At 45.2% G+C, this 144,179-nt stretch overlaps 4 protein-coding genes across 8 annotated transcripts in view; 2 read left to right on the forward strand and 2 right to left on the reverse strand.

Moving 5' to 3' along the window:
- Positions 1–7,378: 7,378 nt before the first annotated feature.
- impact (impact RWD domain protein) lies at positions 7,379–55,126 on the reverse strand. Of its 3 annotated transcripts, none has more exons than XM_036522620.1 (11): positions 54,831–55,126; positions 54,272–54,400; positions 54,110–54,162; positions 53,618–53,680; positions 52,917–53,002; positions 38,976–39,116; positions 37,694–37,788; positions 23,142–23,215; positions 19,390–19,480; positions 15,681–15,815; positions 7,379–7,501 (listed from the first exon to the last, which is right to left on the reverse strand). In XM_036522620.1, exons 1-11 carry the CDS (start codon positions 54,870–54,872, stop codon positions 7,442–7,444), a joined length of 969 nt encoding a protein of 322 aa, XP_036378513.1. In that variant the 5' UTR covers positions 54,873–55,126; the 3' UTR covers positions 7,379–7,441. The 3 variants fall into 3 exon arrangements, with proteins under 3 accessions (XP_036378513.1, XP_036378512.1, XP_036378514.1); XM_036522619.1 differs by having other exon boundaries at positions 38,976–39,119; XM_036522621.1 differs by lacking the exons at positions 7,379–7,501; positions 15,681–15,815; positions 19,390–19,480 and having other exon boundaries at positions 22,363–23,215; positions 38,976–39,119.
- A 345-nt stretch (positions 55,127–55,471) lies between these two features.
- osbpl1a (oxysterol binding protein-like 1A) lies at positions 55,472–100,212 on the forward strand. Of its 2 annotated transcripts, XM_036522168.1 has the most exons (29): positions 55,472–56,099; positions 59,024–59,166; positions 60,136–60,221; positions 60,314–60,388; positions 61,017–61,128; positions 62,034–62,119; positions 62,914–63,058; positions 63,599–63,666; positions 64,324–64,368; positions 64,710–64,783; positions 64,913–64,976; positions 65,434–65,535; positions 66,447–66,569; positions 67,567–67,648; positions 69,001–69,107; positions 81,155–81,317; positions 85,231–85,396; positions 89,208–89,283; positions 90,789–90,923; positions 91,089–91,186; positions 92,047–92,229; positions 92,570–92,677; positions 92,820–92,909; positions 93,160–93,286; positions 94,344–94,457; positions 94,555–94,678; positions 95,607–95,697; positions 96,143–96,163; positions 98,971–100,212. In XM_036522168.1, the coding sequence occupies exons 2-29, from the start codon at positions 59,034–59,036 to the stop codon at positions 99,071–99,073; spliced, it is 2,901 nt and encodes a 966-aa protein (XP_036378061.1). In that variant the 5' UTR covers positions 55,472–56,099; positions 59,024–59,033; the 3' UTR covers positions 99,074–100,212. The 2 variants fall into 2 exon arrangements, with proteins under 2 accessions (XP_036378061.1, XP_036378062.1); XM_036522169.1 differs by lacking the exon at positions 96,143–96,163.
- Positions 100,213–106,281: 6,069 nt separating this feature from the next.
- LOC118772020 (NACHT, LRR and PYD domains-containing protein 3-like) lies at positions 106,282–118,346 on the forward strand. Its single transcript, XM_036520258.1, has 12 exons — positions 106,282–106,779; positions 107,172–107,420; positions 108,121–108,162; positions 108,435–110,160; positions 111,078–111,161; positions 111,785–111,952; positions 112,764–112,838; positions 113,087–113,200; positions 113,540–113,686; positions 114,737–114,904; positions 115,447–115,539; positions 118,229–118,346. Exons 1-12 carry the CDS (start codon positions 106,761–106,763, stop codon positions 118,344–118,346), a joined length of 3,003 nt encoding a protein of 1,000 aa, XP_036376151.1. The 5' UTR covers positions 106,282–106,760.
- Positions 118,347–122,775: 4,429 nt separating this feature from the next.
- Positions 122,776–144,179, reverse strand: part of LOC118772735 (tetratricopeptide repeat protein 39C-like) — a 36,444-nt gene continuing 15,040 nt past the window's right edge. The window contains exons 3-14 of one of the 2 annotated variants that reach the window (XM_036521305.1): positions 137,767–137,895; positions 137,038–137,152; positions 135,472–135,847; positions 133,382–133,550; positions 132,602–132,695; positions 130,296–130,403; positions 129,706–129,815; positions 128,749–128,872; positions 127,827–127,924; positions 127,519–127,623; positions 127,023–127,061; positions 122,776–126,728 (exon numbers count right to left, since the gene is read on the reverse strand). In XM_036521305.1, coding sequence (XP_036377198.1) covers positions 126,639–126,728; positions 127,023–127,061; positions 127,519–127,623; positions 127,827–127,924; positions 128,749–128,872; positions 129,706–129,815; positions 130,296–130,403; positions 132,602–132,695; positions 133,382–133,550; positions 135,472–135,847; positions 137,038–137,152; positions 137,767–137,895 — 1,557 coding nt within the window. In that variant the 3' untranslated portion in view covers positions 122,776–126,638. The remainder of the gene's footprint in view (positions 126,729–127,022; positions 127,062–127,518; positions 127,624–127,826; positions 127,925–128,748; positions 128,873–129,705; positions 129,816–130,295; positions 130,404–132,601; positions 132,696–133,381; positions 133,551–135,471; positions 135,848–137,037; positions 137,153–137,766; positions 137,896–144,179) is intronic. The other variant, XM_036521306.1, reaches the window with a different exon arrangement.

Here is a 144,179-nt window from a genome sequence, read left to right on the forward strand (position 1 = left end):
GTGTGGAGATTGGCATACGCGTTTCAATATATTTGCACTTGTCTGTTCTTCCTTCAAAGAGGAGAGACGGCAAAGCCCCAAGCTCCTCCTCGTCTGTAATGTTTGATCTCTGAAGATGTCTCCACAACACTGGTGAGCCCTTCAGCCACTTCTCTGTTGGGGGAAAAAAAAAACTTACTCATTTCTGTTCCTCTGTTCTGTTTTTTTTATCTTATTATTTATCTATTTTTTTTATATAAAGGTCTCCACGGTCACATTTAATTTACTGATTTGATTTTTCTCATTACCATTATTCATTAACACATTCGAAAAAAAAAATCACCATACCAAAGGCCACTGCAGGTTATATGAAATTCAAATGAGCTATTTTAATGCAAAGCAATTACCTGTCCATTTATGTCCTGCGCTTGTCCTGAGGTTGACTGCTCCTGCCCAAGAAAACAGCCAGGTGAGTGCGTATTTGATGTGTGGTCCAGACAAGGCCTACTGAACGTCACACAAAACGCGGGAGAGATACTGACTGAACACTCTCAAACTCCGTGCTCACATTCAAAAATGGACAGTAAAACCTCGCAATAAATAAATGAATAAAAAACACACTAAAACCTTTTGAGTTCTGATTTTATTTTTACAGCGTCGCTGCTTTCTGTAGACCCTTACACCCATACATTACATTTCATCATTGGCACTTAGCAGACACCCTTATCTAGAGCAACTTACATAGGTTACAACTTTTACATCATTCATTTACACAGCTGCCCCAACAGGGAATCAAGCCAGCAACGTTTTGGTTACAAGCCCTGCTCCTAACCAATGTGCTACGCTGCCACCTGAAACTTTATTGCATTCATACTTAAATGGGGCTTGGGGGAGCTGAGCGCCGATCAGCGTCAGCGTCGGTGAGGCTTTAATGAACACCAAGTTTTTTGCTCCCGTAACTCATACAATAGAGGAGTCAGACTCTGTGTCTGTCACACTCGATCGATTCACAGCGGCTGAGCTGAAGAAGCCGCACTCGGCTCTGTGAGGCACACTCTCGTAGGCTCTGCAAACACGCTAACGCTGGGATCGGCCACTGAAATGAGGGGCTTAGGGTCCAGATGATATCTTCAGCATGCATGGGCCTTCCCTGTTCTTGCGTCACTGCCTTCAGTTCCTGGAAACCTCTTTGGAAATCCCTCTGTAATGAGTTCAGTCCTATAGTCCCATAGATGCAATGTCACACTTTGTGATAGCACTCTATAATTTGAATTTCTCACAAAACAGGATTAGATAGATACAGGATAAAGACATATATTGTAACATATTAATTATGTTACATTGCTGTCATTTAGCAGATGCTCTAATGCAGAGTGAATTACCTAAGAATGTACAATTTTATACATTTACACAGCTAGGCATTTACAGAGGCAATTGTGGGTTAAGTAGCTTGTACAAGGGTACAACAGCAGTGCACCAGCAGGGACTCAAACCAACAACCTTTTGGTTACAAGTCCCACTCCTTACCACTACACCACACTGCTGCCCTAAATGACACTGACATATTAATGCTGCATGTTTGTGTGCTTAAATGTGCTTATGTGAAGCTCCCAAGCGCCTCAGTGAGCTGAAGTGCTCGTTTGGGGCATGTTGCTATGGTTCCCTCGGCTCTTCCCTGGCTCATGCAGCACCTGTGGAGTCTCTCAGTGATGTCACAGAGGATGCACCCATCCTCCAATCAGCATTCACCCCGCTGTGGTGCACTGTGGGACTTGCAGTGCGAAGAAGCAGTAGCTGGTAATGCCGGAGTGCGCTGGAGGATTGCTCCCGCCCCGGGGTTCCTGTGGAAGCACAGGCGGCGCAAGAGATACGCAAACGACAGTCTTCGCACAGGTGTTTATTAAGAGAGAGACGCCCCACACGCTCAAAGGATAAAACAAATAAATCTTCTTCAGCTCCCCCTTCACGGCTGTCTAAATGAAAACGGCAAATTAAAATAAGACAGCACAAACTAAAAGATCCCCGATGGGGGATTAAAGAAAAAATCTTTGCTTTTTCAGACTCTTCTTCTGACTCGCATTCTCCCCGCTCCCCAGCCTCTTTCTCACTCTAAATTCTGATTTCGCTTTGCTGAAACGGGTAATAGCACCGCTTCCACTAAATGTCACAAAAGTGCCAGTGTGTCGCTCCGGTATGAGTGATGCCTAGCAGTTGTTTGGCGTCCTGTTGAGCCGGAAGGAATGGGTTGTTTATTCAAAAGCGCTTCGTGATGTGTTTCTTGCCAGCTGGGTTTCAGATCTCTGCCCCTCCAGGCTGCTGGCTCGCTCGCTCGCTCTCGCTCTCTCTCTCTCTCTCTCTCTCTCTCTCTCTGGCGCCCGGTTTGGGATCTGAGTGACCCGGCCCAGAGCACGGACTTTCCTGGAAGACCCCGCGTTTTTCCGGTGCTGGAGTCCTGGCGCGGCTTGCGTGGGATGAGGAGGATTAGAGCGTGGGCGGGGGTACCTGGGGGCCCCCCCGACTCTGACGGAAGAACCCGCAGAGTGAGAACACGAACAAAAATATATAAACAGCTCCACTCAGATGAGTCAGAGACTCATCTGCCGAGCTTGCCACGCCTGTGGCTTTGCCACATCGTAACGGCACCCTGGGCAGACAGAATGCCCCCGGCACAACCCACGACTGCGGTGGCAGGACTTAATAAATGCATGTTTCCCATTATCTCCGCTTCCAACCGCAGTCCTTGCACACACAGCACTGTAGATGCAGGAAGCCTGTTTCAGCACCCCGCTTTTCACTGAGTTATAGAAGAAGAACCATAATCCTCCAGAGCCGCTTTCATCTGCGCGTTCTGAGAGCCCTGACAGCCGCGGCGGTGCAGCGCAGTCCTGTTGGTCCAGCTTGCGAGTCGTGGGGCACGGCGCGTGCCTCCGCAGCGAATCCCCCGCCACCCGCCCCCCGCCACCCCAAACCCCCCCCCCCACATTATCAGCAGCACCAGATCGGTGTGCATTACCCAACATCCCTCTCATCTCTCCCCCCCTCAAAGACACGGCGTTGGCCCGCCGCAGGCCCCTGTTTGGACGGGCGGGCCCCTCCACCCTCCTCGAGGAGACCCCAGGGAGAGGCCCTTTGTCCGGCCGGACCCCAACGCTCACCGGGGGCAGCCCGCTTGGGCCTCGCCTCCGGCACGCCGTAATTGCGACCCATCAGGTGATGTGTCAGGTTAATTACAGAGCCAGGCTCAAGCACACACAACAGCACTACCCCCCTCCACCCAGGAGACCATATATAGTTGTGTGTTTGTACGCAGTGTAATTTTGCTACTTATGGCATGGGTCTGCATAATTGACATTCATAATGAACTGCATTTATGTAGTGCCTTTCGCAGCAGGGGAAGTGGGGGTGGGAATGAACATAACCATGACAACCACCATTAAATGACAATATAAAACTATAAATGATCTAATCATAAATTATGCAACTAAAATTCAATACAGACATGCTAATCTTTCATGTACTTACTAATGTGTGCCACGTTGCATAATTTAACATACGGTTTTCCATTAAAAATTTTTAAACATCTGAAATGATTTTAATTTTTAATGATGAATCATATATTTTTTCACTTTTTCATAAAAAAATATATATAAATATTTTGATAGGGACGTAATTTGTGTGCTATGGTCCTGATGCACCAGGACAAACAGTCTTTCAAGACTGTTGTTTCTGTCTAACGATGGGGGGCACCTATGGTGAGCAACACCACAGGTAATATACGCATTATCACCAGGTATTCCGCTCTTCATGCTTCCCACTGGAAGTTCTGTCTCTGCTATTGGCTCATTATGAACATTCTCAAAGGGGGCGGGGCCTAAAAAGCAACCTGCTGGGGGAACAGAGAAGCTGAATATGTGGTCGCTGTTAATTGAATGTTTATGGTAACACTGCTGACCATCTTAGTGAGGAGGCTTGAGCCCTCCTTAACCCCTGCTTAACAGTGCAGGTTGTTTCTGTGATCCCCCTTGCTGTTAGCAATCGGAGTTCGATTACAGCTGCCTCAGACGATTGAGGTGAACCAGAGTTCAGAGTTCGATTACAGCTGCCTCAGAGGATTGAGGTGAACCAGAGTTCGGAGTTCAATTACAGCTGCCTCAGAGGATTGAGGTGAACCAGAGTTCGGAGTTCGATTACAGCCACCTCAGAGGTTTGAGGTGAACCAGAGTTCGGCAAAGAGCGTGACCTGCAGTGTGGACCGGTCCGCCGTATGGACACGGGGGGGTGGGGTTTGGACACTGACTGACGCAAAGGAGAGCGTATGATGTTGCATTGTGGGAAAATACTGCAGCACCAGGGTGGCAGCAGTGTAGTGTAGGGGTCAGAAGCAAGGCTCGTAAGCCAGGTCACTGGTTCAATTCCCAAGTGAGGCACTGCCGTTGTAACCTAGAGCAAGGTAGGTACCCAAACCCATCTGCCTCAGTAAATATCCTTCTGCATGAATGGATTCTGTAAAATTGTAGGCAATAAGAGCATCTGCTAAGAAAATGTTAATGTGATGCACGGAACACCCACATGGAGAGGACAACAAAGACAGCACCTTTAAGGATAGAAGCAATTTAAAATTCATAAATCTGTAATCTTTCTAACAGTTTGGAATAACAGCAGCAGGAATAACCTGCATCAACAGCACCATTCAAGGGGCTAAATGCACTTTACAGTGTAAGTCTCAGTCATATCACCTACCACCAGCGTCTAACAGCCTCTCGGGTTTGCATGGCAGCTATTTGGCACCAATATTTTTGCCACACAATCTGTCTTCCTTTCAGTGGCCAGAATGACTTTAGCTCATGGTGGTGGGGGTACGAATTTGGCAAACATGGACTTGGCAGGGACGACGAGGTCACACCCTGGCTTTTGGCAGTAAATGTCGTGGAATAATCAGTTACCTCAGTGATTCGAAAGCTGAGATTGACATGTGTGCAAGCCGGCAGACAGCACCTTGTACAGCGCATTGTCCCCATCAACAGCCGTGCCTGTCATTGTGGTGGAAAGGAACAAGCTGTGCTGTCTAAATATTGAAATAACACATTGCATAGAACACAGATCTCAGAGCACAGGGATCTCAAGAGGACAAGCGGGCAGAAACCTGGCTCTCCTCGAAGGCCTTACCTCTGCATCCTGACCAAACCCGATCCCACATGACAATCGTGTGCTGTGATGTCAGAGTGACTGAGCATCAGGTTTCATACTGAAAAGCAGCTCAGGTATCTTGCTGGTGTCATCACCAACACTGATATATCAGAATGGAGGAGACTCTATTCTCAAGACCCTCAAGAGCGTTTTGTGCGAGGCACACATTCATTTCAGACCCCTATAAAAACATTTTTTTTTCTTATGAATGCATCACGAAATGATCATTGCCAACCCTTTTTAGCCAAATACGCAGAATTTCAAAATGATTCATACAAGATATTTACATTTATTCAATTAGCAAACATAGCAAACAAACAGACTAAGTAATACAACAAGGGTCCAAACACAGGCATAAATGAAAACCCACCCCTTCAGACTGTTCTGAAGGTATCTGAGCTGCTGACCTATACTCTTTTAATACTCTTTTCAGCTTACAAACCCACTGATATGGGTGGGCTTGACAGAGTGCCATGTCAGCCAGCCAGCGACATTGCTCATATAACCAGTGGGTTGCAGGTTCCGGTCCCAAATGTGGCAATTCCATTATACCCTTGAGCAAGGTACTTAACCTGGACTGCCTCCAGAAACAAATTAATTAGGTGTCAGCACTGCACACCGCTGTGGAAAAGAGCATCTGACACGCAAGCGAACACCAGCATACCTGGCCGCTTCATGTGGGCGGCCTCCGTTTTTAGAATGCCGAGAGGCGCGCGCGGCAACAGCAGGGGCTCGAAAACACAAAAGGGCGAAAACTAAAAGGGTAAGAAGTTTCTCACCTGCAGGACTCAGAAGTGCGGAGGCTGTCCAAGGTTGCGTTTGTGCCCAATTAGCATTCCGGAGAGCAGCGAGGACACCGACAACCGGAGGACACTGAGGGCGAGTCAGGTAGCGCCCCTTCAGAGAGTCTGCCGTGCAGATTACCCTCCTGTCTAGCCCCCAGTGTCGTATTGTGCCCGCTGACTCAATTTCTCTGCATCTTTAATACACTCAAAGCCAGCGCTTCTACTTCTACTGTACATACGAATTAGTTAAATCAAAGACCATTGTGCTCCAGGGCCAGACACATAATTTAAGAACCGGTAAACGTGGAGATGCAGATTAATTTAAAGAGCTTGTGCAGAAAAGAAGTATAAATGCAGACAGGCAGGACAGGTGTCAAGGGTAAAAAAGTATATAATCAGTCCTCTTTGGTGGCTGAAGTGTTTGGGTTGCAGTGTGTGATGCGCTGGGGAGAAGTATTTAGTAAGATAAAGCTGATTCAAAGATGACCTTCCTCTGTGTCAATTTCAGACTGCAGTGTTACCGAGCAGGTTCAGACTCAGGCTGGGACTCGGGGATGGGACTCGGGGCTGGGACTCGGGGCTGGGACTCGGGGCTGGGACTCGGGGCTGGGACTCGGGGCTGGGACTCGGGGCTGGGACTCGGGGATGGGACTCGGGGCTGGGACTCGGGGCTGGGACTCGGGGATGGGACTCGGGGATGGGACTCGGGGCTGGGACTCGGGGCTGGGACTCGGGGCTGGGACTCGGGGATGGGACTCGGGGATGGGACTCGGAGATGGGACTCGGGGATGGGACTCGGGGCTGGGACTCGGGGCTGGGACTCGGGGATGGGACTCGGGGATGGGACTCGGGGATGGGACTCGGGGATGGGACTCGGGGCTGGGACTCGGGGATGGGACTCGGGGATAGGACTCGGGGATGGGACTCGGGGATGGGACTCAGACTCAGACTCAGGCCAGGACTTGTTGTTAGGACTTGGGGCTAGTATTCGGGGCTGGGACTTGGGCAAGAAGTGTTACAGCAGAGGCGTATGTACTGTATGGAGCTGTTAAAGTCAATGGTGGACTGAAATGGGCAGCTCTGGCTACAGTAACTTACACAATACCAGAGATTCAGATGCATGAATTTATTCATTTCTTCATCATTAAACTCAGATAAATGTAAACAGTCATTTTTGAAAACAATTTTTGAAACCAGCACTCTTTAAAACAGTTGCTACCACAATCAACAAATATGTCAAACCCATCCATCTGTGTTCTGTTGATGTTAAGAGGAATCAGTCATTTTTTCTTGTGGTAATTAGTTAGAAAGAAAGTGAGGGTAGGATTTTTTTTTTTTAATTTAAAAAAAAATAATAAAATTTTATAATTTCATTTAATAAATCTCAAAGATGCAACTCTATAGCTAGAAAACTGCCTTTTCCCATTTTTATTCTCAACAAAAAAGCCATACAAACTCTTATTTTTCTACGGTTCCTTTAGATTTTTTTTTCATTTGGCCTTCTTGCTTTTTTGCTTTTTGCCCCTTCCTCCGGCTTTGGATGAGTCCTCCTAGGAAGAAGAAGAAGAAGAATGAAAAAGTGATGACAGTTTTGCAGAAAGACCACACAACTTGCCACATAATTGAATGGATAAACAGCCGGCAGCTGTGGTCCGGCTCCCTGAGCACTGCTAAGGACGGCTGCACCAGGTGTCACCCCTGCCACTGCCCGGCTGGAGGAGCCTGATCCGGGGATAACAAGGGATGTTGGCTGGCTGCTTCCCGCTGCTTCAGCCTTTGTGGTCCTCCTGCTGTGTTTACATATATCAAAGAGAGGCGCTTTGCTTTTTTTCGCGGGCGCCCGCCGCATGCGGATGGCTGCGCCCGCTCGTCAGACGAACCGCGGCCCGGTTTATTAACCTGAGCCCCCCCGCGGTTAGTGCGGCCTCCGGACTTTCATCCGGTTACCAAACTGCCGTTACTACGCTAGGCGAGCGCAGGGGGAGACCGACCAATTATCCGCTACGCGGCCCGCATCCAGCAGTGCCACCTGTCATGGGAGGAGGGCGATCACCGTGGAAACGAGATCTGCCGCTTCTTCGGGATTGATCGCTTGGCCGCGTCGCCCGGTGGCCTGCCAAAACGGCTGAAGCTAAGCGGAGCTGGTCCTTACTGGCACTTTGCAGGGAGCTCTTCAGGGATAAGAAGGTTGCCAAAGTGCTGCCAGTGGGCCAGTAGGGGGCAGGCTTCTCTCTGAACTAGACTAAAACTCAACTCCCGTGGCAGTGAGGGGAACACCGTGCTGCGGGAGAAGGCATATTTTCAGATATTAAATCAAAGTCGTGACTAAGCGTGGTCGTTAAAGATCTCATGACACTTAAAGCCTGGGAGGGTTTGTTCACTGATGCAGATGTATACTACCAATGCAAATGAATACTGCTGCATAGTTAACGAATTCAGATGAATACTGTTGTACAGTTAACTAATTCAGATAAACACTGTTGTGCAGTTGACAAATTCAGACGGACACTGTTGCACAGTTCACTGATGTGAACGGATACTGCAGCAATGCAGATTGATAGTGGTACATAAGAGAAAACTGATCAATTAATCAATGTAAATGCTTAAGAGCCATATTTCACATTGAACCAACATGCACTGGGACGTTTTACTTTTCTGTAACTCTGAATTTTTCATGATTTGCTGGCATAGAGAACACCTCGGCCTGGCCATATACAGCTACAAAGGGCTAACGATGCACATATTACATCAAACGTGCAACTGGGGATCTTCAGCAGATGTGCATAAACTGAGAGGGAGGCTCAAAAGCCACAGCTGCAAGTGGCTGACACATCAATGACTACGCAAATGACAGGACAGTGGCAAGACACAGGAGGACACTTCATAAATAATCACCGGGGTGTTATTGTGCGGTTTAAAAGACAAGGGCTCTCCTAACGGCCCTGGTCAGTCAGTAGAACAGATGAATGTGACTTGATTGTACTTCAGGCTGGGGTCTCGAATAAACCAAATGTTGCCCGGCGGTACCTTCTTTTCTCCCACACTCTCCCTCCAGAACAGAGGGTTCCCGAAACCTTCCGAGCCCCCGGCCCACTTAATGAGTGAGAATGGTTTCTGTGACCCACATACTTTCAAAAAAAAGGTTGCTTTCCATAATGCGTCAAAATCTCAGCAAGCGCAGCAGCCAGTTCAGACCCAGGTCTGGTCTGAGTGAATGTTCACAGAAAGGCTACAGATGACCTGACCTTCCACATGTTGCAACCCATCCACGCCACTCTCGGGGTGCAACAGTGGCTCCCAGTTTAGTCTGGCATGAAATGACATATAAACGTATGTTAGTTTGGGAACTACTGCAGCAGAGCATGCATTCAGTGGCAAGGCTCTGAAACTAACAAAGGCCACCCCGCGAATGCAGGCAGGGGTCAAGAGCCACTCTGCTGAGTGCTTTTTGTGAAAACAAATTAAAATTATCACAGCCAGTGTTTCTCAAAGGGCCCTTGTAAAATGCATGATGCCCAAATACAAGCCCCTTAAAGACCAGATTCTGCTGGGTTTTTTTTTTCCTGGTAAATCAATACCATTTTCCAGCTGTGAAATCTCCTGCTAGTTAACTCTGTGCAATCTCTGGTTGTCCAACCACCAGCTGAATATGACAACACGATGCAAATTCGTCTACCGTGGGAAGATTCAGCTTGACTCAAAAAGCTAGTTTTGGTCTGAGAGGTAGCCTGTATCATGTTTGTCACATCACGCATTTTGATAGCTGGCACCCCTGCTGATTTAAAGACGTGAAGACACTAACTATACTGACTATACTGAGCACACAGACAGAAGACAAATAAAGCCGTGTTCAGGTATGGTACAAGCCATCAGAAAAAGGGGAGCCCAATTAACTACCTAGCAGTAGCAGAATAAATTATTATGGTTTACCTGTCAGCTTTAGCTGTAACATTAGCTTGCTGGATAGCTGTTTTTTGCAAATGAAATACAATGCTGGTACCGCACATGGTTGATTCTGCATGGCTGGCAGAGTCCAATTAAAATGTAGCTTGATCCGCAGTAAATTATTTTGGCTGGTGAATTTTTTCATCTTCCAGCCACCCTGGCTGGTAAACCAAAAAGTTCATTTCAAACCGTGCTGTGGTATAATAACAGACCTTTTATTGCTTTGGTTGCCTCTCTTCTGTAGTTGAGTCTACCTAAAACCAACAAATAAAACTTCACTGCCACTGCAGTCAATAGGCTGTGATGTTGGAGACTATTGGGAACAGAGTGTGATGTTGGAGCTGTAATTCAGAGAATAATGGTGAGGCTTGTGTATCAAAGTAGTTTGGTCTATACAGACGCATTGGGCTGTCATGATCTATAATGTTTTTCATTTAGAAATGCTGCTGGATGGTAATGCTACATACTTTAATTGACTTTAATAACTGGACTTTAAAAAAATGACCGTAACTTTATCATCCCATGCCACTGGAGTCAGCAGAAGCCTTAAAGTTGCACATTGCAGCTACTGTGATATTGTGTACACAAGTGTTATACACAATTGTTCCACTACTATGAGACCGTGCAAAGCAACAGGCTGCATATTTCTGCACCATTATACAGTTAGTGTTAATACATTATTCACAGGCAGATCAAAAATGGCTGACAAACTCTGCCCCTCTAGTTAGCAATGTAATTATACTGCAATCCATGCCACATTAATCCATATGTGATTATCTTAGAATAGAAGTGATATATTGTGAGAGTTCTGGCACAGAGGGACCAGAGAAATCCAGTACTTGGGTGCCAAGCTGTTCGCAAAATGACTGACATTAGTGAGGGGATTTATGCATAAATGCAGGCTGTCAGAGCCAGGAAATTGTTCATGCCTTCGGAAAATTCATATGGATGCCAAATTAAAAAAAGAATAAGAGAGACAAGGGTTTGAAAGACAAAAATACGAATATCACACTGTGACAAACATCTGTTCGGTTCACAAATGGATTCAACCACACAGGCACTGAATATTAACACCATCCTGAATATTAATGAGAGTGTGGTTAATATAATTGGTCTTAAGTGTATGGCAAGTGGTCTGTAAACCAGGGAATAACAAAGTTCTGCTCTTGAGGGCAATGTGTGAGGCCTTCCATGCCAATTAATTTCACAACATTTGACGTTTTCTGCTTGGGAATCTACCTTGGGCATGTACAAGTGCTCATGTTCATTGTTGAATAATTACACATCTGTTTGTAAGCTACAGTGGCCAGGGGTATGAGCAAGTAAAGATTCAGTGTGTTTCACCGCGACTAATACAGTTCACTTTGCAGACTGGAGAGTATGTCAGATTTGATTTACATCAGCAAATGATGTGAGACATCTTTACCCGGACTGGATTTTAATCACATGTCCAAGCACGCAGCACATGCTCAGAATAAAATGATATTTCAGTGCCGCTGGAGCTGTTGTCATAAAAAAAAAAACTTAAACATACAGAAAGGTATCGGTGGCACAGGAAATGCGTGTTTCCCTGTATAAATACAGTAAAAACGTATGACTCATTTTACGAGTGACGTGTTTTCTTATGTGGGTCGATATTTAAAGTAGCCTCCATAAGCCAGGCCTTCCTCACAAAAACTCAGCCAACCCCTCAGCAGTCAACAACAAAACCTCATAAATAGTCCATCTCTTTTAATTTTAATTTATTACATTTTTAATTTATTAAATGTAATTTATTAAAATGAATTAATTTTAATTTATGTTACATGCAGTCATTCATCGCCATGACATTTGGATTTCACATCAATTTGACATATTTCATGTTAATTTCTTTCACTGGCTGTGAGCAGACAGTGAAGCTTTAACTAAAATCACCATTTGCATAGTGGAGGGCTGGATTTATGTTGTACATCCAAAGTTCATGCCCCGCCCCACACAAAGCACATGCTCCGCCCCCTACACAAGTACATGCCCCGCCCCCACACTGCCTCTGCCCCTGCCAGACTCTTATTCAGGAAAATGGAAAATGGAAAATCTCTCTTATGAGCGCAATGAGTACAAAAGCTAATTTTTCTCAAGAGAGGTATCTCCTGATGCCTTGATGAATCGATGCCTGTGTTTATGCGTGTTTTAGGAAGGATGGCTAGATGCCAACAATTCAGCTTTTTTGTAGGAAACTTGGAAACTGGGCATGTTTTGGGTGTAAAATGCTAAATTGCCTTCTATGAAACATTTGTTGCAAACAAAAGCAAACAGCTTTGTCCCGCTGTGCCCTAATCTGTGTCACTAAATCATTTCTTTAAAAGAAAAAAAAAAAAAAACACCACTTTGTCATTGTGTTGTGTGTGTGCTCTCTTGTGCTTTTTAATTTGGCAGTTGGCTGAATGCTATAAAGGCTTGAAAACATTGCTGGCCTGATGAGCTGGAGAGTCAGTGAATTCAATGCGCTGAATAGCAAACAACATTATAGCCCTCAATATAGCTGTGGCATTGTCTTTAAAAAACAATTGGATGTTTTTCCTTTTTCTCTATATGTCTTTTTCTGACCATGATACATTTAAACCAAAACATAACCTCCTCAATCCCTCTATTCAGCCAAAACCCTTCCACATATACACTCAACACCCCCCCCACTCATCCAGCCAAAGCTAGTGCACATTTAAAGCGAAATGCTTTCTCAATCCACAATCCAGCCAAAGCCACTATACATTTCAACCAAAACGGCATCTCAGTGCATAATCCAGCCAAGACCCCTACACATTTACACTGAAACACCATCTCCTCAATCCCCCTACCCAGCCAAAGCCACTTCACTTTTGCTCCAAAACACCATCTCTTTAATCTCCTGCCCAGCCTAAACCCCATTTACACATTTACGCCAAAACTCCTTCTTCTCAAATCCCCACTTAACCAAAATCATAAAACAGCGGCAGAAATGTGCCCCGCTGGCAGAGTTTCGTTCTGGTCTGAAAACACCGCTGCCAGTCTTTAAAGTCGACACGAACCACAGCAAGCGTTAAAAGGGCGTGGACGCAAACGTTGAAGAGAGCTGAATGCTCAGGTGCTTTGATTCATCTTATTTAAGGGCCACCTTTGTGGAACGGGGGAAAGAGTGTGGTGACCGGCTTTCTGACATCCGTTTTGTCAAAACAAACGATACGCTGACAAGCAGAGCGGCCCGTTGCCATGACGATCGTATAAACTGCTTGAGGCCAGCCCTGCCCATGGGGTCAAATTGAACTCAGAGCGGGCATCAAATAATCAGTGACATCTTCGGCCCGCCCAGCGTCAGATCGACACCGTTTTCCCAGAACAGAGGTGGGGGGGGGGGGGGGGGGGGGTTGCTGCCGGGGAGGCGTTGTGGGGGTTTTAAATTGCCGCTCCTCGCAAATTGCCTGGGCGCGAAACGGCGCGGTGTGGCTGCCATTCACCTGGAAATTAAAGTCCGATCGCCGCACAATCGCCGCTCTTCCTTTCCTGTTCTCAAAGGGCTCCCCTTTTCATCCCTTCAATGGGGATGATTCAGTGGCAGCTTGGCTGTTGCGTTTTGAACGCCTTTTCTTGATCGGAGTGAACTGTGGCACATGTGTACTCCGCAAAGACAGCCGCCTGCTCCTTCTCCGACGATGGACGAAAAGAGATCGATGGGAAGGGTGTACGATTTTCAGCGGGATTTGCGTTCGAACTGGGTCGAGGGGCTGGAAAGTGACCATGGGCTAATCCTGTGAAAAAACCTGCTTTGTGGTACATTAATATTGTACCACATTTATTATGATTAATATATCACATTACATTATTGGCATTCAGCAGACGCTCTTATCCAGAGCGAATTACATAGGTTACAATTTTTTACATGTTACCCATTTATACAATTGGATATTTATTGAGGCAATTCTGGGTTAAGTACCTTGGCCAAGGGTACAGCATCAGTGCCCCAGCGGGGAATTGAACCAGCTGCTCCTGCTCCTTACCATTATACTACACTGCCACCCCATACATATTGGTATATATACAGCAATACAAATACGCCAATATATGTTGGTATATCATAGTGGGATGGGCTTTGTGAAACCACAGCATGCAAGCTGTAATGGACACGGCAGTGTATTCTGGGGGAATACATCGCCCTCCACTCCGATGTTACCGTTCACATGTGCAGGAATTATTAGGCAGAACTCGCTAAAACCTAACAGGAATTTTCCAGCCAGGGTCCATTAAACACGCTGTTGAACTGATTAAAACCCATGTTATGTGCAAGCCTCATATTCATGTGGCAATTTTAACTTGTGCCTGTGAATGGAGACGCGTATCGCCTTTGAACAATGAGATGGAAATTTGAATTGCTTCTGAAAGGCTGCCGATAATGCTCGCTTTTTTCAGTTTGCACCATTGTACGATCTCTGCATCACAAAGCAACTCGGCATCCCTTTTAAATCTATAATTTAACAAAATTTAATGTATATCATTTTAACAAAAACATAATTCAACGGAGGAAAAAGTGACTGTGGATTTTTTTTTCCTCAGATGAAGTGACAATAGCTTTATTTTTAACACTGACAGATCTGAAAAGAGCAGCGCATGTTTTCTAAATAGTATGTGCTCAGAAAAGACAATGACCAAAATAAGCATCCACAATCAAAATCCTGCAAAAACAGTCCTGCTAAAGCATTCTGTTTTATGAAAGACTTCCACAAGGCATCTTATAACTATAAGCATTTTCACTGTAGTTCACTGCAGCTCACCATATTTGCAGTGTTAATTGAAGCATCTGCTATCAGGAAGTTCAAGGCAACCGCTAGGGTCGTCACCATGCACACAAGACCATTTTAACTCAGCATACTGTGGGGAAGAGGGGCTAATTTAAACCCATTCCACTACAGATTGCTCCTTTCCTCAAGAAAGCCTAGCTCAAGACACAATGGCTAAAAACCCCCCGCTGAGTGAATGGATCAATTTTTCTTATAAGATGAAAAAACAGAACTTACGTAATGACTGCGAAAAACAATTATTACACACTACAGATAATTATGATTTTTATATTTGTGTATCATTCAGCATTTGTGTTTCTTCATGAAGTCATCACTGTATATAAAGCTTCTTTTGATCACGGCATTAAAAGTTTCTTTTGAGCTCGTCCACATTATCTGTAATCTTATCTTAATTCCCTCTGCTACACTTTCTATTCCTCCTAGCAAATTTATTTCATGCATGACTGCGCTCCATGGGCTTTGAACACCGCTGTGGTACTGTATTCTCTCTTCCTCTCATCTGAGTAAACCTGTCCTAAGTGTAATGCAAGGCACAGGGAAACTTTGATGCCGTCTTGGATGCTAATGAAATAAAAATGTGTTTCTCTCGATGGTGTAATTACTTGTGCTACATTATATTACATAAAGCAGTGACTGAAGCATCACACTGAAGTGGCCCACGCCCTTCCATTGGCTCTATATATCCAGAAAAGAGCGAGGATCTATAAACCCCATACTGGGCGGAGCTGTCATGTGCCGTCAATCACTGACTCACACGGACCAATCAAAAGCTGTCGTGCCTCCACAGCTGAAAACTGAGATTTGTCTGTTTTTTCCTCCTGTTTTGGGGCTGATGAAGCCTCGGTCTCTGGTCACTAGCGCTGCTGTCAGGGAAATCGCAAGAGGGCGAAGCCCTGTGTGACGAACTTACACTACTGCTCTCTAGGGGATGTCGCCGTGACGGCGCGGCGTGGCCCATCTCAGGACGCCATCTTACCGTCGACTCCGTGTAGCCCTCCTGGACCAGGATGCTCCTGGCGCAGTTGTTGATGTGCTTGAAGCGGTCCGGTCCCAGCAGGATCCCTCCGTACCACCTGGAGACCACCACCATCACGTTCCGGACATCCAGGATCTGCGAGGGGGCAGAGGCGGTTGGGGGCAGTAAAATGTTACATTACATTATTGTCATTTAGCAGAGGCTCTTATCCAGAGCCACTTGCATAGGTTACAATTTTTACAATGTTATCCATTTATACAGTTGGACATTTACTGAGGCAATTTCGGATTAAGTACCTGGCCCAAGGGTAAAGCAGCAGTGCTCCAACGGGGATCGAACCAGAAAACTTTCAGTTACGAGCTCAGCTCCTTACCACTACGCTACACTGCCGCCCCAAAAAGCATGAAAAGGATGATGTCACGGCATCCAATTTCATCCACATTCACCACTGACTCATCACTCAGCTGAACCTGGACTGCAGGCAAGATAAGAGCCGGGCCTGCTCCTTCAGCCCCATGCCCTGAGTGAGGTCTGAAGTAGGGCTATCGATCATTACCAAACACTCCCAGTGCATTAGTGGATCTGTGCTGGGGACTATCAGTGTGACGTAAGCCTGTGCTGCTCTTATGGACTGCAGTAATGGGCTATGCCTTTGCTGAAGACTAGTGCAGTTATGGAACTCTTGAGGATCACTTTTTTGGACTTGATATATGTTACCGTGACATAACATTGTGCTGTTCTTATTGATCACTGTAAGGGACTAACACAGTGCTGCTCTTACTGATCACTGCAAGGCACTACCCGTACTTTGATGTAAGATTATGTTGCCCTTGCGGGTTGGTGTTAGGAGCTCCATTTATGCTACAAGCACGGATTTCGGGCCGTGTAAATTACGCCGCAATAAGCCCGTCCGCAGAAACAAACAAACACACCATGAGCGGAATTCAGTCTGAGCCCGTCCGCGGCGGAGACGCTTCATCGCCATGGCGCCCGGGTCAGCTGCAGTGACCGCGATTCGGCGGCCTTGGCGGTGGCGGCTGTCAGGTGCGGGCTTCCGATACGAGGCCCGGGAATGACAGCGAGTATCTGCGCCCGGGCGACTGCGGCACACGCGCGCCCGTCAGGCAAAGCGGGGCCGCACAATGAGGCAAATTGGTCGCGCTGAGGATTCGGAGAAGATTCGGAGAAACTGCAATCTGCCGGCGTCGCTGGCGTCTTTGTTCGGCCGCGTTAATGAGAAGATAGCTCCGCTCCCACGTCAGCGCTGCGCTCTGAGGGTCGGGAGACCGGGAGAGGAGGGCGAGATGTAAACCCCCCCCCCCCCCCCCCCAAAAAAAAAAACAAGGGCGCAGAACTGAGATAGTCAGAAGCACTGAAATGAATTGCAGATGCCAGCGGTACACGATCGGAGGACGGGAAAGCTCCTCGTTTGTGACGGATCCTGCTGGAGTGTGCATTTTCCGCGAGTGCCGGTAACTCAAAACCGCAGGGGTAATGTTTTAAGCCACAGACACGTGCTCCTTCCTGTCGCACGGCTCTACGTTTAGCTGTTCCGTCAGGGCGGACACGAGATGCAAAAAATCACTCTTTATTCTCTTTTTCATTTAATGATTGATTGATTCAGTTTCGGGCTTAAAAGAGGAAAAGGACTGCATCTACCTCATCTCTCAGTTCGTAATAAGTTTGCCCTCCGACACCTGCTTGGAATGGGGAGCAGTTTGCATCGTAGCAGATGACTAACGGAGAGAGATCATAGCAGGTGACTGAGCGAAATCCTGACAGATTGCACAAAACCCATCTACCGCTCAGCTCTTTGGAGGAAGAAGTCTGGATGCCAGTCACAGCTTGCGAGGTCTAATATTTAACCTTTTTCGTCATATACCCAGAATCCCCCCCTCCCGCACGCACGGCAAAGTGAAGTTCTGTACGCTCGGAGCTGTTCGTAATTAACGCATCACGCTGATCGCACTCCCATCAGGCCTTTCATCTCGAACGCCGGAGCGCGAGCGTGAAGCAGGAGGTCCCGGCAGCCGACGCTCACCCCTCCGCGGCGTTCATTTCCACTCGCGTTCCTCATTATAACCCATTCTTGCAGGCTTTGCACATCCCCTGCCTGCTTGCAGGTTTGAGCAAGGCTCGATCCCCACACAATCAAGAAACAGAGAGGTTTATGCCTGCCGGAAAAGCACGGTATGTTCAAACGCGACATCGCGAACACAGAGAAAACCGTCTAAAACCTGAGAATATATATTCTGTTTGAAGCCAAAAACATAAAATGTTTCCATTTTCACATAATGTGATCGTTTAGGATATCTCATCGGGCATATTGTTAACAGTACAAAGAAAATCAGTAGTTGACACATTACATATTCTGCATATAAGCTATATATTTGGACACCTCAAAAAAATGAATTGTTTAGTTTTCAAATTTTATCATATGCTGATGTGCACAACTATTTTCCATGGGAATTTTTTTTTTAATACCTAGAAGGAATTCCATTGTTCTGCCGGGCCCGGCTTTCCCTGGTTCCTGAAGTGCAACTGCTCAGGCATGCAAAGTGCAGATTACGGGCACTCCGCTGGCGGTAATTTCCATTTATATAGGCCTGGCCCGCCGCAGCCCAAACTGCTGGGGCGCGAGGCGTCACGGCAACAAGCCTCGGTAACCCTCCCCCGAGCCCCATCCACTATTCCCGAAATAAAGTTCGTTTCAAAGGGTCATCCGGCAGAGCGGGCATTCGTGGCGGCAATCACCGCGTTTCACAAAAAAAGCGTGAGTCTGCATTTGGCTGACCGAAACAATAATGATAATAATAAAACAAAATTAAAATCAACAAATGGATTTGGGATGACGAATGGATTCATTTTAAGGGAATATATTATTCATATTCAGGGAATAACAATAAAATAAAACATGTGGAAAAAAATGCCCCCCAACCCCCCCAAAAAAAAGGCACCGCAATCACCTGAGATAGCATAAGCGGGAATGAAAGTGACCCGGGCGGCGTGCAAAATAGCGGGTCATTATGGCTGCCCGATTCCGACGGGTGTTGAGGGGGCCGGGGGACGGGGGCCGGGGCTAGATTACAGCGCATTGGGAATGGTCCTTGACTGTGAGGTGCTCTGATGACCCCCCCCCAGTGCTCTGAGACAGCACTCGGACGCTGGGCCCCGCTCCTGATTACGAAACCGTTTCCCTGCCGAAGGGCCGAGCACGTTGGGGGGGGGGGCTTCATTCCCCCTTCGGCATCGTAATAAGCGGGCGGATCCGTCCCGAAAACCCAGCCCCCTTTGCTCTCTCATGACACATGACACGTCTGTCTGTCTCTTCTGCTAAACTGGCTGGATGAGCACAGATTCAGACGGGTACTTAGCATTCCCTGCTAAAGCCTTAGGCGTACATTATGCTAGAAGAAGAAACAGTATTTGCAGCACACGGCTGCGCCGCCCGTCCGCCCTGCCTCAGCGCCCTCTGTGAAAGGGCCAGACTGGCGATAAACACAGGCGATGTTGCTGCGTTACGGGAGAATCAATATGTAATTTGCAGCCTTTTTTGTCCAGTTCACCTCAGAGAAACCGGCTGAATAAAACGAAGGTCGCACTTCCACGTGTTGTTTCACAAGGCACCCACAGCCCGTATCCGGCGTGATTTTCGGTTGGGGGGGGGGGGGTAGGGGTTGTGTGTTTGCAGTGAAAGGCGGGACCGCACCTGCAGCAGGTGAAGAAGTCTCCCACCAGCGGCTGTCTCCCCATCATCCTCGCAGTCCTGCATGAAGGTCTGCCTGTCCTCACAGTATATCCTGGAGAAGCACCAGAGAGAGGCAGTGTTACCATAACCCAGTATCAGTAGGCTTTTTACATTACATTATTGTCATTTAGCGAACGCTCTTATCCAGAGCGACTTACATAGGCTACAGTTTTTTGACATGTTGTCCATTTATACAGAGACTTACACTGGACATTTACTGAGACAATTCAGTGGGGAATTGAACCAACAACCTTTTTGGTTACCAGCCCTACTCCTTACCACTATGCTGCCCATTTTTGTTTGGGCATTTAGAACTTCCTCCCCTGTATAGTTTCATTTTCATGAATGAAGCCGTTCGTTCACTTTCTCCCTCTTTAAATACTTGCACAGTAACGTTAGCCTATGTCTCGCTTTGCATTATGTAATGTCAAGGGTGAATTTTATATTTCCATTTGACTCGAACGAAAAGCTTGAGCAGGGCTTTGATAGGCATACAATTATTCCACTGCAGAAAGATGATGTCTCATCCTAGGATGAAAATAAGAAAAGATGATTCACAACGGCACTAATTATGACCATTGACAAGACTCCGTGAGCGTAATTGCAGCGCTTGGTGATGTGATTCATGCAGATGGAGTAATATAGAGGGAGACCTCATCCACCTCCTGGAGCACCGGAACAAGAGCTGGATGTGTAACCAGGAGTTCTCACCTCAAGCCACACGCCACTTTGACCTGAATATGCAACTGTGTGGATGGATGATACTGTATTTGAGAGACACACAATATGTACACTGAGTATGCGTGAAAGCGTGCTTACTAAGCAAATAAATATATTACCCTTAAGGTAATTAAGGGTAACATTGTATATTTACATTAAAAGGTACTTAATGTAGAATTGCCTCAGTAAAAAGCCAGCTGGATGATATAAATGGATAATGCGTAAAAAACGGCAACCCACGTAAGCCGTTCTCACACGTTGTTAGAGTGTCTGCCAAATGCCAAAAATGTAATGAAAATATTACTGCACTGTTTATTTTTTTTGGTGGGGTTTGGGCGTGGGGGAAGGAGTCCATCATGAGTCAGCTTCATGTACCGTTTTTTCATTTTCTCCTACAAGTTGCAGACATTAACCTGAGGATTCATTCAACATTTGCGTTTAACTTTGAAGGCGGCAGTGTGGCATAGTAGTAAGGAGCAGAGCTCGTAACTGAAAGATTACCCTTGGGGAAGGTACTTAACCCAAAATTGCCTCTGTGAATATCCAGCTGTATAAACGGATAACATATAAAAATTGTAACCTGAGTTGTTCTGGATAAGAGTGCCTGCTAAATGCCAATAATGTTATGTAATGTAACTTCAACTCACCCAGCAATGGCGAGTAACTTCAACTTACCCAGCCATGTCCTACTGAGGGGTGGTGGAGGTAATCAGTGGAGTCCACTGCAGACAGTGACCTTGCCCGCTGGAGTAATGAGCGGCTCTCAATTAGTCCCCTGTGATAGAGCCGGGTGTGGGGGCTCCCAGGTAATTACGTGCCTGGGAGTTGTGCCCCCGTGGCTGTGAAGGTCAGGGGGGTGATAATACCAAGTCCATCAAACCTATTAATAGCCCACGCTTGTTCTAATGAACAGGGGTCTGTACAGTCCCAGGTATGTTTTTATATAACGGCGGCTTTCTGGACAGCAGTGTGTTGTAGCGGTAAAGGACCACCTCTTCCAGCCCGAAGTTTGCCATTTAAGCTCCCAGGTGGGGTGCTGCTGTTGTACCCGTAGACGAGACACTTAATCTGAATTGCTTCAGTAAACACGCATATGCAAATGTGTATCTTAAGCCGTGGAGACCGATGCTGCTCTGGACAAGGACATCTGCCATAAACATAAATAATGTACATAATGAGCTGGGCAAATTCATACTCATATATAATGCATGCTGTTCGTATTGCAATCTGGGCGATCGCGGCCCTGACGCCAAAAAGCTCCAGCCAGCTGCTCGGCGCTCTGCAGGCCTCTGAAGACTGCGATAAAGTCTCTGCTTAGAGGCGGTTAAATGTGCTGAACGGCTTGCAAGAAAACCATCATATAAAAGCACTGGCAGGAAGGGGGGATGGGGATTTTTGGCGCGATACGGAGAATGCTGAGCTCTGAGAATCTGTGTCTCCTTTCCCGCAAAGCATGTTTTGTTCCTGATGACGTGCTTATCGCAAAACGATAACAGTGATCTGATTAAGCGGAGGGTATGAGAGCGAGGCTATGCTCGGCCACAGGAACTGAGGATGCGCTTATGGTAAGCGTTGGCGATAGCTGTCACTTCCTGCTGGCTGATGGGACAAATATGATGTTGTCATGGACGTGACCGCAGCGGGCACGTAGCCATGGCGATTTGGCTCTGGGTGGCCACCCCGACGGGCCCAAAGGCCAGCGGTTCGCACCTCGGTGAGCCACAGGTGAGTATCACCTGTATATTACCTAAACTAAACCTAAAACTACCCTTTCTCCAGTTTTTGCTTTTGCTGGGTGTCCTTATCCACTCTTTCTTTGCACCCTACTTTCCTCTTCCACAGTGAATGAACTGAAAGAACGAATCGCTTCACCCTGAAGTTAATGAACCATTAAGAGGAAAAGCGATTCCAGCTCGCTGACTGGGCCCGGGTTTACCTCGCGAAGCTCGTTTCAGACGAGCCAAGACGGCTGGGAGAGGCCTCTTTAACGTGGGGTCACCCCGCTGCGATTCGGGAGTTCAAACCTATCTGAATGTCAACATCACCTGGCCCTTAATCCCCTCTCGACCTTCTGGCGCTCTCCCCCTTACCCCCTATCCGTGCCCACCCCCCTAACCCCCCCCCTCCAGTGATGACATGCTGTGATGATGATGCTGGGTATGTGTCCTCATCTGCCACAGTGGTGCCATTGTGACCGACCCCCCCCCCCCCCCGAACTGTGCGCCAAAGTTGTAATGAAGTGCATGTTTTATTACAGAGAGAGAGGGGAAATGAATTTGAATTTAAAGTCTGCTAATATCCTCTGTGTTGTCTGCCTGTACGATCATTGTTGGAGTTATCAGAGGGCTGACTGGAGGCACAGACACAAACCGACCGGGGAGAGGAAGATGGAGAGAGGAAGAGAGAGAGAGGCAGAGAGAGAGAGAGATAGGGAAAAATAAAAAATCTCAAGCTGCGGCCCCGGAGGCCCGCGCAGACCGATTCTAATTTCCCTCTAACAAAGGAACGTGGCTGCCCTCTGTAATTCAATCACTTAGCTGTTTAACAGGAGTCTTCACTCTGTTCCTGAACAGCTGGGTCCAGACATTTCTCTACGACAGCGATGAGTAGGCTAATTATTTTTTTTTCCCCCCTCTCAAATTATTACTGAGAGACTTGTATCAAGGCTGTCCTGCTGTTTCGTTGTCTGAAAAAAGATGATTAAGCATCAGGAACTGCTCCACTGTGTTCTCCGAATCCTGAAAATCGATATTAAACACGGTTTAAGCTAATGTATGACTGCACCACAGGGTTGCGGTACAGGGGGATTCTGATGAGGGGATTTTGTGTGGTGGATGGAAATAGAGATCCAGTCTCCACGTGACGTTTACCGTCTGGGATTCAAAGGAGGAGGATCTGTTACAACTACATGTTTGTTTCTGCAGAAAGACACATCCACGAGAGCGATATAAATATTCCCAAATTCCCTCCTCCCCTGTCTTCTTGTGACGTACCTGTAGGCGTAAATATTGTGCGTGGCACTTGCAATCTTCTTGTTTTCATACAGTTTGTCCAGAACCATTTTGACCTGAAAGAGACAACAGACAACAGTTGCTGGTCGCATTTCCACTGAAGGTCTTGATTACCAATTTGGCATCTGTGACTGGACCAGTAACAATGTGACACGCAGGTTGCAATCAGCTCCATGTTGGAGGGTACAGCCACCAGCTTCCAGAACAGGGCCTCTCCACAATCAGGACCCCCTCCAAAAAATGTAATGTAATGATGCAGCTAATCAGTCTCACATTTATTACTTACTGTAAAATGATGTCCATTTTTTAGGAGAAGGTACAAACATGCATTTTTATCAGCCTGATCATTATACATTTCTAATTTAACTGAGGAAAATAAAAACCATTCTAGATTCTTCTTTGATACCGTAAACTAAATGATGTCCAGTTTGTGCAGGTTTGTCCAACAGATTACACTGTAGTGGACATGATTTCATACACTTTTACTATATACAGAAATAGAACAAATAAGAAATGACATATCTACCCTTACCTTTATCTCCACAATGGCCTGACATCTTATCTAAAAGGACTCAATACTTTGAGTCACTTTCCCCTACTGAGCAAAATTAACAAGACAGGATAATTATGTCTAAAGGGTGAATTATGTCTATAATTATGTCTAAATCATCAACCTGTTCACTTGATCCAATTCCAGGCAAATCAATGTCAGATCTCCTGCCCGTGCTTTGTCAGCCTATGCTAAATATCGTTAAGACATTTTTTATCATCAGGCTACATACAGTACCTTCATCCCTAAAACAAGCTGTAGTTTAGCCCCTGCTGAAGAAAAAAAATCTAGATCTAAAACAACAGCAAAAACGGACCGATATCAAATCTCCCTTTCAACGCAAACAATTTGGAGAGAGCTATAGCTGAACAGTTTGTAGCCTTCCAAAAAAAGTCCAGTAAATATCTACAAGACCGTTCAGCTGTAGCGGAGCGAGCGGGGGGGGGGGGGGGAGGGGGGGGCAGAGGGTGTAGCTGCCCCGTGCCCACGGTTCTTCCAGTTACAAAGGGGCCCACCTTGGGCCCAATCCGCCTGACTGAACATCCATTTTTGTTGTTTAGTGGAATATTTTGAATAAAGTTTGTTTGTGTGTCTTGATTGTGGCAAAAAATAAAAAGCCAGACTGGGGGCGTAATGGTTTCGAACGACCCCTAGCTAAGTTTCTCGTCGCGATCATCGCTGTCACTGCTGACGGAGCCACGGTGTACAAACAGAAAAATTACGCCCTCTGTTCGAGTCCCAAAGTAGGAACCAGGCAATCCCCGGGTGTCTTGTTTTATTCCCATCGTCATCACTGCTGACGGAGCCGCGGTATTTAGCTATTTTGAATGAGCAGAGACACAATAGAGTTACAGAAAACGTTATTCGCTGTCCAGTATCCCTGCTGAAATAGCACATATCATTGTAATCCGCGTTTCTCTCCCTTCCGCCCTTCCATCTCTGTAAGTTTCCCCTTGGACCTGTCTTGCATCTCCATATGTCTTGCTGTTCTCACTTCATATGTTGCCACTCGCAATGTCATCCGTTAGCATGAAATAAACTTTCACTTTTATGCTAATGGACATGCAGCTATATGTCTCAGTGAAGCCTGGTGAACTTCTCCAGATCTTAAGACCTGAAGCATGTCTTACAGACATAATGCTCTGGATGACATTGCTTCTAAATTAAGGTAAAATTGAAATGATAGTCCTAGGCCCAAAAAAACTCTCATTCTACCATGGCAAATTTTGTGCTCAAATTAGTCACTCAGGCCCCCCTAAGTCACTTGTTATGGACATTGGAATTACAACTGTTAACAACATACAAGAGCATTTCAAGAAAGGCATTTATCAGCTACAAAATACTGCCAGCATTAGTCCTTTTCTTTCCATGACAAACACAAAAACTAGTTCATGCATTTTTTTTTTACATCTCAGTTGGACTACTGCAATTCCCTCGGTCAAAGTAACTTGAAAAGGTGCTTCTAAACGTTAAGGCTTTTATCGGACTTGTGCACATGTACCTAGACGATCTTTTGAGCCCCTATAACCTGTCTGATTACTTCATTCACACGTGGTTGGTTTGCTGATGGTTCCAGAAATTGAAAAAAAAAAAAAAAAATCTGGTGGTATGGCCTTTTAACACAGAGCTATGGAATAGCCTACCTAATTATGTTAGGAAACCAGTCATATTCTCAATTTCTCAGTCTAAATTGAAATTTTATCTCTGCAGTAGGTCTTATGGTCACATTGGGCACTGAGAAGGAGGGTGATCCGTGGCTACAGAACATTTTTGGTGCTATGAAACGTCTTCACTGTGGCCTGTCACTTTTTTCCCTTACTTTCAAATGGGGCAGTCTCCGATCACCTCCATCGCCATGGGTCTTATCCTTTCTGCTAATCCCCCCTTTGTATACCGCCATAGTTTATCTCTGCTGAGGCTACACAATGTCACACTGCCTCATAACATAGTGCACACAAAATTCCCCATTCATCCCATTCTAACCACTACCTTCTCTTCCTCTCTCCCTGTCTTTCTCTCTCTTCCCCCCCTCTCTCCGTTTCTTCCCATCTGAGCAACAAGTCCCTGTGGGGTACCGCCACCTGCTAATCTACCAGCTGCAACCAACAAGATGCCCTGACAGTCCCTATTGCACTGCCTACTGTTACATGGAGGATCCCCACTCAGAGCCTGCTCGAGGCCACCATGCCACCCACTGTCCACCTCACTGGCCATAAAATGGAACTGCTGAAATGAACGGATAAAGGGGAGGTGTTACCCTGTTGTTAGAATTTCTACTAATTTCTTGACCGCCCCTTTACCTGGGTCTGGCAATAATTTTTCCTCCAATTAGTCCAGGTTTTCTCTTTTTTTTTTTTTTTTTAATTCCCTCTGGAAAATCCATTATGCTTCATCTACAGTGCTTTGTGACAACCTCAACTGTAAAAATGTACTAACAAGTAATTTGATTGATTGATTTTTAAACACATAGTGCAGTTTGTTATTTATGCTGCAGTTAAGTCTCATGTGTTCCTGAATAGTGAATATCATTTCAACATTACTATGACAACAGTACGATCTCATCCTTTGGATTTTTTTTTGTATGTTTGTTTTTTCGGATTTTGTTTTCTGAATGATCAGGCTCTACACAGGGTGGGGCTCTTGAGGTTACCTGCCAAGAATGATCTCTACTGCCTTTTTTCCCCCCATTTCCAGCTGTTTCGTCTTTCTTTTCTTTTCAGCAGAGACCTTGAAAGGCATGTCAGATCTGGGGCTGGTGTGTGTACATCCTGGTTCCAGATGTCAGAGAGATAAAGGGCCGGCTCCACTTGGAACACTTTAAAGTGGGTGCTTCCCCTGAGACGGGGCTGGGGGGGGCGTTTGGAAGCCGAGCCCCTCTCGTAGCTCCTGGGGACCTAGCAACAGCCTGGCTGAGCGAAGCTGAGGCTGAAAAAGGCCTGAAATAAACCTCTCCAGCACAATGACGGGCTCTCAGCCGCGGCTGGCTGAGATGCACGCCCATGGCATGTGCTAACCCCCGCCGGAGGGGAAGAAAGGGTCTCCTTCCTCCACCCCGCTTTCCCAACACCAGAGGGCGCACTGGAGGTAATCGGGGGGGCACAAAATGGGTGGCAAAAGGAGCTCTGTCACAGATATCACTGTGTATGTGTGTGTGTGTGTGTGTGTATGTGTGGCGGTGAGTGTAGAGAGAGAGAGACAGAGTGTGTTTCTGTGTGATTAAAGTCCCCTATGGGCATCGCTGTATGGGCAATGCTGTGTGTGTGTGTGTGTGTGTGTGTGTGTGTGTGTGTGTGTGTGTGTGAAATCACGGTTCCTTTTGTGCCAGTGTTGAATGGTAGTAACAAGTGATAAGGTACAGGGCACTGCTTTCCTACCCTTGAGTCTGTGTGTACGTGTGAACTTTCGGAGACACAAAGTATTTCTCTTTAGTGCAAATGCAGCACTTCAGCCATTAAATTCCACTTCAGACCACAACTATTCCTGATACGCTCACTACTCCTGAAGTTAGACACGAATCAGTTGACCAGATTGACCAATAAATTGGCCAGAACCACAAATACAGAAGCGTGTCATTTTTTGCGCTTATCTAATTTTTTGAGCTCCACATGAGCAACCGTATGTGTTATGGCTGATTGCAAAATCAATGTTCACCCTTTAAAAATTAAAGCTTGCGCCTGTCTCTGTGCGAAACTTCAATGGTCACTTCAACACAGTGCCAAACAGACCGATACCATACATGTGCGCAGCGTGAACAATTACAGAACACTGAACAAAACATTTTGCAGAGCGCATATTTTGCAGGCTTTTGCAAATATTCTCTTCTGATTATCTGCATCACTTGCTGTTCTGTTTCCTCACCGCTTTGCAACCTTAATGAATGTGTAATTACGTATCGATGTGGACAGCTTGGGTGTCTTGCTATCATTTTTGCACAAATAACGGTAATTATCTGTGGGACTTGGACAGTCTTCGCATTACATTACACTATTGTCATTTAGCAGATACTCTTATCCAGAGCAGCTTATACAGGTTACAATTTTTACATGTTATCCATTAATACAGCTGGATATTTATCGAGGCAATTGTGGGTTGAGTACCTCGCCCAGGGGTACAGCAACAGTGCCCCAGCGGGGAATCAAACCAGCAACCTTTGGGGACAAGCCCTGCTCCTTACCACTATGCTACACTGTGACCCTACGAACAGACGTAGTTTGGGGTTTTGTAGTCCTGTTTGAACCCTTCACGCTAATACAAACGGTTCATGTTAGATCAGCGTGACCCTCTTGTGTCTGGTGCCTAAAACTGAGTGGGGCTACACAAGGTTAGTCCTAGGAGGGGAGACCTTCTGGAGAAAGGAGGGTGCTGTCGGACTTTCTGAAGGTGTCGTTCTCTCAAATCCACCTTTAAAAGCAAAGCTTCTGGGATACTGGCCTGTAGGTGATGGCATCATTTGCACGAGATGCTAAACCAAGGTCATGTCATAGAGGATCCCACGACAGTTAGCACAAAAGAGTAGAGGTTCTAACCTTTATGTCCAGGTCAAATTCCCAAAATGGTGACCTCAGCCTGGCAACCAAACAACTGCCACTGATTGGCTATGCAGTACGTAACATTTCCCCCCTCGCCTTGGTCCCCATGTCTTTGCTGACCTTCCAGGTTAAACACAGGTTTACATAAATGCCCACCGGTGTTGTGAAATGGGAGAAAATTCCGAACAGCGTTTTCCACTGCGGACCTGCAGGCTCTCCAGTGTGAGTGTGTGTAATTGCAGTCAGTGTGACCTACGAGTTCATCCTCATCCAGCTCCATTCAGTGCTCTTTTCCCCTACTGGCCTTCATGCTAATGGCAGCCGCGGTAAGTGAGGACTCTGGAGCTTTTCGTAGCGCAGCTTTCTCAATAAAATAACTGCTTCTAAAAGCTTATTACGAACCATGTCATTTCCCACCCCCCTCGGTGCCAATCATGCCAAATAACTTTTCAACTTGAGCAAAAGTGGGCTGAAATGATTGCTGCAGGACATTTCTTTTTTTCTCCTTTGCCACTTTTCCCAGAGTGCATGGTTGAATCTGCAGCCCGTCGGAGTGTGATCTTCACACGCCAGATGCTGTGGCAGGGGGTGTCAGATCTTGCATGTCCGTACCCTTGTCCGCTGTCGAGACAGACATTGCTGTAGCGCACTGCCAGGAAGTGTTTCTTCCAGTGGTACCATCCTATTCACGACCCCCTATTCTGCATATCCTTGACCCAGCAACCCACTTCCAGAGATAGGGAGTGTGAATGGCGTGTAAGATAATGGCGAGTGGTGTACCATAGTGGTAAGGAGCAGGGCTTGTAACCGAAAGGACGCTGGTTAAATTCCCCTGCTTGGTCACTGCTGTTGCACCCACAAGCAAGGCACTTAACCCACAATGACCTCAATAAATTTCCAGCTGTATAAATGGATGAAATTAGAAGTTGCTCTGGGTAAGAGTGTCTGATAAATGACAATAATGTAATGTAATGTAACCAATGTAACTAAATGAAAACAAGGAAAAACAATGCAAGGCACTCAGCTAGGATGCAATCGCCCACATGGCAGGGCATGGGAGACAAGCTGCCGTTTGGGTCCAAAAGACTCCCCAGCAGACCTCTTTATTTCCCAGCATGCAACATAGGTCCCTGCATCACCAGACCAGCTCCCAATAAGGGTTCGCGTTAGTTTTTACTTTTGAATAGTATTATAAATAATGAAGCCGAAATGAACAAAACTCCAGCGGCGATCTCCTGGCACTGATCTTAACGCAAAAGGGCGTCCAAAGAAACAGAAAACAACACACAAAAACAACAGCAAAGTGGCTTTGTGAACGGCAGTATCGCACTGTGTGACTCAGCTGGCCGCTGTTTTACCAAACACCTCCACCACATACATGAGAGCGGTCCTGTATTATATTATATCTATGTACATACGTGATACACACACACACACACACACACTGTCAGTACTTCAGCTTGATGTCTTGCTTGTATGGTGTTTCTGTCTTCCTGTCGGTCAGTGTGGGTGTGTCTTTTGTTTGTTTTTTGCGTGTTTTTGTTACGGCCCGTGTGCTCCGTCGCCCCACCTCCTGTCCGGCCTATCTGCCCTTCTGCCACACCCACCACCTGAAGACCGTCCTGCTCACCTGTTCCCTGTTAACTCATCACCAGCCCGTGCATATATACCCCTCTGTCTGCCTTGTTTCACTGCTAGTTCGTCTCAGTGTATTCGTCTCTTTCATTCCCACCTGTTTATATCTGCTTGCCCTGGTTTTTGACTTTCTGCCTGTATTTTTTGGGATTTTGACCTTGCCTTGTGATTTTGGATTTCTGCCTGTGGATTATCTGGTTTCAACTCGGACTGTTTTATGACTACTGTTTTTTGGCTTGCTGTCAAATAAATACCTGGTTTGGCATTCCGGTCTGCGCCTGGCTCCTTCCATCTGAAAGCCTGACGCACACACACACATACATTTCTGAGGCTGTGTGCATCCCAGTGTATGGATTACTTGCAAGGTTTTCTAGTTTCTGGTTTGAAAGAGCACTCTCATTTTACCATTTTACCTGCACCACATACAGTACCAGTCAAAAGTTTGGACACACCTGATTAAATGCATGTTTCTCATCTTAAAGACATGTTGTTCTAAAGACACACGCTTAAATGCTTGAAATGTGTTTCTCAGACAAATACAAGCAGTGAAGTTGATGCCTATGAATTTCTTTCCAAAACAAAAAAAAAATTCACTTTAAAAAATATTGTGCTAATATATGGCTACTTTGAAGAATCTGAAATATAACATAGTTTTGATTTTTAACACTTTTTGGTCACTATATAATCCCATTTGTGGTATTTCATTGTTTTGATGTCTTTAGTATTATTATAAAATGTGGCAAATAGTAAAACATAAAGCATTCTATGAGTATGTCTGTCCAAACTTGGTGCTGTACATGAGATATACACATTTATATACATATACCAATACATATAAATCATTCACACATATCTATACATCTAACAGCCCACTGCAAATTAGCCAGCAACATGGTCATTCTACCCTTTCAAACTGACCACCGCCACGGCAGGGGCATCAGTACTTATATAGAGCACTGTAAACGGGGGCTGCCTCCGGTCCCGCAGACTCCCACAGACATGCCGTGCTGTGGGAGAACAAACAAAAATGAAAGCCAAAGGGCGCGTGTGTGTACGCGTGAGTGTTTACCGACCCCTGACGGAGTACGATGATGCAGAAACCGCGCGGCGTGCGCACAGCTGTGTGCAGTGTAAGGTGCATCTGAGCCACCGCGGCACATCTAGCAATGTTTCACAGGTAATAATTAGCACCTCTGGCTCCTTTCCTCCTCACCCACCGGCACCAGTCACGGTGACCCGGAACAGCGGGCGGGAGGGCGGGGCCGCGCGTCCGGCTCGACACCTGCGGCAGCTCCGCTCGGGCGACAATAGCTGTTTCCAACGAAACAACGTCCAGTAAGATTACCTGGGATACCGTTGAAAGAGCGGGCGATAAAGGCGATTAACACTCCGCAGAGAAAATCTGCTGGAATACGATCAGCAGGTGTGCGGGTGACTCATTTCTGTGCTCCGCTTGCTGGGTAAAAAAAATTACTGGCAACTGGCGCCCGGCGACGGGAGCCAAGCTGTCAGATGCTTTCAGTGGCTCTGAATGTTTATCGGACGGCCTTCCTGTGCAGGCACGCTCGGTGAGTCACACAACGGAAAAATAAACCGACAGATATCATGCTCCTCTGGCTCCATGCAAGTCAAACGTCGCCCACTCGCTCAAACCTCCCTTCTCCCCTTGCCTCTTCCAGCCTTACAGGGAATGATGTTCTGGCCTGAGTCCACGCAGTTTCTGCATGAACCAGAGGCTCCATGCGCCAGAAACAGATAGGGGAGACATTCTGACCCGTTCACACTGAACGCACAGCACAGGTCAACACAGCCTCCAGGAACAGGTAGACAGACCCTCACCCACGTACACTGAAGATACATCCCAGCCCAACACAGCTACCAGAAGCAGGCAGAGATCCTGACCCACTCACACTGAACACACAACACGGGTCAACATGGCTACCAGAAACAGGCAGTCATCCTGACGCACTCAAACTTAATGCACAACACAGCGCAACAGAGCTGCAAGAAACAGGCAGAGACCCTGACCCAGAAATACAGCACGGTACAACACAGCCGAACAGAGGGCTCAATTACTATACAACACACATTGATCTAAGCTTCTCTGACGCTGCTGAGCGCTGGCCCTGCTCCGGTATGGTCCCCAGCCCGGTGCCCTAAGAATGACTCAGGGCCGGTGGTCCAGTTAGCCGAATGGAGAACGATTCATTCATGATCTCTGACTACCGGCACCACAGTCAACCAGCAGGGCACACTCTGTCCATCCACTACAAAGACAGGGAATTCGACTGCTATTTACAGGAGCATGACCTCGCACGGGGCTATCGGCATTAAAAAAAAAGCACCTCAGAGCTAATTTACATAAAATCATCAAAGCGTTACAATGTCTATTACTTTCCTGTGCATCTGCTTCAATTTGATTAAATGACGGATGGCATAATTGATTGGACGTAATCAACACTTAATTCAGGTCAGACACTTCACGGGCGCATCGTCTGTGAGAGTATTCCGGAACAATGCGAAATTATTCTGCTGTAGTTGCATCAATCAGCAGGAGAACTATTAAATAAGTCTCCAAACGGCCAATGAGAGTTAGCTAATCAAGGGAGAAAAATGCATGTGTTCCAAATTTAAATGCATGCGCTGTTTTGGAGATGTCCAATCGAATAAAAAAAAAAAAATCACAGCAATTTTCCCCACAGAGGGATCTGTACAACTCATGCCATAAACACAGCAATTAAATACTAACAACAGCAAAAACATTACACTAAAAACCCCACACAATCAAACATGTTACTATGAACCTGTCTCATTCTGCAAGTAGTCAATCCAGCTGTAGTTCAGATCCTTAATTCAAATGTTCTGCAAGAGTACTCTTCAGCACAAAGTGTACCATTTAGCCTGAATGAAAATGCCTACAATTATCACTGTCCAGTAGAGCCATTATTGTGTAGCTTAACTTCTTCCCCCAACGTTAGGACTTCAAGATCTCGTGCACCAGTACATCTGTATGTGGGTCCTATTAAAGCACTGTTCCTGATCCACTGTCTTTGCTGGTTTTAGCTCCAGCTGCTCAGTTATGTTCCACTCCTTCAGCACGGGTTTATCTGCTAAAAGCCCTCTGAGACACAAATGCATGTTGTTGGTAAGTCTGCACTGATGATGAGAGAAAAAGATTTTTCTTCCACACATTTTTCAGTTTGTCCTGTTGCTCTAGGACCCTATAAAAAATTAACTTAAATATATGCAAAATACATAAAACATAAAATGAATCTTAATGAATTACTTACTGAACAGAAATTACATGAATATGCTACAGGTTATACACGTTACATTATGTTACATTACATTACATTCGTTTGGTAGACGCTCTTATCCACAGCGACTTCCAGCACAAAAGAAGAGAAGTGTGTCCATTCAAGCTGAATGAGCAACAGTGTCAGACCAGGCTAACAGCACTCCCAGACCAGTGAGTGTGAGCCCAACACCATTCAAGTCCAACCGCAAGTGAACTTGTGCAACCCGACTATACAGGCGAGGAGCTAAGGGAAACCAACAGCACACACCATCACATATCACACATACTGATGTAGTCACGTGCTGCAGATCCCCACACTACATCTGGCACTGAGGCTTGCTCACATGTGTCCTGTTTGTGCAACTTTTCAATGCCACTTTATTAGGCACGCTTTGTGAGGTGATGTGGGTAAGAGCGTCTGCTAAATGACGATAATGTTAACAAAAAAAAAAAAAAAAAAGGGAAAGGGTTCACCTCTCCAGTCCAGGCCTCTCTAGCACTCTCTGCTTCAAAGACGTCAAACCCACAGAAGTTTTTTTTATTTATTATTATTATTATTATTATTCACAGCACAATAAGCCCTGATTACTCGAGCGCAGCAGGAACGGTGAACGCACAAACAGCGGAGCCCCTGGGCCCAGTGCTGAAAGACAGACTGTGAGAATCAGACTCGACGTGTTACCTAACACCTCCGTCTGTCATTTTTCACCCAGCAATACCAGGATGGGATCTGCAGATAGCTCAGTTATCACTGTGTGCAATGAAGAGGCAGTACCCAATGACTCAGGAGGCATAATTACAGTTACTCATGTGATTAACAGACTGTATTTTGCATGTGTTACACAGTGTGCTTTAACACAACTGGGGCGATTCTGGCTAAGTGTCGTGTTCCAGGGCTGACACAGTGGAGACCCATCTGCAGTCAGGACCACCCATGGCCCTCTGGGTATGGTCTCAGCTTCCTAAACTCCCACTCTGAGCTCCTGCCACTTGCCCTTACCAGTTAAACTTCACGTCATTCCACGGTTCATTTTGGGACCGGAGACATCATAAATCAATCCTGAGAAATATAACAAAATTGTATTGCTGATCTACCCTCGTTCTGGGCAATCACTCAGGGCTCTGAGTGTGATGAGTGCAGTCTTGAAAGGGGCCCAGTGATGACAATGCCTCATTGAGGAGGCAATGCAATACAGAAAAAGCAAAGTAGCTAGTGACTATTATGCTGCTCCCTAGTGGTAGAAAGTTGTTATTGCTGGGGGCAGCTCACCACCATTTCAAGGGCAGATTCCTTTAGAGGCAGACAAAAACAACATGTCCACAGATTTCATTTCTATGAAAGGAAAGAGTTAAGCATAATATTGGCTGTATGGGGGCAGAAAAAAGAAAAACATCTTTTTTTCAGTTTTTTGGTGGGAAACAGGGGAGACATTTTCAGGTACAAAACCTTCTGAGTTTATTGACAAAAAAAAAATCAATGAGTCCATGTATTTCTGCCGATATATGAGGTCTATTTGAAAGCTCTACAGAGGTCGGCCAGAACCCAACGGGAAACCCAACTCTGAAATGGCCTCACAACATGGTGGCTGTGCTACACGAAACCAAAAAAGCTTTCGAAAGGGTTTTTGTGTCTTTCATTTGTGAATTACAAATAATGCCATATTAGATGCATTGCTCTGAGAACTACACCCCTCCCCTCAGCCTCACAATGGATCAAATGTTAGGCCGATTCTAAAATAAGTAAATAAATTACATTCTTACATTTTATTATTCATACCATTATTAATAAAATATGAACATGGACAAACAGTCAAAGAAATCCCACCACTTAAAAGCTACCGAGTTTCACACAAAGAGCTTTTCTATGATACCCAATTGGTGTTTGAGAAATGTATTTTTCAATGTTCAAAAACATCTGAGAGTCAATCTAAAACACATGTTACATGGTACCCATTGTACCTTTCTGTATCTGTATTCTTTGCAGACAGTGACACAAATGACAAAATGTAAACGTACATGGAATTATGCTATACCATTGTTGCTATAGTGACAGAGATAAGAAGTTAATGGCTTGCAATAGCTGTCGGTGTGGGAAATGCCACACATTGACACGTATGCTCACTTTCATGATTCAATGAACACAAAGACACTCACACAGGCATGCACACATACCCACACAGACACACACAAACACACCCACACACACCCACACCCAAACAGACACACATGCTCTCACACACACACAGACACACACATACACACACATACACACACACGCAGAGGATCTTTCTGCAACTGCTTGTTTTCAGACTCTCGTTTCTCAGGCAACCCGCAGCCTCTGAAAGCCGCGCTCCACATGACAGCCCTGTATGCTACATCGATGTCCTTCTGAGAAAGCCATGGCCGGCCAGCGATTCATTCAGACCCATGTCTGTGCAAAACCCTTCGAAAGGCTGTTTTTTTAGTGTGGTAGCTCATCTACTCCAGTACTGACCTATGAAGCACATCACATACAGAGCAAAGCTAAGAGCTGATTGCTCACTGACATTCCCCTTACACATGAAAAACAGCTTCTCTGTCCAACTCCAGTCTGCCTGCCTGATAAACACCCTGGCTGAACAGCCTTACATAGGGATCAGAGGAATGATGGAGAGCAAGCGGCAGAACGAAATGCCCTCTGCAGGGCCAGAATACCACAGAAACAAAAAAGCCTGACAGGCCAAACTATCAGGAAGAGCCTGCTGGGAAGGTGGAGGCCTTGTTTATGAAATTCTCTGGCATGTTCTTGCTACGCAACACACACACACTCTTAAGTGCTGTCATCAGGCATCATGTAAGCGCTCTGATGTAAGAGAGATGTTGCCCCTATAGATCACTGTTACGCTCTTTTAACATGATTTCTTTGCTGTTAAGGGTAATTGCCAGGCAGGTGTATGATGGAATGATTACGCCATTTTATTTTTTGCTCGGGGATTCGGCTTGGTGCTTGTTTCCATGTCACTGGCTGCTCTTCACCCATGTTCTGTGGAATAAATAAATGCATCAGCTTACAGAAAGAGAGCCCGCCTACGGTTTGGGCTTGCTTGCCTTGACACCATTAGCGCTGTGGTCATGACAGACAGGCTTTTATTTAAGACATGGAGACCGGAGCAAACAAATGCTAGGCTTTCATGGCTAGGCTTGCACAGGCTATTGCTAACAAGCAAACAAGTCCAATTTACGATCCTACAATGTTTTCCCCTCAGGACAGCACTGTTTCGGGGGAATTCCCAAAACCCCTTGCACCTGTGACTCACTCATACATCTCATCAGAAAGTGTGGTATGCTGTGGGATGGCTGTGTATGGGTAATATCCAGCCTTTCACCAACGGCTTTGAATAAAGAAATCAAAAACGGCTTCTGTTCATCAAATTCGGGTTATTGGTTATTGGTTATTGGTGGTTTCCGAAAATGTATTTTTCGAAGGGATGTGTCTGTATGTTTAATGGCTGTTCACACATTGCACCTGCTGTGCATAAAGGCTCGCAAAGACTGCTGCATCCCACAGCATATGAAAGGTCTGCTGCTGTTCCATCAGCAGTATCTGTAGCCAGCTAGGAACTGGCTAAAATCTACTGTGCACATTGTGCTCAGATACATTATTCATTTATTTATTTCCACAAATCTAGATACCCGTTTTGTTTCAAGACAACACCTGTACCTAATATGGTAAATGTCTCTTTGTGACATCTCTTCCCTTTTAATGAGGGCTCTTACCATTAAGCCAACATAAGCCACCTTGCAGGAGGAATTAAACTGAAACATTTGCCCACTCAATAACCACTAATCGTATAACCTATCTATTAGCTCTGAGTACATTTATTCGCAGTTTGGAGTAGAGCAAATTTGGGTGGGCTTTTGATGGCCGACGTTTGTATTATCCAAGAGAGTTGGGGTCAATTCCATTTCAGCTCAGTTAATTCAAGAGAGTGATTGAGAATCAGATCACTAGTTGAACACTCCTCATATTCTGATATCCAATCACGCTGCAAATTCCATGAAATCCCTACGTTGCTTGAGGCAAACCCACTCTGAGAAAACTCCCAGTCTCAATCCATGCACTCCATAGAGGTACACAGAAAAAGTAGGGGCTGTCATCAAATGATGAAGTTAAGCAATTCAGGTGAAGTACCCTGCTCAGGGGTACAACGGCAGCACCACACCTCTGGATTGAAACTGCTGAAAGTCTAAGTAACACTACTGGTTTACTTATGATGAAGTGTTATTCAGTCATTTCTATCTACACTAATGGATACACTGTGCTGTTATGGTGGATAAGCTCTACTTGACTTATTGTAATGGCTTACAGTAATGGCACTAATCTGAATGAGTATGATTCACACTTGTGGAGAGGAGAGGAACAGCAGATCCTTGCACTGGGATGTGGAATGTGGACCGTGGATCACGGAACACGGAACGTGGATCACGAAACAGTGATCACGGAATGTGGAACGGGAGGCTGTGTGAGGAAGGGCGGGGCTACCTGTCTGGACGTCACCACAGGTGCCAGGTGGGGCTGGAAGGTGCTCCGTCGGTCCGTGATGGTGTCTCCGTGCTTAATTGGAGGCAGCTGCTCATCTGGAGAGAAACACGGGGGGGAAGCGGCCTTTTCAAGTGGAAGCGGAGATGAAAATCAGGAAAAAAAAAAAAAGAAAAAAAAACGCCTTTTGTGTCACCCTTTTATAAACAGCGACTCGTGAAAGGAATTTTTGCGCACGGCAGTTTCTGAGAAACGCTCATGGCAGCGGAGAGAGGCATCATCAGCTCACTAAACTGCGGATTCCATTCTTTACAGCTGCCCACCTGCACTCTATAAGTCAATACAAAAGAAGCGCAGCCAAAAGGATGCAGTTTCCGGGGAACTCTCCGGAACTGAGAATTCTGCCGCGATGCACGTCTGCTTTTTCAGTTTAACTTTTTCACAGAGAGTGAGAGTGAAGGGGACAGACACTGGGTACATACTGGTGGACAGGGAAGGACAGAGGACAGGAGAGAGGCACCGGGACAGACACCAAGTGTGCACCAGAAGACAGGTAAGAAGATCCAAGACAAACACTGAATTCGCACCAGTGGACCGGAGAGAAATTCTGGGACAGACACTGAGCTCAGCTTGAAGGACAGGAGAGAATCTCTGGGCTCAGGCACATACGGCAGCACACATTGCTTTGCCTGTAGCCGGATGACTAAAACATCAATTTCTACTCATTAAGGGTGTGTTTATCAGACGCACGCATCAAAGGTGACATACTGCTCCATACACCGGGGAACTGCCTTATTATTATGGCTGCTATTATTAGCTTTGCATTTACATTCGGTCACTGGGAGGAGGACGCTCTAATCCAGAGCAAATTACAAAGAGAAATCCGTATATTCAGGCACAACAGAGAGGGAAACAGACCACGCCCGAACGTTTCTCAATCTGTCAGGTGTCATCTGTTACACCGGTCTGCATACTGTATTTACATTTACATTTACATTTATTCATTTAGCAGACGCTTTTATCCAAAGCAACTTACATAGGTTACAGTTCTTTACAATGTTATCCATTTATACAGCTGGATATTTACTGAGGCAACTGTGGGTTAAGTACCTTGCCCAAGGGTACAGCAGCAGTGTCCCAGTGGGGATCGAACCGGCAACCTTTCGGTTACGAGTCCTGCTCCTTAACCACTATGCTACACTGCCGCCCATATATTTACCGTAATATTGATAATTGTAATAATACAATAATTTACAATAATAATACAGGAGAAGGCGCGCCGTACCTCCGTGGAACTCGGTAAAGAGATGCGCCGAGTCTGCGTTCAGCCTCAAAGTGCGGAGATCTGGGAGGTCGCCCACAGCGGTGACGCCGCCACCATCGTCATCCTCCACCTCCTCCGTCCTCTTCCTCGCCTCCGGGCCGTCTGCTGAGGGCAGGGGGCAAAACGGGATGCTTATGTATTTATCAGACAGATGAAGAAAAATGAAAAAAAAAATGGCAGTCGTTTCGCTGCGTGATATGTTCGTTTTCCTTCTAACACTTTCAGTCAAAGTGATCTTGCCTGGCCGGGTGAGATGGAAAGTGGTCATTAAGAGCGGAGGGCACAGGGTGACCTTTGACCCTGCCAACACTGAACCTGTGACCCTGGTCAATTAAGGTGATGCGGAAGAGGAAGCAGAGGTGAGGATGATGTGAGCGCTTTCTCAAGATCAGAAAAGGTTGTGACATGTCAATGTGGAAATTAAGCTTGAAAGAAAGGGTGCCTCCCTAAGATCCAATGGGAAACGCCGATACTAGAAGGTACTGCTAACAATCTTACTTCTCATTTCCACAGTGCTCCAGACATACCATGTTTAAACACCAACTTTCTGACAGCATTTGAGCACAATTACTGATAATCATGTTTTGAAGTCTCACGTGTAAAGGGGGATGTTTACTGGACTGGAAAACAAGAGCCATTAACACTACCGGACAGCATACTGAAAGAACTGATCAGCAGTTCATTTTAAATCTGCTGGTTTAACAAAACTAAATGGCACACTCAAAATGCGTTCTTTTAAAAACTCAACGTTACAATAATGAAATATAATTATGTTCAGATGTGCCCCCTGTCACTGCTTATGAACCCTGAATTTAATGGAGTAGAAGGCAAAGTCTGGATGGAAAAAGGGAATAATTGCAGGGCTTTTGCACACCAAAGCACTGAGGTACTGAAGACTGATTACAGGCCCAATGTATGGGGCTGGCGCTAAATTGCGTTGAAGTGATCATTACCCATCCGCACTTGAGGACTTTAAATGACCTTTTCCGATTCTCTCCAGCATTTAAAATCCCATAAGCTGCTCTGAAATATTCATGTGCGCCGCTCAACGCTGTTTAATCCCTTCTGAGACGGGTCCTGTGAACTATAGTTGGTATCGCGTCACATTAGCATACTTATGAAATAGGATTAAGTTTAAGCTTTCAAAACACCTCAGTTGATTTTAAAGAGGCTGACAGCAGCCAATGACATAAACAGGTATACAGACACAGGTACGCGGAGATACACTCCTCTACAGCAATTGCTTATTGCACACAAATCAATTAACCTTGAGTACATAGTAATTGCATGGTCATTCCAGGCCAAGACAGGGAAGACAAAGATGAAGAGAAAAAGTAATTTAGGGAAAAAATTATTTTGGTTTCAGCTTAGTATTTTTCTTTTTGTTTAATCTCTGAACCTATGTGTGCATAGGCTTCAGTGCAAAACAATTACATCTAACTATATATAATTTCACCAGTCTTGACTTTACTTTTTGACACTGTTGTATTTAGAGCAAATATCCAAAATTCAAAAGGCACAATCTGATCCTTACCATAATGGAAAGGGAAAAGCTTAAACTATTTTTAAGCTTTGTTTCGAATCAGAACTGATTGGTCTCCAAAAATCAATTTAGCCAGGATGATGACGGGAGAAATGATATTCTAAATCATTCTGGTGGCGGCAGAGACGGGGAGAGGAGAAATCAAGAAGTAAGCGTGGTTTCCTTTTTTCCCCCTCGAGAAACATTTTTGATTGCAAAAAAAAAAAAAAAATAAAGAGAAAGAAATCAACATCCAGACAGAGCATTTACCAGAGATAAAGGCAGATGCTGGTCAATCACCATTAGCGTTTGCACGTTTTCAGGCTACAGACACCAGCAATCACGTCCTTAACTCCCGTTAGCCTTTTGCGCCGTGTGCGAGCTCTCTGGGGTTAGCATGTCAGTAATCGTGACATGTCACGGAGGTCTCACACGTTGCCGAGGTGACCTTGCCCAGGAGTCTGACACAAATTCTGTTCAAAATTCTAATTAAACAGCTATTCAGTTGAAACCCGTGCGGATACTCTGCTGACTCTGATGTAATCTTCGTTATGAATGCCCTCTAACGCACCCCCTGTGCTCGTTACTGTTGCTTTTCAGCCCTGTCCTGATGGAGAAACCCAATGCTTTGGCGATGGCCTGGCAGAGGCAGACAATATTACATCTGGGACTCTCCTCACTGCTCCTCATTCACTTCAGTTCTTTATGCTGAAAAGTGTCTGTAGCTCTTTGTTACCCTCAATTCTTAGGAGGGTGCTTTCCTTTTCCTGTTTTCGAGAGTACTTTTTTCCGGCTCTTTCTGAGCCTCTTAAGAACGTCGGAACACGAGAGGGTACAATGACAAGAGCAGGCTATTCTGACTGGTCTGTGCTTGTCATTTTGCCGTCAGTGCAGGCTGAACCTATCACAGAGTCCAGTTTAGTGTTTTGTCTGAGAAAGTCCCAGGGGCCTTTCACTCCGCTATGAATATCATCCAGATAGGGAAGCGAAGAAAGACTCGATAGAGCGAACTGAGAAATACGGTGCATTATGCCTGTCTCACTTAGTACACACCTACGCTAGTACCTCGTTCTGACCGCCTGCAACAATGCCTTCCTGTCGCGCGCTGTTTGAAACCTGACACGCAGAGCTTGTCAATAGGCTGAGTTTATTTTCGGTTATCTTGCACAGAATGCCTCCTCCGTTCACTGTCGGCTGGGCCTCAAAATGAGACGCAGCGCTCTTGCCCAAAACGAGAGGAGGTGCGAGTTTGCTGCGCGTTTCTGGAAACTTCCAAAGGCTTTCCACGGCACTTCAGAAGCTGAAAGCACAATTTGCCGCTTATTGTGGGCCGTTCTGACTCTGGTGTTCCCAGGGATACAGAATGCAAATATTATCAGCATTCATGATTTGCATTGTAAATGAAATTGTTTTTATTCAAAAAAGAAAGCAATTCATAAAAAAAATCTACAGTGCCTTCAAATTGGTCATACTGTCATCAGTGTTCATAGTTTCAACACAGGCATGTTCTTCCCTGTGATATCACAGCCATTCCTGGGCACATCACAATCTGTGATAGAAGGTATGAATTGTTTCTAAAGGAAGGGGGAACTGGGTGAGGATTACTCACTAATATCGTCATTTCCTCTCTGTTGGCAACATTGCTTGAAATCATTTTTTCTGTCTGTGTCATAAGTCCATTTTAAACTTTAACTATTAAATACTTCAATCAAATTAAATGATTAAATATTTAGGACCTAGAACGTTGCTTTTGCCCTGCTGCTGTACTTCTTGTCGAATTGCTATACCTTTGTTTAATGAAGAGGCAGCCTAAACTGAACACGGTCCTACATGTGGACTTCTTGCACGCTTGGATCACTGAATGGAACCGTCTGCTCAGCCATCCCCCTGAAAGCGTTTCCCTGCCCACCCGCATGTGATTGGACACCACCTCTCTGGCCTCTTCCTCCAGGGCCTACTGGATCCCTCTGTATCTACCAGACCATTTTACTCCACAGAGCCCATCTCAATCCCTTTATATATATTTATATATATGTATAAATATATGTGTGTGTATATATATATATATATATATATATATATATATATATTTTTTTTTTTTTTTTTTTAGAAGTTATGCTTTTTTTTAGCTCATTCAATATATTGAAAATATGTAAATTATTGGTATATTGCAATATATTTTTGGGCTGAACAACATATTTCTCAGTATGCAACAATACATTTCATTTTCGTATAAATTTACTATTTATGAATATTTGTGTTAGTCCAAGATCTTGCAGTGGTTATGTGTAGTATACCTGTGTCAGTTCCAGAAGTCTGGAAGAGCACTCAAGAGATCCACCAGCTGGAAAAGTAAAGCCTGTATATCTGGAACTTATGCTTTGCCTAACCTTCATCATTAAATTACCATCCCTCTCGCTGATCATTTAATCATCTAATCCAACCAGCACAAGCCACTCAAACAATTTTTTGTACTCCTCATAATAACAGCCTACAGCGAAAGACATTATAGTGTAATGATAAGGTGCAGCCTAAATAACAACAACACACTTTTTAAAAAGTCAGCCGTTTCTCCAAGCACAGCAGCTGTATCTGTGTCACGTTTTGAAGCTGTTGAGTGTGGGGGCACCACGGCAAAGGGAATGGCACTTTAGCGCTATTACATTGTGTCACAGTTATAGACATGCAAAACCTCATTTGTTCTGGGAACAAACGGGCAGCTGCAGAAGGCCTCTCGAGACGAGGACGCTGTTGGGCCGCCGTTTGCGTGGGCGCTCCTGGAGGGACCGCTACAGCGGGGGCGCTCCTGGAGGGACCGCTACAGCGGGGGCGTGGAGCAAAGGCCTTTTTTCCTCACCCCCTCCTCTCTTAGAGAGGGATCACTGCTTAAGCCTGCCCGTCTCCAATGGGAACCTGGCCGTCGGCACACGTGCAGAGGAGGACTCCCCGCGCAAGCGTTAATCACAGCAGCAGGAAGTCCGCTGAGAGGCACGCGCAAACGCATTTTTATTAGCAGAATTTGAGACGGAGGACGTTCAGGTGAGAAGGGACGGCTGGCTTGAGCTGACGGCTCTCAAGTAATTCTGAACACAGTAATGAGAATAAAGAAGAACGAATTAAGTCTATAAAGCGTGTGGCTTTAGAGCAGTCTTTCTCCTCTCTGCCTCTCTGGCTCCCTTTCTCTCTCTTTCTCTCCCTCTCTCTGGCTCTGTCTCCCTCTTCCTTTCCCTCTCTCTGAATACCTCTCTCCCTTTCCTTACCCCTCTCTGCCACATTCTGGCTTCCTCTCTCCCTCCCTAACTCCCTTTCTAACCTCCTTTCTCTGGCTCCCTCTCTCCATATCTCTCCCCCCCCCCCCCCCCCCCCCCCCCCAACCCCTTGCTCCCTCTCTTTCCTCTCCCCTCTCTGGCTACCTCTATTTCTTTCCCCCTCTCTCCCGCTCTCTCCTTTTCTTTCCCTCCCTTTGTCACTCTCGATCTCAAATTCAAACACACTTTATTTGCATTTAAAAAGCGTTAGCAAAGCGCTTGAACACAATACATGTTACACAGGAAATACTGCATATCAGACAAATGACAGCTGTAGAACTGAGCTCACATGAGAAAAAAAAAGAGAAGATCCCGCTAAGACATTGCCTGGGGAAGTCCCTGTTCCTCAGGCTGAGCCGTTCGGTGTCGCCAGTACTGTGCGCTCTGTTACGGGTATGCCACATGACGTCAGGAAAAGGGTGCACGGAAGTAAGGGTTATGGGTCGCGTGACGTCAGGGTCACGGGTGCACAAAGGTGTGCACCTCAGGTAATTTAAACGTCTATGGCGGCAAGCACAGTCGTCGGGGAATTTGAGTGAGTACCGGCGTGGTATATTGTGCGAATTTAGTGGTTTTCTCACTTAGTGTTTATGTGCAGCTTTATGTGTAAAGTTCGTGAGACAGTGGTGCATTTTTGATCAAGTTTATTTTCTAGTTTTGTTTTGTTGTTTTGGGTAGGACGGTGGAGCCGGTCTGACGGTCTGTTGCAGAATGGCCGGTCCCCACCGTTTTATTCCATTCTTTTGCGCACCGATCTCCACTTTTCTTTACTCCACATTACCTTCTTCCCTCTCTCAAACCACTCAGTCCAAATCTCCTGTGCACTGCTATCTCTCCAACGATCTTTTCTCTGATCCGTATAAATACTGTTCAGCCAGTTAAAACTACGAAGCACTCGCCGCTGCGTCGTCTGCCTGGCTGTACCAAACACGGAAGAGTGAGTAGCCGGGTTGTTGTACTTTTATATGCGGAGTATTTATCTTGCCAACTGCCCTGTGACTGCCTGTAGTCACCTTTGGCAGGAGTCTGACCATAACAGCTCCTCATCCCCCATGTCAGAGAGGTTAGAAACCGGGTAGGCTCTGCGCTGGCTTTGGGAAATACATGCTCCTCATTTCACTCAGTGTCCCTGTATACTCGCCAACTGGTGGCGGTTTGGCGTAGTGGTACAGAGGAGGACTTGTAACCAAAAGGTTGCAGGTTTGATTCCCCGCCGGGGCACCGCTGCCGTACCCTTGGGCAAGGTGCTCAACCCAGAAGTGCCTCGGTAAATATCCAGCTGTATAAATAAGTAACACGTAAGACTGTAACCTACGCACATTGCTCTGGATAAAAGTGTCAGCTAAACGACAAATGTCAAATGTCATTTCAATGTCATGTAATGTAATGTAATGTAAATGCAGCTCTGTCTCTCTGGGCAACAGGGTCTGCCTGTTGGGACCATCCATAGCCATTCATACTATGAGTCAGCAGTGGGACAGCAGTGTGGCATAGTGGTGAGGAGCAGGGCTTGTAACCAAAATGTTGCTGATTTGATACCCCGCTATGGTACTGCTGTTTTACCCTTATGCAGGGTACTTAATCCGCAATTGCCACACGTAAAAAATATCCAGCTGTATAAATGGATGAAATTATGTATGTTAGCCACTCTGGTTAACAGCGTCTGCTGACTGACAGTAATGTAATGTAATGGGACTGTCCACAACCATTCACATTCATCACGATAACCGTGAGTGTAGCCAAATAACCACGAGTCTAGCAACGTCTGCGTGGTCTCACAGCTGGTCACCGTCTCACGTTCCCATGCTGGGGATGGGGTATGCAGTTTGGTGTCATGTTAACACACGACATATTCCTATTTCTCTCCCCCTCTCTGCCAAGCTCTGTCTTTTGGTCCCTCTGCCTCATTCTCTTTCTTTCTCTCACTATAGCTTTCTCTCACACATATTCTCTCTCACACATTCTCTCTCTCTCTCTCTCTCTCTCTCTCTCTCTCTCTCTATTTGTCTATCTCTCTTTCTTATTTTATCATTGTGATCCCTTGAAATGTGCCCTACACTTCATAAATCGTTGTAATGTCACGTAGGTAAACTTGTGAGTAGACTCTCCATTCCTGTCCTGCTCACAGACCTCTCACTCTCAAACAGACATCGCTGCAGACTGCAGAGAGACACACTGTCGTTTGGGGCAGAGAACATGACACCGTGGCAGTTTTCTCCTTTGAGGGTTTCTTCGAGGCCTCTTGGTGAAGGTTTCATGAAGACTGGTCTTGTCTTAAATACAGAGCACTCTGCCACACTTTAACGGACAACGCGCAACACGCCCTCTGTGGCTTTCTGCGAGGGAGATGGCACACTTGCAGACAGAGCCATCACGTAGGCGTGCTGAGGCCGAGACCGCTTCAGCCTCTGCGCGGCTATCTCACGGCGTGCGCGCGTGCGTGTTACACGTCCCTCCCTCTCTGATATCTCCCTCGCTCCCTCGCTCTTTATCACTCCATCTCTCCCTCTCCGATCTCGGTCCCTCCCTCCCCCTCTCCCCCTCTCCGCTGTGACTTCTGTCCACCTCTATTAGCTTGCCATTTGGAGAGGATTATGCACACGAGTACACGCGGTCCACTCCTCGCTGCAGCAACACCACGGCACACATTCATCACCAAAGCCTAATTAGGTTCAACAAGATTAAAAGCTCAGACGTAGGAGAGAGTACAATGATGACCAGGGACTGTTTAATAAATGTGGCTGCTTTTTATGGGATTTCAGTTTTTTCTTTCTTTTTTTTTTTAATAATAATGTCCCAAATATTTCTGACAATAGATCCACTTTAGGGTTTTTTAATTTAACATACATAAAACTCCATTTTCACGCTAATGCCGGGCACTCGAGAATGAGCATGAATGGAGCCGTGGCACAATTGAAACCACTCCGCATCCTCCCTCCCTCGCTCCCTGTACTTTGTGACATGATTGAAAATAACAATCGTAAATGCCACCTGTATTTGAAACACGCATTTCGTTTGCTGACTTGATTCGCCGCCTGAGAGCTGTTGGAAAGACGGGTTTTTTTTAGTGGCAAGGCCGCGAAAGAAAGGACATGCATACGGTCGTGAAAAACGCTGGAGGCCCGGCAGCTGGTCTTGCAGTAGCTGGTGTTCCTGTAAAGGATGCTCTGACCGGAACAGCGGCATCTCCTGTGAGGCTCCTGCTACCTGGGAGCAAACCGCAGGGATGACACCACCCCTCATTAGACGCTCTCCTGGGGAAGAGATAATAATAAACTGCTGTCTATCTTCGCCTGTACATACTAGGCTGAATTATGGGTAACTGTGATGTAAAGTGACCTTCGAAGGACAAAGCAGTGGCCTCCTCCATGGAAACCATGCTCATTAGCTCCGACTCTGTGTAAGGGCTGCGACATGAGACGACCACAACTGCACAATGTCTGTTTACAGTTGCCTGTGAAAAGCAGGGGCAATTTTATGCTGATTTTGTGCTTTATTAGCTTGGTAAAAGAGATGTGACAAAAACAAGGTGAATTGCTGTAATTTCACACATCTGTTGATGGAATAAAAAGAAAGAAAGGCCCTTGGGAGAGAAAGGTCTGGGATTCAGGGTGAGTCAGCAAACCCGAAGCAAAGGAGATCGGTCTAGACATACTAAGCAGCAGTGGCTTATTTCGCACTTCCCGATTCATCAGGCTCAGCCGCCACCCACTTCACAAGGTCTTTGCCGCATGCGTTCCTGCATGCCCTGTAATTGCTGAGCTCTGCCCCCGGTGGTCATCGGTAGGAATGGCATGTGGGTCACCGATGAGTGGATTATTGGGAAACGCCCCCCTTTCGGGCTGGAATTAAAACGCGTTGTTGCAAAACCAGAAACATAAAAATTTAAGCCTGTACACGTTTTAAGTCGCCTCGGAAAAGGCACCATGCTAAGCAACGGGAAAAATTAAGCAAAAAAAAATGTATCTGACATTCATGGTTTCTATAGAAACTACGGCGAGGACTTGTGAACTGCCGAGTGGGGCTGGCATGGGTGACAGAGGCCCTTTTTGGTCCGGTCTATTTTTAAATCCATTACGAAGCCTCCTTTTAATGCTCTGCCCTTCAGCCCCACTCTTTCTCTTCCTCTTCCTCCCTCTTCCAAAAACAAAAAAAAACTCTGTGAAACTTGAAGAAAAATGGCGATGTGCTCAGAGACAGTGAGAACAGCCAGCCAGCAAAATTAAGCAAGCAAACAGGAGCATGGACGGATAAAGTTATCCAGGACCAGAGCACTCTGTCCCTTCACACACAGAGTGGACAACAATCAAGCACAGAAGCTGATGTTCACCTGAAGGAGTGCATTGCTCATAACGCAATGCTGTGTGATGGAAAACCATATACACAGACCTTAAGACATTTAATAAAAGTATTATTGCTTGCACACATGTAACAACTACATATCTGTATCTGAGTAATATACCTTGTATTGACTCCTGCATTATATTACATTATTTACTTTCCAGCTGACAACATTATCCTAGATGCAGGGTGCTTGCCCTTTTCCCAAATAAAAAATCCAGATGATTTCCAGACTTTTTCAAAACTGATCATTATTTTTTTAAGACCTCGACTTTATGCGGTTTTGTGCTTGCGTGCGTACTTTTTTTGTTGAGATTGTAGCTTTTGTGTTTAGTAGAAAAGTTCATTTTAATAAAAGCAGAATGAATGCAGAATTCACAGTAAATCGTGTTTTACTAGAGTATGAAAATCAAAAAAGTGCATCAATTTTACACGAACATGTTTCACCAAGAGCACAGTCAGAACAATAAAAGTATGAATGAATGAATGAATGGATGGATGTATGGATGTATGGATGGATGAACGACCACAATATGGTTGCACTGCTAAAACAGATTTAGCTATTTTCACTCAACTGCAGAAACTAGGCACACCTAAACTAATGAATTCTATTGTAATACAACAGTGCTGGAATAAAGCATCATGTTTGGTATTTCACTTTTGTTGACTGTTTTTTTTGTTGACTTTTGTTGTACTGTTAAATTGTGATGAATTCAAAATAAAAATATTTCTTATCGAGCCAATTCTCACAAATTGAAATTGGGAGGCAAAAAGAGAGGCTTGTGTCACTCAGCAAGATTGCTGTATGTGTGAGTTTAACAGTACTACTAATGAACTAACAACTGAAATGTGCGTTACCATAAAGCTAACTGCAGCTAACATCCCAGTCATTCAGCATGTTTAGCTAGTCAGACATAATGTTACACCAGAGAGTGTAGGAGGAAGATGGCTCACCAATGCTGCCTCTCCCATGCTGACAATGCCGATGTTTTTTGCACAAAAATTGCAATATGCTTTTGTGTTGGACTTAGGGTCCGGCGCAATCCAATTTTTAAACTTCGGGTGTTGGAGCCATAAGTTCGAAAACACGCAACGACCCATTTCTGCTGGCAGCATTGGGCTAGCTACGTGTGTCAGCTTAGTAACAGCAGGCTGCCGTCCAGACCAACATTGCGAGTTTCACTGTTAAAGGAAAAGCTTGCTCAGTGTGAAACACTAACTGCAGGCAAGCTAGTTCTTACGGCATAAGAACCGATGGATTCAAGTTTACTAATTCATATAGCTACGTGGAAGCTAACGTTACCATGCATAGACGTGTCTATGTACAAACTGCTCTAATTACACATCATCGTCACGGGCGTGCAGCCATGGCCTTATTGCATATTTACACGACATGACACTGATAAAGTTAATCTGATTAAAGTTATTTTTTTCTGCTATTGTTAATTTGCTCAACAGACCAAGTCCTTAGCAGTTGATAATCTAACGCAGCTTGCTGTAACGTTAACCATATGCTGTAGTTAACGTTACAACTGCGATCTTCAGGGTACATTATACAGGTTGTAGCCATTGCATCAGATTGTCATGAGAAACAACAACAAAAAAACATTACAAAACAAAATTTTACCTGGACGTCCTCTCACGGAGTGCGTAGTCTGCTTCACACATGTGAGATGTTTACTTCCTAGTTTCGGACGCCCGTTCAACGAATAACGTGACTGGCCTACTCAAGTTGACAAGGTAACACGAGCTTTGATTGGATATCACTCTAGCACATTCATGTGACCAGCTAGCGAAATCATATCAACTTTTTATTTGTTTTTCTTCATATATTACGTATTTTAAAATATTTTTGTGCATTTGTGCAGACTGTCAAATTCTACTATGAGCTAACCTTTTTTTCCAGACTTTTTCAAGACTTTCACACAAAATTCCAGACTTTTCAAGACATTCAAGACCTGCGCAAGCACCCTGTAGATGACTTTCATATCTTACATTCTCACATATCTGTCAACATGTCTGCCACATATCTGTTAACGGTGTACAGGTGGATACTCATTGGGCAATTCAGGTGAATCTCTTTGCTCAGCGTTTCAAAAGCAGTGCTGTACCTGGGGACTATACCTGTAACCTACTGGTTATGAACTGTTTCCTAATGTGTCACATCGCTGTCTTTGGCAAATTTAGGCATTACCTCTAAATTTCCACCGCTGTTCTTGGTGAAGACACGACCCTGGTGCCGTGGCGGATGCACAAATCTCATTAATCCAGCTGCATTGACCGACTGTGACAAAAGGACCTGCGTTGAACCCATTGACTACTGCCCACAAACCCACCGATGAGGTCACACTGCTGGATGGCCAGGAAGTGGAATGCCATTTGGTGGAACGCCATTTGAATGAGCACCGCTTTGATTTTAAGTTCATTTCACTGTGCACAGAGCAAAGACTAACGGATGCAGCTGAGATCAGTGATGCGCTTATTGCGGTCAGCTCTGTGCACGTTAACGTTATTTAGAAAATTAAAACTTCACAGCTATTACCACACTGCAACCCACCTGCCTGCTGTCATGCACAAGTCGTGGCCTGATCTCAACGAGGGTTTCTTTTTCAGTTTTTTCCGTTTTCTTTTTCATTTAAACAGAGGCTACACGTACGCTGGGTGATCACATGAGAGAGATTAGCAAGCGGTCAGAGGCAACGGTGCTCTTCAATAACGTGAAAGGACTGCGGCGCTGAACTCTCACAAACATATCCCAGCCTGTGACTCCGAGAGCTGCGGTATTAATCCCGCTCTTAAGACTCTGTGTTCCTGACGTGTTTCCCAGAGATCCGTATCTCTGTACCAATACACATCTTTAATGTTCTGATCCACAAGCAGCACGCACTCAGGCTATCTTTAAGAGGTAAAGGAACAGGCTGAGAGGGAACACAGCAGAACTCATGTCACAAAGAGGACACAGCGTGCATTGTTCATTTCATCCACATAACTGCCGGGATTACATCAAAGGCTGTACACGGAGATCAATAAAGTACAGGCATGCCATCTCCGCCTTAATTACCACTAAGATGAAAGCAAATAGAGATTTTATACCGGGACTTGCTCTTTGGCTGTTCAGAAAGGAAAAGGGACAACAGCTGGAGCCCCTGAGGACTCTACACTGGTGTCGGTTACAACAGTCACGGCCCCAGTTTCACAATGTGTACTGATGCATCATCATGAACCAACAACAAAACCTCCCCTCCAAAATCCTCATCCTCCAAAAGATAATGCATAGCTCTTTGTGGATGAACATTCAAGTTCTATTATTTTTCATATATTACCATTCTAAGGATGAGTAATGTGGGATTTTTTTTTTAATTGAGAACTGTCAAGATAGTGTAATGAATACTGCCATCTAGTGTCTAATTAATGGAGATGCATGACATCCAAAAAGTACTGTGCAGTGCATCTTCAAAAGTGTTGTACTAGGTTCAAAAGCAGATCTCCCCACATTGACCAGTGTGGGACTACAGGCTGGGAATTTCTTTAGTGAGGCAGTGACTACTGTTACGGGTATGCCACATGACGTCAGGAAAAGGGTGCACGGAAGTAGGGGTTAGGGGTCACGTGACGTCAGGGTCACGGGTGCACGAACTTGTGCACCTCAGGTAATTTAAACGTCTATGGCGGCAAGCACAGTCGTCGGGGAATTTGAGTGAGTACCAGCGTACTATATTGTGCGAATTTAGCTGTTGTCTCACTTCGTGTTTAAGAGCAGCTTTAGGTATAAAGTTCGTGAGACGGTGGTGCATTTTTTGTCGAGTTTATTTTCTAGTTTTGTTTTGTTGTTTTGGGTAGGACGGTGGAGCCGGTCTGACGGTCTATTGCAGACTGGCCGGTCCCCACCGTTTTATTTCATTCTTTTGCGCACCGATCTCCAGATCTCCACTTTTCTTTAGTCCACATTACTTTCTTCCCTCTCTCAAACCACTCTTTCTAAAACTCCTGTGCACTGCTATCTCTCCAACTATCTGATCCGTATAAAACTGTTCACCCAGTTCAACTGCAAAGCACTCGCCGCTGCGTCTTCTGCCCGGCTGGATCAAACACGGAAGAGGGAGTAGCCGGGTTGTTGTATTATTATGTGCAGAGTATTTGTCCTGCCAACTGCCCTGTGACTGCCTGTAGTCACCTTTGGCAGGAGTCTGGCCGTAACACTACTGAAATTATATTATTATATAGAACTTACTTATATTATATATAAGTATTATATAGAACAAGCCAGACAACATACACTACGGCTCAAGCCCAGTACCTAAAACACTACACTCCTGCCATCAAATATTGAGGTCCAAAGGGCTGTGTTTTCTTGCTAAAGTTAGAAAATGCACAGCCAATTAAAAAAGGTCAGCAACAGTAAGCATCCATGTGTTGGGGGGGGGGGGGGGGGGGGGGGGGGGGGGGCTGAAGACTGAACACACACCTGCTGTTGAGCGCACCTTTTTCTCCAGAGCTGCCACCCTTTCGGCTCAGGTGAAAGCGTGCCTGCTGGGGACGCCATTGGCCCGCTGTGCCCGCGGTTCTTTTCCCCGCTGCACCTCATCGATTTTAACGAAGCGTACGAAAGGTCGTATCTGATGTGTGTGGTCTGGGCGCCCCCGCTGCTGAATGCAAATCGTTACCCGTAACTAGCGCGATCAATGAGTCTGACTCAATGAGTGAAAGGAGTGCCGATGCGTTTAATCTCACCTGTGTCGGTGGACTGGGACTTCTCCAGCAGGAACTCGCGCACTCTCTCCACCCACAGGTAAAGGATGCTCTCCCCCACGTTCTGCCTGCAGGGAAGACCAAACAGACCAAACAAGGAGGGACTCTCCTATTAATCCCAGTACTGAAAATTAATGTTATGTTAACAGAAAAACCTCAGGGAAAGTGAAGCACCACACAGGATTGCATAAGAAGTTTCTGCTACCACTGGGGCAACCTGGTGAATGCACTTAAAACAGAACTGCAAGAATTTCAATTCTGCTTTCCCTAAGCACACAAATACACGAGCCGATCAATTCTCATTACTTGTTAGACACTCTTTTCTGGAGGGACTTTTGAGGTCAACTAGGCAAGGTACAGTACATTCAAACACGTATCAGAAGTGCAGAAAGAACAAGAGGTGTTGTATGGACCAGCCCAGGAAATGAGCAGCAGTCTGAATCAATGCTACAGTTCAGGCGTAAAACAGCAAATACCTAACACCTATATCATAACACGATAATGTAACATGCACACTCTTACAATGATCTGCCAGAGCAACCTTCATGACAGTGTCCACTTCCTGACAAATAATCACCCATCATCATAACCATAATTGTCTTACTCATAATAATAATAGACAGTTGTGTATTGTTTTGCATATCCTTTAAGAAAGCTTATAATGAATGATAAAATAAACTTACACATATATCTCTTCCAAGCTGTTGGACAGCTTTGTCCTGTCGGGCCCCCGAAGCCATGTGGCACTGCAGGGTAAACAGGCCACAGCGTAAGAAAATATTTATTTTAATATTTTATTTTATATGTTACAGTTCTTATGCTGTCTGATGCCTATTCCTTTAGAGATTCTTTGATGCAATTCTCTGGCTGGGAACAAAGGCAGAAGCATGCACAGATAAAAGGGCCACGCATAGCGTGAAACTCATAACATTTCAGAAGCCTGAAACAAACAGAGAGCCAAAAAAGACGCGTACAAAATGTGAACTCGACATCTAATTTACATCTGAAGTGAAGCGTCCCTCTTCAGGGCTTACGGTGTACTTGCATCTGTGAGATTCTGACAGGTTCACAGGTGGCATCGTGTTTTTTTGTAATTATTTTGTTACAGGCACGTATATGTTGCATCAGTAAGAAACAAGCCAAATACATCGAATCAAATAAACCTCTTTACTTACTTCAGTTGGTAGATGGGGGGCGCCGCGCTCGGGTAATCACAGGGAAGAATAATCTGAAGTAACGTTAGTTCAATAAAGAGGCATTATTATTAACACGCGTGCATCTTTTTGCATTGTGGCCAACACATTTCCAACCGATTTAAATTTATGGCTAATTCTTACCTGTAAACAAACGGTCCATTTTGGCTGCTCTATGTCATCTGAGATTTTGATACAAAATATTCTGGACGCCTCATCAATCACGCACCACTCGTCGCCGTATATCGAGGAGAGAGCCTCGATTTCATCGATCTGAAACAAATGGACACCGCGGAGGTTTTCATGCAAACGGTGCTAATAGGTTAACAATGGCTTTGTTGGCGCTACGCCGTGACTGACGTACGGGACAATGTTGTGATTGAATTGGTTAAACTAAACATGCGGTGTCACTCATCTTGCGGACAGCGATGAAAGGTCAATTTAAACCCCACACTACAAACACAGTGTCAGGTAGCTACGGGCAACGGCTAACGGTTTGACAGGCGATTCGCTTCCAAACGGTACGTTTGAATCCCAACACCTCAGAGCCAGCTAACGTTTCCCAGCTTGGTGGCTACACAGCCAGCATGACACACGCTTTTTTTCCTTGAAAGTTTATGAACTACACTCAGTTGTGTCAGTAATGAAAAGAAACAGCGGCGAGTTTCCACAGATTTCACTCTCGTATGGTGATGATACGTACTTGAGCCTGAAGGTCTCCCACACTGTCTGCAGTAGTAGCCATGCATTACTGGATACCTAGCTAGCTACAGTAAATTAAGCCAAAATACAGTAACAGTTGGCTAGCCAGCTATCTTGCTAATTTAGCTTCCAACGTTTTCCCTTGACTGAGGCAAGCCACCAAAGAAAAGTACTAAACTGAATGCTGGCTAGTATCTAAAAAGTATGGGGGACACGCGATCTACAGAATGAATTTTGTTAATTTAGCTTGTATAAAGTCAATGTAGCGCAGCATGTACAGGGTGCTCCTGCTGCAATCACACACGCCTGTTTCGGTTGCACTCAGTTGGTTTGACAGGTCAGCACGCGCGCACGGCCACGTACCCACGGTTTTACTTCCGGGGCACGGCTGCAGAATCAAACTGACCGCACATACGGTAGATTACAATTCAGTGCTGCAGATATCTAGCATAGCTTTAAATTGATATTTTCTTCATGAGCACTCGAGTATGAAGAAAGCAATACAGTATATTGACTGCATTAGCTATTTTTAATGTCAGCTGTTTGAAAGTAGGCCAACAGCGTTTATTCTACGTCAATAATAGCAGCTAGCAAAATACTTATACTATGTAGCATGAGCTTGCTCGTCTGTGTCGATACACATTCGCCAGCTATTCAGCAAATGTAGCTCTCGATACATTGCCTATTCCATGTTTTTAATGCAAGCGGAATATTTTAGGGATGTTGCTGTCTGCTGCCAGCAAACTGCAGGAGCTTCCCCTATGCACCCCCAGTGCAGGGTATGTGCGCGTGCTCGGTAACAGCTGATTCCCCAAACCCCAGTCTACGTAACATCAACTGATCCCGCTGAGGTGTGCGTAGAAAGTGGTGCAATCACGGCATATTTGCAGTGGCGAGCGATCGGTCATCTCTGGAGAACCAACCAGTTTGCCAGCTCTTGTTTTGGCTCAGAGCTGAACGTCCATGCTATGTGATTGCAAAACACTACGCGTTAGCTCGCCACACGTACTTTTTTTATAAACAGGAAGAGTAAAAAGGCTTAGTGCATCACATGTTGCCTCACGCAAGTTGAGGGAAAACTTTACATTCCAGCCGTACAGTATAGAGCGATAACTTCCGATCACATAAACCCGGAGCAAGTTTCACAGTCACGCTGTGTTTTTGAAGACGGGTGGTTGTTTTAAAAAGCGGACAACTCTGGAACGTTACACTAGATTGGCGAAGACCGGTAGTAAATCAAGTTTTCATGGACATGAGTCATTACTGAGAGGTAAGTCGCAAGTTTTTGGATAACTGTAGACTTATCTCCATAACACCTCACTGGTATAAGTTACGGAAAATCCAGTAAATAATGATTGTAACGACCATCCATCAAAACAGTTTTCTGCTACTGACACCTCCTCTTGTGAAACAGGGTTCGCATTTCGCGCATTTTAGCAGTACTAAAACTGTACATATTGCAAATTGTGTTCTGCGTGAATGGAAACATCGATGTAGTAGTACAATGAACGCAACATCCTAAGATCACAAATTGTAGCACTGACAAAAAGTGTGAAGATACTGCAGTTTACTTGCGGCATGGACTGATTATGAACACGCCAGCAGCTAAATTACGTTCGAAACACTTTTTACATTATACATTTTGCGCGTTCGAAGGAGAGCTTTTGCTCTCAGTTGTGCTTTCTTATTCCATACTCTTGTAATCAGATTTGAAATGAGAAAAATGTTCTTGTTTCAAAAGTTTTCTTATTTAAACAATGAATTACATTCCCGCATACTTTAATAAGCATCAACCTAGTCATGCAACCTAGGCTTGTAAGGGGAGGATTTCCCGAAGAATGAATCCTCTGTTCTCTGTCAACTGTATCTTTGACCATGCGTCTCTCCTTCAAAACTCAGTCTTGTGTCAGAGTGCTGTAGCAGTGATGACGAATGTAAACAGTTGGAATCAAAGGCAATTCCCTTTTCATATGAATTCATCTGTCAGCTTTCTGGAGATAACTTAAATACATTAGTCTGTTGGCCTTTGCAGGCAGCTGACCTCTGCCAAGAGGCATGATTCAATCTTTTTTTTTTTTTTTTTACAAATTAGATTAAAACAAACTGTGTGGTTTGATTTGTATAAATCACACTCTTGCCCTTAACTACTTGCGATATATTGGATTGCTTCTGCCAAGTTTCGCTTTAAATTACCTTCTCTGCCGGGCTGTTTCTCTAGGTATGATGAAACGCAATTTTGCAGAGAAAAAAAAGAAACAGTTGGTTCATGTTCAGGTTGCTTTCCTGAAACTACTTTCAGCAGGAGTTTGCTTTCTTCTTAATGTACGTCTGCTTATTTTGAACATTTTTCTCTAATAATGGAACATGTTGGATGAGTCATGTGAGTGAAGTTTCAAGGAAATGAATTCAACAGGTTTACACTTTCTCATGGGAACTTGGCAGAGACCAGGGAAGTCACAAGACAGTGAAATGTAACTTTTTTTATTATTATTTGGGAAAGTAACAACTTTCAATGAATTATTGTGGTGTAATTGAATTATTGCACCATATGCTATTTGATGAGGGCTCTCTGATAAGGGCATAGCAGTTATCTGATTTAATCAATCTTTTGTTATAAACCACTGACAGACAAAGAACTTAAGTCGAAGATTAACAAGGAATCCATAGAAAATTGACGACTTGGTGATTAAAAGATTTTTTCAAAGATGGGTATGTAAGGTAAATGGTAATATTGTTTCTGAGAACACAAAACAAGATGCCTAACTTGAGTCTGATTCAGTCAGAAGTTTTCATGACTTTTCTCAGTATCTTTGACACCTCATTTAAACAAGTGGTTGCCTGAAAGTCCACTCTGAACAAATCTGGATTAAGAATGTTTTTGATCAGCATGCTGTTGATGACTCAGTGGATTGTTCTGCGTGAGCATCGGTGAAGTTAAAGGAAGTGACCATTTGATTTCACTGTGGCGTTCGCTTCCACGCTCATCGTGACCTCAGCTGCCTCGACGCGTTAAGCATTGTGTTCAGGAAGCATTTTGCAAAAGCTGTTTGTTAGGAAGGCACATGACAAGCAGGTCAAGTGATCTGAAGCTTGAAGATGGCCTGATATATTAACTGAAACCAACTCCAGTATCTTAAGCGCTAATCCCGAGTGACGTTGTCACAAACCTCAAAGGAAACCAGTTAGACATCAGTCTTTGCGAGGCATGCCCAACACTTTCATTGAAGGGGAGTCATGTGCCACCCAACAGTTAAAGGCAACAGAATTCAAATAAATGTTTAAAACTATTTAATGGTAAATCAAGGTTATTATTGTTATTGTAATTACATGTGTTGTTCAGAAATTATGCTGTAAAGAGACATTTTGTCTGAAATTTGTAGAGGTGGGCGTGTTGATTTTACAGACCTGGGTCTGTTAAACCCTTTATAAAAACAATGGAAAGAGAGCCGCTTCCTTTTGTGAATTTCACATTCTCCATGGGAGGCGCGAAAGGCCCTCAGGCCAAATGTCTTCACCTCAAGGCTGATCCTTTTCATCAGGGAAGATTGCTTTATCAGCCCATATCAGTCAGATCTGTTCTGTCTGTGGTCTGGAACTTTAGGGAAGTCTGTGTCATTCACAGAAGTCAGTTGGGAGAGAGAGAGCCTAAACATCAAGGTATGCTTGGTCCTAACACACAGATTGACATCTATGTCGTATATTGCGCTAAGAAAGGCATTGCTGTGTAGTCAAATCGAAAATGTGGTGGTTTTTTTATGTGTCGTGATGTTTTTCAGTGCGGTGAAGTGCTGTGTTAGATTAGATGGGTGTGCTCCAGAAATCTGGAGGATTTACAGGCAAGAATACAAGACAATTTTGTGCTTATATACCGATGACTGTGATTGCAGAATGATACGTTTGGAAGAATGTTTTTTTTTTTTCCACCCCAAATAGATAATCCCCAGATTCATTGTTCCTTACAGGTTGGGGATGGGCCCAGGGAATAAGGAGCTATCCTTATTGTTTAGGCTACAGCATCGTTGATTTAGCACATAGTTGATTTTTTGGAAAGAGCCATGTGCTTCACCTTCTGAATAGCACAACTAGGAATGTTTCTGCAGGGCTCAGTCAGGTTCTGTGACTCTGCTGGCACCTTTCTCTCAGGTGAGATCCACTGCGTGCATTCACCTCTGTCTGCTCTCGGATTCCCCACAGGTGGGAAATCATGGAGGGTCTAGAGGCGCTAGACCCCGAGGAGCAGCTCCTTCACGACGCCAGGAACGGGAACCTGGAGGGGATTCGCGGCCTGCTGCTGTCCATGATCAAGGAGAAAACCAGTCTCAACATCAACTGCAAAGGTAGCTGTCCCATCACCGCTGGGGGCGGCGGCGGTTTGGCGTGTCACTGCAGGATGTCACGCGCTGTGAGCTCACCGTGTTTCTCCAAACGAGGTCCCAAGCTCAGGCGTCTTAAATCACGTGTGCAGTTAACCAAACAAGAGTCTGCGCAGGTCCAGAAAAACCTGCTTCCTGTCGCAGCTTGTAAATCAGCCCGCAGCTGAGTGAGGCAGAGGGGAATTGCGGTTGATGGTGTGGCTGGGCCTTGCTGTAAGGGCAGTGTGGTGCTGGCTGAGCTTGTGGAGAGACAATTACTGTTACAGCTCTGTTCAAGAAGGCCTCAAGGGTATGCAGGAGGCAGACAGCCAGAAACTTCAGATAGAGTCCTTCGTCTGTGGCAGCAGCTGCTGGGATGGCAGTATCTTCAGTTTCTTTGCCTTGCTGTGCACACCCGTATAGGGTATAGAATAGATAAGAACGAATTGAATAGTTTTCAAAGGACCCAACAACTCGTTTTCTGTGAGAATGGCCCTCTGTTGTATAACACGTGTGTGTAGCGGAGCTGAAGTGATTAGCTCGTGTGAGTCCTGCGTAAAGCCTTAGGTAGCGGGTAGCAGGTAGCCGAGTGGTTGCAGCGGCTACGTCACTCCCTCTGAGACCTGGTTAAGTAGCGTTGTCGCCGACAGGCTAACGGCAATTTGCCTTTAGCTCAACTGGCAACGACGCTGGCTTTAAGGGGTTGGCAGCGAGCAGTAAGAACCTCGGTTCGAAACTCGCTCGCTCGCCGACCCACGTAGCATCATATTAAAAACACAACGCAAGATACCACCCGTTACATGTGCAGTGTCCTCACACTTTGCAAGTCGCTCTAGGTAAGAGTGCCTGCTGGGTCACAGCGTGTAAGTGTGAACACCGCGCTGTAAACATTTAGCATCATCGCTTTTCATTATAGTCGCGTAGACTTTAATCTGAAGTGCCTCTTTGCCCCAGGTAAGAGCAAGAGCAATTTGGGATGGACGCCTCTCCACTTGGCCTGTTACTTCGGACACAGAGGCGTGGTGGAGGAGCTTCTCAAGGTAACCACGAGAGGCCTTCCTTTTTTTGGAATTGCTGTCACTGCCTATTGCTGTCTGTCCTGCTCACCGGTCTGTGATTCTTCTATGTGCAGGCAGGGGCTGAGGTGAATTTGCCCAATAACATGGGGGACACGCCTCTACACAAAGCTGCCTTCACGGGGAGAAAGGTACTGTATGCTGCACCTACACTGAAGCTTGGGCCTTTGTTATACTTAGAGCCACCTCTTTCTCATTGGTGGGATCTCTACATGCTGAGAATGATTGGGTGGTGTCCAGTGGGCCATAGTGGCTCAGAATTGGCTCCTGGTGATGTCTGTGCTGATGCAAATATAAATTCCCTTTAATTAAAAAACAGCATTGTTTTCACTGATAAAATACATTCTTGCTGGATCATATGCCTTTATTGTATTTTTTGGGTTTGTATAAAGACACAGCATTAAAACAGCCTGTGGTCCAAGGCTGCCTCTTCCGGCAACACAGGATCAGTAACCAGTGCTGGAAATACGCGTTTATTATTATTATTAGTTTCCTTTGCAGACGTGCTTATCTTGGGCGTCTCACGTAGCCTGCGTATCAGTTTACCGGAGACAGCTGGATGTTTGCGAGAGTTGCGAAGGCTCAAGGAAATAACTGCCGCCCCGTGGCTATGAGCCCAGCTCCCTTACCTTTCCGTTGCAACACACTTCTCTTTCCTCACAATCCAGTGGTGTAACGGCCGGCACTATGGTCTTTCATCTGTCCATTTCAGCTTCATCTCCATGAAGCGCATCTCCATTTTTTCTCATCCTTTTTTAGGAGGTGGTCATGTTACTGCTGCGCTTTGACGCGTGCCCCACCGTTATTAACGGAACGGCGCAGATTCCCAAAGATGTCACTCAGAACGAGGAAATAAGAACCATGTTAGAAGGTATGTCCCTTGGAAATTACGCCTGTCAAACCTATTTGCAAATCCCACGCAAATGGCCCTTTTCAACATAATAATCACCTGGTAACCTATTTGTAAGACCCACACAGAGTGTGCTTTTCAGAAAGCATAATAACCTTGCAAGTTATTTTTAAGCCTTACGTGTAACAGTGCATTTCAATAAAAGTAATTGTCTGGCAATTTTTTTATACATATAGCGAGGAGTTTTAAATGTTCCAAAAAGGGACTGTGGCAGTTTAATAACTTTTGTTGAGTCTCATGATTTTTTTTTTAACTTTAGTGGTGTAGGAGTGTCTCCTGCATCAATCTTTTCAAAAAATAACATTTCTTGAATGTAAAATGCACGCATCTAAGTCAGTGCAAATTTGCATTTTGATAGATTATACCTCCAACCTGTCGATCGCAAATTTTGATGACAGTTACATAAGGAAGAAGAATCTGCGTGCTTTGGGGTTTGTGTCTTGTGTTGTGATACGTAGCATCTTGTGAGTTACAAGCCAGCCTTAATCTGTTACTGCTGCGAGCTGGCAGTGTATTCATGTGAGGTTATTGCATACGTTTCCGTAAATAAGAGATAAAACAAGCAGAAGTATGCTCTTTCACAACAGCGATCCAAAGAACGGTCACATGGTCACATAGTCACATGGTCACACGTTCACATACATGTGATGCCTTTGTGTTATTCTATGTGTTAAACTAGTTGAATGTTTCACATAATGTTTATACAGCCCGGTACGTGTTCGCAAAATTAGTCAACTGGAGCTGAGCGAACATGGCAACAAGTCGATCCAATACAGCAAACGTGATTTGAACACGGCTTTGTCTGATTTTTTTTTTTTAAAAAAGCAATTAAAAACTTGTTGGCATAACGTCACTTTCATCTCCAGCGGCGGAGAGGACAGAAGAGAGGAAGCTGGAGGAGCAGCTTTTGGAGGCGGCGCGGGAAGGGGACACGGCCACCCTCAACCAGCTGGTAAGATCTAGTAGGGGTCAGGTTCCAAACCCACTGCAGCCTTCTGCGTCGGGAAATCCTTGCAGTCGCTGGAGAGAGTGAGAGGCATGATAGGGGTTTGGAGTGGGACTTTGGGTACGGCGGGGAAGAACAGAAGGATCCTTGTAGGCCTTATTAGCCTGTTAGCTGTGTAAATAAATAATCATATAATCATATCAACATTCATATGCATTTTCATCATTCCCCATTTCACATTGCATTATGTTCATGTGGCAGATGCTCTTATACAGAGCAACTTCCAGTACAAAAGAAAAGAAGTGTAGCCATTCAAGTTAAATGAGCAACAGTGTCAGTCCAGGCTAACAACACTCAGACCAGTGTGTGAGAGCATAACACTCTCCAAGTCCTACCACAGGTTAACCTGTGCAACCTGACTAGAGAAGGGAAGCCAAGTATACCACTAATGAAAGCACTACGAGGGACATTGGAACCGGAGTCAAATTCCTTATATATGTAAAAGCATACGTGGCCGATAAAGTCTGATTCTGACTCTCATTCTACCCTACATCAGTCACTATATCAACTTGCATTTGCATGCAGAAATTCTGGTTCATGTTTTAAATATCTGATAGTGATATTCCATCTCAGTTCACATGATAAGGTCCCGTCAGCTAGTTGTTTAACTTAAATGCACCGTGTAGCTCTTGTGGATACCACCCGCAGGAAGGGCCTGAAGCCTGAACAGCTTGTGTTCCTCCTGGCTGCCTCGCGGTGAGCAGTTTTTTTTTTGACGTGCCCCTTTGCCTTTGCGTCAGCTGAACAGGAAGAAGCCCCCCGATCTCGGCTGCGCAGACCTGTTGGGGAACACGCCCCTGCACTGTGCCGCGTACCGAGGGCAGAAGCTGTGTGCTCTCCGGCTCCTGAAGGGCGGCGCTAGCCCCAACGTCAAAAACAAAAACGGTGAAGAGAAATCTCACTTTCTCCATTGGAATTGACTCACTGCTAATAACATCTGTGTTACTTTTATGGATTTTTTTTCTGTATTATGTGTAGAGATGTAACAAGTATTAGCAAGAGAGGTGAATAGATATGGATGAGAAATCAAAGCGCAGTCAATGCGTTGTGGCTTGTCCAGCATTATCAAATTATATATGTTATATGTTATATATATAAATATGTTTTTTTATTCTCTTCATCTCTCCAATGAATACACATTTCACATACATTTGTGTATGCGTGTGTACGCCTTTGTGCATGTTTGCGTGTGTGTGTGTGTGTGTGTGTGTGTGTGTGTGTGTGTGTGAGAGAGAGAGTGAGTAAATGAGTACATGTGTCCATGCGTGTGTTTTGTGATGTAAGAAGAAAGTACACAGGCATTAGTGTTCTGGCTGAGGTTTAAGATATTACGAGTTTGACCTCATTATTGTTCTGCTTAAGTTTCGCGATATTGCTGGTTTGACCACATTTAAGCAGTATTTTCTCGGTTCGACCGCCCCGCAGATCAGACCGCGTTTGACCTGGCCAGCGATGCAGAGATGAAGCAGGTCCTGGAAGGCAACTCGCAGAAGGTGAAGAGTTTTTGTTTTGATCAGTTTTAAGTTTTAGTTTAGATTTATTATTTACTTAAATCAACAGACACACTTACCCCGGGGGGCCCAGCCAGCCCTTTTATATTTTACAGCAGGATATTTACTGAAGTTACTCCGGTTAAGTGGGCTGTTCAAGGGTACAACAGCAGCGCCCCACTTAGCAATCACATCTGCATCCAGCAGTTCCTTACAGCTCACCCGAAATGTATTCCTGCCATGTTAAGTACATCTATCCTATCCAGTTCAATTTTCAATTCAATTCAGTTCAATTCATTTTTATTTGTATAGTGCTTTTTACAACACAAGTTGTCACAAAGCAGCTTTACATTGCTCCCAGGCCTGAGACCCCCTGAGAGCAAGCCTAAGGCAACAGTGGCAAGGAAAAACTCCCTATCAGGAAGAAACCTTGAGCAGAGCCGGGCTCAGAGGGGGAGCCCATCTGCTTCTGGCCGGCACTGGGCAGACAGAGTTAAAGACAAGTTATACAATGTACTTTAAGACATTTAAGATTGATAGACGTTAGTAATCCCAGTAGTATCCCAGTTTAGATGTGTAATTACTTTAATCATCTTGAAGGCCCGATATGTTATGTCTATTTTACAGAATTTGTAACGCCTTTTTTCCCTCCTGTCAAAGGGCATGGCTCGCAGAGTCCAGATGTTTGAAGGCCCTCTGCTGAAGGTAATGTCTCCGTCGATATATTCTGTAACGTACGGCAGAGTGACAGGGCTGCGTTCGCCATACGGAGGTAGAACGGGTTTACCTCGGGTGCACTCAGAAATGATCCGATCATATCCAGCACCTATGGGCCTTTATTCAGGATAACTGTTCCCACCAATTTTGATGCATTTCCCGGGCCCGCAGGGGTCCACGGCCGCGTGATTAGATAACCACAGGAAGCGCGCGGAGGGACGTGAATGTTATTGGCCTTGCGCTATTTGCACCCACATAGTTGTAAACACTCTCCTTGTCCTCGTCTCCCCTCTCTCTCTCCTCGCCCGCCCCACCCCACCCCCCCACAGAGCTCCCGTTTTTTCGGCTGGCGCTCCTACTGGGTGGTGCTTCAGGACGGCGTCCTCTCCTGGTACCCCAAACAGTAGGTCCTCTCCGCCCTCGTTGCTGTTTTTTGGGGGGTTTTTTTGTAACCGATCAGGGGTGCTTTTTGCGTAAGATCTGTAATGTTGTGCTAAGCTGTCTGCCCTCCTTCTCCCCTCTCGCCCCTGAGGTCAGACGCAGCCGCTAACGTTCGCAGGCAGGGATGCAAGCCTCTCACGCAGGCTCACTGTATGGTAAGTGTGGACGTTCACTCACGTACCTTACTTACCTCATACAGCACCACGCATTGCTTTCTGCTCTGTACCATTTGATCATTGCAATTAGCTGTGTGACTAGACCGCTAAAGGAACATAATCTGGATAGCATTACTTGGCTTCCCTTGTCTAGTCAGGTTGCGCAAGTTAACTTGTGGTAGGGCTTTGAATAGTGTTGTGCTCACACACTTCCTACTCTGGGAGCGTTGTTAGCCTGGTCTGACACTGTTGCTCATTCAGCTTGAATGGATACGCTTCTGTTCTCTTAAGCTAGAAGTTGCTCTGGATAAGAGCATCTGGATAATAAATGTAATGTAATGGATAGAATATGATTATATTGGTCCCTCCCATCAAATATATTTTACTGTTGGGGTTTGAAGTGCTTCCTTAATTTAAAATTTTTAAAATAATTTTTCTTCAATTTTTGTTCTTCAAGATCAAAGCCCGGGACAGCTGCTTTTTCACCCTCAAGTGCTTTGACGACAGCGTCCATCACTTTAAAGTGTCCCCCAAGAACGACCCGGAAGGGATGAGAAAAGTGAGCAGTGTTCTTATTTACATAAGTAAATGAGATATGTGTTACATAAGATATGTCATCTTATCATCATATGTCATGCGTGTCATAAAGGAAGCGGCTCATCAGGCAGGTTCACAGTGGTAATATCTGTTACTGTGCTGATTTTATTCATAATATATATGTGAGAGCTAAAATGTGTCAAGGCAACCCACACTTCCTAGCTCAGCACTGCCCTTCCACGACCACAGTCATTGCACTTTGCTCTGAACTGACTTTTGGTCACATAGACACAGGAAGTGACATCACAGCCAGGCTCTCTCTCCAGCCGAGAGCATAATAAGTGTTCTATTGGTCATGCATGACGCTGCCTTGCCTCATTAGGGCCTGTTTATGATATTAAAGCCATGTGAGCATGGCCTCGACCCCCTAGCGTAGGCAATCAGTGCGTTTGGTCTCATCACGCGCCGCACATAGCCCCTGCTGAGACTGTGTGTGTGTGTGTCTGTATGTGTGTGTGTGTGTGTGTGTGTGTGTGTGTGGGTTTGTGTGTGCGTGCATGTGTGGGTTTGTGTGTCTGTGCGTGTGTGCGTGCGTGTGTGTGTGTGTGTGTGCGCGTGCGCGCCTGTGTGTGTGTGTGTGTGTGTTTGTGTGCGCGAGTGTGTGTGTGTGTGTGTGTGTGTGTGTGTGTGTGTGCGTGTGTGTATGCGTGTGTGTGTGTGTGCGCGCGCGCCCGTGTGTGTGTGTGTATGTGTGCGTGCGTGCGTGCGTGCGCATGTGTGTGTGTGTGTGTGTGTACGTGCGTGTGTGTGTGTGTGTGTGTGTATCTGTGTATATGTGTGCGTGTGCGTGCGCGTGTGCGTGCGTGTGCGTGTGTGTGTGCATGCGTGCATGTGTGTGTGTATGTGTGTGTGTGTATGTGTGTGTGTTAAAAGAGATGGCTGGAGGCGATGGAGGAGCACTCGGCCTACAGCACACACTACTGCTCCCAGGATCAAGGCAGCGAGGAAGAGGAGGACGACGTGATGTCAGTGGGGGAGCTGACTGAGTCTCTGCAGGTGAGAGGCGCGTGACACATACCTCTGCCCCGCCCTGTTCCGGGTTTGAGCGGGAAAAACAGGCCATCTGTCAGTGCTAGCAGTGAGTGGTTTATGATTGACAGCTGAGAAATTCCCCAGGAGTCTGGGCTGGAGATGTCTGAAGGCTTATCGGAGAGTGTAAGGGAGGAGAGCGAGGGGGGCGTGTGGCTCTTTGCAGGGGTCTAAGTGCCTGTTTCTCAGAGGGTAAATCAAAGCAGACATGCTCAGCAAAACCTCCTTTCAAGCTGGGAGAGTAATGAATCAATACCGCTGCTTTAGAACACTTTCGAAAAGGACCTTTTATTTTATTTATTTATTTATTCAGCCCTATTTAGATGTAAAACAAAAAAAAATTGAACCTCACCTGCAGAGCAAAGATAAATGAATTTGGAAGTGACAGAATGATTTTTCTTCGTTTTAGAGCTGCAAATAAAAATCTGTTTGGCGGTAGATTTTAGATTAAAGGTGCACGAATATGGAAGGTTCGTTTGTTGATTTTTTTCTTTCGTGTGTTGAAAAATTGATCCTGACACCAAAGGCCAATCTCAGTTGGAAGGGCTCTCTTTGAACACCTGTGCTGTAAATCATTTCGTTCTGCCTTGATACAAGTCTGTGGTGGCGGTAAGTGGGACCTTGCAGGGACTGGACCCACCTGGTATTTCAGGTGTGCACCCTGAACCAGATGCAGGACCCTCTCTGCCACGCCCGCTGCACATGCTCAGTAGCGGCTTCTGCTGTATGCTGTTCAGCCTAGTTCTGTATATGCTGACACCGTTTCTGTTCAGTTTACTGATATTTAGTGTAGCATTACGCTTCCTCTTTAGTATTGTCAACGCTCCAGGTGTGTCAGTCACTTTGAAAGGTTCACCATCATTCTATTATTGTTATTAATTACTATCATTATTATCGTCACCTTGGTATGTCGGCATTCAGGAGGTGGAGGGATGATGGAAGTGTTTGTTTCCCTTGATTGCAGAAGGCCGAGGCCTACCAGCAGAGGCTGCAGTCAGAGGTGTCTGCCTTCCTCGCCATGGTGACGAAGGACGAGCTGTCCGAACGTAAGAGCGTTCAGTCAATCTCTCATCACTCACGTCTCCTCAGCTGCCTCTGTTTAGCCTGTTTAACCAACGATCAGGATGGAAATAGGCTGAATATTGCTTATACTGACTGTCGGAAAAACAGTTCTATACCATGTAATCATTCTCAGTATTATCCCTCTAGTTGGATAATGCATTCTCAGTATTATCCCTCTAGTTGATATTGCTTATACTGACTGTCGGAAAAACAGTCTATACCATGTAATCATTCTCAGTATTATCCCTCTAGTTGGATAATACATTCTCAGTATTATCCCTCTAGTTGATATTGCTTATACTGACTGCCGGAAAAACAGTTCTATACCATGTAATCATTCTCAGTATTATCCCTCTAGTTGGATAATGCATTCTCAGTATTATCCCTCTAGTTGATATTGCTTATACTGACTGTCGGAAAAACAGTTCTATACCATGTAATCATTTTCAGTATTATCCCTCTAGTTGGATAATGCATTCTCAGTATTATCCCTCTAGTTGATATTGCTTATACTGACTGTCGGAAAAACAGTCTATACCATGTAATCATTCTCAGTATTATCCCTCTAGTTGGATAATACATTCTCAGTATTATCCCTCTAGTTGATATTGCTTATACTGACTGTTGGAAAAACAGTTCTATACCATGTAATCATTCTCAGTATTATCCCTCTAGTTGGATAATGCATTCTCAGTATTATCCCTCTAGTTGATATTGCTTATACTGACTGCCGGAAAAACAGTTCTATACCATGTAATCATTCTCAGTATTATCCCTCTAGTTGGATAATGCATTCTCAGTATTATCCCTCTAGTTGATATTGCTTATACTGACTGCCGGAAAAACAGTTCTATACCATGTAATCATTCTCAGTATTATCCCTCTAGTTGATATTTGTAATTATGATTTGTTATATTTTATGTGTTTTACATTAGCAGACATTTTTATCTGGTGTATGCAGTGTGGGTCACATGTTTCCTTGTCCATTTGTATAGCGGACTCTTTAAAGGAGCAGTAAAGTCAGTCAGAAGTGCCTTTCCCCATGCTACGGTGGGGCACAGTTTGCATCCATCTCTAACACTCTGAGTGAATGAATGGGTTTATGAGGCATTAACGTGCCTAGCTGACCGCAGTGGCAGTCCCGGGCCAAAAGGCGCGCTGTCGTAATTTCGGCTCGTGGCGAGGGCGAGGGCGCCTGGCAGCGGGGGCTGAGGCGGACCGAGGCCGAGCTCAAGAAACGCGGGGGGAGATTTTAACCCTTTTGCGTCGGGGTCGGCGGAGCGCGGGGCCCGACGGTCGTCACCTGAACTGTCCTCTCTCCGTGGTCTTTTCACAGAGCTCCCTGCCCCGGTCCTGCAGAAGATGAGCGAGATCACGGAGCTGTCCAGCGAGACCTGCACCGCCCTCCGACACTGCCTCAGCCTCTTCTCCCAGCAGGAAGGGGTGAGTCCCTTTACCCATAAGCCCTTGCTTCGTCCCTCGAGCCCTTTCCGGGAATCCATGAGCGATGGGGGAAGGGGTGGTCCCACTCTGTGTTATCGCTGCCATGACCCAGTCATATTTTGGTATCACAGTGTCACAGCAAATGAGAAATTTCAACTGCATTCCAGTTATTGCCGGTCTGCTTTAATAAAAAAAAATCTGAGATGAAGAAACTGACAGTGTGAGGGCAGGCTCATGCTCCGTTCTGAGTTCGCAAAATGGCCGTTCTGGATTAGACGTCAGTGGACACAGTACATGCTGGTTGTGTGTTTATGTCGTAACTATGTGCCTGCTATGGGCCCCTTATGCAATCCTTACCCAGTTTTAAATTTTACATTACTCTCCTTGGTATCTGCGAACGGCATTGATTAGTTATGCGGTGACCTTTAGGCTATGGAGAATGTGCTTTGGTGTGTAACCGTAGCGCCGAAGACGGCTAAATGCCATCACTCTAAAAGACCCTTCTCTGAATGCTTCTCCCACACAGCAGTGGTAAAGTAATACCCTTGCTAAAAGATTAAAGGAACAGGGCTTGTGTTTTTTTTTTTTTTTTTTGACTGAGGGTAACAGACCGGTGAATGAAATACCAGCCGTGTTCAATCACCCGTTTCCTACTGTTGCCGCCCTTTTATAAAGCCACAGAGAGCCGCTCATTCATTGGTTGGCAGATCTCTGCCTGTGGATCTCTGTTGATCGTGCACCTGAGCTGCACAGGGCAGATATCCAGAGAGAGGGAGGCGTGGCCAGAGACGTGGGAGGGGTGTGGATGGGAGAAAGGGGCAGGACACATGTGAATGTGCTTTTTTTTTTTTGTAAATTTTTTTATAAAAAATGAAAATCAGCCAGTAGATCTTCACACACGCACGAGCGCATGCACACACACCCAAGGGAAGCACTGCACTCGACGAGTGAGAGTTGAGGAACACACACACACACGCACGCACACGTGCACGCGCGCACACACAAACATCAGCTGAGCAGGGGAACAAGAGGACAGACCGTAACATCTGGTCAAGAAGAGGTACTTGCTTGCCCTTTGCTTGGTGTGTTTTTGCCAGGTTTGAAGCTGACTTGATGAGTTTGTGGTGAGGGGTGTTTTGCAAAATAGTAGTGACTTTGACTGTGTGCATTAATTCTTTCGTAACTTCTATATCATGGATTATTCAGACGATGTAATGCTAAATAAACAGGCTGTTTGTGTAGCTTTGCGGTGCCGTAGCAGCACTTAATGTAGTGGAAACGGCTGTGAAAGTGTGTCAGAATCAGTTTAGCTGTGCCTGTAACGGACAGCAGCCGAGGGCGCTATCATTCGGTTCTTTATCTGGTTGTATGCGAGGTGTGTCAGTTGGAGTGCATTCGTGTTACACAGCCCTCTGTAATGATGCAGGAATAGCACTGAGGAACGTCCTGAGGGATTTTTGGCAGAGTTCTGAACCCTTGGTGTGTTGTCTTGGGCCCGGGTGCACTGAGGGCTTGAAAGAGCAGAGGGAAAATGGCTGTATTTACCTACAGATGAGAGATCGGCATCTGTGTGCTTAACGCTGATGGGGAGGAACAGGTGAGACTGCAGCTCATTTTCTTAAACAGACGTGGCCGCAGCCTGTACCGGGACTCACAGCGGGTTCACGTGGGCAGGAACGAGGGGGGGAGGGGGGGAGGGAAAAAAAACAACACCCTGGCTGTTGGCTAGCGTGAGGATTTTCTCCCGGGTTTCGCGGTAAATACCACATTAAGTTAAAAGGCTGCTCTTGTCCTAAATGCAGAGCACTCCATGAGATTAAGGCCAATCAGTGTGCGGTTTGGATTTGAGCTGGGGAAGCGTGCGTGAGACCAGGGGATCGGGGGCACGCAAACGCAGGCGAAACACGCAGCGAGAGGCGGCCATTTCCCACAATGCACTCTGTCCCCCTCTTCCTCTGCATGCCGCGACACCATTGGCTGGGTTTTGGCCTCTTCCCATCACTGGTTCACGTGGTATGTGGTTTGAGATGTTTCAAATGAACTAAATTTATACAATTTCCTTATTTAGTAAGTTCTTCTTTCATGAATTTAAATGTGACTTAGTATTTCTTTAGTTAGATTTAAAATTTTTTTTTAACCCTGGATCCTCAACATAAGGAAAAGGAGATTAGGATCCCGTAAATGCCTGACTACAGAGGCTTTGAGTAAAAACTCACATTCCTTCTGGCCGCGACTTGAGGAAGAAGCCGTATAAATGGCTTCTTTAGTCAGTAAGCATCCCAGTGGCTGGCATGCTTACTGACTGACTGAGTCCCCTTACCCAATCACAGGCAGTGTTACTGACTGAGTGGGTGAGCAGGACCAGCAGTAATAATGTGTGGCTGTCTGCTCAGTACTGGTTCAGCTGTAATTAGTACTGCCCTCATTCCCTCATTGAATGACCGAGCGTGCCACTGCTCCAAAGGAACAACAGTGGCTTTGCTGCTTAAACAGCTATAATGAGAATGACCAGAGTCATTGCAACCTCTGAACAGTGCCTGTTCTGACTCTTTCTTGTGCTGTCCTTCTCTCTCTCTCTATCTCTCTCTCTCACACACACACACACACACATACATACACACATACATACACACACACACACATACACACACACGTACGCGCGCGTGCACACGCGCCCGCAAACGCGCCCGCAAACTGAACAGTAGTATGTTAAAACAAATTGCTTCTGCGATAGATGGTGCTGAATTATGAAAATGAGCCTCAGCTGGGCACCACTCTGAGTTGCCAGCGCTCCAGAGAGACACCTCCTTCCTTTTGTTTTAAAGCGCGTGAAATGGCAAACGGGCCAGAACGCACTGGATGCTGGCAGAACTCGGCCCGAGAGAGGTACGCGGGCCAGAGGCGGCCAGCAGGGATGTCCTCGGGATTAGGCGCCGCGGTCGCGGGGGGAACGGTAAGCGTATGAACGCGGCGGCCCACTGTTCAGACCGCGTCGGGGGCCGGTTAATCTTGGCGTCGGAGCGGCGGGATAATACCGGCTTGCGAGGTATGAGAGATGGAATTATGATAATCCTGAGCGGGGATGTCCGCTCTCTGTCAGACGGGCGGCTCCCGGCCCTTGCTCTTCTTCACGTGACGCTGGATCAGGTCGCATCGCGGTGTCACAGCCAGTACCTCGCTGTGTCCTGTAAGGCGTAGCGTCGCTTTATTGTGTTTAGTTTGCAAATGCGGCCGCTGATCTGCGGTGGGGATAATTTTCTGTGAAAAGCGATTAGGAGGAATGTGAGTCTAAGGGGTGGAGGGCTGTGATGGGGGTTGGGGTAGGGTTCTGCAAAGCTGTTGGTTGCAACAGCTGTAATAGCAACACTGCCCGTCCCTAACAGTTTGTGTAGCTCTTACATTACATTACGTCATTGTCATTTAGCATTTAGCTCTTATCCAGAGAAACTTACAGTTTTGTCGATTCATACAGCTGGGTATTTACTGAGGCAATAGTGGGTTAAGTACCGTGCCCAAGGGTACAACAGCAGTGCCCCTGCTGGGATTTGAACCAGCAACCTTTGGCTTGCGAGCCCTGCTCCTTACCATTACACCACACAGCTCCACGCTGCTGCTGGTCCTAATGGTTTTTATAGCTCTTTATCTGGGTTTCACAGGTTAAGCAGAGCACCCTGGGACGGAAGGCTGGGGTTGGAAAAGCAGAAGGATCATTCTTCGTGCAGCAGTCGTTGGAATGCAAAATGTCTTTCTGACCTTGCTGAAGCGTTTTCCACGTGAAGCACCATAAATTCTGGGCCAGGCTGGGTGGCCTGTGGGCTGCAATGAACGGGTTTAACCCGCTCGCACATGACCTTGCTCACGGGCCATGGGAGTGCAGATCTGACTGCTGGAGAGCCTAAAGCTGGATCATGGCAGGGAACCTTAAACCTCAGCTGTAACTGTGAATCTGAGCTGGGGTCAATTCCATATCAATTCAGTCAGTTCATGAAATTAATTGAAACTCAGTTTATGACTTAAAAATGGGCCCATAATTTCATATGGATAATTTTCGATTCATGAATCGAATTTCAGCTCATTCTCTGAATTGGCCGAATTGAAGTGGAAATGACCCCAACTCCAGATACTGCATGTGTGAGCATTCCACTTTGCTCATAGCTGAGAATGATGGGATACCTCTGCAACATACACTGCATATGCATTTCCTCGAAGGGTTGCATGTTCTTAGCTTTTACAGTGGAAATAAATGAATTTAATTAATTAGATACGATATTGTGGCTCTGTGGGATTTTTTTAAAATCGCTTATGAGCACTTCTCCCCATGAGTGAAGATGGTGCTCAGTTTGTCTGTGTGTTTTTCAGGTACGCCTACGAGGTACCTAGTTTCTGTTGAACACTGCTGAAGTCACACAGACCCGACAAGTATTTCTGCATGCTGTAGATGCCCTTTTTTAAATGTAATAACATAATGTATGAATTGATTGTGTGGAGATTTGTCTTTTGGGGTGCTGGGCTCGTGTGGAGAATCTGAAGGGTGTTCTTGTCACCATGAGCGGGCAGAACTGCAGGGTCCTGCAGGCATAAGGCAGGACAGCTCAGATTTGGGCAGGATTTGACTCTGTGTCAGTCTCCTGGCGTTTGGAGTAAGCACCTCATTAGACAGCTATGCCACTCCACTCTGCTAAACCACACCACATCAGATGTTATTTTCAACACGCCTGCGTATTTGGTTCCTGTCCATATAATTATGCTTTGGACGTGGCGTTATGCTAGTGCAGGAAATCCTCTCTGGTCCAGCGTCGCTGGGTTTAGGGTGGCAGCGTGGTGGAGCGGTGACGGATTTGGGCTTGTAAGCCAAAGGTTGTAGGATCAAGGAATGCCGGTCATTAGCAGAGGCCAAGCCCCGGCCCAATGCAAAAGCAGTCAGTTTTACTGCTTTGTAACTGAGCCCAGCCCCCTCTCTTGCCCTCACCCCCTGGACTCGGGACAGGTCTGTCAAAAAGTGTGGCCCTCTGTCTGTGACGTCCGTGGGACCGGTTCGTGCAAGACGACCCGCATGCCCAGGGTCCTGTGTGTGCGTGCACGTGTCTGTTTGTGCAGATCAACCCCGGATCAAGCCCTCACCGCGACTGTGAGCTGCATGGCACCTTGCTAGTTTGAGGGTTTAATGTAACTGATTGTTATTCATTCATTCGGGAGGCCTGGTCTTGTAGAGTGACTGGTAAGAGCGTCAGGATAGTCCACGCGTATTACAAGAGCTACAGAATGAGGACCTTAGCACTGAATAGCAGGCAACACATCTGTGATTGGGTTAAGGTGTAAAGCCGTGCCAGCATACAAGCATAGAGGTGGCAGTACAAGTATGTCAGTACTGACATCGATCAGACCAAATCATTCACTATCTGATAGCGCCGAAAGTCTCTAACAAACACCCATGAGACCAACCATAGGAGTCACGTGAGTTTTGTTCATATACATAGTTTGTTTGTACACATAATGTGTATTTTTGAGTGACATGATCAGGTCCCATGCAGTCAGGAGAAGGGTGCTGTACACTGTGGGAAATCTTTACTTACTAAGTTACACACTGGGAGAGATGGTGCATGATTGTGTGTTTTCCCTATGACATCAGGGCGTCCGGTTTCACCCAGACATGCTGAACATGTAGCGGATCCACGCACCGGTTTCCACAGATGGGCCAGTTGCATTATCCCCGTTATCCGTTATTAATCTCTTGATGGCGCTTGCAGCAGGAATCTGGCCATCAGCGCGCCCGTTTCGAACAGGGAGCACTGACCTCAGGACAGGGGATCAGCACTTTTTCAGGCACAATCACCGGGCCTCGTCCTCTCCTTGGAGATCTGAGTACAGTCTCCTGCGAGCCCCGCGCTGTCTGTGTGAAGGGCCCGCGGGGGTTGGCGGGGGAGAGGTCAGGGTGACGCGTTCAGGCCTGCTGCTAGGCGACACAGAGAGGGCGGAGATCCTGGAGAGCGAGGTGATATGATGCCTGCCAATAGGAGGGCAGGAGGCTGATACAGGAAGCGGTCAGTGGACGCGATAGGGAGCGTGGGAAGCTGAGGTACTGATGCCATGTGAGAGAGGCGTCGGTCAGGAGGCGAAAGGTGAGAGCGCTCACAGCCTGATAAGCACTTCTCAGTCTCACTTCCTCTTAGCGTGCAAGCTCGGTTACGCTTATGTGCTTTTCTGATTGAGTGTGTGTGTCTTATGTGCATGCACTTGTGTGCATGTGCTTGCGCACATATATTTAAGTACACACAGCGCGTGTACACATACGCACACACACAGTCGCGTGTGGGTATTTTTCTAAGCATAAGTGTGTGCTCTGTGTGTGTATGTGTCTGTATCTGCCTGTGTGGACTTGTGTGTGTGTGTGTGTGTGTGTGTGGGAGAGAGTAGGTGTGACTGTGTTTGTTGGTGCTTGCAGCATGTGTGAGAAGGAGAGTTATGCATATGGCTGGTTTACGGTATGGATTTGTGTGAGGCTTAGTATTCGCCATCATACTAATGTGATGCGTGCATCTGCAGAATCGGGGGATGATCTGGGTTGAGCCTGCTTCTGAATGAGGGTTAGCATCGCGAACATTACTGCCCTCAAAGCTTGTTTTTCAATTTTGTATGAGTGCTGTCTTATAACCGTGCCAAGATAAATTAAACGTATTGAGGAGTGATGCAGGAAAGTCTAGAAAACTGTATTGCTTTCATATTTTTGCCTTTAAATTGGTCCATATAGACCCACCTTCAAGCTATTGAATACATTAAATATTGAGCTGTGCTGAAACAGTGAACAGTCCAAATTTGATTATAGGACAGATACTCTGTATTATAGCCAGATTTTCCACTCTGTTTGCTTCATACTTCCTTGTGTGGGAGACTCTAGTTGGTATCAAGAGCTTATGGCTCTGTATGCAATGCTGTGCTAGACACAGACTGATTCACCCTGCCTTAGACAGCGCGTCCAGCGTGAAGCACACGGATCTGCATGTCTGGTCCATATAAAGAACATCATCTGTGTCCATGATCTGCAGGATTAGCAACAGATTTTGTTAATGAGAGCTCTATTTGTCACTCATGATGACCTGATGAGAGGGCGGCAGTGCAGCATAGCGGTAAAGTGCAGGGCTTGTAACCAAAAGGTTGCTGGTTCAATTCCTTACTGAGGCACTGCCGCTGTACCCTTGGGCAATACCTTGTATTTAATACATTGGTTGCCTCAATAAATAACTGGCTGTATAAACGACATGTAAAAATTGTAACTTATGTAAGTCGCTCTGGATAAGAGTGTCTGATAAATGACAGTAGTGTAATGTAATGACAGAAGCAAGGCTGGAGGATTGTGGGAAACATGGTCTCTGTCTGTATTCCACTTGTGCAAGTGTAATTCCATTCAACCAGTAACTGTGAACAATAACAAGGAAAAGCACATGCTAATCCTCATATTTTTATTATTTTTATTTTTATGTATTTGTTTTAAATTGAGTCCATGGCCTGGTGTTTGTTTTTTCCCCCTGTACTGAAATTCCCAGTCTCCTGTTACTGACTACAGCTTGCTGGCTACATAGCTGTCCAGGACATTCTTGCATATTAAAAAAAATGTGAACAGGAAGCTTGTGCCATTTCTTTTGTCAGTCAGTCCATCAGTCAGTTTTATTTGATTTAGCACACCCAGGCATTTACTGCCTACACTTAAACAACAGATACTGGGGGAATTCCAGCAGTCACACCTTAGACTGTGTTTAACCCAGATAAACCCAGGCCTGGAGTTCAGCTTCCATTTCTGTCTGTACCGTCTGTGTCAGCTCCGAGTATTGAGGGAGCGTGAGAGACAGTGTCATTGGGCCTCACTGTCCGAGCGGTTTAACAGAGGGAAAACACATGCTTGTCTCTTACTTCCTAATGGGCGGCGGTGTAGCATAGTGGTAAGGTTCAGGGCTCGTAACCAAAAGGTTGCTGGTTCCATTCCCTGCAGGGGCACTGCTGCTGTACCCTTCAGCAAGATTCTTAACACAGAACTGTGTCAGTCAATACCCGGCTGTATAAATGGATAACATGTAAAACAGTAACCTATGTTACTCTTGATAAGTGCATCTGCTAAATGACAATAATGCAGTATAATGTAAATCAGCCTATTGATGAAATCCCATCCACTCGTGTGTGAAGTATTACCCATATAATGGAATACTCATTCCAGTATATTTCATTATTTTTTGCTCATTAAAATGGAAATCTTAGAAGAAATATTACTTCTTTTCCGAAGATACTCCACTTATTGTGGGCAATATACAGATTACATATTGTCCTTACATTTATGTTTTGCATTGTGTGTTACCAACATGAGCTAATTTGGATGTTTAAACATGTTCTTGTAAATTTTACGACCTGATGTAATTTTCTCTGTTTTTTTTCCAGTACTTTAGACTCTCAATAGCATGCCGGTGTTTTGGAGCAGCACAGGAAAATAGACACGCTGTGTAGTAATAATGACCTCACGTGTTGTTTGTGACTAGCGTGCGGTGTGTTCCCAGGAGAGGTGGGCCCTCTGGCAATGCTGAGGGTCGCGCTCCGTCAGGAGCTCCGTCAGGAGCGTGGAGTCTGAGACTGAGGGAGTGCTGGAGAGTGCAAGGTGCTAACGTATCCACTGTGGCAGAGAGGAGGTGGGCTGTGGAGGATCGATAGATGGGCTGTCTGGGAAACGCAGTAGTCTGAGAGAGAGAGGGAGAGAGAGAGAGAGAGAGAATTAGAGAAGGGAGAGCTGGACCAGTCAGTGTGGATGCTTTGTCTGTCAGTCAGTCTGTTAAATGTCACCTCTCGGCTCCTTCAGATCCAGTTTCAGATTACTTCCTGCTTCCTGTCTTTGAGATGCCTGGCTTGAGGTTGGCGTGATACCTTCGAAGAAGTAGAGCAGGCTTTTATTTTATAAAGCTTTAAGGTGCTACCGAACCTGCTGAGGAGATGTGATGGGATAAGGGGTTGTAGGTGGGTTTGTGCTGCTTTTTACTTTCTTAGCAGTTATATTACATGACATTACTGACTTTTACTAGGCGCTCTTATCCAGACTGACTAACATAGGTTGCAATTTTTACATAGTTTCCGTTTATACAGATGGATATTTACTGAGGCGATTCTAAGTTAAGTACCTGGGTACAAGCAGCAGCGCCCCAGCGGGGAATTGAACCAGCAACCTGTGGGTCCCAAGCCCTGCTCCTCACCGCTAACCTGCCACCCCGTTTTGTAGTTGTTAGGTTTGTAGTAAACAATATCCAGATGATTAAAGACAGCAGACGATTCCCAGAATTCCCAAGTCGCCTTGCCTTACCAGAAAGTACCTAAGTCCCATACCTGCTCTTCCCGGTCTTGCTATTCTTAGTGCTTTTGGGAGGGTTTTTTTTTTTTTTGTTTCCGATAGCAGATAGCGTGGCAAGGCACATGGGGAATGTGGAGACACCAGCTAGCCCTGCTCCAGTCAGCTGATCTCTCCTCCCTGAGACCTGCCAAGGCGGTTAACTTCCCTCAGGGCGGGGTGTGCGCGCTGAAGGTCTGTTTGTTCTCCACCGTGCCCTCGGGGGCCCCAACGGTTCGCGGCACCCGGCATCCCCTGCCGCGGTCCTCTCAGTCCCCGCCCCCCGCTCCCTCAGAGGGACAGCCAATCACAGCGCAGCAATGCTTCCTCTCCGCTCCCCTTGTATTCCCCACCGTTGTTACAGAGTCTCGTCGGTGCCCCTCGGTGGACACCCTTGCTGTTCTCTGGGGGTTTTATTTACCTTGCACTGCCAGAGTTTCAGATCCCTTTTCTCAAACGGAGGCAGAAAAGTTAAAGCTGGGCTCAGTTCTGTTTGAGCATCTCTTCATGGAGACTTACAGGCATGTGCAAGATGTTGTTTAGGGCCAGGCTTTTATGTACTGACACACTCCTGTCCTAAGCTATTATTTCCCATCTTTACTTTTCTTTTCATTATTATTAGTCTTTTCACTGTTGCCATGATTTTGCCATTGCATATACAGGTGGCACAAGCAAACGGATGAACTTATAGTGCAACAGTGTAGCACAGCGGTAAGGAGCAGGGCTCGTAACCAGAAGGCTGCTGGTTCGATTCACTGTTGGTGCACTGCTGTTGTATACTTGGGCAAGAGAATCTTAACCGAGAATATACTTAACCAAGAATCGCCTCAGTAAATATCCAGCTGTATAAATAGATTACTTGTAAAAATTGTAACCTATGTGAATTACTGTAAATAAGAACCTGCTAAATGACAATGTAATGTAATATATGTAATGTAATGTAATATAATGTGTGCACATCCCGCGAGGTGTACACGGGAACGTCAGCCAATGATGGCGGCGCGCCCGTCCGAAAAGCGATCGGTCCCCCAGCGACACGGCTGGGGTCACGTTGCCATCCCGTGGGCCGCTGTAACCCGATCCACCCCGAGATGGGCGATCGTGTTCCGCCCGGAGGAAATCAGAGACATGGAGGGGTGTGTGTGCACGCGCGTGTGTATGAGTGTATGTGCATCTGTGCATTCACGTGTGGTCGCATGCATGCGTGTGTGTGTATATGTATGCGTGCATGCATGTGTGTTTGTGTGTGTTTGTGTGTGTGTGTGTGTGTGTGTGTGCGCGCGCGCATGTGTGTATGAGTGTATGTGCAGGTATGTGTGTGTATGCGAGTGTGTGTGTGTGTGTGTGTGCGTGTGTGTGTGTGGAGGTGGACCCTAACGGGACAGTGGTCGGCCTGAGCCTCTTACGGCATTCAGATACCTGTTTAACAGTGGGACTTGCGGCACTGCACGGGGTCAGATCCCAGCCTGTAGATGCTGACACTCTGTGCTGCTATGCAAAGCGGATTGTACTGCCACGCTTGTCTGAGAGCGAAAGAGAGGCCCCCAGGCCGTCTGCGGGAGAATGCATGTCAATGGGTTTGCTCAACAGCCCTGGTGCCTCTCTGCGCCGCCACGCACTAAAGCTACCTCACAGCGGGGGCTGCTATCTGAACGCGGCATCTCTGAGGTCGTGACCTCACCGAGAGCCCGCGTCACATGACAAGCGGTCTTTGACTCGGCTCGATTTGACCGTGTAGCGAAGAGATGTGACAATACCACCTCTCTGTCTCCCTCTCTCTCTCCCTCTCCCTCCTGCCCCCCCCCCCTCTCAGCAGCAGGGATGTTTTCGTAATGAGAACACGGTTGAGGTCCGCTCCCTCTGATTTCAGGTTGTTGTGTATTACAGAGGCAATTTATTTCTGTGGCAGAAAATGGACCGGGCTGCAGCACGTCTGGCTCGATTGATTTCTGAAATCGAAAGTTACGAGTGTGTTCAGTCGCAGTTTAGCCTCTAAATTCACTGCTGCAATATCTGCTGCTGTAGAGGGCATGTGTTTTGCTTTATTGCGATCCCAAGCATTATATGCAATCTCAGATAATTCTGGTCTCATAATTGGGTCAGGAGGAGGGAACTGATAGCTGCAAATTACATTTGATAAAAAATGTATTTTATGTTATTTATGAATGCTGAATTTCTCAGCTTTGAACCGTCTGTCAAATTGCCCTAATTGAATTTGCATTTAACATGCTAATGATGTTAAAATAGGCAAATGAGGCAGGATTCACCTGCCTCACCTGTCACTGAATGTAACACGAAGTTAGGTGAGGTCATACCTTTTATTCACAAAAAGCCCTTCAGGTCAGGTAACAGGTTTAGCCCTTTATAAGAGCTTTCAGTGTGTTTTCTATGATTTGTGATTCTGAGTGGTAGAGACTTTGGCCTGTATTTAATTAACATTTAACCTTAACTCTGACTGACGTAAAATGTAGTGGTTTCTTTTTCTCATTATGAGAAAAAGTTCATCCTGATCTCAGCAAACTGTTTGCGAAGGTAGGAACCACTACTTGCATTTAACTGTGTGGGCAAATGTTGAGGGCAAATGTTGACCGAATCTGGAGAAGCCGTGTGCCGCGATCGCCGTGGTCTGCACCCGGGTTTGGCGGTAGGTGTGTAAATGCCGGCATTTGCGGTTTTGTCGTTGGCGTCCCAGGTGCGGAGCCTGAAACTGGAGCAGGAAGTGGAGAAGAACAAGATCCTGTCAGAGGCCCTGCAGACACTGGCCACCGAGCATCACGAGCTGGAGCAGTCCGTCGTCAAGGGGTCCTCGCCACGGAGCGCGCTCAGTGAGGATGAGTTCTACGATGCCGTGTCAGGTGAGGGGGTCGCCCGGGTAACCACGACGACCAGTTGGACCTTGGTTCTCCTTCGTTCTGGTCATTATTGTCATATAGAAGACGATCTTATCCAGAGTGACTTATATAGGTATTGGGTTTACTGTACTGTAGATACAGCCTGAATTCATAAAATGGCTTCAGGATTTAATTGTTATTTTATAAGGTAATTGTGCCTCCCAGGGGGGTAATTTGTGCATTAGCATGTGTTTAAATACCAGCTGTTTGCTCCTCCTTCTTATTCCCCACGCTGTCTAATTTAACAGCCATATTGCTGTTGCACATTGTGTTTCAGCCACCTCCAAGTCAGTGGTGACATTGTCATTATAATCCCATTCGTTTTTAAGAGCAACACTGGCGTTTTTGTTGTCCCTGGGGGTTGTTTTTCCTCCATTTGTGAAAGTTCAAGGGTCAAGCACTCGGAAACCCTCGGGTAACGTTACTTTGGCTTTAACGGCGGCTTAACGAGGACTTCTCAGCTGACACGGCGAGGCAAGGAGGGAGATTGGGTTTTAATCAGCCTTTGTCTGATGTGAGATGGAAGGGCAGTCTTACCAGGGGAAGGGAGGGTAGTGTTTCAGCCGTGCCAGTCTTTGTTTTTTTTTTTTTAATGAGTGTTTACATTGTACATTCAGTGCTGTGTAGCAGTGCTATGCAGAACACCCAGTCACACCAATGGAAAATGTGTTTTTGCATTACATTATCGGCATTTAGCAGATATTCTTACCCAGAGCGACATGAATAGGTTACCATTTTTTACATGTTACTCATTTACTGCAGCTAGATAGTCACTGAGGCAATTGTGGGTTAAGTATCTTGCCCCAAGGGTCCAGCAGCAGTGCTCTAGTGGGGAATTGAAGCACCAACCTTTTGGTTACAAGTCCTGCTCATTACCACTGTGATGCACTTCTGCCCTAAAGTCTAATCCTCATGTCCCATGGTCTAAAGCAGTCTTGCATGTAACGGCTTGGTTCTGACGACAAGAATATCCTGGACTCGTGTTTTTGTAGGCTGTGATCACAGTATGGCATGTGACTACAAGAGAATGAGCAACACTTTCTGTCTAGTGTGTGACACCTACTACAACACCACATAACATTTGCAAACACTTATGCGGCCCGACATAGACTCTCATAGGCTGTGACTATTTATGTCAAATATGGCCTAACCGTGACTTACACGATCAAGATACCATGGCAGCATCACTTACAGAATGAATAGTGACATGGCAAACCGAATGGTGATCCATGCCGGCTGGCACAAGTGTATGTGAATTTTCATGTAGTGCTTGTGAGGGCTAAATAGATTTTTTCATACGGGACCTTACACAGGGAGTGACACCATGCATCTGCAGTGTAATCGGAAAATGAGATGTTGTGCTGTCCAGTCCATGTCTGTGAATGTTTGTGTCCCGTGTGGGATTCAAGTCTACTGCCTACTGGTTATAAACCTAGTTCTCTGACCGCTATGCCGCATGACCTTGAGACAGCTCTGAACATGTGGTGCTAAGCATTACCTTTCCATGTGATCCCAGCACCTTTTTCTCTAATGTGGAGAAAATATAAAAGATAAATAAAGCAGAGATCATCCACTTAATTAAGGGACCAAATCTTTGTTTACTGAGACTGAAGGTGAGAATTAGAATAATGTCCAGCCATCTCGGTGCCCGGGGGGACTGTCAGTAACCCAGCTGGCTCGCACCGTTCTTCCAATGAAGCCGCCTCTATTTTAGTGTGACTTTTAACATCGACCACAAGCTGCAGCACTGGAGATTATTATCTCCCCGTCTCATCTGAAAGGGTTGTTTTTTTTCCTGCTCTCTCCCCCTGAAAATGACTGCAGCTTTCAGAGGTATTGAGTCCCTGGAGTGGGGGGTGGGGGTGGGGGGCTTTTGGACATTTTTGTTTGTGTGCTCCCTTGGCTTGAATGAGTAAAGGAGTGGCCGGCGGCTTTTTAGAAGAGGCTAAAAAGCTCCGCTGGCTTTGCCAGGATGTGCCCTGTTTCTTAAAGCGGTTTCCCGTAAAGATCTTCTCTCAGGACACGTACACCGCATCACCGTTGGAACAGCAACGAGGCGCAGTGGCAGGGGAAGCAGGATTGTGGGCGGCAGTGTAGCGTAGTGGTTAAGGAGCAGGACTCGTAACCAAAAGGTTGCCGGTTCGATTCCCCGCTTGGGCACTGCTGCTGTACTTAACCCACAATTGCCTCAGTAAATATCCACTTGTAATGAAAAAAAAAAAAAACTGTAACTGATGTAAGTCGCTCTGTAACTGATATAAGTTGCTCTGGATAATAACGTCTGCTAAATGAAAATTATGTAATGTAATTGTGACCAGAAGGTTGCTGGTTTAAACTCGGGCTGTGCGTGGTGCTTACAGCCAGGCTGAAAGGGGATATCGGCAGTGGAAAGGGATGAGATGTGCTTTGCAAGTCGTGAGAGCGCCCCCTGGGTGAGGCCGCGTGCACTGCAGGTTAATGTGACTGGGGCCCTGCGCCCTGAGCCTCACCGGGAGGAGCCTTGTGTGGGAGCTCAGCTGGAGGAGCCTTGCGGACACAGGGCCGGTCCTGATCTGCTGGGTGTCTGCGGAGCCCTCAGTCCGGGGAAGGAGACAGCCTGCAGTGGCCAGAGTCACCTCACATCATAACCTGTGACACTGCTGGTTATGGGGGCGTTAGATAGATAGATAGATAGATAGAGTACTATATTTATCCCCAAGGAGAAATTCCAGTGTTACAGTAGCAATTCACATAATGACAAAAGACACACATAACTTACAGAAACACACACAATGAGGTAACTAAAAAGAACACAGAATTCCAAAATATGTATATGCAAAAACTACTAAACGAAATAAAAATAAGTAGAATAATAACAGAATGTGAAAATTAAAAGTAAAATGCGCATTGTGCAAATTGCCACTGAGTGGAGGGGTCTGCTCTCCTGGCACAGAGGGGAGTCGTTGAAGATGGCTATTGCGGTGGGCAGGAATGACCTGCTGTAACGGTCCTTATCGCAGCGGAGCTGAAGGAGCCTCCGTTTAATGGCGCTGGATTGGTTTTCTGCCGTCACGATGACGATGGTGGTGGTGGTGATGACGATGATGTATATGGTGATGAGGAACAATAAGGTGATGATGATGATGATGGTGACATTGGAGATGTGGATGTTGGTGACGATGATGATGTTTTAGATGCTGATGATGGTACTTAGGATAATGGTGATGACGGTGACATTGGAGAGACGATGTTGGTAACGATAATGATGATGGTGATGATAATGTTTAAGGTAATGGAGATGATGATGATGATGATGATGATGATGGTGGTGTGGTGGGTGGGGGGGGGGTGATGGTGATAACAATGTGGATTGTAGTAATTTAGCTGCAGTATGAAGCCTCGAGGATAAGGAGATAAGGTGATGGTGATGATGATCGTGATGTTAGTGGGGGTGTGATGAAGAAGATGATGATGATGATGGTGATGATAATGTTGATGGTGATGTTGATGATAATGATTCATAGTGATGCTGGTAGTGATGATGATGATGATGGTGGAGGGAATAATGATGATGATGTTGATGGTGTTGAAGGTGATGGTGGGGGTGATAATGTTGATGGTGATGGTGGTGATGAAGATGATGGTGTGGGGGGGGGGGGGGGGTAATAATGATGACAGTCTTGATGGTAATGGATCAGCAGCAGTGTGAAGCCTTAAGCTCTGGCTGTGCTGTCGGAGGGGTGAGGGCCCGGCGCCACCACCTTTAAAGGCAACAGTATCCCTGGATCAGGTGTCCGCGGGCGCCTGTCGGGGGGTAGGTGTCAGTTGCCGTCGGGACGGGCTTGCCAGTCGCTGCAGGTTTTCCACTGACATGGTCCCCTCCGCTTGTCCCGAGCAGAGTCCGACTCCGAGCGTTCCATGAGCGGGTTCGAGACGGTGGCCAGCCATTCCTTCGAGGAGGAGTCTGTCCAGTCCGGCAGCGGCCGCAGCACCCCCGTCGGCATGTCGCAGGACGATCGCCGCGGCGACGAGGAGCCCCAGGCCAACGGGATCAAGAAGCACAGGTGAGCGCCGCTCCGACCCTCTAGCCTTACCTTCCGCCCGAACGCGCCCCCCCCCCCCCCCTTCCCACCTCCTCCCGCGGCACTCCGCTCGGGGCAGAGTACGGCCAGAACAGGCGCAAAGGGTAGAGGCGCACTTTCGGCGCTCAGGAAGGCAGCTTCAGAGCTCTTCTTCTGACTGCTCCTTCCCATTGTTGTCCTCCTTCCTTTGTGTGGAAAAACTGAAACCGTAAAGAGGCCTTTTGCAGATTTGTGATGCAGTGCATTGATCTGCCCGTGCCGGTTGCTGTTTCAGCGCACATAAAAACAGCGGGCACGCTGTCTCCCACACAGCCGTTTAGCTGCGAGCGGTTTGCGCGGAGGTCGGTAACAAACACCCCATCTCCGGTGTCCCCCCTCCCTCCGTTTCCCTCAGACTGGTGCTTGTTTACATCTCCGTTCTTTGGGTAACAGCAGCCCTCGCTTCAAACCTCAGATGCCGCATGGGTCCGGCATTTGTTCCTCTCTCCCTCTCCCCGCCTCACCTGCCCGTCAACTCTGGTGCCTCCTCTTTGTTGTCTAAAGAAGTCTCTTCCGAAAAAAAATCTATTTCTTTTCCAGAAGACGACATCTTCTCGTTTTGTCTCTGGGTCTGTCGAGCAGGCCCTGAATAATTGAAGAGCTGTGGTTAGCCCTGAGCTTGAGAGGAGAAAAGCTTGTGGAAAAGAAGCGGTTCTCTGTGTAGGCTGTGTGAAAGATTGATGAGGGTACAGCGTGATACTGTTACTCTTCCAGTCCAGCGGTGTCCAGTGCGTGAAGTCTTGCTAAACCTGTGGGTGCGCTATGCATTGGTGAAAGTCTGGGATTTTAAAGGTTTTTTTTTTTCTTTCTCCTTCTTTTACCCCGTTTCTTCATAAACCTCTGTGTTTGTCCATTGTCAGCATTGAAACCTACTGCTGTGCAAATGTAAATGGTCACTGGTTGATACCTGAACTGAGCTAAGGGCTATTATTGAACGCCTATTCAGTTTGATTAAATAAGGAGATAACAGTCACATGTACATCTAGTCATTTGGCTAACGCTCTTATCCTCTCTTAGCGACTTACAAAAGTGCACGCAAAAAGGCTAGGCTAAGAGCAGAGACGATCATAAGATTATAAGTAAACAGCCAGTGTTGTAATCTGATAGTCGAAGCCATTACATAACATGCTACATTGTTAAGTGCTGTAGTAGATGCAAGAGGAGGTTTTCAAGGTTTAGCAGACGTGTCAAGGATATAGTATGAATGTTCAGACTGGGATAGTTGAACCAAGACTTCAAGCAAGTGTGAACGGATGAGTTTGCAGTCTGCGGCAAAAGATGGACAGATAGTGAAATGCAAAGAGGTGTCTCCTTGGCGACTCCTTGCACATTGGAGCTCCAGCATTGGCCCAATTCCTCTCGTCTTTGGAATGGCCCCCCTCCCGCTCAGCTGGGATCGGCATAGCTCTGTGTGGTTCCAGAAAATGAGGAGGCTGACCTGCACAGCACTCCTTAGCGCGGTAACATGGAGACCCTGTTTACTGAACGAGAGGGGGTAAGAAACTACAGAACAGTACCCATATGGAGATGAACTCGGTGCTGTTCATGCACACGTGTAACTTCAGACCAGTGTTGGGAAGCTGTAGGAAGCTACCCTTTGGGTGCAGACAGGTGATGGTGTTACCCTCTCAGGGTCTGCTCGTCACGGGACAGACCAAAATAAGGTTGTTTCAACTGGGTTACGCCAAGCTTGGAAAGATTACAGTTATAAATTCCCAAACAAAAATTGGGGCAAAAAAAGAGCAATTCTGCAATTGTTTTCTCAGTTGTAATCCATCAATTTTATATATTTTATTATTTTATTTTTTAGTATTATTTTACCGCCTTAACCGTACAGTGCCATCAGCAGCCATTAGAACGGGCCCATTAGCCTGTATCAGTTGAGGCTGTTGTAAAGGCTGGCAGTCAGACCCGGGCCTGCAACCAGCAGACCGTGACAGAGCCACGCTGGAGCCAGGAGATCGGCTTCCTGCAGGCAGCCCAAACAAACGTGAATACAAGATGAACCATCATTAGAGCTGCTTCAGCTACCCGATCGCACAGCCTGTTGATATCCCAGTCTGCCTGTAGATGTTCCAGACTGTCTGTAGATGTCCCAGTCTGCCTGTAGATGTCCCAGTCTGCCTGTGGGTATCTTAGTCTGACCGTATGGATCTTAGTCAGCCTGTAGATATCCTGGTCCGCCTGTAGATATCCCAGTCTGACTCTAGATATCCCAGTCTGACTCTAGATATCCCAGGCTTACTCTAGATATCCCAGTCTGACTCTAGATATTCCAATCTGCTTGAGGCACCTGAGCAGGTGATGTATTTATGTTTGTTTTTTTTTCTCCTCGTGAGATCATTTGCACTTGCAGCCTAGGTGGCCTGTGCTAGCTATCGAACAAACACAGATATCAACAGTGTATTACTAACATGCTTTAAGGCTACTATGTGTATAGTGATGACATTCACATTATGTGCGTGTGATATTTGATTGTACATTAATATGTACTGTATGTTAATATTTTGAGAAATGGCTGTTAGTCTTACAAGGTGCTGTTGTAGAATAACCAGGAATTAACACTTGTGATCTCAAAATGCAGGGGCCAGGATGCACTGTGGGGGCGGGAGGGCTTTTCAAAGTTGGGGGGCGGGACCCCCGGCCCTCCTGCTTCCAGTACGACTGAGTCCAAGGACCTCATAAAACACTGCAGGAAGCAAAATGACAATGAAATCCATGCTGGAGGAGTGCTTAACTTTATCTGGAGTAAAATGTCTTACTAGTGGACAGTATGACTTTGCTCTGTGCAATGCTATTAAGATTACTGTGTAACCTTTTAAAGAAATGTTTTAAACAGAGAAAAATATCCAGCGTTTACAGTATCAAAAATACCCAGAATGTACATCACCTGTTTTTTTTTTTTGTTATTTTAGATTTAAACTGTATTGCTTTTATTGTTTACACAGGTGCCTGCTCTGATTGTGTGTCACTCATGATTTTGTCTTCATGGGTTTGTTCTGTGAATGCGTTGTGACACTGGATGTGAAATGCGCTGTATAAATAAACTGAACTCTATATTTGGCTTTGACTGTTTCATCAGGGATATGAGTTAGCATGGAGAGTGATGTATATAGCTGATATGCTTCCTCTTGTGCGAGTACTTATTACTAACGGCATTATTTCTGTCAACGTGTCCGTGTTTGGAAAAGGGAAGAGAGTGGATCTTTGCGTTGTTTTTGATTTAATATTTTTGGCTTTGACTTGTGTGATTTTGCTGTGTGTTGTATGAGAGTGAATTGCTGCAGTGAATGAGGTCGTCATTGTGCACCGATCCACTAACAGGGTTTTCTTTTTTTTTTTCGCCAGTCGTTCAAATCCAGCTTTGTGCCCACACACTTTGGATGCCCTCTTTCCCTGAAACCTGGTTAAAAATCAGTTTTTCCACCTCCAATCCAAAACCCAGTCATTCAGTGTAAATTTTTCATTCTAATCCATGATAAGCTGCCTAGTACATATATCTCCAGAGGAAAAAGTCTCCAGGGATTCATATTGGGACCTGTACCTCCCAGTATTAGAATGGCAGCAAATGAGTCAATGTTAGAAGGCTGTCCTTCCACAAGGAACGTTTTTAGCTGACAATTAACAGCACAATGGTCCTTTTCCTTTATGAGGATCAAAAAAATGAGTGAAATGACTGTAAGCCTATGATTTCCATATGCTGACCAGCTTTATCTCTCTTTCTGTGTGTGTGTGTGTGTGTGTGTGTTTTCAGGACGAGTTTGCCGGCCCCCATGTTCTCCAGGAATGATTTCAGCATCTGGAGCATTCTGAGGAAGTGCATAGGAATGGTGAGCTCCTCCAGTTTTTCCTGCTGTTTTTTTTTTTTTCTCCGGCCTTCTTATCTCTCCTTAATGAATTAAGCACTGCGGTGTTTGTATGCACTTCCAGTGGGGAAACTCACTTCCAGTGGGGGAACGGTATTTCAGAATGGAACTGTTCACATCGATTCTAAAATATACATAGTCCAAAAGCAGGGTACAATTCTCATGACATTTCCTCCAGAGGTCTGTGTAATGATGGAAGGGGTATGTAAGTAGTAAAAGTTGAATGAAGTAATGTCGTGGCAGCTTGTTCTAGCCGTAGCCTCGGAAGGTCAGCCACATAAAAGGGACTGCCGGTGTGGTAATCCAGGCTCGCTCAGCGGTCAGGTAGCGGGGACTCCAGGGTGCAGTCAGATTGCGGTCTACATTAACCGTGCTCTGACTGTTCATCTTCACAGAGATTTCGGGAGTTCCTGTGCGAGATATGTTTGCACAGATGAAACCGAGCAGCACGCACGTCTGTAGAGGACGAGTGGCATGCAAATGGCTTTCGCGTGACGGCTTTTATTTCTCGGGATGTCTTTTTCTGACGTGGTGGGGGCCACGTATTGTGAGGCCCACCGGAGAGCGGGTGACATGGTTGGCCTGGCTCCCTCCCTGTGAAATCAGCTCTGTTGATGATAACATTACAGACAGCAGGAGGGAGGTGTCTTTTTTTTTATCCAGTGACCCCAGTGCTGCAAATGCGCCTGAAGCTGAAGAAACATCTGAAGGCCCGGCCACTTGGTTCCCCCTTCATTCCCATTTCGCTTTGCTGAGCCCTTTTATCAGACCCCAGTTCTCTCTTAGGCTTATATGAAATTGAACCTGCTGCCTGAGTGCTTTATTTACCGCCCGCCTTTTGATCTCTCTCTCTCTCTCTTTTCTTTGACTCTCCCCCTCCCTACCTTTTTTACTCTCTCACACTCTTTCTTTACGTTACATTATCATTCTATTACTCTCACACTCTTACCGTCACATTCTCCTTCTGTATCTTTCCCTCTTTTCTTGTCTCTTTCTGTCTCTCACACCACCCTTACTCTCTCTCTGCCTCTCTCTGTCTCCCCCCATTTTCTCTCTTTCTGTTACTGTCTCCCACATTCTCTCACTCACACTCTTCACTCTGTGACTCTCACTCTTAAACTCTGTCTCCTGTATCCTTCCCTCTTTTCCTGTGTCTTTCTCTCACTCTGTGACACTCCACCTTTGCTGTCTCTCTCTCTCCCTTTGTGTCTGTCCTTCTCTCTTTCTCTCTCTCTCTCTCTCTCTGTCTCTCTCTCTCTATCTCTTACTCTCTCTCTCTCACTCTGTCTGCCTCTCTCTCTCCATCTGTCTCTCCCTCTCTCTGTCTGTCTCTCTCCCACTCTTTCTGTCTCTCTCTCCATCTGTCTGTCACTCTCTCTCTCTCTCTCTCTCCCTCTCTCTCTTTCCCTCTCTGTCTGTCTCTCTCTAACACTGTCTGTCTGTCTCTCTGTCTCTCCTCCACCTCGCAGGAGCTCTCTAAGATCACCATGCCGGTCATCTTCAACGAGCCCCTGAGCTTCCTGCAGCGCCTGACTGAGTACATGGAGCACACGTACCTCATCCACCAGGCCAATGCCCTGTCCGACTCCATCGAGAGGATGAAGGTTAGCGGCTGCCTCTCCTGACCCAGAAGCTCCCCAGGCCCAGAGACGCGCTGTGCGCTACATTAAATACTCATCCTCTCCTTCTCTTTAACCATGTGGTGCAATCTAATGGAGAACCACTGTGTGTGTGTGTGTGTGTGTGTGTGTGTGTGTGTATGTTTACAGTGTGTGGCAGCCTTTGCAGTGTCCGCTGTGGCTTCCCAGTGGGAGAGGACAGGCAAGCCCTTCAACCCGCTGCTGGGAGAGACCTACGAGCTGGTCAGGTCAGAGCGGCTCACCCTACCCTCTGTTCGGCAGCGACACGGCATTTGCACTGATATCCAGTGTCAACAAAAAGATATCTGTTGTATAAAATCACAGACGCGTGAGGACGATGCTCTTTGGCTGTTTCAGTGGTTTCAGTGAGAGCACAGAGGCGTAGTGTTTGGGGGTCTAATCAGTAATACACTTGAGCAGTCACGGTCAGCCCGCAGCTCCAGGGTCGCTTCAGAGCTTCATGTGTGTCCCCTGAAGTGTGAAGCATGAAGGGGAAATCCAAATCCATTCCAGTCTGAATTAATGCTATGTGAAGTATGCGGGATGCGATGGCAGCATGGACGAACATGAGGCTGCTTTTTGGACAAGGAGTTCTCCAGCCATTCTCGTCATGTATTACAGCACTGCCATTTAGCAGACGCTCTTACACAGGTGACAGTTTTATCCGTTTATACAGTCGAATATTTACTGGGGTAATTGTGGGTTAAGTACCTTGCCCAAGAGTACAGCAGCAGTGTCCCAGCAGGGATCGAACCGGCAACCTTACTGTTAGGAATCCTGCTCCTTACCACTGCTTCCCTTGTACAAGCGCTCCTTACAAACGAATACATTGGATGGATAATACAACTTTTGACACTCTTCAGCATAATACATAAATCCGTTTTTTTTTTTTCCCTGTGGGGAAGTTTCATCCATTCATTTTAAATGGAGGGGGGAGGGTCTGTTGGGGAGGCCTCAGGTTGTTCATGCTGAAGCCCTGTTCAGTCATAGGTTTGCTTTACTCCCAGCAAGCAGCTATTGGTCAGTCCGTCGGCTCCATAGCGGTGTCTGAGTACAGGCTCTCTCTCGTGTCCCTCCGCTCCAACAGGGAGGACCTCGGTTTTAGGCTGATCTCAGAACAGGTCAGTCACCACCCACCGGTCAGCGCCTTTCACGCCGAGGGTCTGAATAACGACTTCGTGTTCCACGGGTCCATCTATCCCAAGCTCAAATTCTGGGGGAAGAGCGTGGAGGCGGAGCCCAAAGGGATTATAACCCTGGAGCTGCCCAAGTAAGACCAGCCATACAGTACCATTACATTGCGGTACATCACTTTACATTACATTACGTGTACTTGCATTACATTATTACATTAATTTACATTTACATTCAGTACCAGTATGTTATGTTACATTACATTACATAATGTAATGTGTACGATCTCACTATATTTACATTTACATTTATTCATTTGGCAGACACTTTTATCCAAAGCGACTTACATAGGTTATGAGTCCTGTTCCTTAACCACTATGCTACACTGCCGCCCATTATATTACACGTTACATCAACTGACATTACAGTATTTATTGGAGTGTTACATTATCCCAACCCTCCTTGCGTGCCCTCAGGTACAACGAAGCGTACACCTGGACCAACCCCACCTGCTGCGTGCACAACATCATCGTGGGCCAGCTGTGGATTGAGCAGTACGGGAACGTGGAGGTGGTCAACCACAAGTAAGGGACGCCCACTCTGCCGCCGGCGCCGCCGACATCGGACCGTTTACGGGAGCTGAGAGGGGGAGGAGAGCCCCCCTTTTTCGTCTACCGTCATTTCATCAACCGAAACGAGCTGCGTTTCATTTCTCGTTTTCAACAGAACCGGGGAACGATGCTGCCTGAATTTCAAACCCTGTGGTCTTTTTGGGAAGGAGCTGCACAAAGTCGAAGGCTACATCCTGGATAAAAAGTAAGCGCTTCGCCACGCGGCTAGCGCGGCCGTCCCCTGTCCCAGTAAACCCGCCCAGTAGCACCCATCACTGCCCCTGTCTGTCCAGTGCCTCAGTCATCAGCAGACAGCTCTGCTTCCATATCCACGAGCCCCACGAGGATACACAGAGCCGACAGATTGGTTGTCGCCCCCTGCTGGTGACTGGTGGTTGGGTCGCACAGCACCGGGTGACTGACGGGTCGGCTGTTCTCTCTCATCGCCGATGCAGCAGGAAGAAGCTATGCGCCCTCTACGGGAAGTGGACCGAGTGCCTGTACATCGTGGACCCGGCCTCGTTCGACGCCCACAAGAAGAGCGACAAGAAGAACGCGGAGGAGAAGAAGAGTGGCAGAACGGTACGGTGCCGCACTCTCCCCATCTCATTACATTACTGTATTTAGCAGACGCTCTTACCCAGAGCGACTTACAGACAGGTTACAGTTCTTTACAACGTTATCCATTTATACAGCTGGATATTTACTGAGGCAATTTTTGGATTAAGTACCTTGTCCAATGGTACAGCAACATCCCAGCGGGGATCGAACCAGCAACCTTTCAGTTACGAGTCGAGCTCCTTAACCACCATGCTACACTGCTGCCTTGTGTTTCCATGCCCTCTGCCCTCACTGGCTCATTGCCAGTCTTGTCATCACAGTTTCATCCCTGCCATTGTTTCCCTAAACACCTACAGTGGACACTGTTTGGTTTCCCATTGAAGTGTCTGCCCTGCCCCTCCTCTTCCCAGAGTGACTGCCCATTTGGCTGTTACCACTATCCTAAGGGAGGCTTTGGTCGTGCTGCCTGATTGATCTGAACAGAACAGTGAGAGTCGCCTTCGAAGACAAGTGGGAGATATATGCCTCCTGTTATTGGCTGGGAATCGGATCCCACCGCTGAGGGGCCAGGGATGAATATGAGTGGGCCTTTCCCATGGGGCCATGGGGCCATGGGGCAAAGGGACCGAAGGCCCCCTGCACGGATATAGCCGTTAGGAAACTGAGCGCATAACCAGATTGTCTCAGTTTCGGAGCCCACTCGGGCCACTGCCATTGGACCCTCAAGCAAACTGCTTAAGCTGAATTTCCTGTGTTAACCGTTTCCTGTGTCACACTGTATGAATGGATGATGTGTAAATGACTGAGTGAAGGGGATAATATGTTCTATGAATGGATGATGTGCAGAGAACTGAATGAAGGGTATAATAAGTTTCATGAATGGATGATGTGTAGATGATTGAGTGAAAGGTATAATAACCTGTATGAACAGATGATGTGTAAATGATTAATAAGCTTAATGAATGGATGATGTGTAAATGATTAGTAAGCTGTATGAATGGATGAGGTATGGATGAACGGATGATGTATGGATGAACGGATGATGTATGTGACCGCGTGTCGTCTGTAACGCGCTCAGGGCTCCGGCGGCGAGGAGGAGGAGATGCCGCTGCCGGACGGCGACACGGTGCAGGCCATCCCCGGGAGCCAGCTGCTGTGGAGGATAGCGCCCCGCCCGGCCAACTCCACCCAGGTGAGAGAGAGAGCAGCGGTCCGCCCGCCTCGCGCCGCTCCCACCCCGGACGCCCAGTCGCTCAGTCTCCCCCCCTCCCTCTCCTCCACCTCTGCAGATGTACAGCTTCACCACCTTCGCCATGGCCCTCAACGAGCTCCACAAGGACATGGAGGGGGTCATTCCCAAAACCGACTGCCGCTGGAGACCTGACATCCGCGCCATGGAGAACGGGGACATAGGTACAGCCGAGCCAGCATTTATTTTATTTATATATTCTTTTTTAGTTTTATTTTAAAAAACTGAATCGTGTCCTTTCGAGGAATTGCCACTTATTAATTGTCTGTCGAACAGAATAATCGATGATTGTGTACCGCAAGGCAGGGCAAAAGCAATGAAGTGTTACAAAGTGTGTCTGTATACCTCACCGGACCACACATAACAGTGCACCCATATCAAAAAAAAGAGGCTAATAAGCTCAGTTGCTCTCCTAACACTATAACAGTGATGTAATGCTGAGTGTAATGCAGCAGTGTAGCATAGTGGTAAGGAGCAGGGCTTGTAACCAAGAGGTTGCTGGTTCGATTCCCTACTTAGAATGTAAGTGTATCCATTCAAGTTAAATGTGCAACAGTGTCACACCAGGCTATGTAAATGGGTAACGTGTGAAAAAAGGTAACCTACGTAAGTTGGTCTGGATAAGAGCGTCTGCTAAATGATAATAATGTAACGTAATGTAATGCATGGACCAAAATAGTCGCCTGTAGACGGAACCTGCTGCAGACAAGTTAACAAGCTATCCTGAGACACCAGGTTCCATCGTCTGTAAACCAGTTTAACTCAGAAGAACATTTAAGGAGACTGAGCGAATCGTATGGCTCACATTCCTTACACGTTCATCTCATGGAACATTTTCTGCACTGTGTTCTGTATAGTGCTGGAAAACGCACACACCGTCTGCCATTAGAATCATTAAGCTGCTGCACTGCAGGGACCAAGTGCTCACGCAGGTCGTACAGGTAGTGCTCTTCTAGCCGCGTTGTGTTATTTGGCTGGTACACGCTTCTCGCAGGCTCAGTTTTGACCCTGTCTGCACGGAGCGGGGGGGGTGGGGGAGTTTTTCAGGGGAGGGAGCGAAAAAGAGATGACTCTCTCTCCCTCCTGTCGCAGATTTGGCGAGCGAGGAGAAGAAGAGGCTGGAGGAGAAACAGCGGGCGGCGCGCAAAATCCGCTCGAAGTCCGACGAGGAGTGGAAGACGAGGTTAGCCGAGGGGACGCAGTCCTGCTTGAATTATTTAGCAGAACGCGCTCTGGCGCCTGGCATTACAGCCCGTTGTGTTCATGCACCTGTGCGCTGTCTCATCTCACGTGCCCTGCCTTAACCACGGCCCAGGCCGAATGAGAGGTTTATCCTGTTCTTTTACGCTCAGAGAAAAAAGGACAGTAGCCATCTCTGTAATAAGTAAGTTAATTATTTCAGCAGTCCAGTTTGGCCTCTGCCTGCAGCCTGCAGCTCACTTTTTTTTTTTTTTTTTTTTGCATTCATTCATTGGTGCTGTCATGCTGCCATTTCGGTGTTTCGGTTATTTGCCTTTCAGTAATTATTTTTCATTTTTCTTGTGTTCCACCCATCCAGTGCATTTGCTAATAAGTGCCCTCTTTTCTCTCCACTGCTTTCTCCTGTGTTGTTATGTTTTCATGAGAAGAACCCCTGCTCTCGGCCCCAGGTTTGAACTGCCTGGCACTTTGCGGCGTTTTATTTATTTATTTTTGGTTTGCTGTTCTGTGTTATAGCGCCATCTAGAGTACTGCTGAAGTACTGCAAAAGACGCATTAGTTGTGAAGATGCAAAAAAAAAAACATATGCGGTTCCAGGAGTGGCAGAGTATTCATAGCTAGGAATGTAATATTTAAAATGAATCAGTCAATTAAAATGATTCAGTTTGTACTTCCACAAATACTGTATGAGCCCATTAGCCAGTGCTGATTATCTGCTACTCAAGGACCTGTTTTGAACATGTAATATGGTAAAAAATGGAAAATTTCTGAAATCACAATAACAGCAACAGAACATCACCAATACGACCTATCCCATGAGGAAATATTTCATTTCTAAAGGCTGATTGGACGCACCATCTTGTCATTTGTCCATAGTCCATTAATGGTAAACGTATTGTGCTGTTACGCTTGTGCTGAGTATCAAAGCACAGGCCTAGTGATCTGGTTAATGCATAGGCATTGTGTGGTGTGTGTCCGTAGCGATTAAAATGTCTCAGTAAACACACCACAGTGCCTAACGAGCACTGCCAGATGGACCCGCCTAAGTTCCATTGCCCTGGTTCGCTCATCTGCTTTGCCTTCACAGCTGATGCGTCTGTTGTGTGTGCTGTATGTCTGTATAGCACTTACCCTGTACTTAAACTGCTTGAATAGGCCCTTTAAATTAGCTAACGATATTGAGCTTAATCAGCCCACGTATTCGTGTTTCTGTCTACGATGGATTTGAATGTTACGTTTAACCCAATCAACACTGTACGTCTGTTGGTCTAATACTGAGAAAGCTTAGATTGCTTTGTCAGGCTTGACTCGCCTGTGGAAGTGGCGTAGTGGTATGGAGCAGAGCTCATACCCCTAGAGGCTGCTGGTTCGATTCCCACGTGGGGCACTGCTGCTGTGCCCGGCTGTAACCAGGATGACAGCGTCTGCTAAGCAAACTCAGTGTAATGACTTCGAAACATGGCACCGTTGGAATCAGTGCCACGATCCTGTGGCATGACGCGCCGCGGCTTGCTCTCTGAGAGGGCCTCTCGTACCCGTAGCCGTTTTAACCCGAATCCCTGTTCTTCGCACAGCCCCGCCCACTCAGCCTTCCCATCAATAGGGTGGCCATCCAAGCTTTTAATTCGATAACTGGACGAGATGTTCTGCTAAATGAATGCATTTGACTGTAGGAAATTTTAAAATGTTGAGTGCCCACAGCATATGCCGACCTGCATTAGTTTAACATAATAACTCATCCACCTTATGTTGTTAAGAGCTTTGGATGCAACAAAAATCTTAAACATTTCTGGCTCTCTAGGACCGAGGTTCACCTCACCTGTGTTCAGGCGTACCCAGCATTGTTCAACAACAGTCGTGGATGTGCACTGTTAGATACTGTCTGCTAGAAGTGGAATAATCTGGTCCCCGGGGAGATACCACTGTCCCTAAAGAGTCATGAAAGGTCACAGCGAGAGTGACCTGCAGTCATTCCAGTGGGACCCCGCCCCTGAAAACACCCCTTCTTCAGGGAGCAGTTGGTTCAGCTCGTCAGCATTGCATGAAATGCAGCCGTGTGTGTTAAACTTTAAGTCACACCGGCATTCGCGTTAGTTGGGCAGACACAGAACTGTCATGGCTTGTCAGGTGGTTACTATGGACACCTGTTGGAAGTCTGTGTGTACATTCCGCCCCTCTTACACCACATGTCAAGACACCTCCTGTCTGGAAAGGGCTGTGCTGTTAGTGTTTGGCCCTCCACAGTCACAGCTTATATGCATATATATATTATATTCTATGCAAGCTGTCAGATTGAGCTGTTTATTGTCAGTTTACTTCTGCTCAACGGTGGCAAAAGGCAAAAAAAGGGTCGAATTTGTGCTGTTGTGATTGGGCCGCGGCTCATAAAGGTGGGCGGGGCTAAATCACAACTGCCTGTGACCACCTAGTGGGCCCACCTGAAACAGGGGCGACCTTTTCCAAACCGAGAAGCATCCACTTCTACAGTGGCTTCAGAGAGTATTCAGACTCCTTTCGCTTTTTGCACACTTTGTTGCATTATACGTTACGTTCATTTAGCAGACGCTCTTATCCAGGGCGACTTCCAGCACAAAAGAACAGAAGTGCACCCATTCAAGTTGAATGAGCAACGGTGTCAGACCCGGTTAACAACTCTCCCAGACCAGTGAGTGTGAGCACAATGCTATTCAAGCGCTACCACAAGTTAACTTGAGAAACCTGACTACAAAAGGGAAGCCAAGTACACTACCATACATCAGTCGCTAGACCACAGAATCCAAAACACATCACAGGACCATATGTAAAATAAACACCAAGACTTAAGACTCAATCTAAAACGTACAGCATCAAAGCAAGTGCAAAAAGTGAAGGGGACTTGCCACTGTGCGTGTCTGCTGGAGCGGCCAACCCTGCACACAGTCTCAGACCCTGAGAACTCAGCCTTCATCCTGGAGAGCATGTCAAGTGTGTTCAGTCCCTGTCTCCCCATGCATGCCTGAGTGTACATGCATGCAGGCATACGTGCATCAGTGTCAGCGTGTGCGTGTGTGAGTGCACACGTGTGTCTAATGGTTCGCGACTGCGTGCAGGTGTGTGTAGTTGTGAGAGCATGTGAACATGCAAGTGTGTATGCATATATGTGTGTGCTTGTGTGCTGTGAGTGTATGTGTGTCTGCGTGGGTGAGTGTGTTTTTATCTGCATATACGAGTTTATCTGCATTTTGCCTGAGGGTGTGATGGGCTTCTTTTGTTTCAGGTGGTTTCACCAGGGACCCAACCCCCATGTGGGCTCCCAGGACTGGCTGTACTCCAGGGGATACTGGGACAGAGACTACTCGCAGCTGCCGGACATCTACTGAAGCGCATTCCTGTGAAGCCACAGCTCCGACCCGCCCAAACACTGGCCTCTTCCTGAGATCTCAGCTCCAGCTCGCTCCAAACACTGGCCTCTTCCTGAGATCTCTGCTCTGACTCGCTCCAAACACTGGCCTCTTCCTGAGATCTCAGCTCCGACTCGCACCAAGCACTGGCCTCTTCCTGAGATCTCAGCTCCGACTCGCTCCAAACACTGGCCTCTTCCTGAGATCTCAGCTCCAACTCGCTCCACACACTGGCCTCTTCCTGAGATCCACGCTCCAAGTCGCTCCAAACACTGGCCTCTTCCTGAGATCTCCGCTCTGACTCGCACCAAACACTGGCCTCTTCCTGAGATCTCCACTCCGACTCTCTCCAAACACTGGCCTTTTCCTGAGATCTCAGCTCTGACTTGCACCAAACACTGGCCTCTTCCTGAGATCTCCACTCCGACTCTCTCCAAACACTAGCTTTTTCTTGAGATCTCAAATCCAACTCACTCTCAACACTGTCTCTTTTTTAAGGATTGTGTAGCTGTAATTGTCTTAACATTTTTTTTTTCTTTTTAGAACCTGCAAATTACTACACTTATGCAAACGAACCTGAGACTTGGTGGCCCTTAAGAACCTTCACACTGTGGCAATAATTAGTGTATTTTTAATACCTGACACCTTTCAACCTGCATTAGGATATATATAAATTATTTTTATTTCATGTTTTAACATTTATTTGTGTATTCGTAAGGTGAGAGGTACTAAATCGCTCCTGAAACGAGCCCCCCCGGTCACAACGTTTCAGTTTGTCAGGTCAACCCACATGACAGAGAAAGGCGTTTTTCTTTTCACCTCTTAGATTGTAGCAATAAAGCGCAGTTTGTTCATTAAAAAGGGCCAGGATGTTCCCCTTTTCTCCACTGTGGTTGGTCCGAGGGCCGTGGTTATATGTGAATGACAGGATGAATTTTTTTTTTTCCCCCGGTTTGTGATTAAGGTGCACTGTTTTGTGTTGAATGTGGTCTGTCATAATGTGCTCTCTCCCCCTGCAACAGTCAAGCCTGAGGAAAAGAGAAGCTGCTTAGATCTTCCCCGCCGACCCACTGAAGAAAATGAACAGCTGCTTTTTTTTTCTCCTTCTCAGAACAGGAGAAAGAAAAATCCTGACGTTACTTGGTTGTGACGTCAGCCGAGTGCAGCGTATAGCCCAGAGGTTGAGTGGCTGGCACATGGCAGGAACAGTGAGTCTCACACATTTGTAGGTCAAACGGTATGGAATTCATATCTTTATGAACAGGGGTTAGTTTGTGACAACTTGGAGAATATCTGTATTTCCCTCTGAGGAAAAATGGCTTGTTCCTGTTCAGCTGTGAGTGCACAGTATCAAAGCATCCCATCTCTTCAGACAGACTGAGGAGTTTATGAGCACCATGTTCCACGAATAAATGGTCATTTTGCTTTCTGTAAATGAGTTTAGCCCACATTGGAGGAGAGGGGTAGACTAACACAGAAGTACAGGTTTAATGTTCGGTGGTGAAGGGTTTTTTTTTTTTTCTTCAGACCTTCTCAGGAATTGCTTTTTAATAAGCTTCAGTTCGACACGGAACACAAAATGGAGAATCACAGTATTTCATTGACACGGACATGGACTCCAGATCACTTTCTTAACTACAGTAGTAGTGGTGATAGCTCTTTGCTGAAAGCGAAGGGGTTAATAATTTCAGTTGAACATTTTTTGACTGAAAAACCTAGAAGCCTGTGAATTAGACCTGCGGCCGGGTGACTATTCACTCTTAAGTTAGCATCCGTTGGGGAAGTTATGTGACGCTGGCCATTGATGTCACACATAAAGTCTGTGTGTGTGTGTGTGTGTGTGTGTGTGTGCGCGTGTGTACTAAATCTGTCATGGGGGAATCTGACCCCAAGAATCTGAATACACAGAAGTGTGTGCAAGTCACATCATCAGTGCAAGCAGGGCTAGGGTAAGAGGAAGTATGTGCTACGTCACATGGTTTCTACCCTCTTGACTGCTGCATTCTGAAAACATTCCTCTGCTCTGATGTGAATAGGTACCCTAACATAAGGTGTAGAACTTTAGGATGTTTAAAATGTGTTGTACGGAAGTACACACGCTTGTGTGGCCTTTGGCACACACACGGTTTTATATAGTCTTGAATATGGTGTATGTTAATTACAAACATAGGATTTCTATTGCTGCTAAATAAAAGCATTGCAAAATGTACCTGCACAGGTGTGTTGCTTCTCTCTGTCTCTGTGCTTCTCCTGTGCGGGCGTGCCTTCACTCTAGGTGTCACCAACAGAAAACGAACATGGCTGTGATTATAGTTTATCAGTGGGAAAAGTTGATCTGAAGAAAAAACGGTCAATATATTCAAATGCTGAATGTGAAGGAGAGCCTTCACCTTTACCCAAAAAGCTGTTTGTCAACATGTTACATGTTTGTTGAAACTGATGTTTTCTGTCAGTTTCAACCTTGTCAACAATTGAGGTTGTCTCACATAAATTCCATCAAAACAGGTCAACTGTCACTGTCTGATTGTGTGTAGGTGTTTAACTTAACTAGATCAGGAATTGGTTAATGGGACATACCTGCCAAATGAGAGGCTCATTAAATACAGTTAAGGGTTACTGCTAAGGTGGACTTTTTGCTTCAGTTGGTGTGGCTGTGTACTCAGACTGGTTCTTTTGTTTGATCTTGTTACGACCCCCTGTCTAGAGTCAGGCATCGTAACTAAAGTGAGTGGAGTATCCCTTCTCTCGTCCCCAGCACTAACCACGCTAGCGACAATTCCGCAAAAAAGAAAATTTATTTTCATAAACAACCCAGGAAGGGAAATCAAACTGCAAAACTGCAAAATAACAAATGGAAAAACACAACTACGTAATCGTTTTAAGTGTCTGCTAACCTAACAACAAAAAGTACAAAACAGAAAACTTAACCTCCCTAATTAACATAAACGGGGGAAAACGTAGAGATCAAACAAAAAGAAAACGGCTCCCACCTCCCCACGGAGCTTCCAACGGATTTAAGTAGCTATTTACAATAGGCCTATATACAAAAATATTTTCAAGAAAGACGAAGGCAACCAACTGCCAACACGTCTGACGCGGGAGAGGGAAAACCCGGCATATGACCCACGAGTGCGCCTTTATCTCCCGTCCTCATTTCCCCCGCACCAATCGCAATCTGCAGACAGGAGAGGGAGGAACAAACACAAAATGAAACAAAACAGCCTCTACGTAACGGGTCTCCTCCTCCCTCTCCTTCTAGAAAAGTCTTTGTTTTTTAAGTTTTCTTCCTTACGTTTCATTTTTTTTTTTTTTTTTCAGAAGTTGTTGGCCAACTTCCTCACATAAGTAGCGGATTCTGCCAACGAGATGGGAACAGCTTTAGCACAGTCCTCTCAGAATATCTTGAAAAACAGTCATTTCTGCATTTGAAGATACTTTTTTTGTTGTTGTGGCATTTTTACATACTTTTCTCCTTTATGCAATGAAGTTTTTGGAAGTTCCAACATCTGAAAGAAAAAAAGTCACCAGTTCTTATACACACTGGGATGACCACAACCCCTTAAATTTGTTATTATTTTGTTTGGAAAAAGTAGTAGATTACAGTATGGTCCTGCCCAGGGATGTTTCTAGCTATTGAAAAGATCCGGGGCTAGTCAGGTTTGCCTGGTGCTTGTCTTTTTTTTTTGAAGGGAGATCGGCATCGGTAGGTTGGGGAGGTTATATCTACCTTTATAATAAATAAGTATCACCATTTACATTTTTACATTTATTTATTTAGCAGACGCTTTTATCCAAAGCGACTTACAAAAGTGCATACAGTAGGTACAGCGACAGTACGGGGACAGGATGTGTACAGTTCCACAATGAGACAGTTCTCAGCTGAGAGCAAGGTCTGTTTGAGGACGCAGTACTATCAGATTTTTACAATTACAGCCTAAAGGGCAACTAGTACGATATACTTTCGAACGGCAAACTTCAACAACTTCAAACGGCACAATGAGCGTCAGGGTAAAGGCGGCAACAAGAGACAAAATTTAAAAGCACAATTTCACAATCACCACACCTTCGGACGCTGCAAGTCAAGTTCCGTTCTGTTACACAGCCTGTCTGTTTTTTTGCTAAAAACAAACTTTTTTCAGGGCGAAAATATTCGGGGCTAGGCTTAAAACATCCAGGGCTATAGCCCCGAATGATCGGAGCTAACGACGCCACTGGTCCTGCCCCAGTGTGTGAATACCGCTCGGACATAATCTGTCCTCAACAGCACACTGAAATGGACCTGGCTCATCGGGTGACAGGTAAATCGAAGTTATCACATTTGCAAATGAAAATGCATAACTGTGATATATCATTGAATGTGCTGTGCTTGTATAACTAATCAATTCCAGTTAAAGTGGCTGTAACACCTTCTATATATACAACTACCCGTAAACCATAATGTATAACAACACTAATGTTAGTGTTTTTGCCAATAGCTGCACATAGCAACATGAACTTGGTGTTTCATGATTGCCCTCTATCCTGCTTTTTAATGAAATTCTCTCCCTGAGGTCACACAATACATAAATAAATAAAATAAAAATATAATAGATTGGATAACTTCCATTGCGAGGAATGGACAGTAAGCTGGCGTTAGTAAATGCTGGTGAAAAACAGTTCCTCGGCGCTAGGTGATGAAGACCATAGCCATTCCAGATGAACTCCAATTTACAGGACAACCACGGACATCCCAGTGGAGACTAGGCAAAAGTTTACTCCGCTCTTTCACCACAACAACACTGATGAAAATTCAGAGCAATGCGAAAATACAGGCCTGGCGGAAGAAAATGCAGAAAAATAAATGGAAAATACAGAGAGGTGCAATTGCGATCCACGGGGGCGCACAAAAAGTGCGATGCACCCCTAACGCACCCTGAGGTGACCTCACCATTCCCCGCCGTTTTCTACTAATGCGCCGCAAGGAAGCTACATCAAATGCAAAAATGAATCTCCAAAAATTAATGCAAAATATTCCTCAAAGTCTGATGCAAAAGGTTTATTGTACATGGTTCAAAATCACATACAGTAAACCGGGCTGGTCCGCGCGGAGCAGTAACGTCATCAGTCATAACCCCAAGCAGTCCCCCAAAGCAGTCCCCTAAGCAGTCAGGCAAGCAGTCCCCAAGCAGTCCCTAAGCAGTCAGGCAAGCAGTCCCCCAAGCAGTCCCCTAAGCAGTCAGGCAAGCAGTCCGGCAAGCAGCCCCCCCAAGCAGTCAGGCAAGCAGTCCCCCCAAGCAGTCAGCCCCATCCCCAAATGCATCTCCCTTTTTATGCTTATTCCCTTAGCCCCTCCTGGAGCTTAGACTCAGACCCCCTCCTTCAGTTTCATAACACACATTCTGTACACTATTTTTCCAAGATCACACCTGTCTAATTAAAAATAATTACCCCGCCTTGGCTGTACACTATTATCTCCAAGACTGCGCATATCTAATCTATAAAGAAAAACTGTCCTTTCTTGACCTGCTCTGCCTTGGCTATACTCCATAAAGAATCCCTGTTTGCGACTCCCCTTTTTTAGACTCCAACTCTGTTATCTTACACTCAGGGTCCATCCTCAGAGCAGTGCTCGGACAGTGTCCAACTCTCATTAACAGCCCCACAACAGGCCTTACTTGGCATACAGGTGTCTCACAGCTGCATACCCCTCCCGCAGTCTCCTGTACTCTCTTGACCCTTCTTTCTAGTTTCTGCTTACAGGCATACAAAGTATAATAGGATACATTATTATTCATTTAAGGCCTATAGTGTTAGGTTGTTTAATTAATAGAGTAAATGGCTCATATATCAATAACTTCAGTTAATATATCAATAACTGCAGTTAAAATAAAAAACTAACATCTATTGGCAATGCTTATAATGTTTGCTGGCAATAATTTATCTCCACCAAGTAACAAGCTTAATCGTACCACGTCAAGCTCCGCTTTTCTCTGGTGGGGTGAAAGTGGCAATGCTTACAATTTCCACATGGGGTATACAGTTAATCAGAAATTTTCTACAACAACCCCCATAGCGCTGGGCCAGCAAAAATTCTACGTCCTTCATTGATATTCAGTTAAAAGCAGTTCTGCTCTGGACCGAACTCCCTTCACAGGAGGGGGGGATGGGTGGAGCGTGTGTAACACGCCCACATTTTACGGGAAGGAGAGGCCTACTCAGTGTGTGGTAAACTTAGTAGCGTGAATAACTTGGAAGGAATTCTGGATTTTCTGTGCACATGTGCAATAATGTGTGGCTCTGCCAGAATGCGGTAAAAGTGCTCTGTAGCACAGAGAGAGAGAGAGAGCATATAGACACAAAGCATATGCCATTATGTTCCTCGGAATTAGAGTTTCATTCCCATAAGCTTGCGGGGGTGTGAAGACTGGCCCTCTCTGGAAGGAGAAGTGTAAGAGCTTAACGTTCTAGGACAGAAGGAGAGAAACACCAGCAAGGTAAGTTTTTTTTTTTTATCTCTTCTGCCTCCTCTAGGGCAGCAGCTGTGTATCAATGGGGATTTGGTCTGAATGGACTGAAGGGAACACAATTTTTACATGTGAGGAAATCCAAATCCAAACGGCACGTCAAATTCGGTAAATTCTTTGTTTGTCCGTTTAAATGTATGTATGCTATGTATTTCTGTTTCTCTTGATACATTTCTGAAAAGTAAAGTCAACATACATGCCCATGAATGGTGTTAGAGAAATATATAAGATATGAATAAACAGTTATAACTTTTTTTCTGCTCACATTCTTGAAACAGTTCGGGAAAATGGGTAATAAGCAGTCCAAAGCATTTTAGGGTTTTCTTTTGTAAGGAACTTTTTTTTTTTTATAAAATGGTCCTATATTTACTGCACATAAAGAACTTCAAAAAATAAAGATCTTAAAAGAATTATTTAAAATGTAGTATTGGAGAAACTGGGAGTCATCTGAACCATTTCTCAGAAGAAATCCCTTGGAAGAATGGTCTATTAAAATTTTTTAAGACAGATACGTAAGTAATTTCACAGTATTTTTCACAGTTCTGCTTTGATGATTATGTTGAGAATGTATTAGCAGAGAAAATAACTTCCTGCCCTGCTTGTTTAAATGGTTTGTTTAATTTCCCTTAGTTTTAGACTCAGAACTGTAAAACTCTAAAATTAACCTCTTGATTCATTCTCTCTCTAGCATCAGTTGTACTAATTTTTTTGTCATTGACTGACTTCCTGTACTCCAGGACTACCAAGAATGAAACTGCAGCATCAGGCACAAAGATGTGAACAATTAAAGATTTAGAGTGGTTGTAGTCCTGTCGAGGTTCAGTTCTGAAGAGTCCAATTTCAACTTTTTAATTTCCTTTATACCTAAATACTATATTTTACTTATACAATATATACACTTAAAATATAAGCACCCGTGTCGCAGACCAAACAGGCTTGTCTGTTGTTTGCCCATGGTGGGCTTACTCTGGGAATTGGGGTGTTGAACCCATGTGGGCTATACCTAAAGGCACTCCAATGCCCACAATAAGGATTAGTTATGATGTCCTGTTTGGTCCCCTGTGTTTTTATCATTTTAATGGAATGTGGAAGTTGTAATACGTTTCACAGGGGCAGTAGTGGAACTATATCCATTCCACAGAAGGTTTTGTTTCTGAGGGAACATGGCAGAAGAGAATATTGGTGAGTCTGATGTCATCACAGCCCCTCTGGAGGACCCTTTGTGAAACAGATGCTGAAATGGTCACAGTATGAGACAAGAGAAACACCTTTCTGTGGATGTGATTTTGAGGTTTCATCTGTTTTCTTTAAGAAACTTCTTTTGATATTCAGTACTTTGGCTTTCCATTCTGAACCTTAAAAGAGCCATGGAGCCGTTTTAGACCAGCACAAAACACTCAATATAACTGAATGTAGAGTTCACACAGGGTATACAGATTCAGTGTTTAAAGTAAGAAGAGTGCAGATTTTTTTAAAACTCTCACAATCCCTACTTTTACACTGTAGAGAGTAGCTGCATGTGTCAGAGACGGTCACATTGCACATATTAACTTTGGTATCTTTAACCCAAACAGGAGTGGAGTTTGTGGACAGGAATAGAGCAGAGCTTATTCAGAGGGTGACTACGATAGAGCCCATAGCTGACAGCCTGTTAGCACAGGGCATGATTCAGAATGAAGAATACTCTGATATCCGTGCTGCAGTCACCAGTCAGGAGAAGATGAGAGTGCTGTACACAGTCCTGCATTCTGGCGGAGCAGCTGTGAAATCTGAGTTTTACAGGATCCTAAGAGATAAAAATTCCCATCTGGTCCAGGAGCTAGGTAAGATGGAGCATCTACATCCTAGACCATCTCTCAGTCCTGTCTCTCTGGTCTCCTCCTTCTTCACCTCCTGTATATCTCTCTGGCCTCTTCTGTCTCCTTCCTGTCTTCCAGAAAGTCATTGGTGTGACTGTTACTAGTTAAAGAGTCTGGTTGAATTAAATCTGTAACACAGATCCAGGATGTTTTATCAGAGAAGGGATTATGAGCGCAGCTACTGGCTGATGAAAAACAGGAAATGATGTCATTTTAAAGCCTAAAACACAGATCGGAGCCCGCAACATTACAAAGACAAACCCAGTTAACATAGAGTAAAGTTAGCTACATAACAAAAAGATGCAGAGTAAAGTTAGCTACATACCAATGAGTACAGTGGAGTTACCTGTAGAAGAAAAAAAGTGAAAAAGTCAGAAAAAGTCAGAAAAAGAAAAAGTGAAGATAAATTACCAAGACACGCAGGTTGCAGTTATCCACAGTAAATTACAGACATTTACACACAGAATGGTCTCAGCTATTAGTAAAATACACAAACAAGTATGCAGTAGCTTGTGTGTGCATGTCACCAGCTGAGCAGAGCCACCCTGCAAAACAATAAAAAGCAAAGACAGAAGCAGCAACAATATTAAGTCCTTGACTTTCTGCATCGCTAACAGAGAGGTTGTAATTGCTAACATTGTTTCATCACTTGTATTCTATTTAGAGCAAGGTAGAATGGGGAATCACTCAAGGACACTGGAGTCAGGTGAGATTCTGAGTTGCCATAGTGGATTGAGTCAAAGTGAAACATTTTATTTTCATTTTTCCCTTTGTTTCTTTGTTTTTTTTTATTTTTTATCTATAAAGGATAATGCAATCTCATAATGACAAATCTGTACTGGTATGTAGCATTCTGTGTCGCTCTTTGGTTATGTAATTACTGCATACTTCCTTTGATTTTTTTCAATGGCAGAATATGACTCATAATACTCATATTCATGTGGTTTCAGTAATTACTTTCCTTTTTTCCCTGGTAAGAGGTGACACGTATAAGTGACAACTACAAGGAATCGGTCAGAGATGAATTCACAACCGTGCGAGAGTACAACTCCCGCCCAGGTGAGTACGTGCGGCTGGAAGATCGATACACAGAGCTCCAGGTGGCACTGCAGCATCAGCAGCAGAGAGAGCGTGAGGAGGAGCTGCGACTCAGGGGAAGCCATTTCTACGAGGCCATGGAACAGAAAGGGAGTAAGCGGTTCAGGAGCACATCAGTGGAAGAGCTCTTCGAGAAGGATCAACATGGAGAGGTGCAGAGGACTGTGGTTCTGCACGGCCAGGCGGGGGTCGGGAAATCCTTCACAGCACAGAAGATCATGTGTGACTGGACCTCGGGAAAACTCTATTCGGCCCATTTTGACTTCGTATTTCACCTCAGGTGCCAACAGCTGAATCTAATTGATAACACAGTCAGTGTTGTGGATCTGATGGTGAATTGCTGCGCAGACCTAGAGACTGCAGTTCCACAGATTCTGACCCGCCCAGAGAGAATCCTCTTTATAATTGATGGTTTTGATGAACTAAATCTGACCTTGATGGTACCAGGCAGCAGTTCTGGCTCTGATCCACAAAAGAGGTACCCAGCTGAGGAGACACTGAGCAGACTCATCGGCAAGCACATCCTGCCCAAAGCCTTCCTCCTTATCACCACAAGGACCATGGCTCTGGACAAACTGGACCGTGTTGTGAAGAACCCAACGCGGTGTGCAGAGATCAGGGGCTTTTCAGAGGAGGGAGTGAGAGAATACTTTCAGAAATTCTTTCAGAATTCACAAGAGGCAGCACAAGCTTTTGATCGTGTCCAGGCTAATGAGTCTGTGTTCACAGCCTGCTTTGTTCCAGTTATGAGTTGGATAATTTGCACGGTTCTGAGGGCACAGTCTGAGGACGGTACCGACACACCGCACGCGCTGGACACGACCACCTCCGTGTTCCTACACTTTGTGGACGTTCTGCTCAATCACCACAGCCGGGATCTGAATTCACAAGAGCAGGAGTTCCTGCAACGCCTCGGCCATTTGGCAGAAAGAGGGATCAGGGAGAATCGGGTCTTGTTCGAGGAGGAAGAGGTGAAAGAGCTTTTTGCAGGTCTTCCCGAAGTGCCATCTTCCTTTCTGAGTAAAATCTTCCTCCGGCAGACCATTTACGCCAAGACTGTGTACACCTTCATGCATCTCAGCTTTCAAGAGTTTTTCATGGCGTTCTCTTGCTTTCTGTGCGGCAAAAAGAAGTCAAAGAAGAGAGTGAAAAAGCTGCTGAAAGAAAGCGCTGAAGGCAATGACAAGCGTCTCCTCCAGTCGATTGTGCCCTTCCTCTTTGGGCTCTCAAACAAAGAGGTATCCAAACAGAGCCAGGCAAGGAAATACAAACTCTCCATCTCCAAGTCCACACGCTCCCACCTGCAGAAATGGACTGAAAAAATAATCGAAGAACAAAACAGAAATCCATTGCTAAACAGAATGAAAATGACCATATTACATTGTTTGCATGAGATGCATGATGACCAGTTTGTGAGAAGGGCAATGGGCAAATTCGAATACGTTAATCTGTCCGGCCATCCGCTGGTGAAGACCGACTGCGGGGCGTTGTCATATTGCCTTCAGACCGGCAGCGCCCCCAAGAGCTTGGATCTGCGTTACTGCAACTTAGCGGGAGAGGAGTTGAAAATACTGCTGCCAGCACTTCACAGGTGTGAGGAGTCACGGTAAGTGCATCTGCACAATCAGACGCTGCCAGTCTGTGCTGCACATTTCACAGGAATGAAAGGAAACTGCCAAGGCTAGTAAGGTAGGGTTACTCAAGGTCAATGTCTTACATCCTTGGGCATGCCATTTTTCATTCCAGCTCTCGGTTAATTACGTCTGACTGAGCTGTCACCTGAATGCTCACATGAATAGCCAGCGTCCGCTTTTTATTTTAATGCGTTTGATTTACATAAGAATTCCAGTACTGGAGGTGCATTTGTTCTGATGACAACATAAAAACTGTGAGTGCAGTTGTAACGACAAACCAATTGTTGAATTAATAAACAACCAAGGCCGTTTTGAACAACTTGTTTTGTCAACAACAACAACAACAAAATATTGTCATTTCGTAGATGTTCTTAGCCATAGTGACTTACAAAGTTTACAGTTTTTACATGTTATCCACTTACACAGCTTGGATATTTACTTAGACAACTGTGGGTTAAGTACTTTGGTCAGCAACAGCAGTGCCCCAACACGGAATCAAACCAGCAACCTTTCAGTTACGAGCCCTGCTCTTTACCACGATGCTACACTGCCACCCATGATTAATTACCAAATGTAGTAGAATTGAAAATCTGTCCATATTAGTCACTTTATTAGTAATGAATAGTTTCAGGCATCAAAAACCTCTGTTCAATTGATCAGCAATCCAAGGTATTCTTGAACAACTCATTACTAGGTATGTCTAAATTCAAAATCTGTCTTTATTAGCAAGTAGGTAAAGAAGAGAAATAAGGCAGAGAAATAATCATACACTGTCCATCTGCTAACCGGGAACATTGTTTCTCAGCGGTCTGAGTGTTTTGTTGCTGGTTTGAAATGCTGCCTGTGATGAATGTAGATTGTTGATGAGGTACATGGGATGTGTTCACAGGCTGGGTGTGACTGACCTCATAGACGCCATTGTAGACGATCTGTGCTCAGCCCTGAGGAGAGGAGGAAACCTGAAAGAATTTCAGTGAGAAAAAAATTCCTTATACTAAGTTACTTAAAAGAATAGAGTAAACATGTTTCGCATTCATTGGTAATATTGTCTCTTTGATCTGTGTGGGGTAGTAACGGTGAGTCAGCATCACAGCAAAAGCAATACTCTGAGTGGCAGAGCAATGTTTGCAAATATCTGTATCATGGCATATGCAGAACTCATGATTTGTGCATGGGAGCAGCTGGGGATAACTTGTGTATAAACGCCCACAGCATTTTTGGGTTTATGACTCCTACAGTTCTAAAAGGATAAAAACCCCTGTTCTGTCAGTCAGTCTCTGATTTTCACATATGTAGCCTGCCACGTGGCACAGACATTGCCTAGTTTGGGAATGACTATATGAGAGCTCGGCAGTGGAGTTCACCATGTATTAATTGGCATCTATTAATTGGGGAGCCCCGGTAAGTACAAGAAACAAATGAAAATGACCTTTTGGCAAGTAATTTCGCAAGTCAATGACAATATATGCCAGCTGCTTAGATTACTTAGAATGTTTTTCATAATGCTGATGCCTGTTCTACAGTATTCTGTTTTGTTCTGCACAGCCTGCAGGGTCTTCTTTCCACTCTTACAGTGATCTTTGTGTTTTCCTACAGTCTAGGGAATCACAAGCTGACAGATGAGGATATAGAGAAGGTGCTCTCTGCTCTTAGCGCACAAAACAAGCTCACAGATGTAGAACTCACAGTTAACTCCATCACAGAGAGAAGTGCTAACAGCTTAACTCACTTGATTCTCAGCTCTAACAGCTTGCGCCGCATAAAGTAAGTGATTTGAAGCATCTTCTTTCTTGTCAACATGTTGTGGTGTTTATTTTATTTATTTTCTTAGCTAAATTTATTTCGATTTTAATCGATGGCACAGGACCAACAGTCCAACTCTTTGCATTGTGGGATTTGAAGGAAAGGGGAAAACAAAAGATGGGTAAGGAAAAGACAGGAAGCACCACAAAATCCTTCCCTCAATCCCAGCTAGAAGCAGAGAGGCCAAAACCCAGTCCATTCCAGGGAAACCGAGAGGGAATAAGTGATCCCAAAAATCCTTTTCTTTCAGCTCAGTGTCACGGACCAATGGAACGATTCCCATCACCCAAATCAATATGCATCAGCCGTATAAGTCTCTGTCCGGTTGAATTTTTAGCACTATGGATTTTTGTGATGGTCCTCCCCTTCACCATTAACCTTTTTTATGCTTACCTGAAAAGGGAGGCTGCCTCTAGCTGTGTGATGAATTCAGCAGCATGTTTCAAAACAAGGAAAAAAAGAAAAAAGCATGAAGTGTCTGTTTATTAGTTCTATTGGCGACTGATCACTGTTTTCAGTGAGAGGTCAGCGCAGATAGAGTTTACTGAGAAACAGCTGAATGTTATTAACCTTGTTTAATAAAACCACTGCATTCACCTGTAAATTTCAGATATTATGAAATTCTTCCTGCTCTACGATAAATAAACACATTCCTCAATTAATTTATCAATTCAATTCATTAAGAGGCAGCAACATCCAGTACATCTACAGCCAAAAACAAACAGGAAGCTTTAATGATGCTTTGTTCTCATCTCTGATATTTTACTCCTAGAGTGAAAGGGAACTGTGGAAATAATTGCCTTTATCCTCGTCTGTCCAAACAAGCAACACAGCACAGATACATAGTGTGAGTATTTTAAATAGTTTTTACAGTACAACATAACAGCAATATCAGTAATATATGATTTATGCAACCATTCTCAGCATTATACTCCTCACGCATCATAGATACTATAAAAAATTTGTAATATATTACTAGTATATTGTTAGTAGTGTGTTTACTAGTTCCGTACATTTTTATGCCATGTTCATGTTGTTAGTTAAATTTACAAAATTATGTTTTCTAAATTGGTCTTTTTCCGTGTGTGTCATCAGAGCTGAGTTTGAAAGTTTAAAGGCATCGGAAGTCCTTCTGCTCTGGGAGAACCTTAGAGACAAGGGTCTGATAGAGTGCGCACCACAGGATCATATTTTTTTGAAATGGAGCAGGTAATCGTGGAGGATTAACATAATTATTCAGCCCCCGGGAAAGGACATGATTATGTCCTCAAAATGCACACTAAGTTCCCAGGGGGCCACATCACTGTCCATAGAGAGGTCTCTGTCTCATACACAAACATCCACACACACACACACACACACACACACACACACACACACACACACACACACACACACACACACACACACACACACACACACAGACTATTCTACATGAGCATTCAGCACTTTACTGTCTGTTCTACACTGTGCAGCTCATGTATAAACTAAATGCATTTGACTAGTTTTACTCTTCTAAAACAAGTCATGGCTGTGTTTGGTTGACAGGCTGCACATTAAAACCCCTGAGGCTCATCTCCCAAATAAACAAGAGACTCTCACTGAAATACAGCTGTATTTTTATGAAGATGAACCTTTGACTGACTGGAGATGCTTTTTACAGAGGTATCAGTGTTTGGAAGAATCACATCAAAGGTAATAACATTCTAAAAATATTTTCTCTAGCAAACTGCATCTGGCACAACTGCACTTCATGAGGTAATGGTACGTTTAACTGTATACAAGCGGCTAAATAGTGATGTCATGCCGGCACTCCTGTTCAGCCTAGGTTGACTTGTCGTCTGAATGCATTTCTGGCCAGGTGAAATCACTTACCAAGTGCATGTGATGTATGGATACCTGTTGACACACCTGCTTAATACTGACATGATGAACAGGTCAGTGTTGAAGGGTTGTAATGCCAGGGGGAGTGGCAGTGGTGTTTGCGTTTCCTGTAAGGGTTAGAAGGGTTATAAGAACAAATTGGGATGGGAAAGATACACATGATTAGTAAACACATAGATATCACAGACAGGTAATGACTGCTGACAGTATTTCTGACTGAGTGCACCAATAAATATAGTTACTGTATAATGGAAGGAGAGGACAGGTAGAGAGGGACCATAGCCAGGTAAGTATGTCCAGGTAAGTGTCGAATGCCTGTCTGTCTGTGTTTTCTCGATGGACTCCTGCAGGTATACTCCCCGCTCTTTATGTAACTCTGCAATGAGGATGAGGGGCAGCTGTCTCATCTAAGACAGGTGAAAGCTTGTATTGATGGCACACTAAGTGTTCCTTGACTCATGGTGCAAAGCCAAAGACACTGATTACCAAAAGAATGGATTATATACACCCCCAGAAACCAAAGCTAACATGAAAATTCCTGCTGAACGACTAACTACAAAGTGCACCAAAATCACAGCACTGTGCTTATTGAGCTAAATTTTGGCAATAACATTACTATTCTAACATGCTCAAGTAAAAATGTTAACTTTCAAACTGATATTTTGCCTAATCCTGAATAAACACTGATGTTCGTGTTGACTGAATGCACCTATATCTGCTGGAATTTGCTGATCTCTTTCAAATATTATAAATCTGCTGATATCTCTCACATAATAACAAATGGAGTTCATTCATAAGTTCCCTGTGTCATGTAAATTATGTGTTTGTGTGTGTGTGTGTGTGTGTCTGTGGGTGTTGCAGTCAGGAAACCAGCCCCATGTGGGAAGAGAAGATGGAGGCAGTGCTCACCGCATTACACACAGTGAGATCTCTGAAACGGGCAGTACTGAGTATGTCATGGCTGACTGCGAGCTGTGCTACCAGTATCATCAGACTCATTCAGAACTGCAGTCATCTCAGCAGTGTTGAGTAAGTGCTTTTTGTTTCTTTCATGTGATTAACAGTGGAAGGGATACCTTATAGAGTGAATTCTGTCAAGCCCAGGGCCAAGTGCTTGCTTAGATTCACTAAGGGAATTATAACACCTCTAAGGCAGAAGGTGATTACAGCAGATACACTCAGGAGGATAATGATAGCTCTGCTTGCTTAGAGGGTTCAGTTCTAAGCGCAATTTAAACAACCCAGGTGCCTCCTTGTGGCATTTTCCCTTCCATGTTGATGACATGTCTCATTGATGTCAAGAGTGCTACTTTACCACAATATAAATATGACAGTGTTATCATGTGAAGAAAATCACGTTTCTCATGTTTCTACTGGCAATTCTTGTCTGAACAGTGCGTGTGAAATTCTAAGTGGAATACCTGCCTCTTTTCCTGCCTCCCAAAGTCATGCCCATAGCAACAGCATCAGGGCATGCCAGCACAGTGCAGCAGCCCAAGCTGTGGCTTATTTCACTACTGAATAATGGCTATATGTGTCCTGACACCTTCAGTTTTTCCTCTGTCATTCAGGGTTAGAGTGCAGGATGGCCTATTGCTGGAGGAGGGATTTGCAGTGCTCCGTGAAGCCCAATGGTCACAAACATGCACGCTGACAGTTAGTGGGTGAGTACTTTATAATTCGTAATAACAGCAATATGACACCCAGCAAGCTGGTAATTCTGTCTCAGCAGTAAATCTTTTTTTTTTTTGGGAAAACGTGCTCAGTTAGGGGAGGAAAATGTGGCTAAAACTGTGCGAGAGTTGCCGGATGATCGGATTTCTGGAGGGAGACCTCCAGGATGAGTTCATCTGCGACCATTGCCGACTCGTTGAGCTCTTGGAGAACAACATTCTTGATCCCGAGGCCCAAATGGCTGGACATTTACATTTACATTTATTTATTTATTTAGCAGACGCTTTTATCCAAAGCGACTTACAAAAGTGCATACAGCAAGTATAGCGGCAGTACGGGGACAGGATACGATACACTTTCAAACGGCAAACTTCAACAACTTCAAACGGCGCAATGAGCGTCAGGGTAAAGGCGACAACAAGAAACAATTTAAAAAGCATAGCAATTTACGACAGCACTATTTAGGGGGGGCAGCAATTACGTGCCGGGTCAGTCCAGGTAAGGGACTCCACAGTAATCCTGAATGGTTCGAGATCCAGGAACCAATTAGTACGCCCTATAGGGAGATAGTGCACTCACCGAAGCCGGGTAGGGGGGAAGATACAGATCAGATAGCGTGAGAGAGCTAGGTTACAGTTGGGTGTCGGTGTAGATAGGGACGCACAATTCCAAGAGGGGCGACATCTCCGGAGATCGCAGTGACAATCCGTTTCATGCCACTACAAGACAAGTTGGCCCACAATCCTGAGAGTGGGAGGACTGAAGAGCCCCAGAGCACCCAGGCGGCCTCATCCTCTAAGAAAAGGGGGTTAGTGATAGTGGGGGACTCAATCATTAGAGGGGCAGATAGCATAGTGTGTTCGCGCGACAAGGAGTCTCGCATGGTCTGTTGCCTGCCTGGTGCCCAGGTTGGAGACCTCCTGGAGTGTGCGGACAAGCTCCTGGCCAGAGCGGGGGAGGGTCCAGTGGTCATGGTCCATGTTGGAGCTAATGAGATAGGAAGGGGTAGGTTCAGGGTTCTGCAGGACAAATTTATTGAGCTAGTGGGGAAGATTAAGAGCAGATTTATGGGGCACTGGACTCCTTTTGGAACAGGGGTGACCTGTACAAGCAGGACGGGTTACACCTGAACCAGAGGGGTACAGCTGCACTGGGCAAGCGTATGCTTAGGGTAGCAGAGGGTTATTTAAACTAGGGTCTGGGGGGGCAGGGAGTTTATACAGTCAGATGGGTAGGGATAGACAGACTGCCGGAATAGAACACACCATGGCTTTGTATTAGTAGTGAGGGAACCATGATTGCAAATCAGTCAGAGCAGCACTGTAATAGAGGTGGTTTTGAACAGCTGGGAGTGGAAAGGAAGGACAGGAAATACACATGCAATACCCTGAAATTCCTCTGTTTAAATGCTAGAAGCATAAAAAATAAAATTTTGGAACTAGAAACTGTTATGAGTAATAGCAATTATGATGTTGTTGGGATCACAGAGACGTGGCTTGGTGCAGGGGATGGGGATGAGTACAACGTAGAGGGATACAAGCTGCTAAGAAAAGATAGAACCAATAGAAGAGGAGGAAGCGTAGCTCTCTATGTAAAGGATAATCTTAATATTCAGGAAATACCAGGAATGGAGCCCCTTGGTGTTAGTGAAGACAAATGGATTAAAATATTGGGGGAAAATGTAAAGGGTCTGAATGTCAGAGTATGTTATAGGCCACCAGCCTCAGACAGCAGTGTTAACAGTATGTTATTTGATAATATTAAGCTAGCATGTCAGGAGAGGGACTTCAATTACCCTTCAATTAATTGGGAAGGTAAACAGGTCACGGTAAATGTGAGGAAGAGTTTTTAGATGTTGTAAATGAGTGCTTTTTGATACAGTATCTTACTCAACCTACAAGAAAGAACACAATTCTTGATCTGGTTTTGTGTAATAACCCTGAAAGAATTTGCATTACTGAGGTAGGGGAGCCACTTGGAACGAGTGACCATAGTGCAATTACATTTGAAGTTTTTTGGCAAGTTAAGTCTGCATTCTCCAATGCTACAGTTTTTAACGTTAGACAAGCTGACTTTATTAAGACTAAGTTCTGCACTGATATAAGGAATTATTATTTCACACAAAGAGTTATCAATACATGGAATAGGTTGCCAGGTCATGTAGCTGAGGCAGAGACCCTTGCTGTGTTCAAGTACAGACTTGATGCAGTTTTGGATACTCTTTAATTATAATGGCAAGCTTAGTTGGGCCAAATGGCCTGTTCTTTTCATAATATGTTCTTATGTAAGAAAGTTTTTCCTCTCTCCTATGCATGATAAAAAAGACCATATAGATTTCATCTGGCAAGGTGTATCTGACACATTTTAAACTCTTTGGGTGTATACAAACTCATATCCTTGTTTGGCATACCCTTTCATGAATTTCAGCACTCTTCCCTTGATACATTAAACTCACATATTAAAGTGCTGATTTTAAAAGCATTTCTGTATCTTAATGTTTTCAAGGGCATCACTTACGTTTATGAGATGCATGATCTTTGAGAAAAAAAATCATGGACTTGCTTAGGTGTAGTATAGCCTCAGTGACCACAGTACTGGTCATATCTGAGTATCTGAATTTAGGCCTGTAATCAGAGCTGCCCCCCATCTCATACTGTCTATCCTTTTGTATCTCTGAAGGAGGATATGCAACAAACAGATAGATCAGTGCAGGGATGAGGCATCCAAGCTTCTCCACTGTAACTCGTACCACCATCTGATTCATCGTGGGAATTCACTTTCACAAATACCACAGTAAGCCTGTAGAAAGGAACATGCCAATTATAATTGAACGTAGCAAACCACTGTAAATAAAAGTTTTGCTCCATTACAACGATCCTAGAGGGTGCTCAAACCCTCAGGATTCTCCACTTGGCTGCTAAACTGACTAATATGTGAGATTTTGAGCCAAATTATTTTTTTGTACCTGAGTGGAATCCTTGGTTCTTGTGTAAAGTACTTAATTTTCTACTCAACCTGTAGTTTTTGGGGTTAATATATGGGTTTTCCAAGGACAAAAGTATTTTTTTTATCCTGGATTAATAAAGGCAAGTAAGCAAATATCACATGGTCATTGAATAGTCAGGGGAAAGGAACTAAATCTAAAAATAAAGTTCAAAACTTATTTCTTTCCTACTGAGATTTCATCTTTAAGTAAACTAAATTCTCTCTTTTCCTTTTATTGTAATTTTCCTTTTATCATGTACTTGTTATTTCTTCACCAGTTATTGTCAGATACCATCGATATTGCATTCTGTTCTCAAAACATATTTGTTCTTGCAACACGTTTCAGCACTAACCGATTTTCTTTTTCTATATCATTCTGCAGGGATGCATTGCCTTCATGTGTAATGGGTACAGAGCTTCACCTGTTCTACACTCTCCCACCATCCATCCTTATTCAGCCATGGATTTCAATGCTGCAGAGTACTCACATAGTCAGGGAGTCCACCTAATGGTTTAAACTACAGCACAGGATTTATCTATGTGAAGGTGCTGGAATTATATTATTAAATACTGGAATTAGTAACAAATTTTTTATTAAATACTGGACTTTGTAAGAGCGTTGACCTGAAGAACATGGTCACAAATTAACACTTAGCCACAAAAAGTATTCCTCTCGTAGATAAAAGCATATTTGATCCCTCACCCCTGAGTCACGGATTTTGAAAGGTAGAAATGACAACAGTTTTAGTACTTAAATCATGACTCAGTATTAGTTTTCCAGGACTCCAAGATTGGCAAAAATAAATATCAATGAAATGTATAACAGTGTCAGTGCAGGAAATGTACATCAAGTCTGTAAGTTATAATTTCAACAAACTGTTCATGCAGTTAGAACTCTCACTCTCCTTCCTTCTTTACAATAAATAACAGATTTATTGCAAAGACGTAGCAAGGACAACCTAGGCTTCCTCAGATCCCCAACCAGAATGCAACAGGCAGACTTTCCCAAGAACAAGGTAATCTTTAAAGTGTCTATACAGTGATTACACAGGCACCCTGCCGAACAATACCACACACTGCCACTGAGTGGAAAAAGTCAAAGTCTGCAAGTTACACACAAACAAACTGTCGCTTTGGAGTAAGTCAGTTTGATAAATCCCTCACTTGATTCCCTTGACAACAGTCTCCAGAGAGGAAGAGAAAGAGGGAAGAGGACAGCCAAGAGGAGGAAGAGGACAGCGAAGAGGAGGAAGAGGACAGCGAAGGGGAGGAGGACAGCGGAGATGACGAGGGCACTGAAGAAGAAGACAACAAAAACACACAGCTCACCCATGAACAGCTGAATCAGAACCTTCCGCACCTGAGCCCAGACCTTGCAGGTAAAGGCGATCTTCTGTGTTATGTCTGCATTTTGGGTATCTGTGTTGTGGAATTGCTTATGACTCTCTTTGCCTGTCATTGCAACCTGATTTCATCCTTTTCTCTGTCTTTCCTCCTTCTGATGTCACTTTTCTGTGTGTCAGAGTACCAGTGTAGAGCACAGATGATATATTATTCTTCAGGAACATTGATTTCAGGTAGTAAATGTACCACTTGAGTTAAACCATTATAATACATTGAGTCTGTATTTTTTTGTTTCTTCTTGTTTTAGAAGCTGAGACCAGTACTGCAGAGAAATTTCACTTTAATGGGTCTCTTCAATGAATCCCTCATCCAATGACACTCTGGTGTGACTTTTTTTAACATGTCTTCATGTTCAATGTTTTATCCATGGGCAACTGTAATTGCATGCATTTCCCATTATAAGTTCCATTTTATATTATTTTTATTATGATGTGTGCCTGATCTTTTTAGTTAGCTGTGTTATAGTCAAATCCAGTTGGAGGCTAATGACTGTCATACACACGTTGAGGGAAACAAAAAAAAAAACTGTAAAACTCTTCTAGTGTTACAAAAATTGGGGGAAATTGGATGAGTTTTGGCTTGACTTTAGCAGTTCTTTCTTAATAAATTCAGAGTACATTGATTAACATTGATCTAAGCATTCCAGCTATATCAAGGTTACATTAATACAGACTTATATAATTACAATCTCATCATTACAGACATTTCATTTTTACCATTAAAGGGGAATATTCTTTGTATTCATATTCTCTTGTACTGTTGTAGTTATCATAGTGTTTAGCTGGGAGAGGTTTCCTTGTGTTTACCCTTAAAGGTTTCAGTTGCCAAATGGTTATGTAGCATGTTTTTAGTATGTGTGTTTTAACCAATGTTACAGAAATATACTGACTTAGTTTGGTGAGTAACAGTAATTCAGTATATTTAAACTCACATGTAAACATTTGCACAATTTTATACATCACTTAGTAAATTCCATCACTGGCTCATCAAATTGTTACTAACAGTAGCATTCCCTTTTTCTGAATCAGAATGTTGTTCACTAAAATCCAACAAACACCAGCTCCAATTTCATCTTCAGGTTGAAGAAAGTAATGGGTGCTTATCTGGGTTTGGGAGGTGGCTGGGTCAGGTCCAAGGCTCCATGTACGGCAAAACGATGTGTTAGTAAAACGTGCTTGTGAAACTGCTGTAATTAATGTTCTGAGATTTGTTATGAATAAATCTATACCCACTCTGTATTCTCCACTTCGACAGTGCCCAGTCTTTTTGATTGAAATCATCATAAAGTAATTCACATCAGTCATAAAACCAGGGCAACAGTTAAAATTCATTAAAAGTCTTGTATGTCTCAATTAAGTATATCAATTAAATGAAATGTATTTATTGCAATGGTTTAAAGAAAGATAAACAATCCTGTTAATTACATGCTATAGTCATGCAGTGCTTCTAATATTGCTGGCTCGGTATGGTTTTTTTTTTTGCTTGTGTTGTACTCTATAAGTACACACTTGTATAAATGAATGAATGAAATGAATGAATGACAACTCACACAGTTCACTACATTAGGCATTTATTGGAGGATAGTTGCTTCTCCAGCAGCGTAGCATAGTGGTTCAATTCACCACTGGGGCATTCCAGCTGTGCCCTTGGGCATGGTACCTAACCCAGAATTGCCTCAGTCAACATCCAGCTGCATAACTGGATAACATGTAAAAATTTCCATTATACAGAGGTCCATTGTGCAGAGGTCCCATGTCACATATTGTATACACAAAGCTTTAAGGTACAAATGTAAATTGTAGTGAATACCGCTGTTTTGTAATTGTAATGTATAAAAGACTGAAATAAATACTTTTACAGCATTTAATGCCAACATATTTATCATGGTGTGTTTACCACTGAATATTACCTCATGAATATTCATGAAGGGGTGTGGTCAAACAATATCAATCCTTGGTTCTGCCTCAGAAAGAAGCTTTATGCGAACTCGGGGTAGATCTCTTTTTCAAGCATAACTATGAATCATTATTCTTCTGTGTGTGATGAGCTTTGTAAGGATTTCATACAAACCCAAAATAGCTCTCCGTTCCTTGGAGGAAATAATATGAAGGGAACTATGTCACAAACGCAGACAAGGAGTTCATGCTGCAGAGCTAATGATCATTTTTAAAATATTTTACCAAGAATTGGTATTTTTCAGTTGGACTAACTGTTGGTATAGTCATTACCATGTCACAAATTTTAGTCTCACTGTTTGCTATTTCCCAAGGGTAATTTATTTGTTCTTCAACAAAACAAATATCCTCCTCAGTGTTCTTGAATGTCAGTGACATTAAATCTACAGAATGCATTCAAGAGGGAAGTTCCCCCCCCCACCATAGAAGCCTTTTTGTTTTTAGTGCTTACTGTAAAACCCATGCTATTATATATGGAGAGTGACGCATTATGCCTCATGCAATGCGTTTTTGAAACTTGAAATGACCCCTTTGCCTTAACAGTATTGAAGTTTCACCTTCAAGCAGCGCCTATCGGTCCTAAAGACCCACCTCTTCAAACTGTACCTCAACCCTACTGTGATCTTCTTCACTTTTCGTGTAAACTTTATATATTGTAGTTTTGCTGTTTGTGAGGTTTTGTCAGTTTTTTTTTTCCTAATTTTTGTAGTAATGCATTAATGCATTTGTATTACTGCATTATACTTGGTGTGTTGAAGTGTGCACATGTCATCGTTTTTGTGCAGCATTGCTGTTTTGATAAATGCGCTTCGCTTTTTCCACCCTGGAAATCACTCGGGATCTGGTAACATAAACGTAAATGTAAATGTAATACAAGCTGGCTGGGCCTTTGCATACAGTGTCATTTTTGCACTTTATGCAAATGGAAAGACTGCACACAGGCTGGGTGGATTCACAACAGCGATCCTTTATTGGCTTCGTACAATGACAGGCTCCAAGAGGAAAAACCGCTGCGCAAACCAGGAAATCCAGTTCCTGTAAAATTATTCCTATTTCATTAGTATCTATTAAAATTTAGTCCTCACCCTCTCATGACACCAACACCTCAGTGAGAAAACAGCAATATTCTCACATAGCATACAGAAACGATATAGGTATGGCTACTGTGCATTAAATATTGGTCATATTGACAGCATAGTTGCATATATACTATGCAACATATGCAGAATATGGTCAAACCTATTATATTATAATATAGATTTACCTTCTCTGCTAATGGGTAACAGAGGGGGGGTGGCTGAGAGGCAGAGGACTAAAAATCACTTTTTGTCCAAATATCCGTTAACAAATAAAACTGTGCACTTACGGAACTTTCACAATGAAACAACGGCAACCAAAGTTCCCCCAAATACTCCGGTTCCAATACAGAAGTACGTTTCACCTGGATTTATTGCTAAGCAACCATACCTCTGAGCGCCTATTACAAACTATGAAATTCTACCCTGTTGATCTTTTTCTTTATTTTATTGGTAACACACTGCACTCGTCACCAGTACGGTCTGATAGGAAATCCTAGTTTTACCAAAAATATAACAACATCTCCAGGAAAATAAACAGGAGGAAAATAACATTTAGTCATCATTACAAAGTAAAAGGGTCTTGAATTACGCCTCCAAAAAGGCTGTGGTTATAGTCATGCTTTGATTCAAAAGGAGCACTGTGACTTAACATGGAAAAAGATCCTCATAAATACTGAACCATATTTTAGGTACTGTATACAATAGAAATCATACAAACCCCCTAAAAAAGGACACAGTAAACATTCCTATTAATATACAGCCATTGAGAAGTAGTAGTCTGAAGCGTACAGGTAGATATTCCTGTGGACTGAAGTCAGTAGAACGATAGACTGCACTTTATATTACAGTAAACATGTAGGCATGTAAACCACCAGATACACTTTGGTACCATTATCATTAACACTTTGGCACTGTGGAAATGGTCAGTATCTACAGATAAACACTTAATTCCTGCTCTGTTTCATTACTGGTATTGTAGCTTCACAAGGTAACTACCAGCTGTAGCTACCTGCTATTAACAACTGCAACAATTTGCTTGGCAGACAGGCTTAATCTATGGCAATGACCATTACAGATGTGTTTCTATATTGTCCATTGGCACAGCTAAATATGTTAGTGAAGTTCAACGGTACATCAGCAGTGCACCAACTGGGAGGTGAACTGGCAACCCTCTGGTCCTGAACCCAGGACCGTAACAGTTACTGCACACTGTGTTAATACCCAGCAATGTGTACAAATTAATACAGCTACAATGCTTGATGCTCTACTGTTAAATAAAGTGCAGCAAAACCCTAACTCTCTGAGGAATAGTTATGGAAAACATGCATAGTTGAGTTTGTCAATGCCCTGTTTTGCATTAGCCATTGGTGATACAGAGTTTGCTCATGATTCAATTACCCGCTGCCTCAGAGCAGAGAGCATTGGGAGAGTTGGACCAACAGAAAATTTGAAGGGAGGTTGGGGAAAAAGTCTGGGACTCTGCAGCGTTCAATTTAACACTTAACCTCCTCCAAAACAAGAGACAGAGATGCTATTTTGTTAATTAATAATTAACCCCACAGACTGTGTCCCTTAGTTCAGTAGGTTCCCCTAATGAACAGAAAATGAGTCTTTTGTCACTCTCACACTGCATGAATATGAAGTCACGTACCCTATACTGAAGTCGTAGGGAAAGAAAAGCACAAACGGACAAGCGTGAGGCTTGATGATTATCGATGAGGTCATCAATAAGCCACCCGTAGACATTATTAGCCCAGGGGGTCTTGTTCTTCCAGAGTTCTGAGACCAAAAGCTGGAGGATTTACTTTTCTCTAGAGCATTCTCAGAGTGACAGCAAAGACCAGCAGTTCTGTCCGGTGCTCTGTGTCAACACGCTCGCGCACAGGATCAAGTAAACTGAGGTATTTAAAACACGCTTTACACTCACGTTTTTTTTTTTTCTTCAGTGTGTGTACAAAGTTAAACAAAATACTGTGGCTCTACGGAGGGAAACGAGTCAGAGATTCTAAGGTATGCACAAGCATGGTGATCCATTGGATTGTGCTCACTTCTACAGGGCTATCAACTGCTCTCATTACAGCAGAAATGAGCAACAGTTTGAAGGAGGGATTATAAACCTTGCCACACATACTACTGGACCAAGACTACAGCAGAGAGCTACAGCTGGACTCTAAGCACCTCCACTAACAGAAAAAGGCTTTGACACAAGCCTGTTTGCTGATTTCCCTACCCAACTGAAAGCTGGCCGTGAGAGGCTTGAACCTTAGCAGGGGATACGATCTCTAAATTCAAAGTAATGTAGTCAAAGCTGGTTTGAAGCTCAGCCGCAGAAAACGAACAGGAAAAGCGGGGCACCGATGCCTAAAAAGTACCATGAGAAAAGGTGTGTTCTCTGCTGTTCCTGACACTGACACCGCTGCACGGTCTGTGAAATCACCCTCAGTCATGTACTCTCATGTACCCCTCACCTGTGAGTCCCTGCGGATAAAAGCGTCCGCCCGATGAATAAATGTAAATGTAAATGTACTCTCTTTGCAGTGCATTAATGAGAGCGACCCGGTTAAGGTATTATGAAAGGGGGACGAGAAATTGGAGGAAGGGGAAGTGTGTCAGCGACTAACTGACTTACAGTTGGCACTACCTATCGGCATAGTTTTGACACCACAACAAACACAGATTTCAGGAAACTGGTAAGTACGTGTTCTATGGAAAAGTACTACACCTCTCGAATAAAGCTACCAGAGACCCTGCCTCCCTCAGTACCTCATCCTCATTACCTACAGTAGAGCACAGTCACAGATATTCTACACAATGGCCAGATATTTGGCTCCTGCATATCTTCTGTCCACAATACTTTATCTACAAATTTTTACTCAGTAACTTTGGCTGTCAACACCGTATGTATCGCTACATTAGCTCTGGATGCGCCGTTTTAAACCCTGCCCTTATAAAAATACTCATAATGGACCAACAAATCAGAAAGCTTAGCTTCAACAATGGCAAAGACATAACTTTCAACGTGCAGGGTACGGTGCAGTATATCTGGTACACACATAGAATATCTGCGATGTGATTGCCTGATTCCCACGTGCTCTCTGGTCCTTTACAGTGCAACCTTAACATTTGGCGCAAAAAAAACGTGGATGAATGGGGCCTGTGCTAAATGCGGTGGTGGTTTTGTTCAGCGGACGTGTACCATGGTGAAAACAGAAAGAAGGTCCTATTATACCCCTCTCCTATTCCACAGGGGTACACACCCGGATGAATTTGATGGCTGCCTTTTTCATTAATACGTGGCAGAACACACATACAGTTTGGCAAATAGGGAGGATGCCTACGTTGAGACTAAAGAGAGGAAGGTTGCACCACTGGGGCACAACATCTCAATGGCTACGCAGCAATTCCCTAAACTGATTGAAACGAGGGCTGTGTTGTCTTCTACCCCACTGGTATGCGTATGGCATCTACAAGGTAAACCGCAGCAGAAAAAAAAGAAGAAGAAAAAAAAAAGCGAAAGAGGCTGTCAGGATGGCTTTTGTGAAAAAAGCCGGGCTTCTCCATCCTAAAGAGGTGTTGTGCACAGCACAAAGTGCAGGCCTGGAGGGCGGGGGGCACGGGGGTGCAGTGTGGCCTGGGTGGGGTGAGGTGGGGCAGGGCAAGGCGAAGTCACTGAGGGACCACCTCCTTCAGAGAGGCCAGGGCTGAGTGGATACGCACGTGGAGCCTGTTCTCAAAGTCGTAGCCCGCATATTCCTCCTGCGAGGGGAAAGCACAGACACAGACAGGAAGTGACACGCGAAAGCACACACACAGACAGGAAGTGACACGCGATTCCCCTTTCCCAACAGACATGAAGCGGCAAGCAGAGAGTTAAACGATGAAACGATTCTGTTGCTGCCGGAGACATTCTGACAGGCAAAATTTAACCACAGAACTTAAATGATGCTCGTTGACGTGTAAAAAGATGACGGTGTATAAACTTGGAAATTGAAGTTTGTGTCCGGTTCGTGTTAAAAGTGTCACATGACCTCTGACGGGCGGGAACCTTACCTTGGCCTGCAGTAACAACGCTCTGCCCTTTCCCATAGACTGGAAAAATACACAACAGAAATCAACGAGCTGAGTTTTTTTTCCATCATCTTCATCATTTCCAAAGCAGAGAAACTGTATTTTTACCCACTGTGTTACTTTACTGTCATTTAGCAGACTCTCCTGTCCACAGTGATTTGCATATGCTACAATTTTATCTACTTATACAGCTGCATATTTACTGGGGCAGTTGTGGGATAGTGCCATGCACAAGGGTACCCTCCCACTGAGATACCAAGATACTACTACCCATAGATCCCAAATTCACTTTACAATTAATTTAAGTTAAATTAAGAAATTTCTTCGGCAAAGTCACACACCACACATGCATGCACACGTATACACACACACACACACACGCGCGCACACACACGCACACACGCACACACACACGCGTGCACGCGCACACACACACACACACACACACACACACACACACACACACACACTTGCTCACCTCAGGGTTCTCCAGCAGGACACAGCCCAGCTCGTAGCAGGAGTACGGCTGGACGTAGGAGTTGCTCTGCCGGCCTGCCTCGTCTCTAGCAGCCAGCTGGAAGGACTGCAGAGACACAAAGAAAAGAAACACCACGCCTTCAATGCTGTTCCACTCCTCAGGGCCAAAGAGAACGTCAACCCTTACAGCCCAGTGCTCACAGAACTTACATACGCTACACGTTTCAAACGAGACTTCACGCGTCTGACTGTTTTATGGTTTCAAACTGAGCAATGCCTGACCGCAGCACATCAAATGACAGGTTTTACCTGTATGGCATCCTTTGTATTGCCTAGACATTTGTGGATGGCACCTAGGAGCAGGTGTTTGAGGCCCGTGTGCGACACATCATTCACTTCCTGTAAAACTGAGGGCAGAGGATAGGGCAGTGAGAGGAAGAAGAAGGAGGGAATGATAAACAGCCCATTCTCACACAGATTTGCTTTTTGATGTATACTCTTTTATGAATATAAACTAAAGTATTACATTCATTGAGTCTGTTCCTTCCTGCAACTGAAACTGCGTTTTATAGGTATCCATATTTTAGTTGTGCCACTCAAGCCAGTAATTCTCATCTGAGAATCCTGTTTGCATTTCAGCACTTGTTCAAGCTTTTCTGGGTGTGTTAAATTTGTTTCAGACTTGATTTACTGGAACCGGAATTTACAGGAATGCCTTTGGAATTCAATTCTTGTAATCGGTCCCATTGATTCTCAAATTACAAATCAGTTCTGGGACTGGCTCCCAAAATCTTAGAATTGATCACAACCTGCAGTGAGGGCACCTCCCATGAGTGACATTCAAGAAAACCAAGCCATGATTCTTCATTTGGCATTCTACCACATGCAGTCTAGAACCTCAGAACTCTGACCCTTCTAAATGAGCTAGTCGGATCTCCTCGGCCAATGAAATTTTACTCTCTTTACCTGAACCACCGAGTTTCTGAGTTTGCCAATAGGACGGGGATTACAGGGTGATGTCCTGCTTTGCACAGTAGTGTAACAGTGTTTGACAGTGTGTAGTGTGTGTGTTGTCTGCCATCTTAATCATTTTGTGCATTTGTACCAAACGGCAGGAACAAAAAAATATAAACAATTTTATTAAAAATATCAATGGATGATCTATTTTAATGACCAAACTTAATGGTGGGGATCAATAAACCCCGCCCCCTTGCCCCGCCCCCAGGCTGACCTTGGCTCATGAGTTGCAGTTTGGAGGTGGAGCAGTTGGGCAGGGCCTTCCACAGGTACAGCACCTCCATGACAGCCAGGATGCAAAGCTCCACCGAGGGCGGGGTCTTCCTCAGCCTCTCTGCCTGAACACGCCCACCCACAAAACATCCACCAGCCAATCAGCCACACCTTCATTTTACAATACTGGACCAAAGATATTTTATTCACCATGACCCGATATTCTGCTCCTGTATTCCTTGCGTTGCGCGTGCATTCTAATCCGGGAGGTTCCGGTACTGTCTTTGTTGCTGTCTAACCTGCCATTTAAAACATGCTCACGGACTTGAGAGATGATGTCGGTGGGGTTGCATTAAAGGATTGCAGTGGCATTGTTTTTCCACTAGAGGCCACTAGTTTCATAAAAGACGCCCGGGTCTGTGATTTCTGGATTGCTGTGTTGCTAGCTGTGGATTTTCTGTTTTAGGTCATGCCCCTCCAAGAATATTTTTGAGTCTGCAAGTCATTAAACACTTAAAGAAAAACAGTTAAAGCTTAAATAATGGGAGAGACAGAACTTCTAACATTAAGCACACGGAGCTTATTATCTGGTCTATATAGACAACACCTGTGATTGGATAACCGAACACCATTGGAGCATGCACGGTGATCCCTAATCGGCGAGATTAGACAGAGCTATTCCAGTTGTAATAGATTTTACTGGACCAGTGGTCTAAACTCTGGGTTTAACCCCATATTAAAGTTGCTGACCCAAAGCGACAGACCGATGACAGTCTTGAGAGGCATCAAACAGTCTCATCTGCCAGAGGCCATGACTGCTCAGAGACTCCCAATTCAAAAATACGAGTGGGTTTCTGAAAACACTCAATTCCAGCCAAACCAATTTCATTTTTTTTTTTTGTGAACCTTTGGTGACTGAGTGGACCACATAGAATGAGGAAGAGAATGACCAGCCTACCTTTTTCAGAGAGAACTGCTCTATCTGATTATTCTTCCTTTTGAAGAGCTTCTGGACGTCCTTGAAAACGCCCTTTGCCCCTTCCAGGTCCCCCGTGGCTCCTTGGCAAACTGTGAGGGTGGGTATTGATGACAAGAAATTAAAAAAAAAATGTTGGGGGATGGGCATTCAGCTATTGGCTGTTTCCTAACAACACTGAAAGCTAACAGGCAGAAGCATGCATATATGCAGACATGATCAGCTAGCATCATGTTTTAGCAGTGTAGCATAGTGGTAAGGAACAGGGCGTGTAACCAAAAGGTTGCCGGTTCGATTCCCCACTGGAGCACTGCCGCTGTACCCTTGGCCAAGGTTCTTAACCCAGAATTGCCTCTGGAAATATCCAGCTGTATTAATGCATAACGTAAAACTGTAACCTATGTAAGTCGCTGTAGATGAAAATGTCTACTTAATGACAATAGTGTAATGTAATAATGTAATGTGTTGATGACATCACCCCATGCAAAGACTACTGGCCAAACGGTGAACCACCCGCCCCGGACCCTCCCAACCCTTTGGAGGACCTCCTGGTCTCTCCGCGGGGCACCAACCTCCGGTCAGGTAGGCGTAGTAGCACTGGGACCACCGCGACTCGTTCTTCAGCCGCTCGAAGGACTTGTAGGCATCCTGGAAGTTCATCTCGATCATGCTGCACCATCCTGGAGCCCAGAGAAAGAGAGAGAGAGAGGGAGAGAGAGAAAGAGAGGGATAGAGAAGTCAAAGTCTTTTATTTGTCACTTGCACAGATCACAACTGAGTAACTGAGCACTGAAATTCTTGAAGTAGGCTCTGCTAACATGTAACATTGAAGACTAGTGATGGCAGGACATAGAAGGCACTGAGTGTGAGGTAGTTTTTATGTTATACACTTTTATGTTTATGTTAGACACTAGTGCAAAAAGTTTAATTTAAGCTTAAGAGAACTAACAACTGAATAAAAAACAAACAGTATATGAATATCTATATCTAAAAGAAAGAGAGAGAGAAAGAGAATTAGGCACGTTTTTCACTCACTCGCCTCAAAGTTCTCATCGCCGGGGGCGGAAAAACCCGCAGGCACGCGTGAGACACACGCGACTGCAAGCCGCTGTCAGGCCTAATTAGCCTCTGCGGCCCATCAGACCAGCTCGTTAACCGAGCCATGCCGCCAGGAGATCACAGCAGGGTGTCAATCACGCGTTATCGGTAAATCGCTCGTGTTTAATTGATTGGTACGGTGCGTTTCCTGTTTGAAAGCCCACTCCTGATGACTGTATGGGGAAGGGTGCATAAGGATTACTTCGTGCCATGAAGACTGACAGCTCGGCTGAAACGTCTACGTCACCAGCACCTTTTGTGCTGTTGTGTTGATGGATATGAGTGCGCATGTTTTACATCTCCAAAGGGAGTTGCGTTGTGATCCTCATTTGCATCCTCATATTGTATCCTTTGACTGTACGGAATGCAACATACTATAATAATAATGAATCATCTCAAATGTAAATATTTATATTCTGTAACCTGAATTTGCTGTATGTCAATACATCAGATTATCGGACTAAAAAAAACCAGGGTCTGCAATCTGGCTACAAAACATGTGATACATATTAAATCTGCAGCTGCCAATTCTTTCAGTACAACATCTGGAAAAAAAAAACATCTATTTCTCACTGCATATGCTGGCCAGATCACAGGGCGGCAGTGTAGCATAGTGGTTAAGGAGCAGGACTCGTAACCGAAAGGTTGCCGGTTCGACACTGCTGCTGCACCCTTGGGCAAGGTACTTAACCCACAATTGCCTCAGTAAATATCCAGCTGTATAAATGGATAACATTGTAAAGAACTGTAACCTATGTAAGTCGCTTTGGATAAAAGCGTCTGCTAAATGAATAAATGTAAATGTAATGTCACTGTCCAGACACTTGTGTTGCCCCAACTGGACCATTGTAACTATCCCCTTGCCAGTCTCCTTAAGAGTGCCATCCGGCCCCTCCAGCTCACACAGAATGCTGCGGCTAATCTTGTCTATAACTAGTAAAACATCACACCTCTTCTCATCTCTCTCTCTGGTCCGAGCCTACAGGGCAGCAAGAGCCTCAAACCTTCAGTCCATTTACAATCCAATCCAAATGTTGCTCATTTAACTTGAATAGATACACTTATGCTCTGTTATGCTGGAAGTCACTCTGGATAAGCGCGTCTGCTAAATGCATAAAATTCAAAGTAATGTAATCACAGGACCAGACTTGTCCGCTCTGTAACATCTGGTCGCATCGTCGTCTAAGAGGGTTCATCTTTTCAGTCCTGTCTATTCTCTACTTTGAACACCCCCCCCCCCCCCCCCCCCCTCCCTGGTGGAACGAACTCCCCACAACAGCCAGAACTTCCACCCAAGGCCCAAAAAGTCACTTGCTCAAACTGCATCTTGGTTCAAGCAACATCAAAAAGTGAACATTCATGCTGTACCCTCAAACACATTGGCTATACCCCCAAAGTTCCTCTTGCACCTACTATGGCGCTTAACAGAATACGACTTGTTATGTCATGCAGCTATCAGGCTGTGACACCTGTGATTTAGTACGGTCTCTCCTCTTAGCCTGATCCTCTGTTTACACTTTTGTCAGCCATTCTGAAAAAGAGTGTCTGCTAAATGGCTAAATGTAAGTGTAAACATAAAGGGTATTGCCAACAGGGTTATTCCTGCTACCGTTAGCGCACAAATACATTAATGTATTATCTCCTCTGTTCTAATGCATGTTTCAACAAATGCACAATGATCTGACAGTGAGGGTGTGAGGTAAATAATACAAAGAACTGCATTAAACTTTCTCTTCGGTTCATGTTCATTTCGTGCGGAGTACGACACGGAAAAACCTACCAATTTCATACAGACACACGTGTTGGATTTCTCTTTGATCTGTCGCGAGTTCCAAAGCGTCGTGGAAGGATGTCAAGGCACTGTTTATCTGGCACTGGAGGATGAAGGGAAATAAGGAAATTCAATCAGAACGCTATATACACACAAAACAACCACGACAAGAGTGAGAAAAAAAAAACAGTAAAATTATGCATCTGATCATAAAATGCAACCATGTAATTTAAACAGGAAAAGATTTCGATTCGATGGTTTGCCTCACAAAGGCAACCCTTTTTAAGCCTTTTCTTTACACTTGTACCCTGTTCTTCATCCAGTCAGCGATCAGGAACTGTGTTACAATAAGGTGCCATCTTCACACACCACATATGCTTGCGTGGGCTCACATATCAGTTGTTTTTCAATTACAACATAGCATTTGTAGTTTGTTTTTGAATATTTTTCCAACGTAAATGTATTATAGTTATCATCTGAGGTTGCACTTTATTATTTGTACCTGTAAACGAGTCTGGATGGGGGTCAGCTTCTATGTGTCACTGTACTGTACAATAAATTTGTCCTACAACTTGTCGTGAAATACTCAGAAAGCTAGGCAGTGAGTAACAGGCTCAGACAGTCCAACACAAAGCCAGACAGCAAGCATAAGGAGCCGATGCGAGAGACAGAAATGCATCTCTGTGCGCAGGTGAACGTGCAGGTGCGGCTGCGATCCTCTGTGCAGGTGAAGGTACAGGTGTGGATGCAGGTAGTGGTCACGGTAGCGGTCGGGCTTCGCGCACCCACCTCTAACCGCTGGACCCTGCCCTTGAAGAACATGAAGAGGGAGGAGTGTGGGTACTCGGCCTCCTTCTTCTGCAGGATGGATTTGGCCTCCAGCAGGCCCGCCTGCGTGTCCGAGCCGTCCAGCGCAAAGAAGGGCTGCACCACCGTGTGGTACCACAGCAGCGCCAGCCTGAGGGACAGAGACAGGACCCAGAGCAGTGACTAACAGAGGAGCCGCTGCGGAGGCCTGCATCCGCGGCAGGGGCGAACTGATCCAGGATCAGCCGGATTAACATTAGCCGCACCCTTTACTTAACGTCACCCTGCAGACTGACCTGCTATTTAACACACACACATACACAGACTTGATACATGATGCATTAAACTAAACTATACTATAAAACATTATTTACTTATTAGGTCTACCAGCTAGCTTGTACATGGCGTGGCCAATCATGACCACTGAAACCTGGCCATGCAGCACTTCTAATATTGTTGACTCCTTATGGTTTTTTTGCTTCTGTTGCATGCTACCTCAGTATATCAATGGGTTTGCATTAAAGGGTTGCAGCAGCGTCATTTTTCCACTAGAGGCCACTAGGCTCATAAAAGAGGCCATGTCAGTGATCTCTGATAGCATTTGTTGTGTAGTGTAGTCCATGTGCAGACAGGATATCAGCTGATACTCTGGGAGTAAATCAGTTGCTAACTGGGAATAAGGATTTGTACATAAACATTTTTCCAAACATCTATCCAACCATCATACATATTTGTACTCCTTAGTTATGGTGATCTTCAGACCCACGAAAAGACGCTCTCTAGTCAGAGCAAATACATTACTGTCATTTTACTGTTGTTCGTCACCTTCGTTAATGTGACTTAGGTATTGTCTTAACCCATGTTGACTGAGTGTGTACAAATCTGCTATGGTTGATGATGCACATCACTGAACCACACAAGAACATGATACCCGTCAAATAACTTCTAGCATAAATAAGAGGGAGAAACATGACAAAATAATAATAACATTCTCCATCGAACGTGTGCTGTACACTTACAGTAAATGTAAAAAAAAAATGTAAAAAGGTAAAAAAGAGAGACAGAAGACATCAGAATGTCAGAGGGCCAGAAGTACTGCGGCATCACAGGAATGTCCCGTTCCAAAAAGCCAGCAAACCCGCCTCGTGACAGGGACGATGTGAACTACAGCAGCATCACAGGAATGTCCCGTTCCAAAAAGCCAGCAAACCCACGTGGTGACAGGGACAACGTGAACCACAGCAGCATCACAGGAATGTCCCGTTCCAAAAAGCCAGCAAACCCACCTCGTGACAGGGACGACGTGAGCTCACCGCCGAAAACACAAGCCATGACCGTTAGATCTTAACAATATGTCAGAAACATCGGATCTTAAGAGCACAATTTAGACATAGACAAGCCCTGTGTCATTATGGTGAAAGTAGATCCACCAGAGGAAAGGAGAGGATTTGTCTTTGTTTTCTATGGGGCAGTGTAACATAGTGGTAAGGAGCAGGGCTTGTATCAAAAAGGTTGCTGGTTTGATTCCCTTTTGGGGCACTGCTGCTGTACCCTTGGGCAAGATACTTAACCTATATTATCTATGCAAGTCACTCTGGATAAGACCGTCTGCTAAATGATGGTAATGTAATGTTATGTAGTATTGGACAAGAAAAAGTTGGAAAATCAATGAAGAAAGAACACACACGAAAACAGCGCACACACAAGTGATCACCAAACGAACCCACAGGGTAGCACGTAACGCCCCCCCCGAACCCACAGGGTAGCACGTAACACCCCCCCCCGAACCCACAGGGTAGCACGTAACGCCCCCCCCCGAACCCACAGGGTAGCACGTAACACCCCCCCCCGAACCCACAGGGTAGCACGTAACGCCCCCCCCCGAACCCACAGGGTAGCACGTAACACCCCCCCCGAACCCACAGGGTAGCACGTAACGCCCCCCCCCGAACCCACAGGGTAACACGTAACGCCCCCCCCGAACCCACAGGGTAGCATGTAACGCCCCCCCCCCCCCCCCGTCTCCCTCTCTCTCTCTCCCCACAGAAAGTGACACAGGTACACCTACTCACGTAGCGAGGGGGGCCTTCATGTCCTTACTTTCGCTGGCATACGTGAGAGAGGACAGTCCCTCGTGCCGGTCGCCGGGGAAACCCAGCAGGTTGATGATCTTCAGCAGGTGCGGCGGCACCATGGAGATGCACAGGTGGAAGAGGCCGTAGCCAAAGCTGACCGAGCCCTTGAGCCGGCTCAGCGCCTCGGCCGTCACACCCTCGCGGGGCTGCGGCATCGACTCCAGCGGCGGCTCATTGTCGTTGGCCCGGGCCGTGGACGGGGCCTCCTGGGAGCTCCGCCTCTGACACGCCTCCTGCAGCAGGCTAATGTCGCTGTAGCACTTGTTGTACATTTTCCATGCCTTGCGGAGGATCCAGCCCCCTTTGATGTACGCTGGGGGTGTGGAGGAGAGAGGGAGAGGGGTGGCCATTTTACATTACATTACTGGAATTTAGCAGACGCTCTTATCCATAGCAACTTCCATAGGTTACAATTTTTACATGTTATGCATTTATACAGCCGGATATTTACTGAGGCAATTGTGGGTTAAGTGCCTACCCCAAGGGTACAGCAGCAGTCTCTCAGTGGGGAATCGAACTGGCAACCTTGTGGTTACAAGCCCTGCTCCTTGCCAGAATGCTACATCACCACACCACAATTTTATTATATTATTATCTTCATCATCATCATTTTTCAAATGCAGTCATGTTCTACTCCTATGCTCATATTGATTCCTATATTCATATTGATTAACTCTTGAGTTCAATCAGTACAACTCAATTAGGGGGCATCTCTGGTGGGTACTGCAAGCCCATGTATGATTGGCATCTGGTGTAATGAAACAAGCCAGCACTTCCAGTACACATTAGTTCTATTACGCTCAACAAACTCATAACCTCAGCACAAGTGAAACGTGACATTATCACTCTTGCTGTTACACAACATGCAACAGGTGTGTTTTCAGTGGAGGGATCTAGTGATAAGTCAGGTATTACATTTAAAGGGAAAATATTCTTATCGCACAACAAATTTCCCATCTGCAGTAGCAGAGCACTCCATTTGCGGGGACTCAGTAGCTGGTCATGACAATAGTGTTTACAAGTTAAAAGCATATTCAGTTACACTTTATTTCCCATTAGTTAACCATTGATCAACACCTCAGTGAAAAATTATTGACATCTATTATGCTCATCTGATCATTTTTCCATTACTTGTTATTAACAACGATTACTTATATATCTTACATTATATTGTGTCTGAACTAAAGCAGGCACTATGGAGTCATTCTGAATTACTTATGAAAGCTCATAAAACTTTAATTATCACTATAAACTTTTTTTTATTGTTTGCAGTGCGTTCTTAAAAGTCATTCATAAACAGTCAATGAGGTGTATTTTAAGACAACAGGCGTTGCGATGAATGTTAATAACACTTAAGTATTAATGGTTAATAAAGGGTGCTTTAATGTAAAGTGTAATTGTATGTTACTTTATCATAACGCCCAGCACTAAGACCGTTCCTCTGTTGACATACACACAGCAGATAGATAGCCCTGACGGCATTTCTGCAGGGCGGAAGAGCACCTGAGAGCTCCTGTTTGACGAAGGAGAGCACGGCCAGGTAGACCTGGCAGTCCGCCACGATGATCTGCCTCTGCAGCCGATCCACCACCGTGACCCCGGACCTCTGGGAGTCCGCCTGCGGGGGAAGGAGAGAAGCACGGCATTCTGGGTAATGGCTCGTTTCAACAGACGGCCGTTCGACCGAGGCGCCATCTGACGCACACTGGAAACCTGTAGAGCTGGCAGGGTTAACAGTAATGCAGTCTCATTTCTGAGCCTCACTCTGCAGCCAGCGCTGTCAGACTCCACAGCAGATGAGGCAAAGAGGTAAAAAACAACTAGAGGACTTTCGGCAAGGTCTGGAACCATGCAATATCATCATTTCAGCTCTTCTCTTCAGGTAAACGTTTACCCCAATCCTTTAGACCGAGTTTTACCCCGTTCTCTTTTACCACTTATCATTGAGTTATAATGCGCCACTCCTTTAAATATACTTTTCCCAAAATCCCTTTAGTTGTATTTTTACCCCATTCCTTTCATATACACATTTTTCCTGTTCCAATTAGACATGCTTTTATGCTATTCAGTTAAGATATGCTTTTGTCCTGTTCCGTTTCGATATCGGTTGAACTCATTCCTCTCAGATATCCCACACTCCCTGTGATGTGCGAGTGGTTCTCGGATACGACACGCGCTCCCCCCCGGCAGCAGCGGTCAGACGAGCGCCGCCCGCGCCCCCCCGACACTCACGCTCTTTTTGATCTTGTTCTTGATGGTCTCGATGACGCCGGCGTTGTCGCTCTCACACAGCTTCTCCGTAGCCCGCAGGTCCTCGCACGCCATCTGCATCTTCTCCTCCTCGAACGTCATCATGGCGTTCTGCGGGCGGCACGGACAGAACGCAGGCCAGGCCGCGCGTCACTCATCACGCCTCAGTCACCCGCGGGAACGGGAACGCGGTCTCAGTCGACGCATAGACACGGTCTCAGTTACCACGCTTCAGTCATTACCTTGCAATTATCATGGCAGTAACACAATGCCATGCATTTCAGTCATCACAGTTCAGCCTTTACTTCACAGTCATCAGTGTTCTATATACAACACAACACAAACACAACGCAACTCAGTCACCACATTTCAGTCATTACCTCACAGTCATAGTGCCATTCTACAACAACACAATGCAACCCATTTCAGTCAATATACTTCAGTCTTTACATCAGAGTCAACACAGTGTTCTACACAAACACAAATACAACACATCTCTGCTGTCACACAATAGTCATTGCATTTTCCGTCAGTATTCGACAAAAACACAAATACAACAGTCTCAATCTCATTCGTCACACTTCAGTCATTACATTTTTCATCAGTATTCTACGAAAACACAAACAGAACACATCTCAGTCGTCACATTTCAGTTGTTATACATCACAGTCAGAGTGTTCTACAAACACACAAAGTCTGATGTGAACCGATGTTTGCTGACTGCGTGATCACAGTGTTCTACAAACGCAGCAACTCTCAGTCGTCGGAGTGTTCTACAAACACGAGCGCATCTCGGCCGTGACAACGCAGCACATCAGTGAATTTGATTAGGTCACAAGCACTGTTTAACGAGCACCAGAAGCCCTCGTCGCAGTCAATTCAATAACAGCTCAAAAGCTCTGGCTAAGCGTCATGCAGTAGCACAGCTCCACAGCACGCCAAATTCAATAAGAGGTCACACGCTCCGTTTAATAAAGACACAAACACAACACAATTACATTCAATTCAATTAGAGGAAACACCCGCGATTAAACCAGCGGAAAAGCATGACTCAGTCTCAACTGCAGTTTGAAATTGTTACAAAGCAAAAAAATTTCTTACAAGACAAAAAAAACATCCTTACAACAAGGTCATGTAAATGGGCAGCAGCACTGGGTAGGGGATAAGGAGCAGGGCTTGTAACCAAAAGGTTGCTGGTTTGATTTCCTGCTGGGGCACTGCTTAACTCACAAATGTCTCAGTAAAAATCCAACTGTATAAATGGATAAAATTGTAAATCCTGCTGGATAAGAGCAACTGCTAAATGACAATAATGTAATGTAATGTATGGACAATGACCCCACTAACCTAATTTCATTTTTAAATAGCGCTGTTCCGAATCTACACAGTTAATCAACGCATCATAGCACTCTGTAGGTTAGATTTTATGATACTTAATATAGTACAGCTGAAACTGGAGCCACAAACAGAGCAATGATATATCAATGTTGAATATCAATGTAACAACAAAATTATTAACCTGGTACAGGTAGCAGGGTATAAGGCGGGAACCCTTCATTTATTACAAGATCCATGATTGCAGGATAGACATAACAAAAAACATGTAGTAAAGTTATCCTATCGGTCCAACTCCTTTCTGTCATAATGTCCCTGTACATTAGTGCAGCAGTATAGAGTAGTGGTAAGTACCAGGTCCCGTTCCCTACTGGGGCACTGCTGCTGTACCCTTGGGCAAAGTATTTAACCCAGAACTGCCTCAGTAAAGAACTAGCTGTATAAATGAATAACATGTAAAAAAAAAAAAAAAAAACCCATGTAACCTATGTAAGCAGCTGTGGAGAAGAGCGTCGGCTAAATGACAATAATGTAATGTAATGTGCGTTTACTAGGAAACACCAGCTGACAGAACTTGACTTGACTCCCATGTATGAGCTGTGCTTCCCTTCAAAACTGAAACCTCAGCAGCAGTATGACCTCTCCCCGCTTCTCCTCAGAGCACATGGTCAAACCTATGCGCTGACAGCCTCCTTTTAGCTGGGACATGTCAAAACCCTTCTCCATTCTCACTGCCACAGCACTAAGCCTGCAGTTTAGGCCTGCATCACGAGAGGAAAGCACCACCCAACACTCCCAGGGAAAAGATTAGATGTTTCTGATGCAGAGCCAAGAGTAATGGATAATGTCGGTGGACGAACGCGGTGAGGAAACGATTCAAAGCAATTAAAGCCGTTTCTGGGGTAAGCGCTATTACACAGAACACTTAAAGCAGATGCTGTGTCAGAAAAACACAATGGACAGATCACCAGGGCAGTAATTTCTCTCGTCTTGATAAGGATAAAGTTCACACGTGACACGAAAAAACGCCGTAAGTTGTCACCGCTGTGCATTTTATACACAATAGCATCTTTAAACCAATGATTACGTCTCAACTGTTGCTGGTTTTAACCTGATCACCCCTTGAACAGACTGTTGACTTTGGCGCAGGATGGGGGGGGGAGGGGGGGCATTTAAACGAAACCCTTTGCAGAAAAGTAAAGCAGCGCTAATGCAATAATCTGATTTAGATTATTGTTTCACAATGAGGCACGGTGTGAAATGTCTCAGCTCTGAGGCCTGTGGGCTGAAGCTGGTGTGTGGTAAAGAGTGGCTCCTTCTCCACGGCTGCAGAAGGACACATCGACTCCAGATTGAGCTTTGAATTTAGATTCACATTCAGATTCAGATTCTCAGATTCAGATGTTACTGTTACAAGATGCCGAGATGCAACACAAAACTCTTCTGTACTCTTCTGTAGACAATCTCATAAATTGTAATAAATAAAAGTGAACATTACCCAGGTTTATATAAAGTTAAAAAATAAATAAATCAAGAACTTGAATACTGTAGGACTTGCCATGACAAAAAATTACAGATTTGAGACCATAAATATACATACTGTAGATATGCACTGTTATATTCAGGCTATACCAATGCCTAGTTTTACTGACCTTCCTTTTCCCAGATATGTGTCATATTATGCTTCCCCTTCACCTAGACAGTTTTCATAGGTTATATAGGTCAGTATTTATCCTTATTTATTTAGCTTCAAATTCAAAGAGTTCAATATGTGGGAACAACTCTGTGACACTAGATCAAATGCACACAAGCTACACTTTTCTGTTGCCAGGGTGGATTCAATCTGGCTTCGAAATAGTTGGTTAAATCATCATTTTTGGAGCAGTTATGGATTATATTAATCCTATATGCATACTGTTGTGTTTGGACCACATCAAAGGAATTTTCCCAGGCACTCGCAAGTCCCGGAGGGTGGAACTAACTCTGTGCAGATTTACGGAAGGAATGTTGCATAACACCCCAAACCAGAAAAAAAAAAAAAAAACTTTTTCTCAGGATCACTCATCAAAGGTCAGTCTCCTGACTTCCGCTGGGGTCACTACCCCATGATGCTTTGTGACACACCACCCTGCCAGTAACCTTGCCTCCCTGGACTCTTTTTAAAAAACAGAGGCCCAGCAAGCTTGGACAGACAGGCACCTGGAGAAGACAGGTTACTGTTAGAATTCAGGCTAACCTTAACCTGAACCCTTCTCTCCCAGGAACTCCATGGAAGCCAACAGCTGAGCAGCTACGCCGAGCTGCAGGGGTTCACCTCCTTCACATCGGTCTTTGTTAAAAAGTGTTCCTGACTCACTGCAGCTCCCTTGGCAGTTAATAGAGACGGTGAGGGATGTTTGCTGCTGCTGTGGCCCTGGCCAAACTCCCATCCGGCTCTCAACACCTGCCATCCGATCTTCCCCTAGACTGACAGGCCAATTAAATGCCTTCCTGTATACTGCAGCTGATACCGGCTTGGAAAGGCAGCACACAGCATTTTCTGTATATCGGCTGCAGGGATGAGGTCAGTGGAGGACATACGTGACCCCTTAAACGGATGTGCTTTTAAGTCTTCAGATGAAAGGTGCTCTACCCTGGAGACCTTTACTTTTTGCGGGGGGGCACAGTCTTAAGAACCCTTAAGAGTGAGGATGGTATGTTCCCCACAAAAAAAAAAAAATATCCCAAACAAATTTTACCTCATGCAACAATGCAGTACACAACTAATTAATATGTGTATTTACATAAAAAGTGTGGGCAATATGCAAAACAAATGCAACAGTGTAGGTGTTTGCCATGGTGCTCTCAGACCCAAGGAACAGAGAGAAAAGGAGGGAATGGTGATATCTGCTCCGAATGCCACCCATCACCATTCTGTTATCACTGCCGGTTGCTCCTCTGGGCCTTCCCGGCACACGGGGAAAGAGCCACAGCGGCCCTCTCAGTGGTTCCCCTCTCTGGGTGCTTGCCCCTTCTGTTTCCATGGCAAACAACCAAGGAGCAAACAATGACCTTCAGCCAGACTAACCCAAGGGATCTACAGGGCAGACCACTAACAGAAACTAACAGAGGTCCAAATACAAAGTGTCTACCGTGCAAAACTCACCGGTGGATCAAATTGGGGGGGGCATGTGTGGCACAGACGTAAGGGAGCCAAGCATGTTGTCTGTACTGCAAAACCCTTTCATTGTAAATATCCAGCTCTGTAACTGGACAATACTTAATGTAAGCTGTTTAAGTCGCCATTTACACATAAGTTACCACAACACTCGTAACCCTTACCCAAATCGTGCGTCATCATTTGATAGTATGAGAGTGTTCATTCACGAAAGACAAACTTCATAACGGAACATTAAACCACAACCCAACAAAAACACGTTGAACAAACTGTCCAGTCAACTCTCCTGTTAAAATACACTGACCTGACACTGCTGCAACATTACAAACAATAATAAAAAACCCAGGATGCCGTTTTCGCTTGGGGCAGGAGCAGGCATCTGCTCACCGCTGACACGCCAAAGTGGACCAGCGCATCGCCGTATCAATCATGTATGAAGCGTATTCATCCAACTGCGCCAGTCAACCAAACAGGGAGATGGAGAGTTATTATTGCTGTGGGTCTGACTCAGTGGTGCACCCAGGGAGACAAAAATAGAATTGCGCGATTGTTACGGCACCCGGCCACACGCACACACACTCACACACATGCACTCACACTCACACACTCACACGCTCACACTCACACTCATGAACTTGCACTCGCACACACCACACACACACACATACACACACCCACACAGACATGCACATGTGCATGCACACACACGCACACGCACACGCACACACACACACACACACACAGACATGCACACACACCCACACCCACACACACACACACACACACACACACACACACACACACACACACACACACACACACACACCCACACCCACACACAGACATGCACATGTGCACGCACACACACACAGACATGCACATGTGCACGCACACACACGCACACGCGCACGCACGCACACACACACACACACACAGACACACACACACACATTCCTCAGTAGTTCACATCAACAAGGGCCTGACAGCAGTAGAGCTGGGGTAAAGAGTGTTCTGCACTGTGTTAATAGCAGGTGGATTATCTATCTATATCTATAATGTGAACTGCAGAGAGATGATGATTTATTGTTATAGGTAATGATAAAAAAGATAATAAAAAGGCAGCATGATCACATAAGACGCAATCAAATAAAAGGCAATCACACGCTAATGGTGGGGTCCCTACTTAGAACAGCATGCTTGTTGAAACAATTACAAACAGCTTTGGGATAACAAGTAAAGATAGCAGAAACAGTATTATTATTGTAAAATTGTAAGTAATTATAAGTACATTAGCTCTCTGTGCCCCCCCCCCCCCCCATCTGCAACCTACAGACCACCTATGGTCTAGGTGCCCCCCCCCCAGCCATGGAGAGGAGAAAGCACCGTGGACTGACTCAACGCTGTTTAATAATTTACCATTAATGAATTAATGATCGCCTCTCCTCTAGGTTGTCCGGGCAACACAAGGCAGCGCGCTGCAGCAGAGAGAGGGCCCTTTCTCTCCCAATTAAGAGGGGCTTCAAAGAGGAAAGGAGGGAAAGGTCAGCCGGCCGCGTCCGGTCGGCTTCCTCTCCACACCCGGCGCCGGCGCCGCCCGGTGCGGGAGTCAAGGTGCTGAGCCCGCAACCGGAATGGTGTGTGTTTGAATCCCCTGGGCGGGGCACCACTGCTCTCGTGCCCCGCGCCAGACCTGAGCTGCTTTGGTAAATAAGTGACTGTGCAAACTGATGATGCATCTTACTGCAGGGTAAGCCAGTCTGGGTAAGGGTGTGCGTGAGACGGAGAATATAAAAAATAACAGCAGTTCACCCAGCCCAGCCTGTTGTCTGTACAATGAGACAGTTGTCTGTGTCATTACATTACATTACATTAATGCATAATACCATTTAGCAGACGCTCTTAT

The sequence above is a fragment of the Megalops cyprinoides genome, chromosome 2 (assembly GCF_013368585.1).
Source record: "Megalops cyprinoides isolate fMegCyp1 chromosome 2, fMegCyp1.pri, whole genome shotgun sequence".
NCBI lineage: Eukaryota > Metazoa > Chordata > Actinopteri > Elopiformes > Megalopidae > Megalops > Megalops cyprinoides.

Excerpts from the sequence above, each read along its gene's own strand:
- impact (XM_036522619.1), bottom strand. The coding sequence starts at position 54,872 with ATGGCTACTACTGCAGACAGTGTGGGAGACCTTCAGGCTCAA. Across the intron at positions 54,163-54,271 it reads AATGGACCGTTTGTTTACAG|ATTATTCTTCCCTGTGATTA; the intron begins GTAAGAATTAGC and ends ACGTTACTTCAG. Across the intron at positions 19,481-23,141 it reads CACAATATTTACGCCTACAG|GATATACTGTGAGGACAGGC; the intron begins GTACGTCACAAG and ends GTGCTTCTCCAG.
- osbpl1a (XM_036522168.1), top strand. The coding sequence starts at position 59,034 with ATGGAGGGTCTAGAGGCGCTAGACCCCGAGGAGCAGCTCCTTCACGAC. Across the intron at positions 64,369-64,709 it reads TTGAAGGCCCTCTGCTGAAG|AGCTCCCGTTTTTTCGGCTG; the intron begins GTAATGTCTCCG and ends ACCCCCCCACAG. Across the intron at positions 93,287-94,343 it reads AGAAGAAGAGTGGCAGAACG|GGCTCCGGCGGCGAGGAGGA; the intron begins GTACGGTGCCGC and ends TAACGCGCTCAG.
- LOC118772020 (XM_036520258.1), top strand. Across the intron at positions 113,201-113,539 it reads ATTTTTTTGAAATGGAGCAG|GCTGCACATTAAAACCCCTG; the intron begins GTAATCGTGGAG and ends TTTGGTTGACAG. Across the intron at positions 115,540-118,228 it reads TGCACGCTGACAGTTAGTGG|GAGGATATGCAACAAACAGA; the intron begins GTGAGTACTTTA and ends GTATCTCTGAAG.